Genomic DNA, 120,065 nt, shown 5'->3' with positions numbered 1-120,065 from the left:
ACATGGAAAGTCCCATCTTTTTCAGCAGTGATTCAGATGTCACTCTACATGTTACCTCCTATTTAATCTTCCCTTCTTTCTCTCATTCTCTTAGGTAATAGAATAAACAGATCTCTCAACACCACCAAAGATACCAGAAAATACCTGGAAGTCTGACAAACAAACTTGGATTGTTCTTTTTCTAGGTAGTAACCGAGCGAGCCGCTAGATGTCCCCTCAGCATCAGGCTTCGTGGTGCCAGCCACGGGAAAGCTATGGGACAACATCGGAGAACCAAAGCATGGTTCTGGTCAACCTCTTTTTCTCCAAATTCATATTTTTAATGTTGTAATTACTATCAATCCTGTGCTCAGACCTCCCTAGGAAGCCTAGAGACTCATGAAAAATGGCTGTTTGCAGCCACAGCTGCAGCACAGGCTTTGTGCCTCGCTCTGTTCTCAGTGACTACTTCAGTAGCCAAACGGCATGAAACTGTCCTGTATAATTGCAGGCACTGTTCATCCCATCAACCTCTCCTAATCAGAAGGTATTTCCTAATAACAATCAGGGAATTTTATTCAGGCAATTTAAGTTTGTGACATATTTCTCCTCGTAACTCTGCCAGCTCTCAGGATATTGCAGTGACTAAATCACAACTGACCCAGACTAAGTGATCTGTGGAAGTTAGAACTTGTATAACACAGAAAGTAAACACGTTACATTTTTCAAAGGATGTACACATCAAAAGATTCTAGACTTAAATTTACATTCCTAAGAATACACAAATTGTCTTTTCTCTGTAATAAATACGCTGTAGGAACAAATGTCTTTACATTGATGTTTTACTGTAGTCACCAGACAAGATAAATTACCTGGCTGTAAATGGAGCGTTCTAGCAGTTATTCTTAACTGTGTTCACACATGCTTAGTTTCTTTAGATTCCTTTTCATTGTTTTTCCCCACGTGTACCTGAACATAATTAGGATTCTTCACGGACTTCTTTGGAAGTATCTGATGAGCAACTGTTGAGATTGGATGGCAACCATCAGCAGCATCAAGAAACTCCTGGCATATGGGTAGCATGTAAGTACACCTTTAGTACAAAGTAAAAGCGTGCTAAGTATTCGTTATTGATGTGCTCTGTGAATATGCTATGGGTATGTTGCAGAATAGCAAAACCTGTTTTTTCTCTTAAAAAAAAAAAAACAAAAAAAAAAACACCAAAACCAAAAAACAGCACAAAAGCACAGCCAGAAGGGCAGTGACCTCACCTTTCAGGTTGTGGTTCTACAGCTACTAAGCAAAGTAAACCTGGGGATAGAAACTGCAAGCCAGGCAAGCTCATAACAGAAAAGCAGAGATGATCCAAGAAATCATTTTACAATTTAGATACTGAAATTAGAAGTCAATTCATAGCTGAAGTACAAAATAATGCCTCAAACTGACGTTTAAATAAGGCTCCTGTGTCTGTGGGCAGAGGGTGTGAGCAGGGTGGAGGTCCCAGGTGAGGATGGTCAGGGCCATTCAGGTTTATCAGCTCTTCATCAGGTGTTAATCAGACCCCTGTGGGCCCTGATAGGGCACTAAAGAGAACTGAGGTCCCCTGCTGTGTGTCTGAATGAGCTGGGTAGGTTGTGAGTGCAGAAAGGAAACAGCTGTAATGGTGATGGCCTGAGGGAAAGGCGTGTCCTCTTCCTTTCCTGGTGCTGTTTCAGTTCCAGTGCATAGAGGTTGTAAGCAACATCTACCTTCCATGTTTTGGATGTGGATGATCTGGGTAGAATTGTGAAAATAGAAGGGAAGCAGCTGCAGGGATGATAACCATGGGGGGGAAAGGTGGGTCCTCTTCCTTTTATGTTCCAGAAGTTAGAAATGCTTATACTTAGTTTGCAAGATGTGATTTTCCTTGATTTGCATGAGGAAACACGAAGATGGGGGGATTTAGGTTAAACTGTAGTTGAGGGGTTTGTTCTAGCTTTCTTGGTTACTAAATGATTTAGAAGGTAGCTGTTTTGAAGTTGTTTTTCTTCTTTGGTTTTTGTTTAAAGGAATTGCTTGGGCTTGGGATGTAGTGTGAGCAATGCTTGGAATCACAGTAACAGATATAAACACAGAATTTACAGGAATATCCCTGTATCCAGATAACAGATCTGAATGGTTTTGTTCCTAGTACAGCCAGGGGAAAACTCCTACTGGTTTCTGTATTGCTCTGCTTTGCATTGTGTAAATTAGGTAATGGGGAGTAAATAATCGGTTTTCTAAGTGTTATTTTGAACTGTTCTTTTGAGGCTGGAACCTGCTAAGCTTTCTCACATCATGCTGTAGTATAAAGGGCTCTTAATGCTCCCATCGTTGTTAATTACATCAGTAATTAAGGACGAATCAAGCTGCAGGCTCTGCTGTTTTGAGCACTGCACAAACAAAGCAGTGCTGTAAGTGGCAGTCCGTGTCTTGGAGAGCTTCAGACTAAATAACAAAAATGGCAGGGGAAAAAAATCTACCAGAAATACCTGGGATGCAATTTACTTGGCTTTTCCCTTGAGCTCCATCCACACGAATCTTAATTTATTCACAGGTTTTGGTGTTGTTGGTTCTGATGTGCCATCCTAAAACAGAACTTGCATTTCTGGCCTGTACCGTTCAATAACCAGTTATGTGTTTCTTGTCTTTCTCTGGGGACAGGTTTCCCTGCCCGTGCTGGTGTAACAGGTTTGCCTTGTTCCCCTCCCAGGTCTTTGTGCAAAAGGAAATTCCACTGCAAATTCACCTCAGATGATACCAGTGCTGCTTTGCGCTTGGACTCTGTGCGTTCTTTTTGTTCAAGTATTTATGGATTAAGGTCTCAAACAGTTGTGATGCAATTATGTTCACTGGTTTTGTAATGCATTCTGGGTGGACGTAAGGCTGAAGCTCCTGGTGTCCCTCTGCTGAGAGCCTGTGGAGGTAGAAGCCCTTGGGACGCTGCAGTTGTGCTTCAGGCAGGCTCAGATATTCAAATACGTTGGCAACAGCAGGAAGTATTCTGTGCAATGTTGATCAGTGTCTCTTAGTTGTGATGCAGTCTTTAAAGATATGAACGTTTAATGGTGAGCAAAAGCGGTGCCTGCTCTGTGCCTCGCTTCAAGGGTAGTAGCACTCTGCTCCCATATTCAACCCAATGCGGATAAAATGAAATGCAGTGCGTTATTAGCATCATGCTCGTCTTCACTGTTGTTCTAAATGTTGGAATCACTTCAGTTATCCTTCTATTGTTTTTTTTTCTCCTCATGCAGATTGATATCCACATGCTGTCCAGTGTAAGTGCATGAGTCCAGGGGAGGTAATGCATGCAGCAGCTGTGCAGTTATCAGAAAGATCCCAGCCCTTTGTGAGCACATTCTGTCCTCCTCAGGTGAATAAATGTGCTTTCCCCTTTCTACACATACGTGGAGGGGTTAGGGTTTACAGATGCAGCAAAGACAGGAATCTGAAGGGCTTTTCACCTTCCTTGTAGCTGAAAAGCAGAAGTATAAAATCAGATTAGGTGACGCAGCTCAAATAAATGCTGTTGCAAAGGAAGACGAGCACAAAATAAATCTTATTTCTCCAGCGAGGAAACAAGCTGATTTCTGCAAGGCCTGCGTGACTGCTGCCGTGCCCCACGTCGGCTGCAGGCAGGTAACTCGATTATTTTCCTGCCCGCTTGCTGCTGACGGACGGCAGGATCGATGTTTCTGAACGCGGCTGGGTTGGGGTGCGCGTGTTTGGGGCGCGGGGTGACGGAGGCAGCCCCTCCCTGCAGGGTGTGGGCTTCCTTATTCATCGGGGCGGCTGCCCCCGTACAAATCTCCAAAACGGGAACGTTTGCTTGGAAATCAAATAACAAAACCCGCGCTTCGTACTGTGAGGAAGCGGGAAGAAAAGGGAGCAGGGCGGGCACGCCGCTCCGGGGCGAGGAGCGCTCATCGCCTCGCGGTGCCCAGCGGGGGGCGGCGCGCTCCCGCCGCTCCCAGAGGACGTGGGGGGCGCGCAGCCGGCGGCCGCGCATGCGCAGCGCGCTCCTCGCCCCCCTTTTAACGGCCGCGGGGAGCGCGTGCGCAGTGCGCCAGAGCTGTCAAGCGCTCCCCCCTCCCGCCCCGCTCCGCCGCCGCCTCTCCGCGCGGCGCCGCTCGGGCCATTTTGCGGCGCGATGAGGCGGGAGCGGCGGTGAGCAGCGCCCGTCCCGCTCTTCGCGCGTCCCGCCCTTCGCCCTCGCCTCGGCGCCGGGATCCGAGCCGGTTCTTCGCGTGCGGGGAGAGAAAGGGAAGGAAGCCTCGACGAGGGGCAGCGACCCCCGCCCGCCCTCCGCTCGGCGCCGGCGGAGCCATGAGCTGGGGCACGGAGCTGTGGGTGAGCCGGGGGGGGGGGGGACGGGAGCGTGCCGGGACCGCGCGGAAATTACCGATAAAACAAACGAGCCCCGGGCGCGGAGCCGCCCCGCGGAACGAAGGAGGGTCGGGCTGCTGCTTTATTTTTTCGGCGTGCGCGCGGTTCGGAGGTGGGTCCGATTTCAGGAGGGAGCGGCGATGCGGGGCGGACCGCGGGGAGCGGAGCGGGCGGTGATGCCGGGCTGGGTGCCGGGCTGGGTGCGGAGTTGAGAGAGGCAGAAGGGAAACACGGGCTCGGTCACAAAGAGGACGCGGTGCAGCCATGTTTGGCAGCGGGGCGAACCGCCATGGCGCTGCGGGACCCGGTTTTGGGCTGTCTGTAGGCACGGCCGTGTTATCTGTGCTAATCGCAGCCCTGCTCGGGTAGACAGTTGAACGAGCGTCCCGCTTGGCTGTGACGTCGTAGTGGTGTTATAGTTAGAAATACACGGCGACCTGAGCACGGGATGCTTGCTGAGGGGTCATCCTGCGTTTGTCCGCGGTGCTACAGAATGATGGAGTGCCGTAGCGGTGCTGGTTTGATTCATTTCTTCAAACAGCTCTGCTGCACGGGGAGATCTGCAGCTGGCATTGCTTTCTGCACCCTGCATGCTCTGTGGGGCGGTTAAGCAGTCTGAACGACCCGCTGTAAATCGTTCTGATGCAGAAGAATAAATGTGGAATTCTCGAGGTGGGCTGAGCGTCTGCTTTTGCCTTCTTAGCGGTGTAGGTGATGCTAGGATGTTTCTGCACAAGATCGAGGGAAGAAATGCTTATCCGTGGTTCATTGTAATCTCTGCAGGTGTGTGCAGTTGTGTGTCTGTAACGATTTTTTTTCCCTAAAGTTTAACTGGTGAAATCTTGTCTGCTATCTAAGGCACCAACATCTCTTGTGTCCTCAGTATAGCTTGAGAAGTGTAGCAGGTTAATGAGGAGAAAACACAGCAACCAGGTGCAGTGAGGCTGGATACCACACTGGTAGGACTCGTTGTGTGCTATGTTGGGCACAGCTTTGTCGATGAATCGCTTTCCAGTGCTGTGGGTATCTGGGACAGAATGCTGGCATCCCTCTCTGAGTCCCACTCCCTTTACTGGTGAAAAGAACCACACAACCAGCTTGGATTTAATGCGTGCCACCACCTTTGGTTGGTCCCGGTGTTTCTTAAACAAAATTGGATTTCTATTAGCCTTAAAACTTAGTATTTGTTTTAAGTAGTCATGTGTTGGCTGTACAAACAGGTGTCATGAATTAAAAATGCCCGTTGTAGGGTGTGACTGGTGTAGGATTGGCTGTGGCCTTTGTTGGATGGAGTGGAAGTTGGGGTGTTCACAGGTGTTTCTAATTGTCATTTAGAAACTTAATGTCTGTTGTTTCACCAGGGTTGTGTTGCAGGGTGAGGTGCCCATCTGCCAGGCTGAGTGCGTGCTCACCGGTCACTCCTGCAGTGTAACAAAGGAGAAGCAAAATCAGAGTTGCTCTTTAGAGAAAGTAGAATGTTAACGTGCATGGATTTCTGTTTGTTCCTTTGGGGGGAAGCTTCCTTCTGAGGCTTGCAGAAAGAAGCCTCAGAAGCAATGAAATCCATTTGGCAAAATGTAAGTGACTCCCAAGAGTGCTGTAGCACTGTGCTGTGTTGTGAGGATATTTTATTTCTCCGGGTTGCAAATTGTATTGCAAAATTCCTAATCCTATTTCATTCGACTCTAGACTTCTGTTCTGAGTTTCATTTACGAGCTTCACCCGTAACCAGCAGAATTATTAGAGGTACCAGGGCAGCATTTGGATCCAGTGTGAGGATAAATGCTCAGGATGATGAGATCATCTGTGGCCTCCCAGCAGTCGGGTGTCACAGAGCAAAGCCTGAAGGTCTCATATAACAGCCTGAGTTGTCTGTGTGTGTGTGGCAGTGGCTGGAGCTGCTGTGCTGCTCGGTGTGCCCACAGCCTGCACAGCTTTCTGCTCATTGCACTGAAAACATATGGAATCCAGGGGGAGGAGTGGTGGGTGAAGGGCGAAGTATGGTCATAGGACTGAAACCTTTTGTTTTCTGCTCCAGTTCAAGAGTAGCTGTAAGGGCTGGCAGCTGGGGGTTGGAAGACTGGTTTTGTGTTTGATTCTCGTAATTTGCAGTGTTTTCTAAATGTTTATGTTAACATGGCAAGTAAAGATTATGTATGGGTGGGTACATAGGTGCAACTTGTAGCTTCAGCTAGCCGCACTTCGGGGTCTGCAGGCTCTGAAAGATTCTCAGATCTTTCTCCCTCTTTGTAGGCACTAAGGAAGAACAGGGATACCAGAGTGTCACACACAGCTACTCTGGAGGGTGCTTTAGCTAGTAAAGTGCTACTGTATTCTCCTGGACTTCCCAGCAGGGTTCTTTCCTGTGAGATGAAGTGAGTGGTAGGAAATACGTAGCAAGTTAAAACTAACCTCAGTGCTTCACTCCTTGTCTTGAGCGGGAAGAGCTGTGGCTGTGAGTTGAAGGGAATTAAGTGTCTTGATGATAAGTTTTGGTACAGTTTGCAATGTAGAGGAGGTATGTGTAAACTTGTGCTGAAGTGGTGCAGGAGAACCTGTGGCTCCTTGGAGTGCTGTCACAGCACGGCAAGTGCAGGCAGTGATGTCATTAAATGTGGGAAGGTTCATCCTTCTTGTTATGAGCCTTTCAGAGATGCAGGTGCTGTAAAGTGTTGGGTTCCTCTCCCCCTTCCCTCTATGTCCAATATAAAGTTAATAATAATAAAAAAAGATTAAGTGTGGGGGGGGGTGTGATTGAATTGGTTTTCCTTGACCTTTGTGTGGCTGGGTGTCTGCTAACAGCTGTCACTGTCCTTTCAGTCCGGAGAAGGTGAGTATTTCTGTTTGCAAAGGGCTGAACTTGCTGCCCTTGCGCAAGGAGCAGTGTTGGCCAACTCCTCACATGATGGGTACTTTGGGGAATGTCCTTTTGTTTGCACTGTTCCAGTATGCTTCAGTATGGAAAAAAATTACGGCTCGGCTACTTTTGCTGTCTGAAGTCATACGATTTAGAAAATGATGTTCTTTTCCACATTAATAGTAACATCTTCATTCATGGTATGGAAATAAGTGGATTCCTGCAAACCCTGTTTCTGTGAGCTGTTCTTCCTTGTCAGACAATGGAACAGAGGTGCAGCTCTGAGAACTCAGTGCTTCCTGCGTGGAACTGATGGATCTTTCCACTCTCAGTCCTTGCATGCCTAATTCATCGGCAGCATTTGTGTTCCAGCAGCTGTGATCCTGCATTTTCATTGAATGTAGTATTGTTCTCTAGTGGCGTTGTAATATTTATGGCAAGTAGGTGATGCTTAAAGTGATGAGTCACAGTCCGAATCTGTCTGGAGTTCTCAGGGTTGTGGCCTCGATGGCATCACAAAGCAGTTATCTGGGCACGGCAGTCAAACGTCATCTTAAATTTTAAGTGAAGGCTCTGGTCTTGTCAGCATGTTCCCTGTAAGAGGCTCTGCAGGGCTACATCTATGTTTGAGCTGTTAACTGTTTTTCCCCCTCAATCCAGTTTCGTTGCAAACACCCATAGAGTTGGGTGCAGGAAATGAAAATCTGTCTCATGGTTCCCTGGCTACCAGAGCTCTTGGGTTTGGCTGTTAACCCCTTACTCTCTCTGAGTGAAAGGAAAAGCTTCACATAGTGACAGGACAAGGAGTTATACTGCCTGCGAAATCACTGATTATCTCTGACATCTGAGAGTTTTTTCTTCATAAGGTCGTGGAGCTTCCCTTGGAAGGCCGCTGGATGCGAGGTGGAAAATCTGTGGCGATGGCAAACGTTTTCCTGAGCAGTGAGTTTTATTGTGAGCTGACTGTTCCAACGTATTTGACATCATTCAGACAACCAGAGGCAGAAACTTCGTGTCTCCTTGCTCTCTTTGTATTTCAGTAGATGTTTTTTTTTTCCTATTTGGCAATTTGTTAATTAAAACATCTTCAGTTGGAAGAGGCTGAATTTCACCTGTAGAAGCGGCTGGGTGACAGCATAGGGCACCCTGAAAGTAAATAGGTTGGAAAATAAAAATGAGGTCAGCGCAAAATCATCATGTTTATAATTTGGGCTTCCAGGCACTGCGAGTAGAGCAGCTCTGTTTGGGTTTCTGAGGAACCTACTGGGTCTTGGGTGTGTGAATATCTGAGTAATTTCATTTACAGTTCTGCTTTGCTTTAAGAAAGGATTGCTACAATTCTGTCGCTGCCTCTTCTTGTATTTTCTACCCATTCATTAAGGAACAGATTTGCAATCCTTCAGCATGAGTCAAAGCTGCAAATATCTCTTTTTGTTGCTCCTTCTTTCCCCTTCTAGTCACTGAATCTTCCCATTTGCAGCACAGCCACCCCAGCTCTCTTCAACCATGTGGGAAGGCAGGCAAAGATGAGACAATGTTTTTCTGGACTCCTTGCAGCTCATTAGTGTTACTCATGTTGTGAAACATTCCTTTAAAGCAGGATTTCAAAAGCCATGCTCCACATGAGAGTAGGAGCCACTGCTGGACTGTAATGTAATAATGTAATAATGCACTTTATTGCCTTTGTTGTTGATTGCTGGAAAGGTAACCTGCTAATGAATTTTTGGGAACTCGCTTTCAACCTGTCTGAAATAATGCTTCTGACATTCGTTATGCACTGAATCTGATCCAGCTACCCAAATGCAATGCTCTGTTGAGTTTCCTTAGCATTCATATAAATATTTTAAAATAACTTCCCCCTTCAACGTAACCTTACGTTTCTCAGATGAAACATCTCTACTTCCTTCCATCCTTGGCAACCCTGCTTTTCTTTTTCGCGCTTTTTATTTTAGCACTGAGTTTGTTAGGTTGGTGAGAGGAAAAACACTGTTGTCTCTTGACGTACTGCAGTCTTTGTTCTTTGCAAGCGATGGCTTTGGCTTTGAAATAGAAAATGGAGAAAAAGTAATGTGCGTGTCTAGATGGGGTTTCTAGATTACTTGTAGTGTAGAGCAGTGCAGTTAAGGTGTAGGAAGGAAATGCTGATTATTCAGGGTTCACTGCTGAAGCAGCCGTGCATGTTGCGAACATGAAGCAGTTTTATTGCAGTGCTGTCCTCTTTCAGGTGGGGAAGACACAACCTGTTGCAGAAATAACCAAGAGAACAGGAGCAATCTCCCAGCCACCCTTAGAAACCGAGGGCAGGAATGAATCTTGAAATGGAGTCATGGCCACTAATGCCTGGTGTAACAGTGATCCCCTGCGAGTCCTGCACACAGCCTGCTGTCCTGAAGAAGTGCTGTAGTGGGTTATTGTTGTTGCTGTCATGGAAATAACTTCTTATTGCAAGTACACATTGTCTGGCCAGTTGGTGTTAAGTATTGAAATGTTTCTACCCAAAAAGCCAAAAATAAAGTCCTTAAATTCTTCCCCCTTGGTGAGGTGGCTGGGTACTATTAGTGATAGGTGCATGGTTGGACTGGATGATCTTGAAGGTCTTTTCCAACCTTGGTGATTCTGTGGGTGCTGCTCTGTGTCCGAAGGGAAGGGACATGGGTAGTGTTTGCCATTACCCCTTGGAACAGCAGCTACAATTTGTCTCATGAATTATTCATTTTGGAGAGGAGAATTTTACTTTCATTGCACTGTGGATGTGCAGTGAGGGATTATTATCTAGGTGATAGGAGGATGTTCATCTTGCAGAGGAGTTTTCTCTCAGCCCACGCTGGGGTTATACAGTTGGTAGCTCTTTTTGTTTTATTTTCTGTTGAGGTCTTCTATTTTCTGCTTTGCTATTTTCTATTTTGTGCAAAGCTGGCATGCTCAGACTGTAGTTTGCTCTATGCCTGCCTCGCATTTCTTGTATCTAGATTAGCCAGGATTTTTCAGCTGTTAATAGGGCTGGTGTACTGCCCATAGTGCAGTACCTCTTCAGTACTGGAAAGCTGTATTGGAGGAAGGATTAGAAATTTGGCAGATAACAGCTCTTGAACAGAGATGTGCCTTCTGATGTTGGGAAAATCTGCCTGAGTTAGGCAAACGTGCGAGTCAAGGAGAATGCCACCTTGCAAGTGCTGGGTGAAGGAATCAGTGCTGAAGGCGTCAGAAGTTGTGGTGTGCCTGTGCACGTTTTGGTTTGGGAGTGCTCTGTGCAGGACAAGGCAATGCCACGGCCTGATAAACAGCTGAGTGTGCCTCTGTCCTCTCCTCCCAGAGCAAAGGCAGCTGTGGGAGAACAGCCTGCGTCAGTGAGTTGGGAGATGGTGGGCTGCAGCAAGGAGCAAAAGGGAACCGAAAGTGTGGCTGCACTGTGTCCCAGCAAGGCTCCATCTGGCAGGTAGGGCTTCCTCATAACAGCCATCACAGCAGTGTGGGATCTGAGCAGAACGGGAGTGTGTGTGTCTTGCTGTGTTCACCCAAGGGTGAGGAATAGAGGAAGAGGTGCTGTGAACAGAGGGGAAGCTCCTCAATGTTTGGGTCTGTAGGTGGTGGGGAAGAAGGTGTGGAGCTCTGCCTGAGAACTAATCACAGGAACCTGCAGCTGCTTGCTTAGGGGCTGTTTGGGTCAGCGAAGTAATGTGCCAAGGATGGTGAGAGCGGGGTTGGTTGAGGAGAGGCAATTTGAATTGGTGATATGCTTGGTTCTGATTGTGAGCTTGGGGAGGATGAGAGAGCTGAGGCTGACAGATAAAAAGAAATAGCAGGAATGAGCTCAGGAGGAGAAAGGGAATTTTAGCCAGAAGACAAATCAGGAGATAATTTACCTAATGAGCATGCGGGGATAGTAGGGTTGGACTCTGGGTGGGACCTGAAATGCTGGCTGAGATTGCACACCCTGTCTGCCAGCAGTGAGAGCGATGTGTTAGGAATGGCAAATCAAGAATATGTTGGAATCGGGATAAAGGGATGGGAAGGAAGGAATGGGGCAAAGGATAAACAGAAGATGAGAAATAAGAAAGAATAGTGAAGAAACCTAGCGGCTGTTTTTGCATGTTTGGTTTCGCAGCATTATCCTTTCATGTGGCTTGTTCCATGTCGTGTTTCAGAAGAGTTGATGTACTGGTTTGAACGTCTGCACGCTGCTTTCTGTGGTTGCATTTTGCATCTTCCCTCGCTGTGGAGCAATACCTGAGTGAGAGCTGTAACCAGAGCCCTGTGCGCTGCTGGTTTTCATCCATTTCTGTGCAGGAAGCTCTGAGGAATTGTCTGGCAAATTGGTTTATAATACTTTTGGATAACGTTTTTCACTGTGTGATGTTTTTCTGTTATGCAGAAAATTCTGCTTGAATGCACTTCTGCTGTATTTACAAAAAGAAAAAATGATTGACACGCAGCAGTGAGTGAATATGTGTGTGTGTTTTCAGAGACAAAAGTGAAATGAGGAAGGGAAATACTTCTTGCCCTCCTGAGGACTGCTGATCTCTCAAATGTGGGGGCTTATAGGAGTGGCATTCATTAAGGGTGTGCAACTGAGATTTTGGTGAAGGAAAAGGAAAACTGGTGGTGGATGAACTGACTGGTGATAGAGTGCTGCACAAATGCCTTTTCACCTCCCTGCCTGCCTCCCCAGTGTAGCAGTCGGAGGTATTTTGTCTGTGTGCTGTCACAGAAAGGCATAACAAGAAGGATGGGGGCAGAGATTTGTGTGCTGGTCAGGAGCCTCGGTTTCCTTACAACGTGTGAAACATCCATTTTTCACAGCAGATGCTTTCTGGCATATGTCCTTAATATAGAAACATTGCAAAATTGTGTAGCAAAGCTTTACTTCAGTTTTTCATATGCAAAAAAAAAAAATCACCAAACCACCAACCAACCCTTATTTCAGCAGTGTATGTATGGGCTAGCAATGTCAGTGCTACTTTTCATGCCAGCAGCTGATCATAAAGGCTATGAAGGTTCTGTTGGAGGACAGACACCGAAGTACAGGTGTGTGCTTTACCTGAACACCAGAACTGTGCTGGGCAAACACACCGGCCTGTCCTTTAGGTAGTGTGAGTGTGTATCACATGATACGTGTGACTCGGCTCCTATTTAAATCAGCACCCTGGGGATTTACAGCCTTATTTTTGGAATGGGGGGTATAGGGTTGAAACCAAGCTATTTAAAGACAAAATAATGCTTCTGAGACGCGGTGAAGCAGCCCAGCAAACGAGCCTGGGAGCGTGAATGCATTGCTGGTGCAGCACTGAGCGCCTCTGCACCTCCTCTTCTGCATAGCTATGGGCTGCTCCCCTTTTCCCACTTCAGCTTCTGCTCTGATCCTTGTCTGCGTCACCCTAATAGCAGTATTATATATGAAATCGTTGAAAGCTCCTTTCCCAGAGCTTCAGCGTGACTGGCATGGAATTATCTTGAAATAGGAAAGCTGTAATTATTATAAGGAGACAATTTTTGCAAGAAATGTGCTGATGTGAAACGCATACACCTAATTTAGGGAATTTTGGAGGCTGGATTATTGATGCTCTTTGAGAATACTTAGTCTGGAGTAGAAAGCTTGTGTCTAATAGTGCCAGCCATTAGTGGTTGTGGGAGTGTGTTGAATTGTTGCAGCCAACAAAGCCCTTTTCTAGGCTAAACAATACAAATATGCTTCTGGTTATTAGCAGTTATTTGAAACGCTTGATGGTTGGGAAGGACATGTCAGAGCTGTGCACTGCATTCACACAAGGTCAGCAGACTTTTCCTTTATATGCATGGGAACCACACGTAAGGTACAGATGTTCACGTTGACTGAAGCATCAGGTCTGTTGTTGGCTTGGTGTAGTTATCTTTTGTGGTTTGTTTGTGGGTTAAGCTCTAGGAACAAAACAAACCTGGAATATTGATGAGGCAGTAAAGAGCTCCAACCCCTGCTTCTCAGAGAGCCAAGAGCTTTGGTTCTTGTTTGTTTTTTCAAGTGTCAAAACAGTGGAAATTCAGAATGCTGCTTTAAAATTAGAATTCTTCTTTCTTCAGAACACATTGGAGCATGCAGTGTTTGGAAGCTGCTGGCCAGTGGAGCAATATTGATTTCCCTTTGGGGGCAAGGCGTTCATCCAACCTTCCCAGCAGGGGGTGAGATTGATTCCTTAATCAGAATAGCAACAATCCATTCTGAAGCTTCCTCAAGGTATTAGGGCTAAATTAAACAGTCTGGGCCTCGTGTGTAAGCCCTAATGCACTTCGAGAAGCTTTCTGGGATAAGGAGAATTTTGAAAATAATCAGAAAATGAACCCAAAACAAAAAAGCCGCAGGCACAGATCACCCTTAAAGAAGAGAACTGATAGTTTCCTTTGTGCGGTGCTGCGCCTAATGCTCAGATTCTCTTAGGGAAGAAAAGGGGAAAAAAAAAATGCATGAACTACATAGCTCTATTCATTGTCTCCTTTTTGTATGCCTTCCATAGTCGTTCCAGAAATAGATGTGGTCACAAACAAATCTTAAATTAATAGAATTAAGCATCTTAAAGCAAGGAAATATTGTGCTGGGATTTCTTTCTTTGCTTATTTTGCAACAGTCGCTACTTATTCCTATCTGTTCCTATCCACGTTGTATTTGTCTTAATTTTGCAGCGTTGGAAGATGTTTTGTGTGCATTTACAGACTCTACAATTACACAAGTCTCTTGAGGATAAAAATGTCACGAGTGCATTCAGCTTTTCTGGAAATGCTGTCACTAGCTTGGAGGAGGAATAAAATAATATGACTGAGTTTTATTCTGTATATTAAGTGTTCGTAAGTAAGAATTAACTATAATGCATGAGTAACCTTGTTGAATGAACAAACTAATAATTATGAGTGTCATTTCTATACATGAGAGCTCAAACAACAATAAAAGGAGGGGGGTGGGAATCGACCACATGACATTTCTTCTGTCTTCCTCTTTTCTTACTGACTTTGTCTCATTCTGTCTCTGTCTGCACACCAAATTAGGTAAACAGTAATTTTCCATCCTACAGCATATTGAGATCTTTTCCATAAAAGAACAAATGCATCCAGAGGTGCTGAGGGCTTGACAAAGATTCCACTATTTTCATTGACTCTGTGAATCCTGCCTGTGGATGCAGCAGGAAGCTCTCAGTGGAAGTGGCAGATGCTCTTTTCTTATAGATGTGTATGGGTCTTCCATTGAGCTGCAGGTTTGGAGATGCTCTGTGAAAGTAATCTGCCGTAACGTCAACTTCTTTGGCTCTATGGTTCAATGCCCAACAGGTTGCATTTAGCAGCCAGTACTCCACTATTTAGGTTTAAACGCTGAGATTTGTGGGGAAAATGAACACTTAACAGTTTCAGGTGAACCAGAGCTGTAATGCAGTGTGGTGTCTGGATGGCCTCCTTGCCCTCCCTGTAGGAGGGGATGTTCTTCTCAAATTGTGAGATCTTTCTTTCCCTCATCCCCTCTGTACATAGGTAAGCATGGATTTGTTTTCCTCCTCTCCCCAACCATTCCTGCATCAGTCTGGTTCAGAGGCCAAGCTTTCTTTCCCTGCTTGGCAGATAAAACATCTAATAGATTCAAGTCGATGTCTACTCAGATTTCTTTTTTTTTTTTTTTTTTTTTTTTTTTTTTTTTTTTTACATGATTCAACTGTTTATCAAGCAAATGGCCTATCTGTGTTACAAAATAGGTGGAGAATCATGGGATGTTCAGGGAATTGTGCCCAGAAGCTCCAGTTGCTGTAGGAAGACCTGTTGCTCTAATCCATGCAGGGAAAGGCTGGGCAGGAGGTTCCTGTTGTTCTTCTGCAGCCAAGGGCGTTCCTTCTGTGCTCTTGTGCTTTTCAGTTCAACAGACAAAATGGCTTCGAAAGGTAGGGGATGAAAGCTGAAGTAAGGAAAGCATGCCTATGAGGATTTCCTTCAGCCCAGACAGAGAAGTTACTCCTATAACTTCAATTATTTGAGCATGGATAGGAGCTAAATGCCTGGTCGTCTTATTTATGCACCCGTTGTCTGTTTGCATTATTGGTCAGTGCCTTTTTTTGGAGGTTAATAAGAAATGCAGATCATCATGCTTAGTTTAGTATCGCCGACTCTGTTCTCTGAACATCTGTCACTGTTTGCATCAGGGCCTGTGCAAGGCAGGGCAATGTTCAGAACCCCAGGTCTCATTTCAGGCATGTTTTTTCTGAGGCTTTTTTGTCTCTAGTATCCCCTCTACAACTGTTGTCCAGTTCTACGTGCAGTTGTGTAACATTTCAGTCTTGAGCTCTGGTAAAGTCAATTTTCTCTTTGCTGATGTTCTGAAGCAGTACTGGTTGTTCTGTTCCTACCTCACTGTGTTCTGTTGTCTCCCTGTGCATTTTACTTTCTGTGAGCAGATTATTTCTTCTGAGAGATGCCATTTTTTCTGTGTTTCTCTTGCATTACTTGTAAGATTAACTCAAGTAACCGTGTACTTCAGAATATGGAAGGTATGTTTCCAAGAATGTTGACAGAAGCGTAGTGTGATAACATTGCAGGTTTGAAAGTCAGGGTCACAAAGCACCGTGCTTAGCAAAGGAAGGCATCGAAAGGTGAAGGGAATACACCAGCTGTCACAGAAGTTTGAGTCACAGACTCAGAAGCACTGGGAGGAGACTTGCTGATCCTAAGTTGCTACCAGGTGCTGTAGGATCAATATAGGGAGACTTATGCAGAAACTGCTGATGTCCTTGTTTGATGTGCAACAGAAATCACAAATGCACACCCAGTGTATCGCTGTCATCTGCTGCCTTCTGTTTGAATGAGTGATTGCTTGAAGTGCTGTGCTGTTCCAGAAGTCCACTTAATTTGATGAACAAGGCAGCTGATGCTGTAGCCATTGTGACTGGAGATCCCAGCCCTGCTGTGCAATGCAAGCATCTGTGGGCCCTGCCTGCAGGCGTGTGATGTGCATTAAAGGTGAGCAGGGTTGGAAGGATGCAGCATGTGGCATGGAAGGACGTGGAGCTGGCACACAGGTCTGCAGTCTGTCCCACCTCCTGTCTCTCCCTGCCTGGGGAGCAAAGAATCATTTCTCTTGCACCTACTTTTGTTAAAAGAGGCTTCTTTTGTTTTCACACTGCAAATTAGTTATTGTTCTTAGATGAAAATTAAACCTAGCTATTTTTATTGTGTCTTGTATTGAAAATCAATACGGTGTGCTGATAGATACCCAAAATAGATGATCTTTGCTAGAATGGCTGTGTTCACTGAATGCTCAAAAAAAATCTGTGCATCTCAGTTGTGTTTCAAAGAATTATTTTTCCAATAGGCTGATTAATTGCCTTCAAATAAATAGTCATTTAAATATATATATATATCTTCATCAATATTTAATGGAATCTGCTTGAAAGTCTCCTAGTCCAGGCTTACAAAGTTGAGCGTGGGTGTCATTCACATATCCCTGTTAAAAAAGAACAGAATTTATGTTTTTTCTTTTATGGTGCTAATTATTCCTTAAAGAATTAATTGAGATGCCTCCAAAACAGCGGGCAGCAGGAAACAGCTTCATCCCTCTTTGTAGGCAGTTATGCTGTAAACCCGCATGCGGACGTCACCAGAACACTGCTTTGTGTCCTGCACGGCTGTAAGGCTTGTGTACAATTTATAGGGCTTTTTTTTTGTTTGCTCCATGTGGACTCTTAATGAAGAATCCTTTACTTTGATATGAAACAGGCAGTTGATTTCCTCCCACAACAGAGGCAGAAAAGAACAGCGCTGTGCTCGCCATCCTTTTGGATACTCCACAGTTTGTTTTTGCTATCATAGGGCAGCCCAGCCGGCACGTTATAATGTAAGCATTCCCTCTGTTTGTTTTTTTGTTGTGGCAGCCTTGTAGTTGATCCTCCAAGAACATCAGAAGAGTGGAAGCAGGATGATGTGACAGCGTACTTCTATGGACAGAACTCCCCTACGTGTGCTCTGTGCACAGCACGCCTTTGTGTGGCTTTAGGAAGGCCTTCTCCTGTACAACATGCTGTGCTGTCCTACTGGCACTTGGCAGCTTTCTGTTACTTCAATTATGACAGTTTTAATAACGTTTGTGTCACTCATTTGACTAATAACATCACTGTTATGTGGGGGGCTCTGTGTTCATCTTTAGACAGAATGCTTTCTATCGTCGTCCCAGTGATCAGCTCCAAGCACAGCAAGCTGCTGCGTGCTGGAAAAACTGTAGCACTCTTTCAGAAAATATCTTTGGCACCTCAGATTTTTCAGCCTGCTAACACATTCAGAACACAGGACAAGCAGCTTAAGATCTGAATGAGATTGTTCACCAAATGAATTGGTGCAGCATATTAATTTGCTAGCACTTCTAAATGCCCTCAGTGTTATAAGAGTCTGCAGTGTCACTAAAATACCAGGAGCTTTGTTGGTTCTAAACTACTTAAAAGAGAGTTTTGCATTCTTTGCTGCCTGCTGTAGCCTTACCAGCTTTATAAAGAATGTCAAGATCTGTATTTGAAAAATGTTGTGCATTCTGAGCTTAGCAGAGTTAGTAAGAACCTTTTCCTGGTGGCATTAATGGCCTTGGAGTTTCATTCTGCTCTGGTTTAGCTCTTTATTATACAAGGCTCATATTAATGCTTTTATGTAAATGGCCAGGGATACATTTATTGCATTGTTTAATAAGCATTTAATCTCAGTAGGTAGTTCTAGGATTGATGTAGACAAAGCAGTTGTCTTTACGTTTAGGTGATGTTAATGAGCTGGATGCAGTCAGCCTGCTGCTTTGATGTGTACTTTCCATTGTGCCATTTGAGGTTGGTGAGTTGGTATTTAATGCTGGAGTGGAACTGGTAGGAAACCGAACTGTTATCTCATCTTTCCTTTGTGTGATTTACCAACACCCCCCTTCTCACCCCAAAACGCAGAGCTGTCACAGCTGTCTGTTTGAGAGTGGGGTTAAAGCAGTCGCTGCTGCCCATTCTTTCAGTGCTAATAGATGGAGGCAGATGGGTGATGCTGGATGGGCTGTGGGGGACAGGAAGCAGTCAGGCTGGTGTGACAGCCAGTGGCTTTTAATCTGTGCTCCAATAAGCATTGTTGTAATTTGGCCGGTGCTTTTGTTTCATGTCTGTCTTAGAAGCTAGATTAACAGAGAGGTTCTTCCTGATGAAATTCCTATTAGGGTTGTAAGGATGCGTGCTTAATGAAGTGTTATAAAGGTTCAGAACCTCAATCGTGGTGTCATCATCATTGCTATAGCATGTATTCTAAAATATCCACCTCTTTTTGTTGAACCCAAGGACATGAGATTGTTGTTTCAAGCAAATTCAATGCCCCCCTTTAGCACAGCCAGACTTGCCTGTCCAGGATGTGAATGGAGCAGCCCTGCTGAGGGAAGCAGTTTGCATGTAAGGATCAGAAAATGCTGTTTTACTTGAAATGAAATGTTATCTGTGATGCTTAGGCTTCCAGGTCGTGTTGGTCAAAAGAGAACCTAATTGTTGGTTTGTTTCCATAAAGTGTTCTGTCTGGCTTGGAGGTTTTGGAGGTTTTGTAGAAAGCCAGGCTAGGTTTGTACAGACACCAGCTGCCCTACTTACTTTCTAGAAACTGTAATTTTAGTTTCTGTTGGTTGGTGTGCTGAACTGGAGCTTTGTCCACCAGGGCTCCCAGCCTGGCCCTGCTGCACACACACTGCGGGCATGCTGGCTGCGCTGCGGCTCCCCGCGTGCCTCTGGTTTGTCCCCGTGCCCCTTTGCCGGCCCCTTGGTGTGCAGGAGCTGCTGCCAGAGCTGTGGGAACTTTTCTGCTGCTGCTACTGCTTCTTTCATGCCAGCTCACTGAGCGTTTCCCACGTATGGATGAGAGAGATGATTGTGTTAGGGTTGTGTGTTTTATCAGCGTCGTGCTTTAAGGACAGGGGACATTTATATTTTCCTATCTAACAAAAAGCAAGCTCTCTGCTCCAACGGGGTTTTTTTGAGTGTCTGTGTGACAGAGTTGCTTTTACCTTGTCAGATGTCTGTGATGTGCCTCTGGGACATCCCGGGGCAGCTCAGCTGCTCAGGCCAGCTCCTGTATGGCTGCAGCTCGGCCATGTGCGCGCTGCCCTATTGCCTGTGAGCCTGAAATGCAGGCGGGAGATCTTGCCTTTGTATTGCAGAGCGCAGTTTCATTGGTGCTGGTTCGGCAATTGGCCTCGTTAAGTTATTCGTTTTCACTACTGAACAAATGCCTCGTGTGCTTTCGGTAGGTCGACGTTTTACACCATGTTTCCCCCTCTTTATTCCACCTACTTTGGTGCATTCATTTACTTTTTGCTGGGATCTTGTTACTGAGAGAGCCTTCTGCTGGGGGCCCAGGGGGACCCTGTGCAGCTCAGAGAGGCTTGAGACAGTGATTACTTTTCTTTGGGTTCAGACTTTGACAGGAGCTCATGCTTTGGTACAACTCGCTTTCATTACAGTGTCTGAGGGTTCTGTAAAGGAAGCAGAATAGAGGTGAGCATGTGAGAATGAGTGTGTGGTCTCTCTCTGCAAAGGAAAAGGTGCTGTCGCTTCCAGAGGATATTTGTTTCTTGGTTGTGGTGGATGTTGTGATGCACAGACCAGTGTTTGATTCCTGCTGAGATACGTGAGCAGTGCAGTTGCCACATGAGTGTGGGTTTGCCATCATTTAGTCTGTCAGACTCGGATGGATTCTGTGGTCTCATCTTTTGCAGGGGAGTGAAGGAGAGACACCTCAGGATTCAGCTGAGCTTGGGTATTTTATGCAGGTAGGATCAGCCTGCACCGATGCTGGTGTTGAAATACAAACAAAAGGAAGCATGCAGAGTTTGCACATCCAGCAGGGGTTCGTCCCTGATCTGAAGAGTTCATCACCCAGAGGCTGAGATAAGTAATAGATAATAGGCAGGATGTTAGCTGAATGCCTTGGTTGCCAATTTTCACAGTTGCAGAAAGCATTGGATCTTATTGTATTTAAGAAAAACTGCGTAGCAAACCCCAATTTTGAAGTGATCAACTTTGTGTGTAAGATTTAAGTTGGCTTTACGTGTAGCTTTGCAGACATTAAAAATGCCATATACTCAGAATCTCCTGCAAAAAGGGGAAGAGTCATTCTACTTCGTGCATTAGATTTCCTGAGTCATATGAATTTCTGAAATAAGAAATAGAGAAGTCTCCTGCTCTGGATGCAAACTATTCCTTGGGTCAGAACAGATGCACCAGACCTCATTTCTGGGTTGTCAGTGGCATGCAGGGGCAGATAGGAATACAGGCAGAGCAGTAGTCTTATTTGGTCCTGAGCGTGAAGTGGCCCTTGATGGATCAAGGACTGTATTTGTGACGTTGTGGTATTTAAGATATGAAATGCTTTTTGAACCTCATCTGAAAAGGAGTAGTTTAGTCTGTGTCAGCTGTTAGGTCCGTTTAACGTGGAAAAGAGAGGAGGAAGCAGTTCATTTTGAGACTTTCCCTTTTGATTACAGCAGTAGAGAAGGGCTGTGGGTGTGATTTAAAGAGGCCTTATTTTTTTGACCTTGCGTATCTCCATTGCTCCAATTTAAACAGAAGAAACATCATAGAAGGGATTTAATGATTCGAGGTGGCAACCTCCAGCAGTGCAAAATGCCAGCACCTTTACAACATCCTTCTTTTCTGAGCTGCAATGCACACATCCCATAAGGACTGTACTTACAGTGAGACACATGGTCAGCTCTCAGTGCTCTGCAGCCAGTGGAGGAGGCAAAGAGGGGAAAGGGCCCTTCTGTTCCGTTAAAAGTACAGATAGATAGTGACAATATCTTTGGTACATTAGAAACTGTGTAAAAAAGGGACTTAAGACAGATGCTGAATTACTTAATGGAGATGAGATGATCAGAGATGGGATGTACCAGACATTGGGCTCTTCTTTATACATAGCCCACGTGGGCCATTTTTAGGTAGAGAGATCCAGGGCTTTTAATTTTGAAAGCTTAAAATTCACTCATGTTGTTTGAAACGGTTATTTTATTAAAACAAAACAAAAACACACCACCCAAATGTAACTGTTCCAAAGACAACAAACAGAATGGGGTTGAAGCTGAGGGTTCCAGCTTTATCCTTACGCAGGCACTGCTGGCTGGGTGACACCAAATCTCCTGCTTTGGGGATCCGTAGAGCTGCTCGGATATTGCATGCGATGAGCCCAGTGTGCCATTGGCTTCCAAAAGTTGGTTATTTTCCCTAAAATACCTCTCCAAGTCAAAGTTTTTCCTGTGGATAAGATCCTAATTTTGTAACTGTGCATAATTTGCTGTTGCAGGGCACAGTGGCCTCTGTGTGTGATTTTTTTGTGTTTTAAGTGCATCAGCCTCCTTGTCTGCTTTTCTGTTGCAGCCCCCCTGCAATGGGCAGCAGTGCCGTGTGGTTTGTTCTTCATAATTAGCACACCACTGCCCAAAGGGAAAGCTGTGTGGGCAGGAGATCTCGTTGGCCTTTATTTTAACAGCTGGTATTATTGAGGGAGGGATTCGTGGAATGGAGAAAAAAAGAGGATGAAAATCAGTCAACAGTTAATCCAGAGATACAGGCAGGCACTGAGATTTACTGGGAGTTCTTTCTAGAAGTGCCTTTGTTCAAATGACTTTGGAATAAAAGAATGGCTGCGTTAAACGGGGGAAGTGCTGGGGAAGAGTGAAAAGTTGCAACACTGTCAACTGAAAAACCTTCCCGGAACAACAGCAACGTGTATTTAGCTTTGTTACCATGCTGCAACTCCTGAGGGAGGCAGCTCGGGTCTGCAGCCCGTGATTTATGCCGGCCCAGCAGCAGGGGATGCACACCAGAATCTGCCTGTTTTCCGAGCTCTTGTTTATAACACGCACAGAGGGACGGGTCCCCGTGGGGCGGCGCAGCTCTCAGTCTGCTGCTCTGGATACTGTCAGCAAAAACGCAGTCCTTGTCCCAGTCCTCTTCCCTCAGGACAAGCAGAAGGAAGAGGTTAGCGTTGTTTGTTTTGTCTCTCTGCTTTTCAAATGAGTTCTGTGGGTATCATTAATGCTAATGATAGAGATGCATCATCTCTCTGGGTCTCAGTAGGACTTAATTGTAATCAGCCTTTACTTAGGCTTTGCTTAGCTAATGAGTGAAGAAACCTATTTGGGTTTTAAGGTCTTAATTCTGCTGTTTTTCTCCCATATTTATGAGAAATAAGCCGACTTAAGTTGGAACCACCACAAGGAGAAGCAGCACATGTGTGCTTATCTGCAGTGCAAGTAGCTGAACACGTACAGAAAAAGTTGAACTACGGTCTTTAAATATAGTTGGTGTTTCTGAGCTTACTTCTTGCAATAGTTGAGGTATTATTATTTTGATCTTTAAGAGCTCTCTTATATTCTGGGTTGTAATTTGCACATTATAATGTATTTTGAAACAAAACTCTGTCCCATTCTGGGATTTCTTCTGTGTGTTTTATAAGTGGAATTGTATGCTTGAAGAGAAGTGTTCATTGCCAAGTGGTCTCTTTGTGACAGATGGTTCTCATTGTGGCGAGCTCATGCAGTGCCTCAAACCTCAAAATGTATAAACTTATTTGAAGGAAATGAATTGCTGTAGCAGCATGGGCATCTATGAAAAGCACCGTGGACAAACGATGCAAATGTTTTTGAGCCTTTGGTTTTCTGTATTCGAAGAAAACCAGAACGTTCATTTCCAAGAATGTGACGTTCTGATGAATGTAAGGTGAGCATTTCCTCTTCTAAGAGATGTGTGCAACTTAATTTGAAGCAGCTCCCACTGGTAACAGATGAGTTGTGTCAAGCGCGTACCATCACAGTACAGCCTTCGTAGGCAGTGAATTAAAGTGAAACTCCCCCTGTATTTTTATCTGTATTAGATGGAGTTATGCTCATCCTTGTGTGTCAGCTGGGCCTGCAGATCACAATCTGTTCTAAGAAAGCCAGGCTTTCTGTTAGCCACCTGCATGCACACAGACAGCCTCGCTGTCCCTCTCTGTCTGGCTCCCTTTGGTTCACTTGCTGTTTTTACTCATCAGCTCGGCTCTTCACATCGCCTGTCCCCTCTCCAGCACCGTTGCTCTGTGCTGTCTTGTCTCACAGCCACTGCAGCAGCCACATCCTCTCGGGTAGCATATCCTCACCTTCCTTCCTGCCTGCATACTCGTGCATCTTGCCCCGTTGCTAGCAAGGCACCACGAGCTCTGCCTCACCACATCCTTTGCAGGGTACGGCAGGACGAGGGGGAGGAGAAGGCTCAGTTTGACACCAGGATGGTGAGGTGCAGCGTTTGGGATCTGTGTGATGTGGGCTTTGCTGGGGAAGCCTGCGGAGTGGCAGGAGCAGCCCCCTGGGGCTCAGGCAGCTGGTTTCTGGTCCTACCAGCAGCACCCACTGCCGGGCAGCTGCAAGCCAGCATCAGCCCAGCTCACACAAAGCAGTGCTTCCAGCTCGTGGCTTGAGCTTCAGCAGGGAGTTGGGCATTCAGCTTATGAGAACTTTGCCAGCAGCAGCAGCAGCTGAACTTGCACTGGGAGGTTCCTGCTGTGAACCACATTGGGTTTTGCAAAGCTTCCATAATGAGTGTCAAAGTGGGTCACCAATGTGAGCAGCCAGGCTGTGCTCCCAGCAACCTGGTAGGTGGAGGTGTCCCAGTGCCAACCGATCCCCACGCTGCTTCTTGAGGAGCTGCTCTATCCCTATCCCTGCTTGCAGACCTTGTTAAGCTGTGTTTTGCACTGAGGTTTGCTGTCAGGATCCGTGCTGCAGAGCTCTGGGCACGGCGTTGAATCTCTTCCCCTAATAGCAGGTGAGCTGTGCTGGTACAGCAGGCTGTGTTGTAGTTGGAGCTGTACCTGTGGAGCTTTGGGTCGTCTTGTCCAGCGTTGCAGTTCACCTTGTTCCCCATCAGCCCTGATGATCTCATGCTCCCAAGAACTGGCCTGGCCTCCGTGTGACTGCAGTTTTTGTGGTGCTCTCCATGCGCTGCCCCTGCGCTGTGCACTCAGTGCCTTTGCTTTCAGTACCTGTTTGTCTTTAGCCGAGTTTCCATCCAGACAGGTCAGGGAGGGCACGACCGAAACCTGCTGTGAGACAGCACTTCTGCTTCATTGGCAGGAGGGGTCACTCTTGAGTTTGTAGAAGGTGGTGGTTGGGTGGGGATGGGGAGGTTGGTCTCCTTAACAGGGTTTCTCCCCAGTGCCACCCTTTGCACACAGCCAGACTCATCAAGTGGGGCAATGTTATTTGAAAGCCCAAATAAACCTGGTGTAAGTTTGGGTTGTTCTACACCTGGAACTTGGGTTGTTTTGCAGCTTCAGCAGAGTGCAGAAAACAAAGCCTTTTAAGCCTGAAATGCAGATTGCTTAATTGCCAGTGTATATTGGAACAGGTAGGATTATTAGAGGTGAGTTATTTAGCAACATAAAAGATATTTCAACACAAAACATGGTCTGTTTCCAATCCTGGTTGTGGCTTTTTTTCCCACCTGGTTGGATTGCACTCAGTTGCCTGAAAATACAGCAAGAAATATTGGTTCTTTCTCTCATCTGAATCAGGTTCTGGGGAGAATTAAAAGGGATAAAAGAGTGAAAACCTTTTGGTCTGTATGGAAAATGAGTTTAAGGGATGGAGATAAAGAGGAAATGGAGGTGAGGGAGTGAATCTCTAATTTTTTTGAGGCATTTATTTCTTATGTGAGGTGGAAATCTGCCTGCTTAAGGTGAAAGATCCGTAAGAATTTAATACTTGAGGGTTGAAATGAAATATGGGTGGACAGAAAATTGGAAGGCAAAATGTGATCATAAACAGTTTTGTGAAGGAGAACCGGATGCGCTGAGCTAATTCTCCCATCACCCATGCAAAGCATCCAACAAAAGCACAGCATGGTTCGAGCACAAACCAAAAGGAGATGCTCTCCTCTTCCTGTTGCTGTGTCGGTGCTGCCAGCCTTCCTCAGCTGAGCTGCATGGAGCACAGGGTTGGTGTCCTGTGCTCCTTTGTGTGTCACCTTCACTTGTTGGTCACTGACCACAGCTGACAAGACCACTGTGGGAAGTTCTCTCTCCTCAGCAGCAGCTGAGTTAACAAATACTGCTGCTTTCCCATTTCTGCACCTCTCTGCTTTCTCTTGCAGGAGCAGACTGTGCTTCACGAATTCATTTCGTTATTCATTTGCCTGAAGGCTGCAACATTTACATGTGGCTTCCTCGTAGGTCTGTGTGGATCTGTGCATTTGAGCTCTGCTGTGCTCTGCCAGCACTGTGCTGCTACGTGGGACTGAACTGAGCCTGTGAACATCCCAGCAACTTCTTTTTTTTTCCTTAAAGTTGTTCAAATGCATTTTAAAGAAGAAAGTCAACTGGAATAACGTGCTGTGTTCTTGATCTTCAGTTCTTCCTAAATAAATGTGTAAGATGATTTTAGTGAATAAGAATGGCAGAGGAGAAAGTGTAAATCAGAGGTAAAGAATAGCACTCAATTCCCCTGTTCTTAGGTACTTTTTAGGAGGGTGGATAAACAAGTAATTCTGGAGGAAATGAAATGTAATTCCCCAGAGACCGAGGCAGTGAAAACTCTTACTAAGTATTTTTAATTTTTAATAATCATGTGTCTCTTCTTATGTTGCTGGATTAGAACATAGGAGGATTATGCTAAATACGGAGGCTTTGTTCTGCTGTTGGTAGCTCCAAATTTGCAGCATATGCATTCACTGCTTGTCTTTGTTTTGGCTGTTAGCTCTCACTCCTGGCACTGCTGCTACCTGTGGGAGCAATGGGAAGAGTGACAGCATCGCCTGCTTATGGGTGCATCAAACACTGCCAGCCAGATCTGATCGCAGCAGATCTGAACAGCCGACCTAAAGATGTTTACAAGAGAAACCAAACTGACGGCCCAGAGCTTCTGTTGGACTCCATGGCATTAGCTGTTCTGTTTGAGAAGTGCTTACCATGCACTGGGAGCACGTGCACGTGTGTAGCCTTGCTGCAGAGGCCTGAGTTAGAGCTCAGGGGCATCCCTTAATTTCTGCTATAGCTGGAGCCCACTGGTGACAAATTATTGCCATCACTGGATTTGAAAGAGTCCTGAGCTGAAGGATTTCACAATAGATGAAAGCTCTCTAGAGATCAGGTTAGTAAGATACTCCCTTCAAGAGACCACAGGAATAACATTTGTGTTATTGCTCAATAATTGGTTGTACTCCATGTTATGTGGCTTAGGAATGGAAAGAGAGCTTTTCTTTGCTTCCTTTATTTCCTTTTTGTGTTTTTTTTTTTTTTTTTAAATTGCTATTTTTCTTCTTCCCAAGAGACTTTGCATTGTTTGGGAGTGGAACATCAGGAGAATAGCTGAGAAGTGAGGGAATTTGACAGCTTAAAGAAGCAGTTAAAGCAAGGAAAAGCAAATAGACAGAACTATTTCCATTTTAAGCATTGTTGGTGTAAAAAGCTTGCAGCTGAGTTTCAGAAAGAATGCATGAGCATGAAGTTCTTTGGGCAGCAATAAAAATACAGGGAGAGAATTAATGGAAATGGAAAAGAAGTCAGAAACACTTTGCCTCGGGCACTCTGCTGGTTCCCATGCAGCTAGTGATGCTCTCTCCTCTTTTGAGCATATGCTTTTGTATGCACATTGGAGAGTATGTTAAGCAATGAAAGGATGTGAGGATGCAGCTTGTGTTCAGCTCTGCAGTTCCACCCATGTGGGACCTTTGGGGGGGGGGGGGGTCGTGTTCTCTGTTGGGCCTTTCCTGTGCTCAGGGGAGACATGCAGTGTTTGTGCTGGTATGCGTGGTGTCAGTGGGAGCTGCTGGAATCTGATGGAGGAGTTGCAGCCCCATGAGCTGTTTAATTATGTGCACTTGTGGACCATCAGTTGAAGCTCCGCTGCTCCTTACGGGGAGCTGTTGGTGCAGCAGCTGCCACTGCAGTGTTTTGCTCAACAGTGTCTGTAAGTCGGCTGGCCTCTGAGTCAGAGGAAAGCAGTGAATCCTTCTAGAGAGCATTTTGGTGCTGCTTCACAGCAGACAGGTGCTGAGCTCCTGTCCCCTTGTGCTGCGGCCTGGTGAGAGCCTCCTCACCAAATGCTGCATCATGCTCCTTGCCTTGTTTTCTTGCTTTTGTCAAAGAATGCTGAAGCCTTGTGGAATTTGTTTTCTAATGCCTTCCCTCACTGCAACAGTGAGGAGACTGCAAAATGGAGGAGAATGTGTAGAAAGAAATGAAAAGCTGAGACAGAGCTCATTGAGGTACCTGCCCAGCTTATAGCTGATGACCAAAGCTGCCCAGCTGTGGCACAGGCTGAATCTGCTGAACGTCCATCCAGCCCTTGGCAGGGGCAGTGCTGCTCTCGTCAGACTGTTCCTGGCACACGAGTCCTCACCAGCTCCTCTCTTGCTCTGTCAGGTAGATGATTCCCCAGCTGCCATCTTCTTCCTGGCTTTCCTTGAGATGTGAACACCTTTACTGAGCTTTGTGTTCAGAGATCCTCATCCGGTTTTGCTGTCTGAGTACATGAAGCTAAATGTGCTCAAGTGAACCACAGTGGTAACTGATGTACTGCAGCATTGTCCTCTTCATGATACCTTTTTTTTCTTTCTGGGATTAATTGCTATGAAAAGCTTGTTCTAAGCTCCTTTGTGCAGATTCTTGTTTAGTACCAATTGCACGTACTGGAGATTTTGCAATTCCATGAATTGAAGGTTAGCTTTACAACCAGAGTATTGCATACCCTCTTTTGTCCCTGTGCTTCATTAGCTTTAGCATAGAGCTGTTGCCTACCTTCAGCTTGCTGTGCAGGTGGGGGACACCAGGAGGACATGGATGCCTTTCCTTTGGAATCCCATGCTTCCAGTTTTGCTGCCTGTATTTCATCCTTGGGGAACACAGAAAAGAACTGAAAACGGGATACATGACCCCAATATAAGGCATCACTTGTGGCATTGGTGGCTTGCTGAAATATTGCTGAGGCCAAACCTGGAAGGATAGAAAATGATGTTTAGTTCAGACTTCAGAAAGGAGCTAAATTTCACCTTTGCCTTGGCTCCTGAAAGCAGAGGTGGGTCTTACAGGTTATCTGGTCACGGTTGTTCTGGTTAGCACTCGGTGCAGGACGAGTTTCTTTGTGGGCTATGAATGGAAAGTCAGCAGGTTCACATGGTCAGCACGTCTGACGGCTGCGCTGCTGCAGGTTCACCTCAGCACTGCTCAGCATGGAGCTCGCTTTCTCCAGACCTGACAAAGTGAGGCTACTGAAGCAGCCTGGCAGATTGATCCACAGCATTGCAGGGCAGAGCGAGTCGGCAGCCTGGAACAGCCTGCAGGTTTTTTTTTTCATTCCTTAATCTAAATGGTGCTTTGAGAGAAGTTGGGGTGGTGGTGGAAGAGCTTCATATGGCTGGTGATTTTTGTTCTAAAAGGTACCAGGCTTAGACAAGCCACCAGCAGGATTGCTTTCCCAAGGTGAACCTGCTCTTCATGTGTGCTTGGCGTTGTTTGAGCCCTCTCCAAGGGCAGGATCTCCTTGAAAGGCATCCCATCCTAACAGGAGCCCGGCCTTTGCTCTTTGGGTGTAGTTAAAGTGAGATGCTCAGTTGGTTTCTTGCTGCTCCTGTGGTGTATCTGTGTGATAAGGGTGGTTTAATTTGCATCGAAGGGGTAGTGCACGGATTCCCCAACCTGAGACAAGTTGGGAGTGTGTGTGAGCATATGTAAATTGTTGGTAATGGACTGCTTTATGGGGTATTTATTTTATGTGCATGTGTTTATGTTAAATAATGTAAATGGTGGAAGAGCAGAGCGTGGGATAGCTGCACGACCTCTCGAGCAGAAGCCTTCAGAAGGCAGTGTTTGTAGCACTTTCCTGACGCCAGCTCAGTCATCGGTGATTGGAGCTGTGGATGTGAAGCTGAGCAGGAGCTGCCTCATTGCAGGGTGCTGCTTCCTCCCTGCAGCCCTGCGGCTGAGCAGAGCTCTGCGCCGTACCCCAGCTCTGTTCTCCCCAGCTGTGAGTCTGTTTGAAACAAGGGTTTGTCTGCATGCAAATACGTGCTGGCTCAGTGCACGTCTTCCCTTTCTGCAGAAAATGGGTGTCCTTTTCAGTGAACGAGGTTACCTGTGGTGCATAGGTGACTGCTGGAAGTCAGGGTTCTAATCTGTGTTGTTTGAGCTTTTTCAGTTGCCCTCAGCCATTTCGTGTTGCTGCTGGAGCACAAGGCTTAGAAGTTCTGTGCTATTTCAGTATGCATACACTTGCCCTTTTGCTTTTGTCCCCCCTTCTGGTGCCTTTTTGGTTAACTAAAACTGACATAATTTAAACTAAAGCCTAGTCTGGTTTGGCTGCCTGGCTTTGAAGTAAAACCTTATGCTAAACCAGGGCAAACAGGGCGATGCTCAAAGCCCACGTGTCCAACTCCATGCATACTGCCTGCTGCTTTAACTGCTTCCTTGGTAGCTTTGCAAGTTTTCGTCCTGTAACATGGCTCTCATCTCTTCAGAAAGGAGTTAAAACAGTTTTGTTGGCTAGCAGCAGCTTCTGCTTGCAATTGTTTTGCTCAGAGCTGAAGTTTTCTTTCCTGATACCAATCTAATTCACCGCCAGAACCAGAAATGCTGCAGTGCAGCAAGTGGTGGTTGCTTAAAAGCAACAGATTCATAAACCAGGCTTTGTAATAACGGTGTTATTTTGTGCCTCTGAGGAAGTGGGCTTGTGTTGGTTTGATAACATTTGATGATAGCCCTGCAAACTGGAAATCACAAGACCAAATCTTCAGAGCGCAGAAAGCAGCTCTGCTGCTGTCAAAGCATTCACTGTGGCAGCTGAGCATCTGACCCAAATCCCTCCTTGCATTTGCATTGTTGGGGAACATGGCAAATCTAACCTCTGTGCCACAGATGCACAAAATCTGTTTTTTACTTTCCCTGCAGTATGTAATGGAGCCGGCTGCCAAGCATTTCAGGCTGATATTAAAGGCTTGGTTGGTGTTGTAGTTTGGAGAGGATAAGTCTGCAATATAGCACAGTTTAAAACGTTTTCCGAGTGTTGTGGAAGCATTGATTTCTGAAGTGCTGTGGAATGGATGGCTGTGGAATTTGAGTGCAGATGAAGTAACTAAATTATTAAAAAAAAAAAAAAAAAAAAAAAAAAAGGTAATTTAGGTGAACTCAGAACACAGTAATAAGTTGGCTTGGATAATTAATTTGGATTTAGAGTTGCTTAATTTCTCTTGGCGTTTGCAAATCCCAGACGGACTTGTGGAATGTTTTTGATTGAGAAAAGATTCTATTGGAAACATGTGTGACTGTGCTTGTGAGGGCAACAATATCTGCAGAACAATGCAGCATCTGTGTATGAACGTCGGCAGGCAAGAAGTCTTGCTGTAAACACAACTAATGCAATTTTTGTAGCATCTTTTGTTAGCATGTCTTTTATTTTGGAACAAATCATGAGGCTGCAGGGGGAAATAAATGCTGTTCTGTAGAAACCTCTACCTGTTCGAAATGGTATTGAAGGGCATTACGCTGACAAAGCTGGACTATAAATCTATTTTTTAGACTAATATCAGAGTTGTTATTTAGGTGTAGACCTCAGATTCTCAGAACTTCTGAGAACTCTTCAGTGTAAAATAAAATACTGGACAGGGAATCCATTTCTTGTCATTTGTCTTGTTATGTGTTTGCATTAGAGAATTGTGTTTGGTGACAGGGCCAGGATTTCTGCAATGGAAGTGATTTAAAAATGAAAAATGAAGAGCATCACTGATCTCATGTTAAGATACAGATTTCTGTTGGTGTAAGAACCTGTGCTGCTAGAAAATGTCTAACTGTGGTAATGGAAAAGATTAATAACAGTACAAAAAGTGATGTGAGCTTTGGAAATTATTTTTAGTTCCTTTGATTCAATGAGACTAAACTGATTTTTTATTATTATTATTCCTTGCAGGACCAGTTTGACAATTTAGAAAAGCACACGCAGTGGGGTATCGATGTTCTGGAAAAATACATCAAGTTTGTCAAAGAAAGAACAGAGATTGAACTCAGCTATGCAAAGCAGCTTAGGTAAGTTGGCGTGCAAAGGTCTGCACTTGGGGCTGCGTCTGTTCTGCAGTCATCTGTAAGCTCATGTTGCAGTGGTGGTCATTTGCTCGTTTATAATGGTTGCTGTTAGGTGGAGAATAGTTTTAGTTTAAAGATCTGCAAGCTAATTTAACATCACGTTTTTATCTCTGATAGCAATCGTTCTTTGTAACGGAGACGTTGTTTGGGCGGCTGAGGAGCGTGCTAGGGCTTACTGGTGATGCACTCATGGTTAAGGGCTTGGGCTTTGGGGGACAGCATAGTAATATTTCCCATTAAACTAGGACTGCAAATCAATTCTGAAGAGTTTAAGAATTCAACACCACGATGATAATTTGCTATAAAGGACAAACTTTAGGGTGGGTTTTTTTTTGTTTTTTTTTTTTTCTTTTTTTTTGCATGACAAGCTCATAAACAGTGTTAGAGAAACTGCAGGCCTGAAAGTCAGTCTCAACACTTGGAAATTTAGTCTGCATTTGAGTCAGATTGCAGCCTAAGATTTGTGCTTTGACAGTTTTACAGTCTTGCTAAAGTTCTTGCAGCGCGTCTCCTGAACAGAGCAGAAATCCCATGGATTTATCTTGAGCAGCTAAATTACCAGAAGTTCTCGCTGGGTGTTTCCTGGGATGAACTCTGGGTTGTAGGTTAGGACACGAGGATGTGTGAACCTGCCCCAGAAAACTGGATCAGATGCAGGGTGAATGGAGAAGAAAGGGGATGAAGAGCCCTCCCACAGTGGCTAGCTCTTAGCCTGAGAGGAGGAGTGCAGTAATGGTGGGAATGGTGGCTGTCTGGGGAGGGGAGCACAGGACTTCCTGAGCCCTCCAGTACATCCATACCTTTTGTTCTGTGTGATTAGGTACGTTCTAACTCCTCCCATCTTCTCATTATTGATAAAGAATGAGATCTGTGCCTCTGGTTGTTATATATATACACACACACACACAAAGCATGATGTCTATTTAAAAAAAAAAAAAAAAGCCCAGATTTTTTTGTTATGCTTTTTTTAGAACAGCTCATGAGATGAGCAATGGCCTGTTATTTACTAGGGGCTGGTAGTTGATAAAGGCCTGCCTTTATGGTTCTGTGCTTTCTCAGGGGAATGCCACAAGGATTCCCCAGGGTATCTGCTATAGACAAGCAGGAAATTGAAAATGAGTTGTGCAGGAACAAATTGCTCACATCCTATGGAGATGAGGTTGAATTACAAAGGCAAAATGAGCTGGAAGAAACGTAGTATGAGTAAACCAGGAAAGCCCAGCACAGTATTTGTGTGAGTAAGACATGAGAATGACACCCTTGAATCTCTGAATTTCTTGGGATGATGAATTTTAGGTGTAAGGAGCGTAATTGTGAAATCAAATGAATAAACAATATGTTTAAGGAAAATGGGAGAGAGTCACAAAGTGTTCAGAGGCTGTGAACCCCCAAGTTTCGTCTCTTATTCTGTCCCAGAATTCCAGAACAAACTTAGTCTTGTTCTTTTTTTCCCTCTGTTTAATTGCGTGCTCATAGTTACTTTTGTGCCTTTCCCCATGGGTAAGATTTAAAGACAAATAATACATTCATCCTTGAGGAGCCCTGAAACGCAGTGCTGTTTGGAGCTATCTGAGAGTTTGAAGTACAAAGGGAAAAAGGCAAAGCAGACCTGTCAAATGTTGAGATATAAAACAGTTCTGGCCATTAAAAATAAAAATAAATCATACATCTGCTTTTAATAAATTTCCTCGGGCCTGTGGCAAACCTTTTGTGTGTCACATCGATTTAGTACAAGGGCTGCAGTGGAGGGCTCACTCATCAGTGCATTTGGTTTTGAGCTTCAGCTGGATGTGGACACGTGGGGCACTGCTGCCAGTGACAGAGTGGCGCTCCCTTGTCCTCCTTACCTAGCTGCTTGCTGCACACAGCAAGTCATGTCAGAATGCTTTGGGAATCAAGAACCTCTGATGTATGATAAATGAGGGAGGAAGAACAAGATGTCAAAGAAGTGGAAGTAAGGAAACAAAGAAGCAAGGTGGAAGGGCAGAATGGTGATGCTGAATGAAAGACAAACAAATGTGAATCAGAGGCAGGTGCACAGGCTAGCACAGTCTTTTCTGAATTGCTATTTTATTGCTGATCTGTCCTCTTATGTCTTAATTTCTTCTTTAATCACAGTTAGATTTGAAGGTCATTGCTTTATGAGCTTGAACCTGAGAAATACCAATATTATGGCCATGACACTGTAGAACTGCCTGCTGAATTTCAGCATGTGAGAGTCATAGTGGCTCTTAATGGATTCAGTATCACTTCTGGATTCAGTATCACTTCTGTTTTTTTCTATGTATCCTGGTTAAAGCCTTGCATGCTATTTTGATGGGGGGAAAAAAAAGCAGAGGAAAAACATAATTAAATCCAAATAAAAAGAACACGTTTTCTGAGTGCATTACAAAGTACACAGAAACCAATAAGAAGTTGAACAGAGTTGCTAATCCTTACTGTATTTTCTGAATCCTTTTCCCGTGAAAGCACATGCTTCCTGCTGGTTTTTACCCCAGCCCAGCAGCATTTCTGTACCTTCAGAAGCTCAGAAGACAATAGTTTGTATGTCAGGATTTACTGGGTGGCACAGTACTGAATGAAGGGAGGCATGCATTTTGTATGTGTGAAAATACCTTATCGTGCAGTCTTCAATGTGTTTCCTTGTTTTTCACTTTCCTCTTTAAGCAGATTTATGGAAGCCTTTCTGTGCTGCATACAGTATTTGTAAGACTTACTGTGACCTCACAGAACAATTTGCACAATGCTTGCTGTGCTGATATTTAATTGAAACTGCTGCACACAGAACTAGAGAAAAGCTCCTTGTTGCAGAGCATCGCCTTCTCAGAGAAGGCGCAGGCTGGAATGGAGATACTCACTTGGGGGCCTCCCAGGAGGAGCACTTATGTTTGGAGGAACACGTGTGTGTGCAAGTCTGACAGCTTTCTGGCTATTGCTCTGTTTGGGCAGATGCTGCTTAATTCCATAGGGGAAAAAAACATGAGTAAGAAATGTGAGGGAAGAGGACCTCCTGTTTCCCAGTGAAGCAGTAAAAACAGCATGCAATGGGGACTGGGTTACATCCCCGAAAAAGCAGGGTTAGCAGTGGTGTGTTTTGTTTTGCTTTTCACTGAGATGCATTCTGGGAGCTCTCCAAAGAGTTTGCCATATACAGGCCAGTGACATTTCTTAGTCCCTCTGAAAATGATTCCATCAGTCCCACTTGGGTGTCATTTGGAATCAGTAAAAACAACTTGTGAGGTTAAAACAAATGGTTCCTATTTCACTGAGAGGTAACAGGCTGCAGGAAGGCAGAAAGGGCTAAGGCTGAGTTTAGAGTGCAAGAGATCCCAGTGCTGCAGCTCTAAAAAGGTCTGCTGGGTAACATTTGTCAGCTCTCAGGTTTGCATGGTTTAAAACGTGTGGAGTTACATTTGCTATAGTCTATGCCTTGTAATTCTGAGCTTTAAGCATCAGCAAGGGGTGCTGAGTGATGGGCAGACAGTTGATGGGCAGACAGTGCACATCCTTTAAAGCCTAGATTTGCTGCTGACTGGGAGTTCACATTTAACTTCTAGGAAAATGAAAGCTATGTTGTAAGGTAGATGTGCTAACCGAGTGATGTTCAACTTCTTTATTCAAGATACAATCACTGGAAAAGCATATCAGTATTTTAAAATGGAGTCATTAGTTGGATATGTAGTGATGAGATGCAGTCATCTCTGCTAATTGGGATAATCGGATTTCATATTTCTGCCAGCATGACTTAATGATCACAAAATGATCCTGGTGCAGCTTCTCACAGCTTTACTAAGATTGCTTCTCTTCCTTGGAAGCATCCTGCAGGAGATGAGCAGACTTGCTTTGTCACGAAGGTCACCTGCAGGAAATGGCACCGTGCTGAGCTGGCTGCTTTGGGTCTGGAATGGCACCTTCTGCTGGGTGCACTTCTTAACCTTGTCTGAGGATCAGGAGAGGACTGTAAAGAGAACGGGACTTGTGCTTCAGCAGAGCTGGAGCTCGGGTGCATTGACCTCATGACTTGAGTTTATGAATTTCTCAGGTCCAGAACGTGTTGAAGTTATGCAAACTGAAGCACAGATACGGATGGGCCCTCAGGTGCTGCTGCAATGCAGCCACGCTTCTGACAGGGCAGATAGCTGGTGAATGCAAACCAAAGCTGCAGTGTTTGTGTGTGCGTGCAAGAACTATCTGCTTAGTTTGAAGGGGATTTTTAATTGTATTTGTTTTTGATTTTAGGAATCTTTCAAAGAAATATCAACCCAAAAAGAACTCCAAAGAAGAGGAAGAGTACAGGTGAGTTCACGAGGTACTGCTAGTGAGCGTGCATGATAGAGGAAAGGGGAGAAGGCTCTGTCACCTGCTGGGATTTGCCTAATCAAGCAGTGCAACACAGGTTGTTCCTGCTATTGAGGAATGGAGTTTTAAGCAAGTTTGGGTTTGCCCAGTAACTGTTCAATTCCCTTTAAATGTTCTGGGTACTGTCTTTTATTTTTTTTTTTCTATGTACCTTAAAGTCTTCAAGGCAGACTATTCAATCCTGGCTCTTTGAAGTGGATGACCAAATTCTGATTAGCTCCAGCAGCAAAAGAAGCCACTGTTAATTTTAGCATGAAACTTGGGCAGCCTGTGCAAGTATTAAATTACTCAAAAGTCTGACAAGGCAGATTAGTATATTACTTAAAGGATCATAACACCACAGGAGAAGTCGGTGGCTCTTGAAGGGTAGGAGATGCAGTTTGTACAGGCAGCGTCCCGGAATGGAGGAACACATGACTGGCAGCCACTGAAGGATGCTGCATCACCCATCTACCTGCTTCTGATTTAGGTTCAGATTGTGTCTCCCTGGTGGCCGGGGACTGACGTAGCATTTGCAGACAGCAACTGCAGGGTCAAAGCACAGCTCCTTTGCTCTGTGACACTGGAAATGCATATGGATGATAGTAAACCGTGCCATGAAAAACATTCCTTCCCTTGATCAAAGTTATTCTGTAAAGGGAACTTTCTAGAAGAGAAGCTTTGCAATGGATGGGCTACGTGTCAGAGTTGAAACCTTTTCCTTAGAGCACTCTGACTTTTTCTAAAATTACTCCACTTCAGTGTTTTGTAATTCATCAGCTCTGAATGAAGGCACCGCAGAACATTCTGACCCTGCACTTTACTGCAGGAGGCTGATCTGCTTTCTTAGAGTCTAGCAGCAGACTTGAACCCTTGACCTTGAAATCTGAAGCATTTCACGTGAGTTTGGACTCCAGTCCAACTCTTTGGTTATACTAACTTAGATTTTGGGGTCAGGACCCCTTCCCCCCTGCTGTGTACAGCTACTCGAGTCATTCACATTAACCAACACAACGACCTTTTCATTTTGCTTTTGATTCATTTTTAGTCACGTTGTGTGGGAATCAGTTATTGATGCTATTGTTTCCCAAAACACTGATATTTACACAAGGAAGCTCGTATTACCAGCACAATGGCTGTTTTTATTTGTACTTGGCATTAGGAAGAAATGTCCCTTTGGATAGCTATACCATAAGTGGTATTTTGATACCATTCACTCAATAATTTTGAGTTTACTACTAGGTTTTGTGGTTGGTTGCTTTTTTAACACATCCTCATCTGCTGTAAAAGGCCAGTGCAGCTAAATGGCTCACGTGATGTGACACAGAAGATTCTGTGTCTCCTTTGACCTTTTAAAGGGGGTGTTCACCTCAGCAGGCTTCCCCTGTGTCTCTAAATAACATCTGGGGGTTTGTCATGTGGCCTTTGGCTGCCTTGGATGCTGCATTCAGATAGTCAAAAATCCTGTTTTCAAGCTTATTGCCAGTCTGCAGTTCTGTCTTTGATCCCCTACCTTTTGCAACTGGGTGTCTCTTGAGGCCCCGCAGCTTGGCTGTGAATGGAGCTGCTTACATCGGTTTGGGTCTCTTTTCTTAACTATCTTTTTCCTGTTTTTTCTTTGATGCCTTTCACCCCTGTCACCATTCCTCTTTGTCCTCTAAACCTCTCCCCTTTTTCTTTGGATCTTCACCTAAAGATGTTTTTATTGCAGGTGACTACTATTAATATTAATAGTTTTGCTAATGTGTACAAGTGCAGTGCTTCAGAGCAGCTGTCTTCCAGCTGACCAGCACAAGCAGAGGAATTTAAATGCAGCTCTGTTGGCTCACTGCTGAATGGGCCAGTGACATAATGTGCTGTTTTTGAAACTGTGTGCACAGATGTTCATTTCTCCCTTTAAAAAACAGATGAAATGTTGTACTGGGGATTATCTAACATGAAAAAATAAACCTTGCAATGGGAGGTTTAAATGTAAAATGTATGGGTTTATGGTGAACACGTGGTGAGTGAACCCTAATCTTTCTGAAAAGTTTGTAAATTATAGCTAATCTACATCCAGTTGGCACTTGGGAAAGTTGTCTTTTCTGCACTGTGCTGCCAAAAGCTGGTGGTTTAGGTTGGATTTTGCCAGGCAGGGTACATTGGTGACTCTGTGCCGTGGAGTGCTGGGCTTGAAAGAGTGTAACTGGAAAATGGTGAGTAAAGATGAGTGCAGTGAAGTCCCAGAGTTGTGCTGATAAAACATCTGGCACTCTGAAAGTGCTGTATTTTAAGAGCTGATGTCAAACTGTCTAAATCAAGATTAATTTATCAGACAACTGTCAGTGTTTGGGGTAGGCTTTCTTCTGAAAAACTCTTTCATGTGAAACTGTGCTAATCCGTATTTAGTCTCATGCAGCAATTGTAGATGTTTAAGAAGGATTCAACCTCCCTTTTCAGTGTGTATTTCTGGAAAGAAAGGGACTAAAAGCAAAATGCATTTTTGTCCTCTGCAGGTACACATCAACTAGAGCCTTCCTAGCCACTTTAAATGAAATGAATGACTATGCCGGACAGCATGAGGTCATTTCAGAGAACATGACCTCTCTTATCATTGGAGAGTTAACTCGCTATGTGCAGGAGCTGAAACAAGAGAGGAAATCGGTAATGGAATGTTTTTTATTATTCACAACTGCTTGCTACGTAAGACAGATAATTAGTGGCAGCGGAGTTCAATGTTAAGCAAAATTAATCTGCAGTTAATAAACACGAGCTTCGTTAATGAACCAGGCATTAAAAAAGTGGGTTACGAGCCCTGGCCAAATCGCTGAACCTTTTGAATTATATGTTATAAAAGCAGACAGCTACGCCTTCAGGAGATGCCTGCTAAATAAGGTCAGAGACCCATCTGTGCTTAAGGCTCTGCTAGCCAAAAGCTTGTGTAGGGGAGAGTCCAGCAGCACCACGTGAAGCATGAAATAAACAGAGAAGCTGTATTACTAAACCGATGGAGACAATTAATAGGAAGTTGATTCATGTTTTCTTGCTTCTCAACCAGATCTGATCAACCAAACTTTCCCATTAGATTTCTGTTTTTAAGAACTACGGGGTCTGCTTTGTTTTGGTGATACTGAGGAATCTTTTTCTTTCAACCTGTCACTTTCAAGACTGCTAAAATGAGGAGTTTGTTAGTACTTTATTTTAAACAGTGGTTTATGAGCCTGTGTGCCTGCCACCACGAACGTTTAAAGCTGATGAATTTGCATGTCACCAACTCTGAAAGGCATTTAGTTGAGATGTGATGGCTTTTTTTTCCCCTGCCTTGAACTCCTATCAGTGGGCACAAAATGCTGTTGGTAAGCATTATTGTTAAAAATACTTGTAAACCAAACATAAAATAGCTAAGCAAAGTTCAGCAGGCGAGGGAGCATCAGACAACATCTCTCATTTCCATACAACCCCTCATTTCCATACAGCCAAACTATTGCAAAGTGAAAAGTACCCTTGCTGGTCCAGCAAAAACATAAGCATTTATAAATAGCCCCAGTAAGCATTAAGAGTACATTGAAGTGCTTTGCAAGACTCGAGTGTGAAAATGTCCATGTTTTCCCAAGTTTAGTATGAGAATAAGTCTGCAATGGAATGTGGACACATCTTTCATTTGCAGAATGGTGGTGGTCTTTCAGGGGCACATTTGGCCAGCAGCATGGAGGTGTGTTTTGCATATAGCTGGGATCGGAGAGTGACCTCAGCCATTTCTATGACCTTTTGTTCTGGGTGAATTCTGTACAGTATGCAAAGCCATGAAAGTGAAAACCATCTGTGTGGGGTTTGCCTGTCAGTTCTGATTTTGTAACCTGATTTTGAAATTACAAGGATTTATAAAGTGATTGGGATACCTAATAGATGTTTTAAATGGAATTATGAGGGGCTTGGTACCTTGTAAAGAATGCAAGCACTAACTGTATTGCTTGTTTGTTTTATTTGTAGAGCTTTATTGTAAGTTTGGCTCACAGCATGAATGACAGCAAATTATTTTAATACCAGTCCAGCAATGCACCATAGGAGCAGCAAAAAGGATCTGGTGGTCTGTTTACCTGCTGGTGATAAGTCAGCTTTTAGCAGAAGGCAGCTGTCAGTCATGGTGGCTTGTTTTGTTCTTGTCACATGAATATAAACTGCGTGAATTACGAATCCTTGTCTGATTCCTTTGGACTTATCGTTTGCGAGCAAACGGTGTTGAAAAGGAAATTGCTTCTCCCTTCAGGCATATTTCATATCATAAAACACAAATGCATCAATCACACTCGGATCTGCACGGCGATTGTTGTGGAAATATCACAGGTCTGATGCTCTGGCAAAACCTCGTGAGATATGAATTGATGGATAGCTTGGAGTTTCTAGAAACGTTGCTGGCAGAGCTCTCATGCTCGCTGTTTGATACGTAATCAGCTGTTATGTAGAAGCTGCTGTGAGTAAAAGGTGATCCTTCCTGAGGGTAGGACCACAGAGAGGAGTTGGAAGACTCGTATTCTTCTTGAGTCTCGTATCATTTGGATTGAGTATTCACGTGTCCAAATACCTGTTTAAAAGAAAAAAAATATCAATGTCAGTTCAGTTTTATTTTGCTGTGCATCCTTCTTCCATAGGATAGCCCCTCTGATGTTAGCCCTGCCTCAGGCTGTGTTTTGTCCCTGCAGTCTCTGGAGTTAACCATCCACTCTGCCTCCTCTTTACCTACATTGCCTGTACGTAAGATGGAGAACTCCCTGCACTGTTTCAGTTCTTCCCTGCTCTCCAGTGAAGTGAAACTCTTACAGTACAGTTCCTCACTTTCACTTCTTTCTGGAATCTCTTGCTCTTAGACAACACAAGCTATTGTGTTGTCTTCAGCAAGGATCTTATTGCCTGTTTTCAAGCTAGAACGTCAGTTCCAGGCTTCTCAAGAGAATCTAGGTATTTTCTCAACCCTGGTTAAGAAAGACCCTCGATGCTGTGATGTCTCTGGATAGAAACACATACATTCATTTCTGGATGATTTCAGAACTCTGCTCACTGGGTCTGACCCAGTCCTGTCTGGCAGCAGCTGCTCTCACATCAACTTTGCTAAAAATGTCTTTGGGAGTCATGAAGTATCCCTCTTGTTACTGCTTCTGCTTTCACCTCCACCTCCCCTCAGGCATCGGCTGGCTCCGTGCAATTGAGCCTGAAAGTAAAGTGCAAGCCAGCAGGTCTGCTGCAGACTGAACTGGTGCAGCACTGGGACCCTGTGGTTGGGGAGAATTTACCCGGTGTCAATACGTTCCATTTTGTGTCGGGATAGAAGCAGAGCAGGGAATGAATGCATCCTTATGGATACTGCAGGGGCAAAAACGGTCTGGTTCTTCATAGTGGAGCATATGCACCCTCCCTGTGTGCATTCATCCTGGGGGTGTACGTGTCAGAGAGCTTTCTGTTTCTTGTAGACTCTCAGGTGTTGATGAAAAGTAAATAATTGGAGGAATTCTGCAGCATTCGTTCATTCTGAATAGTGCCCTGTTCTGCTAATAGTCCTGTGGTTTTCAGCAGGATTTCTCATGGAGTGTTGCACTGTGCAAGCATGAAACAGGATGGCAGAATACAGCCCTGTCATGTGCACAATGGATTTTCCAAACTGAGCTATGGATGTGCTTTAGGCCTTTATTTGGAGCACAGCTGCATTTTGTGCTGCAGAGGTACAGAGAAATGTTGCTGTCTTCCAGAAATCACAAACTCAATAGACAAAGTCTGTAGGATGAGGAGATGTGTTGAAAGGAAGTGCTTTGCCATGCTTCAAACTTTGGATTGACTGCATTCAAATTGAGCTTTCCTCAGCTTTTGTTCTGTTACCACCTACAGTTTATGGTCCAAAAGAATGGGGGTAGAAGTATTTAATTTAAATAGGATATCTAAATCAGGAACAAATAGTAAGTTATGTTGCCAGGTAGAATCTTGCAGGACCTGTTGATGACCAGAAAGAAAACTTTGGACACTGTGGGAGATTCTGAGAAGGTACCCAGCTTTGCAGTGTGACCCCAGCAAGGGCAAGGGTGTGAGAATGGACCACAAACCTGCAAGTTACTATAGACATTATTGTTGGTGTCTTCTAGCTTTATGCTCCTTATTGGCCCTGTTCACATTTTCAGGCAGGCACGATCAGCTCGTTCTGTTTGTCTGGTGCAGCTAATGTAGTCTTTAGAGCCTGAGAAACAGAAGTCTTGGTCGTCTGTGTCTCACTGGCATGCACCACTCCAGGAGACAACTGAATTAACATCAGCTTTGCTTAGATTCAGACTTGTTTCAGCAGAGTTACATGTTGTGGTGAATAATCTTCACTCTGAAGACTGTGCAGGTGAAGGAGGCAGTGTCACAATACTAAGAAGAAACTGTGATGAACGTGCAAAGCTAGGTGTGTGTGTCATGTCACCGCTCACAGGACTCTTATACTATGTTATCAGCAACGAGAATGGCAGGACCTCAAGACCATGTTGTTATTCTTGGGAACAACTAAATCTCAAGAGGCTGTTTCCTATCTTTGCTGTCAGGAAAGGAAAAGCATTTGTCAAGGTTTTCTGCGAATTAAGCTGGGAAAATGGAGGAAAAAATAATGTTCTCTGACTTCCGTCTCTATCAATGCTTTTGTCACTGGTCATTATTTTAAGTATCGTTTGTGACAAAAGCGAAGATAGTTTGATAGAGATCAGGAAGCACTACATTGGTAGGACTGACTTCATATTGTCCATTCTTATGAGCTGAGGATGCCTGTTACAAAAAGTCAAAGGTAACTGGTTTCTGCACATGTAGTCTGCTTTGAGTGTGGGAAAACTGAAGGGAAAATGAAATGGCCTTGTACTGTATCATATCTCTTCAGATCTTGAACAGGTTGTGGTCAGATGAACAGCGTGCTCTGCGTACAAACGAACTAGAACAGTTTTTCTGACTGTATTGTGTATAATATATATATTTTTCTCCTCTTTATTTTTATAACACAAACAGATGCTAATGTGCAGGTCTTAAATCTGACCGTGCAGTCAACTGCTGTTTACTTCCCTAAGAAAAGCAAGGCTTAAATTTTTAAATATATTTTTTTAAGCCTTTCATAAGTCAGTTATTCCCTGTGGTTGGGTTTTGGTCCAGCACCATCAGCCCTGCTGTCATGCTGGTGTTCTGAGTGGCTGAGGCAGTCCTTTCATTTAACACTGCCCAGGAGCTCCTCAGCAAAATCACTGCATTGCGTGGTTCTGTGTAAGATGCTTCTCAGTACATCTTGCTTTTCTTGGAACGCTCTCAAAGGGTCTCTCAAAGATAAGTCATCTTCTACCATGCTTTTCTTGTCTGCTCCGTGAGTCTGCGGCTCTATCGGCCCTTCTGGGTACCAAGAAAACTTGGCAATCATCTCCCCCTGCTCCTTCTTACAGTGGTGTTGGCAGTAACAGGCGTTCTATTGTAGGTGACTCTCTAGCTGCTCCCAGGGCTTTCATCAGCGTGGATGAAATCTGAGCCTAGCAAAAGTCAATGGGAGTTTTGTCCTGATTGCGCAGCAGCCGGGATTTCTCCACAGCTGTTACAAATGCAGCACGGCGACAAGGAGAGCGCTCTGACTGGTGTGGCTTGGTTTGGAAATGAAATGCTTGGCATACAGTTGGTTGTTGCCTGGATTTCCTGCTCATCCTTTACTGCAGCAAAACGTTCCTTCAGCTGGGATCCTTTAGAGTTCCCTAGTCATGGATGCAGGCACGTGAGTGGCCATTGCTCAGAGCACGCTGAGCATCCTGAGGACATTGTGCTTCAGTGCATAAGGAAAAAGGACAGCTGTGGTGACACAGCCAGCGTGGCTTGGGCTTTGCTGCTGTGTTTTAAGCTATTTAGTAGGTCTCATACTTGGATAAAGTAGTTGTCAGGAAAATCTCAAAGCTGGCATGGTGATTGCTAGCGTCAGTCTCGTAAGTGTAGATTAAAAGGTGGTTTGGGGAGATAAAGTAATGAACACTATCAAAAACAAACCTTTCACTGTGGTATTTTATTAGCAGTTGACGTGCTTGCAGCTCTCTGTGCGAGTGAAGGTTTTAGAGCCTTCTCCTTGTTACACTCCTTGATTTTCTTCTGTGCAGGTTTTGTAACCTGTTGTACCACTGATTTTATTAAACCTGCCTCACAGATGTTTAATTTTTTTCATCCAGAACTGCTTTTTCACGTGCATTTCCAACGCTGTCAATGTAGAAAGGAGCCTGGAGAAAACCACAGCACTTAAACAACCAGCGCCACTGTTGGAAATGTCTGAGTGGCTGCTTGGAGTGTGATTCATGAGCTTGGTATCTCGCTTGTGATCTGAAAGGCTTTAAATGGAAAGCCTGATTAGGGTGTATCAGTTTGGCTGCTCAATTTGGAGGAGGAAAGAAGTCTGTATTATATCAACTATTCTAAATTGATTACTGTAATGTGCATGACTGACTGGGATGGCAGTTTCCCATACCATTTGCTGAATCATTTGTTGAGTTCCTGTTTGCTCAATCACCATATGTAGAATAAACCAATTATTATTGCATTTGATTAGGAAAGAAAAAAAAAGAATCTTAAATCGTGCACCTTGAAACCGTATAAAGAAGGAAATGATCTTTATTTTTACTAAATTAAAAAATAAGAAGAAGCCCAAACAGCTGAAAGGGCATTTGCTGCATCAGAAGATTTTAAAGTATGTAAAAGGAAATGGGATTGCGGAAGTTGAAGATAGTGAGGGGTTTGAGGAAGCTGCATGCTTCCTGTATGACTCTGAGCACATCACTGCACCACAGTCTCAGGCTTTTTTAACCATAAAATTGGGACAGTGACAAAAAGGCAGGTAGCTGAAAGGGCATCAGTGCTGTCACTGTATCTAAAAGTGATTTTTTGGGATGCAGAAATGATCCCTTGAGCATAAATGATTTGCAAAAGCAGAAGTGCTGGGCTTGGTACGTTTTTCATCGTGTGCAGCTCTCTTCCCCCAACAAGGATGTATGGGTGTCAGCAAGAACTGCAAGTTATGAATAGAGTTAGGTAACAGTTGAACTTAGGAAAACAAACAGACTGTTCAAGTGGAACCTCCAGAACGTGGTTCACCTGTGTACATCAGGCTGGCACTGCACACGGGCTCTATTGAATAATCCTCAGAAATGCCCACTTTATAGCCCATTCCTGTAAAAGGACTTCTCAAAAATGCAGCAGAATATGAACAGCATGCAGCCCTCCTGCTCTCTGCTATGCTGGGATGCACTTGGGCCAGTTTTAGGTAATTCCCTAAGACGGAGTGGGGAAAGAAGACGGATGGCTCCTGCAAAAATGAGAATTACACTGCTGATTAACAACAAAGGAGTTTAAAAATAGGAGCTGAAGGCAGTTTTGTTACTTGATATGCTGTTAATTTCAAGTCCATCCTTCAGCCCTTGCATGCAGCTGTGTTCCGTTCAGTAACGGGGTGTGCTCTTCCCAGAGGCTCATTGGCAGTGCTGGGCTCCAGGCAGCACGGCTGTTCTGTGATCCAGTCCCTTCAGACCAGCAAAGTCAGAGGTGGAGGAGAGGGAAGCAGGCAAGGAGGGGCCGAGGGAGGCGGCAGGCAGGAAGTGCAGTGTGGAGGCAGCCAAGTTAGTGTTGTTTGTTTTGCTTCGCTGCTCAGGATTTCCACATGTTCCATGCTTATCAGTAAATGTTTAAAAAGGTGGCGTTAAATTGTAGTTGTTCCTTGGGATGGTTTTCTTAAGCTCTTAATTACAAAAGCAAGCCTGAAATTGTGAACATTTCAAATCCTCCTAGTAAGGAAGATACAGCCCACGGTCGCAAACAGCATTTACAGGAAATGGGAATCTACAAAAGGAACTGAAATCTGCTTGGAATCTTCCCCCACCACCCAGCAGTTTCACAGTCGTGTTTGCGATTGAATGTCACAGTGCAGTGACTGAGCTTTGGGGAAGCATAGCATGGTTTGAACTCCCCACATATTATCAGAGCTGATGACAAACGGGGCTGGAAATCACTTCTTGTCTGCATTGCCCTCAGCCCCACTGCTGCACGTTGGCTGCTCACGGAAGGTGGGACTGTGATGGTTGATCTGAGTGCTGCTGTGCCCACAGTTAAAGCATCACTGACGTTGTGCCTCTCTCCTCTGCTTCAAGAATGGTCGTGTGGAGGTGGGCGCCATCCAGAACGTGAAAACTGTTGTGTCCCTATGTTCATCTTACAGTTACACACAGCTCCTTAACGATGGGGGGCAGTGCACTGCTTGTCTGTTCTTGCAGGCACATGGAGGCTTACGATTTTAAGGCAGTGGAAGTCTATTGGCATGGTGTGAGAGAGTTGCAGTTCTGTGGCTTTCTACTTCTCATGCATTGGGGCTGGCTTGTCTGGTGGAGGCTGAAAGGCATTGGGGAGGCATTGTAGAATGATTTATTCCAGAAATGTGCTGCTCTGACAGAGGGAACAACCTGCTGCTGCAGTGGGAAGTGCACAAAGTCCATCATGGCCAGTTGGAAGGAGACTGCCTGCAAGCACTTGATGACTTTAGTGGTTTGTGGAAGGCTTCTGTTCTGAACAGGGGTTTCTCTAACCTGACACATTGACATTGTGTTACTTGAGATGCATTTACCATCTGATTCTGCACGTGCCAGACAACGCGTGCCTGTTGCAGGGATTAACTGGCAGTGTCGGACCTTTTGTTGTTGAAGTTTACTCTGTAAGACCACATCTGTGTTTGAGTAAAGCAATCCTACTTGTTAGTAAATAACAGAGTGGGCAGTCATCTCTCTTGCTATTCTAGATTGTTATTTATTTTGCAAGGTGCTTTGTAAGGAGAGCAGCCTGTTGTAACAGTTGGCTGGGTGCTACGCTCATATTCGTGGTCCCTATTTACAACTGTGTCATTGATTTATGCAGTGATCTTTGACAAATTGCTTACCCTGAGGACAGGTGAGGCGTGCGGGGGATAGAGGGAGGAGTATCTGAGGCATATTAGGTTCTCTGATGAAGACCATTGTGTAAGGGCTAAGAACTGCAATTTAAACTGACTGTAATTAATATAATTATGAGCCTTGCTCTAAAGGGCATGTCAGGATATGTTCCTTGTCACTCATATTTCAGAGCTTCTCTAACACCATGGTGTGCACACGGTGTATGGGAGAGAATGGTTGCTGGGGGACCCAAGGTATTGAATATCTCTAGAGAAACCAGGAGTTGGATTTGCAGATATTCAGGGAGTAGGAAGGCAAGGTTTACTGTTGAGTCTGAGTGGAAGTCAGGGCCAATAGCAGTTGTTAGAATGTGCTAATCAAGGGCATCTTGGTAAATTCCATGCAGAGAGAAATTGTGATGTAGGGTCAATGTGCAGTCAGTAACCAGAGGGATCACATTCACCTAAAAGCGCTTCAGATTTCATAGCGTGAGAAACCAGTAATTATGAGATACAGGGAATAATGCAAGGTAGAATTGCTAAAAGGATTAATTGGATTTAAGCTAACTAACCACTATAATAAATGCAAATACACATCTGCAGCCTGCTGAGACATCAGATAGTCATCATCCACCTGCTCAATTTACCAGGGTTGCAGAACACAACTGTCAGAATAATTTGTTTTATTCTGGAAAATTATATTCTGTTCTTCCTTGCTAGTGAGGAGGCCCTTGAACATAATTGGCAATTTGGTCCTTTGTTGTTGAAAATGCTTCCTTTTCTCTTTTTCTAAACAGCACTTCCACGATGGCAGAAAGGCACAACAACATATTGAAACTTGCTGGAAACAACTTGAAGCTGTAAGTGGAAATTTCCTCAGCTGTGATGCTCAAGTCATTTTTATACCGTTTTTGCAGTGTTCCAGAGTTCATATTTAGAAAACAAAGGGTGGACAAAAGCTGGAAAATGTGATCTTTTAAAACTTCACTGTCTAAAATACAACGGTAGGCATGGCAGTTTGTTTGGAGTGCTTTTGGCTTTCCACGGGGTCTGTGTGTTAAAGTGGCATTTTGTTGCGTCTGACTTGAAATGCGTGCTGAGCGTTACTCAAGGTGCAGCGTCCCTGAGGATCCTTTTCAGATATTCCTCCATAAGCTGAATAGCTCCTCCTGCATGCATAAATCAAGTGCTATCGTCTCCTGAGTAAATGCCTGTTCCTCAGAAGTAAATGCATTGGTTTGGACCTCAGCATTCAGTATGAACTGGTGAGAAACTGTAGGTGGAGAAGATAAGGAAAGGGGACATTGGTAGCTAGAAGCCCTGCTTGTGAATGAATGCAGCTTAGAAACTCCCTTGTTGTGTATTATAAAAATGAGAGATTTAAGTGTTGGAAGGAAACACTAATAGGGAAAGATATTGAAATAGCAGAGATGTTATGAACGAAGATGATATGGAATGAAGTAGTCTGAAGCATGGAACAAAAAATTTTTTTTTTTTTTTTTTAACATGGAAATGTGTCCCAGTATAAACAAGCAAGTCATAGAATCTCCTCAATTGTTACAGCAGATATTTTAGGGGTTGGCTTTTGACTTTTAAGTGGATTTTGAAGTTGTGTTTTTCCTTACAGAGTAAAAGGCGGTTTGAACGTGACTGCAAAGAAGCTGATCGAGCACAGCAATATTTTGAGAAAATGGATGCTGATATCAATGTTACAAAAGCAGATGTTGAGAAGGTAAGCCAGAGGGTAGAGAAACTGTCTGTGAAAATTGTTGTGATGGGTTTAATTCCTCAGTCCTGCTGGTAGTATAAACCTTCTGAGGCTTAATGCCTCAGTCCGTAGGTTAATTAAAATAGGGAGGTCTCCCCAGCTGCTTGTATTTGCATACAAATTATAAATGCAGGCAGTCAAATTTCTTCAGTAAGATGGTATCAGGGTTTAACGTAGCTGAGGTGGCTCTGAATACATTTATGCAAAATGGGGTGTTAGTTAAAATCCAGAGTTTTTAACAGTCAGGCATGTGAGTGCTCCCTGCACATGAGTGCTTGTCATTGCTGTGTGATCCTGGTACAATCCAACTTCTTTCCATGCTGAGCAGCACTTCAAAATGTCCTGGTGTCACTGACTGCAGTGATGTACTACCAGGAGTGTTGATTGTGGTCCTCATTTACAACAGGGCACCTTTTCACTTTGGTGTTGCACATTTGCTCAAACAGTGCAGAAATGCAGACCAGAATATGATGCATAAAGCTAGTCTTGTCTCCATAGAAAAGTTTGGTTCACAAGATACCAGATAGAATATTGGACGTGTTTCTTTCTTTAAAAAGAAAGCTGAAATTTATTTGTACCAAACGTCTTGCTGCAAGTTTGGGAAATGAAATTAAACTACAGGCAAAAAAAAAAATTGCGGATTTTGCTCCTCAAGAATTCTGCTTCCATTCTGTTATCAGTGAATTCAGCCTTAGGAAGCTATCAAATGCACCCCTGGGATCTGAAAAAGTTTCTAGTATGCTGAGCATCACGGAAGTTGTGCAGCAGTTTGCATCAGGGTTGCTATTAGGAAGAAGCTCAGGAAATCTCAATGTTACTGGACGTCAGAAGGAACGAACAGCTACGTGCTCTTGTCATTTGCTGCTTGGCTGCTAGCTGAAAACTCACCCTTCAGATCTGATTATCTGTCACCTTCTGGATGTGCCAGGGCACTCTATGGATGGACATGTGTAGGGGGTTTTCAGAGATGTAAGGCCACATGCAGGTTTTTCTGGCAGAGAAGGATCATCTCTGCCTTAACTGTATAAAGTGATTCTAAAATACATTATTTGAGAGATAAAATTAGGACTTACCCTAGATTTTTTTCTAAGCTGAGGTCATGTTAAAGGAACAGAGACATGACTTCCACTGTAGGGGGGAAAGCAGGGGGCTGAAACTCCTTAGTTCTACCTTTAATGCGAGCCTCTTCTCATCAGAGTGAAAGGTCGTGTGTTAAATTCAAGGAAGCAGCCCTTACCCTTACAGGGTGCTCTTTCCCTGTAAAGTAGAGCAGAGGGGCTTCCCTTCTAAATTTCTCTGGTTTTTGGTTGTTTTTATAGCGTGTATTTGTAAATCACTTATTGCAAAATGATGCTCAGCAGCATCTTGAAAGGCAGAAAAAGCCTGTAGCAGCGATGTGTGTTGGCTGATCTCTGGAGAAGGCATTAGTCGGCTTTCCAGTCAGTCCGTGGAGTAGATGGAGAAGGAAAAGGTTATCAAAACGAGTGGAATGTGAAATAATATTACTGAACAGAGAGAACAGTGTTTTCCAAGTGCATGTGTTAAACTGGGTTCATCCATGCCAGGCTGTGAATAATGCCCTTTCTTTGCTGCTCTCCACCCACGTGACAGGCTCTGCCTTACGTAAGCCCCCCAGAAAATAAGATATTGTTCCCCTGGAGCTGCTGCCAGGGCTGCGCGGGACTCGCTCCAGGGAGATGCAGAAACTGCTGGTTTCCAATGATGACTTTTCCCTCCTCCTATTGCAGCAGTTCTGATTTCTCTTGCCCCTCACAGCTTGGCTGCTGCGGTCTTGCTCCCAAAAATCCATCTGGCCAGGAAAGCAGACGGCCTGGCTGTGTTCAGAGCCACCACCGCTCGCTTTGGCTGACCAAGGTGCTCTTCAGGCAGTGGATATGTTGTCCTCATTTCTTGGGCTCGAGATGGACACCTTGGCTGCTTTTGCTTGTACCTGCCAATATCAGCAGGCGCCAGAGTTATTTTTTGTGTCGTGCATTATCGAGTAATGGAATTAAAATCCTGCAGTGATCACAATGACAGATGTGATCAGAAAAATGTTGCCGCAGATCCCTCATGCACTTAGTGCTCCACTGAATGAGGATCTCGCCTGCTTGCATCCGTCCATCCTTAAATAGCAATAGCCTTCGACAACCGCAGGAAGCGATTCTCTCAGTAGTGCTGCCAGCTACCAGCGTTTAACATGGCCTTGCTGAAGGGATAGCTCTCACTATTACAGTTTGCTAGGGTTATGTATGCAGAACTAATGATAGAAAAGCAAACAGAGAAGACTTCCCTGCTTCTTTCTCTGGGACTATTCAGCAAAATAACATCTGGCACCCAAGCCCAAACTGCTCCCGGGGAACCACCAGCTCCAGTTCAACACGCAGCACGCAGTGCCATCTGTGCTGCTCTGTTGTCTGCTATGGCTGCCTTCATCTCTGCTGCCAGCCGGGCTGCGGTTGATCTAAGGGAGCTGGAGTTCAGCTTTGCTTCCTGATGTTTCCTTTTTTGGTGTTGGTAACGTGGAGCCAAGGGGCTGTGTTCAGGTGTCAGCAATGCTCCCGGGCTTTGCGCAGCAATGAAATCAGAGGAGGGGGTTATGGCCCTCGAGTTCCCCTTCCTGTGTTTGCATTGTCAGCATTCAGAGAGAGAATGTTAAAGAGTGAATGTACAGTTTGGCACAAAGGTTTTCTCTGTGCAGTTCAGCAAAGTCAGAGTTGCTGTGTTGCAAACAGCTCTACTGTGAAAATATTGCTATAAACTAAGGAAACGGTGTAACCTGCTGATGGAAATCCTGGGAAGGCTTGTAGGTGTCACTGTGAGCTTCGGTTTCCCTTGGCTCGCAGTGGGATTTGTGCTTTTAAAACAGTTCTCTTTCAAAAAACCGCAGTGGAGTTGCTTCAATTTTTTGACCATTTGGGGAAATGGTCTCTGTCACCAGCGCAGAGTCAGTGTACTTATAAGGAAGTGCTCTATTGTTCGTTCCTTCTCTTTAGAGCTGTAATCACTAAAAAGCTGACATCTTTATGGGATGATGTGGTACCCAGCGGTGCCTTTGCAGAGTTCTTGCAATAAAAAATAAAATTAAAACAAAAACAAAAACAAAAAAGCTGTTATTTCTGAAGATTTGTTTTTCAAAGTAGATTTTTCAAAATCTGTTTTTAGACAGGAAGTGGTTGGGGCCAACCATACAAAGGGATGGGATGCTTCTGCCTCTTGATTTGCACAGCAGCTTGGGGGGGGGAGGACAGCAGCTTGAGGTTGAGTTTGAGTTACCCTGTGTCAGGTAGAATCTCTCTTTGCTGTAGAGGAGCACAGTTATATATTGAGGACCAAGTAATGATTCTGCTAGAGAAGAACTTCAGCTGTGTGCAGCAGAAAATGAGGTATATGTGAGTTCCCAGGACAGCAGCCAAGGAACAGGCTGCTAACAGCTTGGTTTGGGTCCTTTGTTCCTGGTATGTGAGGAGGGTTAGGCTTTAAGTGGTTTTAATATTAACATAAATGTTTCGTGGATCTAGAAGGCAGTAAAAGTCTTAGAAGAGCCAGTTTGACCTTAATTCTCAGAATTCAGTAAGGTCCTGACATTGCTGAATGCTTGGGGTGGGATTTTTATTTTGCCGTGCTTTTGATCCACTCAGTAAGTCTCAAACCTGCACCCAGAGAGCTTCAGTGCTTGTTTTCTTACGTGCTTACTGCAGCTGAACGCAGGCAGTCCTAAATGCAATGTTGCCTGTGTTGCCCCTCTTATCCATAGCAGACACGTCCATTTATACTGCACTGGAAAGTTATGAGCTGAACCATTGGCAGTGCCTTACCAAACACAGATGTAGAACTACTGCTACTTTGAAACATTCTTGGAATAAATTGATCTTCCTGCCTTTGCAAATGCAGTTCTGCTGTCAAGTGTTAAACTGCTTTTCCAGCAGCCAGGCTGCTGCGCTGCAGGACGCAAATCTCCTCATTAAGAATTTACACATCCTTACAATGAAGAATGAACTGAGCTGGGCCCCCAGAGAAATCTCTTCTTGTGACGCTGATAGCATCAGTGCAAACCTTCAAATATCATTTGCAGCATGCTTAGTCACAGAGCAGAGCAGGATGAAGCGTGCATCATTGGAGCATTGCAGACAAACCGAAGCGAACTTCTTCAGCTCTGTGCTGAATTGTTGCAAAGTTTTGCTCAGTGAAGACTGGGCAGTAAACTGCAGCACAGCCAGAGGTGGTGGGTGCCCTCCTTCTGCAGACCATGGCTGCTTAATTAGCCCTATCTATCAGGACATGCTGTGCAATCCACCCTACAGCAGTGGGGTTTCCCTCACTTGACCAGCTGGAGGTACCTACATTGGGAAATGCAGTGCCACAGGAAGATGATGATAGGAGTTGGAAAAACCCTGCAGTGTTTCTGTTGCTGGTGTGGTGAATACTTCTACTTACTGCAGTAAATGATTCCAGAGGCTTTGCTTCCATGCTTTGCATGCTGTGAATTCACAGAAGTGCAGCAGTGTCTGAGTGAAACATGTGGGTGCAGTGAGCACAGCTTAGTCCTGCCCACAGCTCCAGAGGGCCCTCGTCTGTGCATTTCTTGTTGAGAGAGGTGGATGCTGCATAAGACTCGTGTTCTTAGCACAGTGATGAGATTTCATTATGCTCATTAGGCAGCTGCTTTCCTTTCTGTCCACTGGTGGCACTGACTGAACCCTCCTGTATCTTTGCTTGTGAAGCTGATCCAAATTCCGAGCAATTCAAGGGCAGTCTTTTCTTGGTAACATGATTTAGAGCCATTAGATTGACACTAACATGATCTCCCTGGTTTATGCAGACCCTGATCTCCCTTCTGAACTGCATCATCCTAATCGGCAGTGCAGTGTGGAGGGAGTCCCTTAGCACTGTATTTGCATTTCTGGTAGGGTAAGCCTTGTTTACAACCTGCCATCAGCAGCACTCTGCGATGATGCAGCAGCTGTTTCCCTTTTGGAACTGTGGCTTATTTATGAGCTTCGATTTCTGGTATAAAGAGCTGATGACTGCATAGTATTAGCTGCAAAACATGCTAAATATCCTTTTGAATCCCATTCAGACACTGTATGTGGTGTTAGGAGATCAAGGGACAGAAGCACCAGTCAGTTTTAGTATAGGATAAGGAAATGCATCTGAATTTGTTTCCTCTTTGAGGTACTCTTCTTCTGCAGTAATGCCCTATGTGGCAATCTGACAGTTTCATAACAGTGCAGCTCTACTGGGTGTTGGATTGCTGAATGGAGCAAGCAAGGCAGGGTTGTGAAGGGGAGAGTTAAGAACAACTTTGAATTAAGGATCAACTGCAGTTAGAATTGAGAGTGTAATATAAGTAACGTTCTGAGCTAATGCAAGGCAATTAGTTCAGGCTGTGTGGCTGGAAAGCTCTGTACTCATTCTTCATTCTATCAAAAAAAATATTTTGACAGATTTCTTTGTAGGAGAACTGGGGGGAAAAGAAGCACGCCTCAGAATTAGCTAATTGTCTGTAAGCTGTTCAGTTGAAGTGCATGTGTTGTACCCATTAGGCTGGGCACTAAGGCTACTGAATTCATCTGGTAGCTTTCTTCAGCCCTGAACTATTCCTTCTGCATTGGCAGTGTTTGTAAGATCTTTGTTGGAGAGAGATGGCTAGAGCCATGCCCAGTATGCAAAGTATGATCTAACAGATGTATTATGCAGCCCTGAAATAATTTCCACTATTTATATTCCATACTTACATTTATATACTGCAGAAGATAATTGCTTTTGTTACTAGAACTAAACAGATCTCCAGGAATCATTTAAACAGTCAGCCAGTGCTCCAGATGCTTCTCTTGCATTCTCCTTGCTCAGTTCCAAATATCCTTTCACCCACTGTGCAAACAATTCCTTTCTAACAAATGAGGTTGATTTATTTATTTGGAGGTATCCTCGTGGGGCTGCATTTCTCCAGGGCTGCTATGGTGCAGCAGAGCAGTGCAATTTAAGAGCTAGCTCCTCGTGCAGCCTGCTTGCTCTGTTGTTTCGTTAAGAGTTCTGGTGGTGGTTTGGTGCTTTAGTGTGTCTCTTATTTAGCTTGGAGAAAAGAAAGCTCCAGGGAGACCTCATGGTGGCCTTCCAATATTTGAAGGGAGCATGTAACCAGGAGGGGTTCTGACTGTTCATGTGAGTGGACAACGATAGGACAAGGGGAATGGTTTTAAGCTGAGACACGGGAGGTTTAGGTTGGATATCAGGAGGAAGTTTTTCATGCAGAGGGTGGTGAGGCACTGGAACAGGCTGCCCAAGGAGGCTGTGGATGCCCCATCCCTGCAGGCATTCAGGGCCAGGCTGGATGTGGCTCTGGGCAGCCTGGGCTGCTGGTTGGTGACCTGCACACAGCAGGGGGTTGGAACCAGATGAGCATCGTGGGCCTTTGCAACCCAGGCCATTCTGTGTTTATTAGTTGCACTGCTGTCATCTGGTAGAATTAGGTGGCCTGCAAACTCATAAGATAACAGTTCTGAGAGCTGATTGAAGGTTTTCCATTACATCAGCTCCTTGCTCATTTGTATACTTTACTCAGCCAAAGGTTTTCAGGGATCCATGAGTTGTCAGATTTTTTTCTCTACTCCTTTTAACATTGAAAGTAGGGACTTGTCTTTGTCCTTTCCCATCTGTTATTTTGCATGTCCCATTCTGCCTTCTTGCTTTCAGGAAAGCAAGGCTTGTCAATTCAGTGAGACCAAACTGGTTATTGTAAAATAGTAAACAAAGGAGCTTGACTTGGAGGCTATGTAAATCAAAGCCTGCAGTCCTGGCCCTGTGTCCAAGCCTATGGCAGCATTCCCACTGTTATTAATGCTTCTATGAATGCTGCCAGCATTACCACTGGTGGTGCTGGTGCCTGCTCACAGCAGAGCAGCAGTGTGAGCTGGGCAGGGACGGCCAGAGCCTGCAGCTGAGAAATCTGTGAGCTATTGAGAGCATTCCTGAAATTGGTCAAGTTGTTCAAGTCTGCCTTTATCATTAACTTATTTTTGAAGGGATTGGGCAGTGGAAGAGGAGTGGATTTTTTGTGCTTGCGTTTTCAGTCTGCTCTTGGATTTCCCAAAGACAGATTTTGGCAGACAGTGGCTTGGCGGAGATGCATCTCACATGCTGTCTGGGTTTGTTGGTGTTTGAAAAAGAGGGGGCAGAAGAAAGCGAAGCTGCCCCAGCGCTTTGACTGGAAACTGCCAACCTGGAGAGAGCAGCAGCTGAGCAGCTGAACTGTGCCACTCAGTGTGGATCAGCTTAATAGCAGCCAAAGCTTTATTCTGCCCTTTTCAGTTATTCATCTCACTCCCACCATCGCAGCCTAGAGGAGCTGCATTTTTTTTGTCTGCGTAAACCCAAAAGACAGTGTGGCTATTGACTCTCTTGCTGTTTCAGGAATGCGTCTCACAAAATTGTTATCAGCAAAATATCCTTCATTCTTTTTTGTTTTGGAGACAGGAAAGTATGTGTGTGTATGTATAGATTCAAATTTCTCCTATGCTTCCTTTACTTATTGTTTTTTCTTAGTTATAGAAAAGACTGCTTTGGTAAGATTGTGTTTAAATCTGAATTGCCATGACAGTGGAAACCTGAAGCTTACCAGCACGCTTGCTGCAAGGTTAATGGTGCTGCAGATGCTGGGCTGTCCTTCATCCTTAGGAGTGCTCCTCCTCATGAGGTGTGTGTTAGCATCTGTGACCTCTGGGTTTCACTGCTGCAATGTGAGTTCAGAGAAAAATTTGAGGAAAAATAGACTGTGGAAGGGAGGTTGTGCTCATATAGGCTGCACGTGTTTATTTGGGTCTGAAAGGTGGTACAGAGGTCCACTCGGGGGGGGAGAGGAAAGGGTGTGAATTTAGCAAATGTGCACAGAATCTGAGCACCTTTCACAAAGAAAAGCAAGCTGCTTTTCTTCTCTCCCCAAACCCTTTTAATGGATATGCTTCTTTTCTACTTTTTCATGCTGCTACAAGCGACCTCGTTTATTCATTTATTTATTTATTCTTCAAGAGGGGATTTTTTTCCCCTAGCATTATGAGTCCCTAGCCCTAATTCTGCTATAATCAGGAGTGAGCTGGCAGTCTGGTCGAGGTAGTGACTTCACGTGTGGTGCTGGAAAGCTGAGCTCTTGCTCCATCATCCCAGCCCCACTAAGAGAAGTGAGCCAACTGAAAGCTGTGTCACAGTGTCATCCTCCTACCTGAGAGCAAGGCCTGGTATTCCAAAGCCTTTCCTCCTGAGAATGCCACTCAAAGTAGATATTTGAATGTTAATTCTAATGCCTGAGAAGCATCTCTGACGCTGTATGCATGCAAAAACAGGCGGTGAAGAAAGCAAAAACATACTTTTCTGTGAAGCTCAACTGTGAATGACTCCTGAAATAGCTCCTGTGACTCTGCAGCTCCAGGCTGCTGTATCTGTTACACTGAATATGGAGCTTAAGGTCATCAACTCGTTTTTTATCATCGTGCTTCAGCATAAAACAGAGATCTAGAGCTAACTATTGTATTTTATGACTAGAAGTGATGATGTTAGAGTAAATGACATACTCAAATGGAGTAATAAAAAAAAAATCTAGACTTTTAAAAATATTTTTATTTTAAGAACCAAAATACCTCATTGGAAAAGTATTTAAGCTGTTTGAAGCTTGCCAAATGCATTAAATGGCCAGCAGAAACAAAACGTCACTGGGGCTCTCATACAAAAATCTGTGGTTTTGGAATGTACCCAATTTTACTTATTCATCTCCTGCCTTCTCTTATTTGGGGCCAGTTAAGATAGTTTTGGAAACAGAGCATCTCCTCCTGCATGCATTTCGCTCAGAGTGACTTTGCTCAGACCCAACCAGTGAGGAAGAACTCTGGCTGAATGTTTGCTGGGGCTGCCTGGGAATATGTAATAGCAAAGTCCTTGTTCTTTGGTTTCAACAATAGAGTCAAGGGACAAATCCCTGAGTTGTGCTACTTAAATAAAGAGAGCTGTGTAAGTGGGACTGGGCCTTCCATAGAAGTCAGTTCAAACAATGGGTTGCTCTTAGATAGACCAAGATACTGGTCCTCACAAATGAATCTCCAGCAGCTGGGATTTGAGGAAGAAGCTGGGGGGCTCTTCTTACATCTGTCAGCCTTTCCGTGCCTGACTTTGTTTTCCTGGTGTGTTTTTGTTTGTAATACAAGGCTGTATTGTTTTCTGTTGTGTTTAATGTAGCTTTATGTGAGTGTGTGGATGATAAGGTTTAATGAATTATACGGAGCACTTGGGCAGAGCAATGATTGCTGTGGCTCCTTGGGATTTCGTTGCAGCAGGTCAATGTTACACATACTTCTGTTGCAGGAGCTGGTGGGCAATTAAAGCTCCTGGAGAACAAGAAAAGTTGAAAGCTTTCCTTATTTAGGAAATGTCTATATTCCTTATATAGACATTTTTATTTAATTATAGTTACAGTCTTTCCCATTTTACGCTCCTGTTTCATCTGCTGGGTTGCATTCAGTGCCCAGCATTTTGTTGCTGTGCTTGAGTTATTATTTTTGTAGGAAGAACGTGAAAGGTGATCTAGGAAAGTACTGCAGGCTGACAGCACTCACAAAAAGAATAACTGAATTGAGTAAAATGAGTTATTAGGTGAGATGTGTGAGCTGGACAGATGGAAGGGAGGCCTATTTGCACACTGAGATTTGAAACCTTCTGGCCAAATTTGTTCGCTTCCAGTTAGGATTACTAAAATGTTCCATGATTTGGTATTTCATGGATTTATTGTCAGGAAACTATTGTCTGCCTGGAGTAGTTCAAAGAATAACCCCACTCTGAACTGTATTCAATGGGAGCCCACTTCTCAGAATACATTAAAATTATTTGTTGCATTGTTTTTCCTGAAATAGCAAAAAATGTTTTTAAGTTTGTTTTTTTTTAAAGCAGTCTGTTTTCTTTCTTGGAAAGGTTTCTCAGAAACCTGGGGGAGTGAGCAAAACTTGATGCTTCTGAGTACTTGTAGCTACCATGGCAAGGTAGACAGCACAGGGTGAGGAAACCATAAGTGCCTGAAAAAGGAGTGTGGGCAGGATGGGTTAAGTTTCCAAAGCCAAATGGCCAGGCTCTGGGCTCTGCAGCAAGGGTTTCATCCCCAGTCATGCAGCAGGCTCTTTTGGGGCTGAGGGTGGAATTTGAGATGGAGGGGGTGCATGGGAGCCAGTGAGGGTGGGTGGGTGGGTGGGTGGATGGATGGATGGATGGATGGATGGATGGATGGATGGATGGATGGATGGATGCCAGTTGTGAACAGGTATGAGAGGGACCTCAAGGCTCAAGTGACTGGAGGTAGGCAGTGATGGCAGGAGCTATACAGAAGAGGGAGAAAAGGAAGAGCTTCTGTATGAAGGCCAACCACAGGAAAGAAAAGGCAGCTAAAATAAACAGATGGGATAGTCAGCTAGGGAATAATGTTGGGCAGTGAAGCAGATAACAGAAGGCCTTAGGAAGTAGAATTGTTAGGAGAAAAATCTGAAAATATGAGAGGGTCACTCAGGGACAGATTGTTCAAGGCAGAGAAGGGAGGGTAATTGCCCAGTGCTCTGCTATGCTGGGTAGCAAAGCAAATCTGCATGGGTAAAAATAGGAAGGAGTTGTGTCTCAGCTGCTCCTCAGGCTCCTGTTTCCTTGCATAATTTCTGCCAGCTCTGTTCAAGGAATTGGAGATAAGACTTTGCAGAGTGCACAGTGGGTGCGTGAATTGAGATGTTGTGTTGTGAATATGTTGGCTGAGGCACGTGAAATGAGACAGATACTTGTTTTGTCCCTCTGCTATCTCCAGAAGGTCCTGCTAGCCAGCAGGTAAGTGGTGTGTTAAAGAAAAGAGGTGACATCCAACAGAGGATGGAGGAAGAAGTGCCTGTACGTGTCCTGAAAAAGCCCGTGCCCTGAAGGAGGAATGTGGAGGGTCAAATTTGGTGCCATCTTTCACGTGTGGTATGGAGAGAAGCTGTTTCTGAGTGCAGAATGATTCATAGAAGGAACATATTGCAACACAAGAAAAGGGTAGCAGCTGTAAGCATCAAGGGCCACGTGCTAGCCAGAGGAAACTGGCATTCCCTTCTGCTCGGTCAATTGCAGAAGGTTTATTTTGTGAAGGTACAAATGTCTAGGGATGTTCATTCTGGGCTGTGAGAGCTATCACTTCATAGGCAAAGTAGGAAAACAAGTCTTGTGTGTGCTAATTTGACCAATTTAAGTTAAATTTGAAATTTTAAAGGCTTGTAGGAATAGGCAGGAATGAATATATGCCAGTTTGACAGAGAGGCAAAGCCCTGCCATGTTTAGCAGAAGAAAGGGAATTGAATTCCAGCAGTACACACTGCAGACTCATGCTGGTTCACAATGGTTTGTGGGTAAGAGTAAGCCAAAAGTGGAAGTGTTCAGAGGCTCATATGCCAATGTTTCTGTGCTGCCCACTTATGAGGATGGTAATACAAGGAGCACAATGTCATTCAGTTTCAAGTGGTATATGTTAAAAATTTCTTTTGACTTTGTTTTTTTTAGGCAAGACAGCAAGCCCAGCTGAGACATCAAATGGCAGAAGACAGCAAAGCAGAATATTCTTCCACTCTACAGAAGTTCAACAGTGAGCAGCATGATCATTACTACACACACATACCAAACATCTTCCAGGTAAAGCTCACTGACGCCGTTCTAGAGAAGTTCAAATTCTCATGATAAAAGCTAAGGGATGTGTTGCTTGTTGGCTCACTTCTTGGATCTTGCCTTTTGTTTGGTAACTTTTGTCCCCAGTAGCAATGATTGTATGCAGTCTGCCAATGCGAGAGATGGAGAGCTACGAAAAATTCTGCCCTTCTGTTCTGAGGAAGGCAACAGTGAATTGTCATGACAGATTACGATAGTCTTTGGAATTGTTCACAGTCTTGCTGTATTAAGCTCTTGTGTCTGTGCAGCTGGGGAATGAGAGCATTATTTGCATTGTTGGAGCAGGAGGCAGCTGGGGCGTCCTTACATCTGTAGAGCTTCATGATCCTTTATAACCTGTTTTGAAATCAGACTTTGCAGATGTTAAATTTAAACTCCAATAATTCTGCGATAGTGAGTGTCAAAGAATTTAAGGAAGCTTGCTGACTGTCTTATGATGCCTGAAGAAAGACAGCAGGCAGAGAACAAAAAAGCTATCAGTGTGCTTGGCTGAACAAAGAGAGATTAATGCTGTAGAACAGAAGTTCTAAATGACTGTTCCATTGTAATGGGTCATAAGAGTCAAGAAGAGGAGCATGCACCCTCTTTAAGGAGAGGAAATGTCACATGCTTATCATCTGATAAGAAATAACTAATACTGGCATAGCAAATAGGCATTTTCTTATTCATAAGTGGACACCTTCTCTTTTGCTCGTGGTATTTCAAACCAGTATCTTCAGATAAATCTTCTCTGGCATTGTATATAAAAGTCTGCCAGTGTACTTGTATTTAACACTGAATGCAGTGAATGCTGTGATTCGTAGATGAGCGTGCAAGTTGTGCACACACATCCTTTTAACTGCCAACCAGCAAGTAATCTCTGGTGCTTTCTATTAGCTGCTGAAATAACAGATATATTGTAAAGGATTTGTTTCCTTTAACTATTAAATTGTTGCTGTTGCTTGTGAATTAGTGAAGGCAATGAGGATTTTAGGCTGATGGTGTTCTGTAAGATTCCTGCAGTTTTACATGAAACAGGCAGCTCTTATTCAAGCCCTTCTGTATCCTGCTATTATAATCTCTTAATAGTGTTATGCCACATCCACTTACCCTCTGTTCCAAATCAGAGGTGCATGCAATAGATGCTGGAGATTGTGACACTGAATCCACTGCGGGGCAGGGGGCATATGTTGAGAAGCACACGTGTAAGCAGCATGGTGTGTAGGGCTGCCTGTAACCCAGAAGTCATCTTCTGGGGAAAAGGGGAAATTAAAAATCCAAGGGAATAAACATCTCCAGTGGAATGCAAATAAGATCTTTCACAACGTCCTGCAGAAAATGAAAGAGAATTCATTGTTCCAGGAGTTACGTTAACAGCTTTAAGAACCACTCTTACAAATGTCTAAAGCTGGGATTTTGACAAGTCAGCACTTTTTAACATACAAAACTAATTGATAAATTCCCTGTCACGGTAACACAGGTTGCTTCTAGAATGGTATTTAGATGTTGGAAGGAACTGTACCAGTTACTGCCTTGTTAGAACAGCTGTCCTAATTTGTCTGTTCTTAAAAATATATATATTTAAACCTTGTGTTTTAAAGCTGCCAGCGTACGGTAGGGAGGAAAATTGTTTGCAATTGTGAAGTGACTACTGATATGTGATATATGTGATCTATACTGATATGTGTGATCTGACTGAAATCTCGTGTTTTAGAAAATACAAGAGATGGAGGAAAGAAGAATTGTGAGGATAGGTGAATCCATGAAAACTTTTGCAGATGTTGACCGCCAGGTGATCCCCATCATTGGAAAGTGTCTGGATGAAATAACAAAGGCTGCAGAATCAGTTGATCACAAGAATGTAAGTGTTACCTTGCTTGTGTTGCTGACTGTCATCTTTAGAACTGATGGCTTCGTGCGCAGAGATTGCAATGCTGGGTCCAAGCTGCAGTGTGAGGGCTTTATAGTCATAGAGCTAGAACAAATAATGGGCTCTTGTCCCAGGCTGCTTTGTCTGAGGCAGATTATTCCCCAAATCTACTTAACATCAGGAAATGCCACGCTTTCTTTTCTTTTAGGAATATTCTCTCCTTTTGATAGGATAATGACTTCTTGAGAAATAATTGTTAATGGAGATTAGAATTCTGCCCAGAATAAGGAGAATGATGGGCATTATTCCAGATATCTAATCACCACCAATTCTTATTCAGATGGATTCTGTACTCTTCTAATAATGGAAGTAATTAAAATGTTGGCTTCATTAGTTATTACAACAGTTCTGGCAAAATTTCTACTTGGTTTTAAATTCTTCATTTGAAGAACTGAGGCTTGCTAGCAATCTGCACGTGAGTGCTGGTAAACCTTCATTTTGAACATCAAAAAATAAACCTCCCTGATGGAGGCTGATAAGGAGCTCAGTTGTGCTTCCTGATGCACGGTTAGCACAAGGGCAAATGTGTTTTCTGTTTTGTTTTCAGAACGATCTGCTCCCTTTGGAAATGAAGCCTGTGCCTGCTCTTTCTGCCCTTCTCACGGGTCGCATTAGTGCTTCAAATACAAACAGCGTGTGTCTGTGTGTCTCGCTGTCTGTTTGAAATTCCCATGCAGCTTTTCACTGGAATCTTTTCTGAGCTATTCGGTGCCCAGAGCCTGCAGTTAATTGGCAGCACAAGCCTGAGGCTGAGGTTTTGAAATGAATCCCCTGCTTTTGCACGGTGGTTGCTCTCCCAGAGAGCAGCATGGGAAACCAAGGAATCTGAAAGTTACTGTTTCCTTTTTGGGGTAGGAGAAGGAGCACAAATTCCTGTGTTTGAACAGCGTACCCTTTTTGGGGGTGCAACTCTTGGTGCTGAATGGCAAAAATCGCCGGGGAGAGATTCATAACTGTGCTTACACTATGCTCATATCCTCAGTTACAGTCTAAGTGAAACACACAAACCACTGACGCTGAGGATTTGATGCATTTTGTACTCAACTTTGGTCTTTGCACACAAATGTGTCAGACTGATGGCTCACGTGCAGAAGTGTGACATTAGAAAAAGGAGCTGCGAGCACTGATGGCTTAGGGATCTTCTGCAGACACTGACAAAAATGTACTTAACTGCATTTTTGTTATAGCTGAACAGTGATGAAAGATTTTGCCTGTTCTGTCTGGGAAACTGGTGTGCCTGAAGGATTCTTCTTGTCTTAAAATATCATTGAGGGCTTTATGTCTCTGGAACAGTGGTTTCTCACCTTGACTCTAATAAGAGTGGTACACTTGCTCCTGTGTCCTACCACATTATAAGCAGCCATAGCTGCAGGCAGTGGCAGTTTAACATCTTGTTCTCCTTCAGCCAGTCATGCAAACCGCTCCAGCAGACCTTTCCCATCTCTACATTAAAATTGTAAGAAGGCAGTTTTGGCTCTTAGACTGCTACCAGAAGAGTTTCTTTTCTTTGAAAGATTTCAATTGAAGTTTATCTCCTTTACTCATCTCTTTCAAGCCTGAATTTGTTTGGATGGGAAAGTCAGCTAGATCTGAGCTGCGGTCAGCTTTGAAATTGAGGTCAGATTCCAGGCAAGTTGAACGCAAGGACAGCTGGTGATACCAAAACCAGTACAATGGTGAGCAATACCGAGAGCCTGCTGAGCAGGAAGAGCTTGATGTGGAGCTCTGGGCTCACACAGACACGTGTTTCCCAGCTGGGAGGAGATCTCAGGGATCTGGTAGTTGTAAACAAAAGTACACAGCATCACCAAAGCAGAGATGTAGGAGCTCTGACACTGATAGTGAGGAAACGCAGCGAGCATCTGGAGTTCTCACACAGCTCCTGGCTGGTGTTCTTCGTTTGGTTGTCCCTTGTTCTACCAGCTATCATGTGCAGAGTTGCTGAAAAAAGGGGGAAGGTAAATGAAAGCTGTGTTGTTGGTGTGGCAGCTTCAGTTCAGAAACCAGGCCTTTAAATTTAACAGCCACAGCAAGTTCAGAGGATGCGTTTGTCAGAAAGAAAATAATTACAGAGAGAGCAGCAGTTCTGGTGCCTTACCTTGTGTACCAAACTGAGTCAGCCCTCGCTGGGAGGATGTAAGAACCTGCAAGTTCTGCAGCTTTTTTTTGCTGTCCCTAAAACCTTCCCAGCTGATGGTATGACATCAGTATTTTTAAAAGGAAAAACAAAATGAAAGCACAGCTTTGCAGTTCATGTGAGTACCTACCCGAACTAATTGCCATGCTGACCAATCAAGGGATTACCACGGCATTTGTGAACAACTCTGATTGAGTATCAGACCTGTGCAGCACAGCAGTAGGTCAAGATGTCGTTCTGCAGTTAGGGTGAAACTCTGGAAGCACAGGCTGCCAACAGCAGGCTTCCTTTCCACAGCCATCTCTGCCTGCCCTGCCATCCATAGCTGCCAGCAGGATTCTCAAAGACCACTTCATTTTCAAGGCCCCTCTTTCATTAGATGGCATTGAGAACCAGGATGATATCTGGAAAATATTTCATTATTCTCTGCAGCTTAGAAATGACAAAGTTCTGCCTCACGCCTACTAGCAAAATGGGCAAATGTTCAGGCTTAGCTAGGAAATTTGCAACTGTGCAAGCAGAATTGCTTTATGCCCTCATAGAAGTCCTTACAACTCCCAGTAAGCAATGGAAGCTCTCTGGAATAGCTGGTAGCACTGGTTAGCCCTGTGTTCCTACTGCAGCTCTGGATGCACTCCTGTTCAATGTATTCTTTCTCACAACACAGAGGTCGCATTACGAGGGTGGGCTGCAGTGACTGCTAAGTGAACCTCTGCAGAATTTACTCCAGCAGCAGATAGAATTAATTTGTTACGGATTTAGGAGTTCCTGTTATGACATTATCTCTTTGTGATATGTGGAGCATGCTGTTTATATTGAGCTCAATCATCGTGAAAGGATGTTTTGACTGAATAGAGGGAGCGCTGTACAATTAACAGAGGAAAAAAGAGAGGGGGGGGGAAAAAAAGGCTTTAGGCATGGGATAAAATACCAGTAGTGGATTTCATGTAACCTCATGTATGTTTGTCTTTTATTTCTTCTTTCATGATTACAAAAAATTCTCTTCAAGGTTCAGGTCTACAGAATGTCAATCTGGGATGAGGTAACGGAAGGTGTTGCTTTACCCCCTTTACCAGCTGTATCTGAATTCTACAGTGCACCTGATAGTGAGGACTTCGAGCCTTACTGTGCTAGGTGTTCCCCACCATACCTTTGCAAAGCTTTTCTTAAAGCTGTGTTTTGCTGAATTGCATCTGGCCTCTGAATCTGTGCTTATCCCACTGGACTTCTCATGAATGCAGTTTTACCCATGGATGTAAGCAGAAGCTGTGAAATGCTTCCAAAGCAACAAGTTCTTTGATTCAAACAGGATGATGATGCCCTTCTCTAGAGAACTAATAAGATCTTTGTGCACAGTTCCCCTAATGATCTTAGAGTAAGAACTGTTAGAACACTATAATGTAAAAAGCTTCCTTCCTGAGAAGTCATATAGATCAAAAGTGCTCAGAAGAACTTTTTTTCTGAGGCCATTAGACCTAAATGCTTTTGGCAAGTTAAGTCCAAGTCTGCATTTATATATAATTAATCATGTATGTGGGCTTGACTAGGATAAATGCTATATATTATTTCTTGTATGGTTTATCTTTTTCTTCTATTTTTTTAAAAAAAAAAGCAAAGCCACTGCAGAGGGCACAGGCAGCGTATGGCTGTAGTATCTGCGAGCATTCAGTTTTACATGGTGCAGTGCCTCGTTTTGGTGGAATAATATGCTCTGCATAGCTTTTTAAAACACGTTGTGGGAATGACAACAGATGCAAGAAAGCATGCCTTAATCTTGGAGCAGAAGGAGAAACTCTTCCAGAACCTGGGACCAGGATGAGTATTTATGTGCCAGGATGAGATCAGTCCCTTTAAAGATTCTTTCCTCCATAGGAAAAACAAATTTTTGTCCTTGATCTGCTCTGCTAGAAGCAGTGTGATGACAGCCTTCATCTGAGGTGTTTGCCCTTGTTCTTGATCTGTCCCATTTCAGGATTCGCAGATGGTAATAGAAGCCTTTAAATCGGGCTTTGAGCCTCCAGGAGATGTTGACTTTGAGGACTTCACTCAGCCCATGAAGCGCACTGTCTCCGAATCCAGCCTTTCCAACTCCAGGGGGGATGGGAAGTACGAGCCGAAGTTTGGTGGCAAATCCAAGGGCAAGTTATGGCCATTCATCAAGAAAAATAAGGTACTGACCTGCAAACATGAGCTTTGTGTTAGCTAGTACGCGTGTAGTCAATAGGCACTGTTTTATCTAGAGATCTGGGCAGTTACAGATTTTAAAGAGAACTTTAGTTTCAGAAAGTTAATGACTGATGTCTTAGTATGGTGTTCTGTTGTAGTCTTTGGTTACTTAAGGTTTTTTTTATATATCTTTGAAGTTTTTTCGTTGTAATTTCTTTAATTACGTTGCAGTTTTTATATTAATTTAATTGTCACGTCTTTGCCATGGTCCATTTCTGTTCCTAACTCAGAAGGAATTGTATACCACTTACTTGGTGTCACGTGTGCTAACTAACACTGTTACTTCAATGTGTCATTACTGTTTTGACACTTCTAAAACTCTCTGACTTTTCATTTGTGTGACCTCCTCAGTCTGTGCATCGGGTTCTGCAGTTGGGTGGTGGGAAGCAAGGAATTGCTGCGGTTCTTTCTCCTGTAGCATAACTAATGGAGCACAGCTAACTGAGCAGTTGACTTTTTAAAGACCACGTTAACTTACGTATCCATCAAACCTTTTTCATTTCACTGTCATATTCTACACCATAATGCATGGCACCGTACATCTGAGGGTACCAGAATGTGTCAGGATGACTGCGCTGTGTCAGTTTACAGAAACACTGATGGAAGCCCAGAGCAGCTTCACATTTCGATCTCACCCTTGCTCTGACCCTTATCAAACCACTTTTACTGACCACATTGACAGTCCAAAAGCCTACTTGATCAAAATGGGTCGTTCCTCTTGCTGGTAGAAGAGAGAAGTTGGCTGTCTGGTGCTTACATTAGTGTAGCCAGAAGCAAAACAAACAAACAAACAAATAAAGACCAACTCCTGAGCAAATCTGTAGCGTTTGTGGAAGTGAAGTTTGATGCACGTTGCTGAGGTATGATCTGAAAGCAGGAAGGAATGTGGTTTGTTGTTTTCCAGATAATAGAAACGCTACTGGGCACTAAGGTACCTTCATTATCTGATCCATTTAAATGCAGGTATTTGTAAGCTCTATCCATTTGCATTATTCCAGTTGTCCACAGAGCAGAGCAGGGCAGTTTGTAGGATAGCACTGCATGGACGAGTCTGCATGAGCTTCCCGTCGAAACGCTTTGTTACTCTTCTGTTGCATCACTTACTAAAAACTTCAATTTTATCATACCTTCATTTAACACGACTCTAAATACTTCTCCCCCCACTTCTTGAACCATGGCCTTTAATATTTAATTATTTAATTGTTTTTTCTCTGAATTTCAAATATTGGTTTTGATGCTTATTTTCGTTTTGTGTTTTATCTTTTTGATTTTATTCTGTCACTTCTCCATCTCTTATACGTAGCTTATGTCCCTTTTAACATCCCCCCATCAGCCCCCTCCTCCTCCCCCTGCCTCTGCCTCACCCTCTGCTGTTCCCAACGGCCCCCAGTCTCCCAAGCAGCAAAAGGAACCCCTCTCCCATCGCTTCAACGAGTTCATGACCTCCAAACCCAAAATCCACTGCTTCAGGAGCCTAAAGCGCGGGGTAAGTTCTCCTCTGGATACCTCTCTCTTTCTTTCTTTTCTTCCTTTCTGGCGCTTTTATATTGCACGTTCTGTTATGTAAGAACTTGTTTTGTTTGGTGGATGAGTCCGTTGTGTTTTACCGTAACATGCAGACAAATCCAAGGAATCCCAACCTGTGAAGTCATTTGCAGTCAAAAATCCCACGGCGAAACCACAAAAAAAGTTTCTGATAGAAGTTACCTTAAGTTCCTTATTTTTGGAAGCAGGGAGAGTTATCCAATGCTTAGAAAGAGCAGCTGAACTCGAAGCAATATTCACATACAAGTCACAAGCCATTAATTTAGCAGCTCTGCATACACTGCTGTTCAGAACTGTAGATCTTTTTCTGGCATTTCCTATGAAGTCAACGGATTTTTTTGGTGCCTGACCTGACTTTCACTTCCCTGTGCTATGGTGCACGTGGTTCAAAATTACATCCTGTGTGCGGAGCTGATGGTCAGACAGACATGCTCTGAAACACAGGTGGGAGGTTTAGAGGGATTGGGGTTGGAGCCTTTCCTGCCAGCAGCTGGAGCAGCAAGCTGAGTGCTGCTGCATTGTAGAGAGGCTGGAGGCTGACCTGGGGGACCCAGCTGAGCGTAGATGGAGCTAAATCAGCTTCTTGTGACACAACACTGCAAGTCCACCATACTTTTCTCCTGAAATAAAGCAAAGAATGTTTTTTTCTTCTTGCAAGCCCATATGTGGCACAGCTGTACTCAGAAGTTGCTCATGCTTTGGCTCTGAGGTTTGGGTCCTTAAAAGTATTATTGAAAAAAAATCCCAGGAAGGAGACACAACTGTGCAGCACCTTACAGCCTGCACTGAAAAACACCTTTTAATGTTGAGGAAGTGCAACTGTTTAAAAAAGCCCAAATTCTGCTCCAGGGACTGCAGTGACATTTAGGAAAGAGGACTGGAGTTGTTTAACAGTAGAGCTGCTTTCAGTGGGACTTCAGTGCTTAGTCACAGAGAATTGAAAACACTGCTGTAAACAGTATTTTGTCTCATCTGGTTACAGACAGTAAATTTAAAGAAAAAAGTTCTTTTTTTTTTTTTAATTTAGGGCAGTTTTCAGTTCTTTTCTAAGGAACTTCCATTTCATGATGTATTCAGTGTAGGATCCAAAAATTCCCATTTCTGATGCTTTCTGGTGGGGATGCAACTGGTTTCTAAGTTGTCCTGAGGAGGTTTGGTAAATGCCTTCTCCCCTCAGTTGCATTTTGGTTCACAGCATCTCTTCTTTTAAGCTTCTAAGGACTGGGGAATTGCCTTTCCATCCTGCTTCTATAGCAGCAGGTGCCTCTGCACTGCTTGGAGGGGCTGGCTGCTGGCAGCCCTGTTTGTGTGGGGCAGCACTGAGGCACGTGGAGAGAAAGGCACTGCTGGAGGTGGGAGCTGAGCCTGTGACCCAGTCCTCCAGAAGTGCCATTCACTGAACTGATTATTTAAAATAATGCTGAATATTTCCAGTTCAGTCTAAAAATACCAGCTTATATTCCTTGGGCAATGCATGAGCTTGCATTTCAAATGTACTAACTCTTATTTATTATTTGGCCTCACAAGCAGTTATGACTTTTAATGTTTGCCTGAAAAAGTGACATAATATAATGTGCTGTCTGAGAAGTCTAAGCCAGTCTTAGAGATGCTTTGTACTGTGTTACTTTTAGTTGGTTCGTTTGAGAAGTGAAATAATGAGAACAATTTCCTCTAGCTTTCTCTGCAATCCTTCTAATTTCTGCTGACAAGTTCATTAAAAATGCAAAAAGGAAGGCTGTTACTAAATCTTCATTTGAACCTTTTCCACTATGTTCTCCTTCTCTTTCATTTCCTTCCCCTGTTAGCTACCAGGATGTTTGTATGTAAACAGTTTTAGTGCCTGACTCATCCAACAGAGTTGGAGGCCAGTGTTCAGATCATCGTGGCATTTTCCAGAGGGACGAATTCAGGCCGCTTAGTTCATCTAGAAGCATGGAGGAGGAGAGGCTGCTGAGGGCTGGCAGCTCGTTCTGTCTGCTCTGAGAACGCCGCTGATGTCTCATAGGTCCTTGGTGATTTTTGTTACACGCAGCGTCAGACTGAAAGGTCATGGAAGCGCTTAATGATCTTCAAAAACAAAATTCTAACCAGACGCGCCCCGATCTCATTTATTTGCCAGATGAGAAATGAGTTATTGTCATTTGTTGATGCGGCCCTCTTTATGCTCAGTGCAGCTGCATAATATCGTTAATTCCGCTTTTACTATATTACATTTGATAAGATTTCCTTTTCTCGGTTCCTCTCCATCTCGTTGTCCCTCTGCCAGATCCGAGAACATCTGAGTTTTGTTCCTGAGCAGTAATGTTGCTAATGCTGCACTGAGATCTTAGCAAAGAAATGAGAGAGGAGGAGGTAGGGAGGAGCTGTCTGTGCAGAAGAGTATTTGATCTGTACAGGAATACATTAGCAAAGCAACTTTTGGGAAGGTCGTGCAGGGAGCCAACAGAACAGTACAACGTAATGGACGTTTGGCTTTGACACAGAACAATTTCATCTGCTCTGAATATTGCCTCTGTGCTGGTTTTGTTCAGCCAAACACCTTGCAGTACAGGTGGCCACGGGAGATTTAAAGTACTTAAGTAATTAAGATGATTTTAGATTGTTCAAACAAACTGTCAAGAAGAGGGTCCTTCCTGGCTTTGCTGATAATCTGAGCTGTCAGTGCCTGCAAAAGGCTGTGTAACAATTCAGAGGACATGGGATCATACTCCTTTCTGTCCCTGGTTTAAGGAAGAGGAGCGTGGCAAGGAAGTACTTCATGTGAGCACAACTAACAGATAACAGAAGTGTAATGGGATGAAAACAGCAGAACTACCCGCTGTAACGTCCTTGGATTGTGAGGCAGTGATCCCATATGGTTCCTCCATAAGTCCTTTGGAGATGGCAGTGAGTGGCAGAGTGTTCCAGTGATTTCCTTCCAAGTTTTGTTTTAGAATCTTCTGTTACATTTGGAAAGAGAGATTACAAAGCTAAAGTGGACAAGGCACTGGTGACTGAGTTGTGTGTGTAACGTTATGTCCTGCAATCTGCCTTCACTTTTGCTCTCAATCTAAAAATCCATTGAGTTTTGTTTCCAGGAAAGGAAGCAGATAACTGAACGGCAGATGTGAGGCTAAAGCACCAACTGCAGTATCAGTGAGCACTGCCAGTGTGAAATCCTGGTCTGTCTGAAAGAAAAACAACAGAACTTACGTTGGTGCTGACACTTGTCAGTGTCTGTGGTTTTCTAATCATGTTCTCCTATTTTCATTGGACTTACTTTCTTCTGACCCCAAAAGCAGAAATGTCCATTACAGGGAATCATTAAGACCCATTACAGTGCTTACAGAAGATCTCAGCTAAAAGAGGGGAAAGTCTACACAAGGGTTGTTTTGTTTTTTTTTTACTGTTTCTAATAACTCTTTAATTAAAAAAAAAAGGTCAGTGTTTAAAATCAGCTCTGCCTTTTTAGGGAAGTAAAATCCAGAAGAGTACAAAAATGAGGAACCACTTACATAAGTCATAATTTCATTTATGCTTGCTCTGCTTTTTCTAATTGCATTTTGAGGACAAAGGAAACATAGTATTCTGCTAGTTGAAATTAACTTTGTGTTTTTCCTTTATTGCTACACCGGCAGTAACATCAGCACCTTTATTTAAAGAGCAATACTTCTCAACTAACCAAATCCAGGGTAGAACTTACACCCTTGAGTACATTGAGCTGAGCTGCTTCATGTCACCACTGGGACACTGGGCTGTGCTCAAACAGGAGGTGGCTCTGGGAGCAGAGGCACAGATGCTGCTGTCATTGCCCACACAGCCCCATAGGGTCCAATGGAGGGATTTTTGTGGTTTCCTTTTGAAGTGGAAGTTGTTGACTTCGTTACAGTGTAACTTCATTTCCCTTGCATCAGTTAACGTTTTCCCTTTCCATCCTGTCTCATTTCTGTGATGCACTGTGCACTTTCTTCTGACACCTGTAGCCCTGCCCAGGGACCACGACCTGGCTGTGCTGTGATTGTGCAGAAACACCAACCAAACCACACCAGCTCCTCACCTGCTGTGTTCCCTGCCCAGGGGAATGCTCCGTGCTGTCGTGCAAGTGTGTGTGTGCCAAAACAGCGGGCCTGGGGTGGGTGGGCTCAGGAAAACCAAGGTTATTTTAGCAGAGGGATTTGATCTGGCATGGCATGTTTAAGCTAGCCTTTAAGAATATGAGATCTAAGTGTTACAGAAGTGCTGAACTCGATTAATGCTCTCAGAGCATCTAGCAAGTTTCCACTTTGCACTTAAAGGCTATTAAACACCGAGCTGTCTTTTGCTGTAGAAGCAGTAAACACGGGTGCTGTGCTGGTCTCCACCGTAACGCATGTGTTTTCTCTTGCTGACTCACCAGCAGACACAGTCTTTGTATATTCACAAAGAACTCATGAAGAGGACTTTAGGGACACCCACGTGTGCCATTGAGGCTAGGGAATACGTTGTAAGTCCACGTATGGTGTGATCAGCCCATACCGTTGCTGCACAGTCGCTAACCCCACTTACAACGCCCTGAGAGTGTGCTGTGGAAATGTGCTTGGTGGGAAAGAAACTGCAGGCTTGGTGAGAGGCGAGCTGCAGCCAACTGGGTTACGTGCAGGAGAGACTTGTCTGCTAGGCCTGGAAATGCTGAAATTCACACTCCTCTTGCAGCCGTTTAAAGTGTGCTTGGCTGTAAAACAAATAGCAAACTCAAAATTATATTCTGTATTTGTTAGCTTGTAAGCTGAGCTGCTTTTACAGCAAATTTCTTCTACGTAGAAGTGCTCCAGGGGGGTTCCTTGCATTTATTCTAAATTTATGAATGCAGTTTGAGCATCGTGAGCCACCCCCTTGTATGAGCTGCAGGGACACATCCCTGCTGTGGTGGCAGAGCACGCTGCGAGGCTTGGAGAAACTTCCCTGAGCTCTCTGTGACAGTGACAGCCCATGGATGCTGGCGACCTCTAAATCTGGTACCCAGCGAAAGCATTGCAGGGGGTGGATTGCTGCAGGAGCACTGAGAAAGAAATTTACCTTTGGGCTGTCTGGAAATGCAGTGATTTATTTCAACCCCGATTTCTGTAAGTGAGGTTAGTGTCTGTCTGTGACTGTCCAATAACACATGGACTTGCTGGCTTTCATGCTCTCTCATGTGTTATTGAAGCTTGTGGCTCTTAGGCTCTTCATTTTTTCCCTGCAAGACTTGTTCTAAATTGGCAGCTTGAAACAGATCTGCTCATTTTGTAGCAAAGTGATTTATTTGATCGTTTTGAGGGGGAAAAACGCTCCATTTCCAGGAGCTGTGAGTGAGTTTATCACTGTGAAAACCCAACAGAATGGGCAAAAGCAGTTATTCAGTGAATGTTTAATGCAGATTTACTTTCAGTCTGCTTATATTTGTTTATAGAAATTGAATCACTGTCATGTAAAATTATCAATGCATTTCAGAAATGGAAAGCTGGGAATACGACTTATTTCAGCATTTCATTGTCTGTGATCTGCTTTACTCGTGATGGCTGTAACAATCCCCGATGTTCTCTTTGGAAATGCTCTTAATAAGTTCTCTATTTTTGTCGTACCTAATTAACAGTGCAAGAATTGGGCATACAATGTGTATAATCTCTGAAATTTGCTGAATTTACAGCAGAATAGTCGTGATGCAGATGGTTCCCTGCAGTAGCGCAGTGCCTTTAGACCTAGTGTTTAGACATTAGCGCATGTAGCATACATCCGTGCCTCTATAGAGTGCTTCATAGGTAAAGATTTCCTCTGCACCATCAGTCCTGTCTGTATATATGTAGGATCTCAGTTTGTGCTGATCATGTCTATGCTAAAGTTCACAGGAATGCTAAAGGTAATATGCAAACAAAAGCTGCCTGCACCGAATATCTTCTGCATTCTATTTTAGCCCATTCTCTCTCCTCCTCCTGCGATTCTTCTCTCAAATTGATTGGTTTGGTTTGGTTTTTCAATGGCCTCGTAGCTAAGAGAGCAAATTTCTTTACAGCATTGTCATTATTGAGCGTTTCTGTGCTGATAGACTGAACTTCAGAGGGAAACTGAACTGCTGCATTGTCACGTGATGTTTCAGTTCCGATGGAATAGTTTGCTATTAATTTTAAGGCTATACATTATCCTGGAATTATTGACATGTATTACTGCATAAATTCCGCTAACTAATGACAATTGTATTTGAAAATTGAGTGTTTCTTGAGCAGGCTGTCAAAAACATCACAGGTGTCGAGCTGCCTTTATTTTAAATCCATCTCAAAAGAAGTCTTGCTAAAAATGGAGCATCTGTTTGTGAGAGCTCTGTATCCAGGAGCTGTCAGTGCTGCTATTAGAGAACTCTCGAATGGCAAGGTGTGCAGAGGTCTGACAACAGATTATGGCCTGGGGCAAGAGATGTTTCCCCATTTTCACGTGTCAGCTGTCTTTGACACAGAGCACATGCATTTATGCATTTATGCATTCAGAAGCTCGTTGCACACCAGCCCGCAGAGCTGGTAGCACAGTCACAGCGAGCACTGCTGGAAGCCTGGGCGCACTTTTCATTCCCCCTTTAGTCTGGCTTTGTACCTTGAGCAGCAGTTAGCTGGTGCTCCTTGGGACGGAGCAGAAAGGCACTGGTAGGCTCCAATCTCTTGGAAATAACATAACTGACATCTTCCAGCACTGGAAGAGAGCTTTGGTAGTTTTGGTGGTGGACTGTCTGAGCACATTTATTCACCTTTCAGTTTGAGGCCCTCCAGCACTGCTCAGAACCCAACATGTAAGTGATGTAGCACAGAGGCAAGCAGGTTATTTTTTTAATGTACACCTATCTTTTTGCACTCTCTTCCTTTCCCAGATTAGCTAAAAGATAATGCTTTAGCTCTGCACCAGGGGATGTGCTAACCTTTGAGGACTGGATCATGTGTATCATTTAAGTAGCTTGAATAATGTCTTGCTGGGCTGCCATAGAATCAATTTGGTGTGAAGAGATTTTTTCCCCCTTATTCTTGGTCCTGACCTTGTCTGACCGTGTGGCCAAAATAAGTTTGAGATAAGTATCTGTATGAATTGTTTAAGAACACCGAATGGCTGAAGTGACTGCCCAGAAAGCATTGTGTGCAGCAGTGGAGGTAATTTGGGAGCACAGTCATTTGGACACATGCCTGTGAGCTGGGCTTTGTCTCCTGGAAATGACCAGAGGCCCCAGCAAGCCGTTAGCAGCAGGAGCAGTGCCATACCTCTCCCTACCTGCAGCTAGGTGCTGTCCTTCCCTGCTCCTGCACAAAGGGGCTGATGCTCGTGACTGCATTTCAGCACGTGTTCGATCTGAAGTGACTTGCACACATTGACAGCTGTTTTGTTCCGCAATTCAAAACTCAACGAGGAAATCCCTCTCGTAGCAGCAGTACTGAGGCAGCCCAGGCAGAGCTCTGCCCGCAGTGCAGAAGCACACAGGCAGCACTCCCAGCTCTGCTCCAGGCGAGGCCATGGCAGCTGCCCGGTGCTGCTGGGCCCTCTTGTGAACTTTTGCACAGATCTGTCAGTGTTACCCATCCAGCGAGGGGAATGTGTGTCATGTTATTGGAACAGCACTCTGAAAAGTTCCTCTTCTACTGATGCTCTGTTGTTTTTTTTTTCTCTTTTCCCCCCACCCTGTATCTCTCCATTTTTTACATGAAGCTTTCTCTCAAGCTGGTAAGCACATTTTCAGCATGCCTGTCCTGTGTTTTAATCACAACTCTGTGTGTGTTTGAATGTGCACTGTGCCACGTATGACATGACACTGAAATTGTTAATTCGTTTCTTCTTTGTTTGCTTTTTTGCTGTTTATCAGATAACTCTGAATACACAGGTCTGGAGTCTAATAGAGGTGATCGAAACTCAGTCTTTCTAATAAGCTGCTAAAAAATTAATTCTAATACATAGTTTAGCTTTCATTTTTGTAATCTAGGGCTATGAAAATGTAGAAAAACAGTATCAAGTAATTCTGTTACTGTGTAAGTATAAATTGAGACGTTAAAAGAAATCAAGATCTGCTTGGACTTTTTCCATAGAGAAATGCATGTATTTGGTGTGACTGTAACATAGCCACAGAGTTTGCTTTCTGTGTCCAGGTGTTTACTGGCAATCTGCACCATGGTCGCCTACATTTTACAGCCCTATGTAGTCCTTCAGAATAACTAATAATAATTAAAATTCTGTAAACCGTAACCAACAAGGTTAACTCAGTCTGATTTGAATTTGCAAATGCTGTTATATATACATGTGCCCCAAATTCGATCTCGGATGCAGCTGGGAAGGTTGCTTGAGCTACGGTAAGGCAACGTGTTCCTGAGTTGGAAAGGGGACGGGTGGACCTATTTGGGAAAGCAAATTGGGCTGAAGTTGGTATTGCAGGCACTGTGCTGCTTGAGATGTGCCACACCTCAGTATGTCTCTGGTAGATCGTTGCTCTTCCTTTGCCCCTTGTGATTCCAGGGGGAGCTCAGCTGTTCTGCCCCATTTCACTCACGCCTTCCAGAGCCACAGTGCCTGGTGACAGAGAGCTTCAGAGGAACTGCAGCTCCTTAATTGCATTAGCTTGGAAGTTTTCTTTTTCTTCACCAGTCACTGCCTTAGGTGCTCCTTCCCTGTTAACCCTCCCTACATACACGTTGTCCATGGATTTATCATCTTGGACCTGTTCCTAACAGCTTGTTCTGAGGAGAGCTGCGTGCCCTGGAAGCTACCTGGGGTAGCTGTGGTGTGCCTGCAGAGGTTTGGGGCCCTACCACTGCCCTGCACAGCGCAGTCACTCATTGCTCTTCATTTGCAGTACTGCACTTGTGAAGACCTGTGGTAGAAGTGGGGAATGGTGGAAACCTCTGGCTCGCTTGGAAACCTTCTTCTTCTGGCTATTGCCATCCACTGACCTATTAGTCCCAAGTGTTTACACCAGGAATTTCCACTCGTTTTTGTGTAGTGTAGCTGAACTAAGCCTTCACATGTGTAGGAATATATCCTCCCCAAACAAACAGCTGACCTGGCCTTCCCCCAAGAATTGCACAAATCAAGATGATGTGTATTTCTAGAAAACATGTGCAATGTTTACAGCTTGAGAGATGATTCCAGCATCTTTTGCTTGAAAGCATGAAATGTGCCTACCATGTGCAAAAGTTGTTCCTTGCCTCTTCCTGCTGGAGGAGGACCTGTAGCTGCTGTTCAGATGGGAAGTTACCAAGCATGGAATGAAGTCTCTGTGAGTTCACCCAGTCTCAGGCATGCATTTCTACACAACACTGCTGCTTTGGTCTGAAGCATTGTGGGCACAAATACTGAATTTAATCTGGCTGAGAGCTGTCAATTGAAATGAAGTATAGAAAAGGAAGAGCTTTTCCAAATTGCTTTGAATACATCTGGTATAACTGAGGATGTTTTCAAGCATCTCTTTCTCTTCTGGATAGAATTGAAGAGAATATTTTATGTAGTCTTTCTGTTAACTGCTCATTTATTTACAAACCTACATCCAGATGCTTTGCCTTAAAAAGATAGGTATGGGTTTGCATGCAGGCTGACTGTAAAATATACTAAAACAGCCTAATGTGATGTGGGAGTTACTGCAAAGCAAACGCTGCCAGCATTGAAGAATGAATTAAAACAGAAATCTCCTATGCCACGCACAGCAATGTAATTCAGAACTCTCAGGGCTGCACGTGGCTACTGATTTACAATTAGCTTAACTTGGTTCTTGCATTGTGTTAGATTTGCTTTCCCTTTGTCTCACAGAATGGACACTGATGTGTGTTGTTACACACGAGGTCAGGCTGAGAGGCGTGTGTTCGTTCTTACTGAACATGAATATATATATATTCATATATATATATACATATATATACATATATGTATGAATATATATACATATATATATATATGGCAGCACTTTCATTACACCAACCTGTTCTGCTTTATTGAAATTAAACAGGAGGAGGGGCAGGAGGTGAGCTGTGTGGAGTTGTCCTCCATCCCTCTGACACCCACCTGCCTCCGTTATAAACAGCATGTTCTGCAAATGCAGAAGAAAGAGTGCGCCTTCAGCACGGAACTGGAGGGGTCTCGTGGGCAGTCTCTGTGGCAAAGTGTCCCCTAAATCACTTTCCCCTAAGAGAGAGATTTGGCATTTCAGTAGAACTGATGTTTCAGCGTGGCTCGCAGCCTTTCAGTAAGCGGATGGGCTGTTGAATTTGGGTGCTCAGCTTTGTATTTTGTCCCTTTCTTTTACACGTATGCCAGTACTTCTGCTTAGAAATGGGACATGAAACAAGTGAACACCAAGACAAGAGAAATGTGCAAATTCTAGATTGTGTACAAGACCTTCATTCTTTTGAGATTCAACTAGTTGCAAGTCTACCTGCTATACAAAACTAGAGTGATCAGAGATGAAGCATAGGGACAGTAATAATTGAAAATCTGGACAAACACCTTGAGAACTAAGAACTTCAACCACTTCCATCAAACCAGGCTGTTGCATTAGTTTCACAAAAACAAGGTCAAATATCCCACTAGTTTCATTTTTGCTGCTCTTTTTTTAATGTTTTAATTTAAAAAAAATATAACAAATGTGAGCAGTTTTGTTATATACATCAACTATTTTATATATTTTATGTGTGGCCCAAGACAATTCTGCTTCACTCAGTGTGGCCCAGGCAAGCCAGAAGGTTGGGCACCCATGAGTGAGAGCAGGCCAGCAATTAATAGCGTGCTCAAGAAGCATGATTATGACACAGGAGTAGAAGCTAGCAACTGCTTTCAGGGGGATGCTGTGTCTAGGGGAGTAGGGGAAAGCAGGAAAAATTAGCTTTCCGTGGAATGAGATCCTGTTAAGTAAAATCTGGTGTTAGCTATGGTTAAAGGTAGATTCTCAGCTTTGCCACTGAAGTCCTGCGTTCTTCCTGATCTCCCTTTAGCCTCTTGGTAAGGAAGTGGTCCTGGGCTTGTTTCTTAGGCATTCTGATTCCTAACCATTCAGGGGCTGATAACTCATAGCACAAATGATAACAATGCTTCAGACCATTGTGATTGCTTCACAGATTTGTGAGCTATTTTCTAAATGTGGTCTTGAAGGATTCGTGTAGGCTCTGGTCGTTTATTTTTTTTCTCCCTCCATTCCGCTCTGCAGGGAGCTGGGCCAGAGGACTTCAGCAATCTCCCACCTGAACAAAGAAGAAAGAAACTTCAGCAAAAAGTCGATGAGCTGAACAAAGACATTCAGAAGGAGATGGATCAAAGGTAAGCCAACTCCTCCAGTGGAAAACAAAGTAGATCAACTGAAACAACTGAAACATAAGAACTGATAAAAATAAGGTTCTGGTGTTTTCTAAGGTGCTGTTCCAAGAGAAGACACAGAGTTTGTTTATTGCTAAAAATGCCTTCTGCAATCGGTTATTTAATTTTGGCTGATGTAAGTCAGAGCACCCTTGCAGGGAAGTAGCAGTCTAGCCATGAGCAAGATGGAGATTGCTGTTGGATACACAGATATTTTTGTGTGTGTGATGTGATCTGTTGCTGATGAATCAGGTGTGATGGTGGGGGGGCTGTTTGCTTGTTGTTTGATTGGTTCTAGTAATTACAGGATGTAAACATGGTCTGAATCAGGGTTACAGTCATAAACCTCTCAACGCTAAGCAGATCACCTGCAAATGTTTGATGGGCAAATGTGATCGAGGGTGTATGCCAGCAAATGAGGCTGTTGTGAGCTTGCTAATGTCCAAAGTGCTGATTGTTTGGTGTATATCTTAAGACTCTGATCTGTAGCATACATTTCCTGGGAGCTGGAAATACAAGTCCAGTGCTTTTGTGGATGCTTTTTCTACAAAGCTTCGTTTATCACTGTGGTTGAGAACAAGACCATTTTGGTTACACGCTTTCTATTGATTCTGGCAGCTTGTATTTGTTGCTTTCAGTGTTTGTTCACATTCTGGCTCCTGCAATCGCATTAAAAATTCAGCACACAAAAAAGCAGAACTTTGCTTTCCAGAGTGATTTTAAGACTCAGCCTCACTGCTGTTAGTCCATCCAAAACAGTGCTTCACGTTTACATGGATGTGCCTGTGTTTTCTGCCAGATTGCTTTGAAGAACCTGTTAATTTTGGTTTGCTGACAGACTTTTTTCATTGGTATATTTTATTTATCACTTATATCATAAATGAGAAAGGAAGTTTGCACATGCTTATTTTACTTTCCATAGCTTTTCCTTCTGTGGTAACTGCATTTCTTTCTGCACAGATTTACCCTTCTGTATTGATTCTGAGGTAACCCCGTGTTGAAATCTGAGTAGAATTTTAAAATCTGAGTAGCTATTTTAAAATGAGCATAGTATGCGATTGGGGAATTAACAGCAGCAGTTAAGTAGGGGTTAAAGAGTAGTAATCATCGTGACTCACATGTTTGCAATATTGTCCCTTAGGGTTTCAACCACAGAGCAGTCCCACTTCCTTGCCACCCACACTTTTTCTCATTTTCTCTGCACAGAGCAAAAGCAGGCACAGGATTGCAATTGTCAGGAGTTTGGTGGGAAATTCCAAAATATAAAGAGCGCTAACTTGAGTCGTGGGACTGCCATTAACCTTGTTCCCCCCAAGTAATGCCTAGAGAAAAGCTGAATGGCTGTGGCAGGGATAAAGGAAATCAGCTCATAAGTGCATCCATCTCTAAGCTCTGAAACGCTCATCATGCAGATAACTTCTCCCTTAAGTTCAACTTGCTTCAGGTCAAAGGCAGCGCGTTGCTGGCAATGAAAGCTCCGCAGGCTTCCCTAAGGGATCTGATGCATGTATTATATCAGCATTGGGCCTGTGGTACTGCGTTCATCGTAGTGGGCCCTAATATTAACATCTCTGAAACCGTAGGCATTTGGCATCTGGGTTGATATGAAACACAGCCCCCAGAAACAGTCTGGTAAAAATACAGCGTAGCTTAACAGGATGCGGGGTCGCGTTATGTGGGCCAAGGTCCATCTGTTGCTGCGCTGCGACAAATGCAAACCATCTGGATTCAGCTTCCTTTTAAGCAGTGTGAAATAAATATCTTGCAAACTATCAGCTTTGCAAAAGGCAAAATGCAACAGGCAGGGTGAGAGATTCTGGTTATCACTCCATTCTGTTATGTCTGCATTCAGCTCTTTGTCCCAGTTGCTCGATTGGATTTCAGCCCACGATGGAGAAGAATGATGCAACTGTTTGTCTGTCTCCCCCCAAAACTGGGATGATATTCATTTAGGAACTTTTATTTTTCTTCTGTCTCTCAGAGATGCCTTAACGAAAATGAAAGACGTGTATATCAAGAACCCTCAGATGGGAGACGCAGCGAGTGTGGACCACAGATTATCAGAACTTGAACAGAACATTGAAAAGCTACGATTAGAAGTGCAGAAATTTGAGGTACGGGGAGGGATGTAGATGTGATGTTGGTCTCAATGAGGACACACGTCTTTGATGAAAAGTAGCTCAGCGTATGCACGCTTCTAAGTAAGTGCTTCCATGCTTTTCCAGATAGAAAGAAAATGCTTCAATCCATTTTTGTGTATGGAGAAGTGCTACTTAATCACTTACATTAATTGAGATCTTTGGGCCTATTTCTGTAACATAAATAAGCACTGTTGCTTGTGATTGTCAGCCAACAGCTGTGCTCTTTAAATTGCCCAGAAATCTATGCCAAGTAGAGGAGGAGATAAAATGCAGGATTCTCTAGACTGCCCAGAGAGGTTCAGATACTTGCTTAAATTATGACAATCATCTGACTACAGATGACTGTGGAAAATTGGAGGAATGTAAGTGGGAAACACCATTCAAAGTCTAACAGCAAGACAGAAGCCATCAGATGATGTTTAAGGAACAGTAACATTAACAGGAAGCTTCTTAGAGATGCAGAACCTCAAAAGCATGAAGCAGTATTTGGAACACGAGGATCCATTAGAAATGTATCCCGTTGCAATTAACACCAGAGGGATTATAGGACCGAGGAAAGGCTTCACTCTATAAGCTGGGCCACAAACACGAAGATGTACAGCCTGCTCACGTTGTTCCTTACAGTCATTTGTTTTACTACCGATTGCTTGCTTACCCATTTGAAAGCCTCCCCAGCTTTTCTCCTGCTATTACCGAGGCTACTGTGAGCTGCTGCACGTCTTACTTCACTGTGACTGGAGGAGCAGTCTGTCCTGTAGTGAACATAAGCTCCAGTGACGTGACGCTGCTGCTTTTCACTGGCAGGGCTGGCTGGCCGAGGTGGAGGGCAGGTTGCCCTCGCGGACGGAGCAGGCACGGCGGCAGAGCGGGCTGTATGAAGCCCAGAACACTTCAGCAGTGAACAGCTGTGCACAGGACCGGGAGAGGTACAGTATCTGTACAGAGCTGCCTTCTTTGGGCTGGTAACTTGCTTGCTTTAGCTGCACCACCGGGAAAGCTTGCTCTGCCGTATTCAGGACTGTGTGAGCAGGATGAAGGCAGGGGCTCTGTGATGAGTTTTGCATACTAGTTTTAGCCTTATAGAATATTCCAACTTTATGAGCTGGTTTTCTAAGTATAATGGCCACTGCAGTCACTGCTGTGAAGGCAAGTGTGATAGGTTCTTTTTATTATGGAGAGAAAAAGACCATCGCAGTGCAACAGCTGCTAATGGTAACAGCCTGTCCTGACCGTTCTGTGGAATTGCTGAGCTGCTCCAGCTGGAGTTGCTCACCTTGCCTCGAGGGCTGGGTAAACAAGCCACTCTCCCTGCTCCCGAGGCTGGTCGCTATAGTTGCTCTGTATTTTCCTCTCTTGAGCAGCCCAGATGGCAGTTACACAGAGGAGCAAAGTCAGGAGACTGAGATGAAAGTACCTGCAACAGATTTTGACGATGAATTTGACGATGAAGAACCACTACCAACCATAGGAACATGTAAAGCTCTCTATACGTTTGAAGGTATCATTCAGTCTTTACTCTTCTTTTACTTATTGCTTTGTTTGCTTCCTATGACAAGTGGGAAACCTTCATTTAACCTCTGCAGCACTTAAATAGACAAAGGAGTGAGTGAGGCTTTGGCACTATTCTGTTTTCTGGTGGCTCTGGGGCAGGGATTTGTCTTGCATTTTGCAGGGCTTCTGCAAGAAGAGGAGCCAAATCTAGAGCAATGCATCCTTACAGTGGTAGAGAGAAATAGTGAGGGAATAAAATTGTTTTCTATGTTGTGCACTTCATCCCTTCAGTGTACTTCATCCCATTCTTACTGAAGGTTCCTATGAGAATTTTTCAGCTGGGGGGGCTAAGCTTAAGCTGTGTTATCAGCTGAGCATGTTATGGTAGAAAAATGTGTTACATGTTTGGGAGTTCTGCTGTGAGGACAAACTTATGTAAGGGTTACATAACTTAGGGTTATGATGCTCAGCTAAGTAAGTTCTTATTAATGTTATATTAATGCCTTACAGTTTTAGCCTGCCTATGGTACTTAAATGTCTGGCCTGCAACCACTGCTTTCCAATAGAGGAGCTGTAACAGCTGGACATGAGCTGAGCTACAAGAATATTTGTGAGGTTCAGGTTAATGATAACATGACTTCTTTCTGAAGGTGGTGCTGGCATTTCCTATGGCAACTCCTACATCAAGGTCACGTTCCTTCTTAGATTGCAGCCTGTTGTCTCCAGACTCATATATTCTTGTTCACATTCTAGTGATGCAACAAAGGATGCCATGAACATCCCCTACTCCACCCGTGGTTCTTACTGTGCAGGGCAGCTTCACATCCTTGTTACTTTGTCTTTCAGGTCAGAATGAAGGAACAATTTCTGTAGCAGAAGGAGAAATGCTGTATGTAATAGAAGAAGACAAAGGTGATGGGTGGACGCGAATCCGAAGGAACGAAGACGAGGAGGGCTATGTCCCTACGTCTTATGTTGAAGTCTATTTGGACAAAAATGCCAAAGGTGCTATGACTTATATTTAATAATATTATTATTACTTTACTTGCTTTCACAGAGATACCCAAGCCAGCAACTTTGCGTTGCATACAGAGCCTTTTAAAAGTCTGTACAGTGCCACAATCTGCGTTATGTCATACATGGACTAATATGGCTTGCTGTACTGCAAAACATGCTTTTTGTTGGTCAGAGAAGGCTAGTGTGGTAGAGGGGAAATGCAGCCTTTCCTAGTAAGTGCTCATTCAACTGTCACTGCCATTGCACACCCAATCTAGGGCAGGAAACACAAAGCCATTTGGAAACATTGCTGGTTTTCCTTACATATCCTGGGGGTATTTCAGACATGTTCATAAGTTTGTCCCAAACTGATCCAGTGCACTGCTATATAGGAGATATTTAGCCTGGTGTTTTGTGTCTCAGCGTGGCAGAGCTTTCAGAGCCTCATGAGTTCTGTGGACCTTTGGAACTGAAACCTGCTCATCATTTAGTTAGTGTGTTTGGAAGGGGAAGCAGAAGTCTTGCCAAAGCCTCTCTACACAGCACTCTGTGATCCTTGATCAATCATTTAAACATCGATGTTAAGGAAAATCTTTATTCTTTCCTGTCTTGATACATTTCAGAAAATGTTCTTTTGGCTGTATTTGCTATTTCAGATGAAGTACAGGTTTTCTGATGACCCGTAACTAATGGGTCTTCTGCTCTAATGCAGTCAATGGAGGCACTCTGAGCTTAAACTGGACGGTCTTCTGTTTCTCAGTTGCTTTTGACTCCTCCCAAATGGGTGTATTTTGTAAGCAAGCAGTGCATACAGGAGAATACTGGGTAGAATACATGCTAGCATGTAAATACCTGGTAACATAATTCACTGAGAAGTTTTAGGTCTGTTTTAAATTGATACGTTTGAAGTCCCCTGTTAAATAATTTATGCATTTCTTTTGCAGTCATTTAATTATTCAGATCATTGTGTTTCCAGAACCTTAAAGTTCTTGGTGTGAAACAAACTGCCTCGTCCAATTTAAAAGAAAAGGGAACCATTCTCATAGAGGTTTATGGACAGTGGAGAGAGAAGAGAGCTGTCTCTGTAAACAAATGCTACAATTTGATCAGCTCACTTTTTCCTGGGTTCAGTATTAATCAGTGCATACCTCACCTGCTGCAGATGGAAGTCTAGGGTCTGATTTTGTCATAGTAGTTTTATGTTTGGCAAATACAGTCAGCTGAGATGCAAAAGTAAACTCAGCCCCCCTGTCTCCCTTGGTTAACCTTTAAGAGGTGGGTTTGTATTGTATGTTTTCTCTGCTTCATGTTCAGGACGAGGCAGAGAGCACAGAATGACAGACCTCATAACTCAGTGTTCCCTCCTTTGGAGATCGTGTCCCCTGTGTGTGGCAGTGGTTGAAAGCAGCATTATTGCTCTGCTGGAAGATGTGGTGTTCAGCAATGCAGGCTGCTTGAAGCAGCTGAGCTGCTGTGGCATCTCCATCTGTCAGAAGTACCAGGCATGGCGCTCTGCACGCTTCTCCCTGAGTGCTGCTGAAGGGCAGTCAGTGCTGGGAGTGAGTGCTGACACAGCTGGGAGGAGTTCAGATCTTTTGTTTTTCCCGTTAATTTTGCTGGACTTTAAGAATGAAATCAACTGTGCTGTGACTATCTAATGGAAACGAACTATGAGATTTACTTATTTTAAAATGGAAAACTTGCCATAAAACATCGGAGAGGCAGTGTAAAGATTTATGGGAAATGCTGCTGCATTTAGAAGGCAAACTTTGTGGCAAGTTGCAGTTTTCTCATTTGATATTAATATGCTGTAGAAGGACTTTATTCAATCCCTGACTATTTAACCTGGAAACCACAACTTTCCTGAAAATGACAGTGCTAAAGCATTTACACACTTCAATTCCTGTTCTCAAAAAGACCCTGGAGCAGCTGGCAGCTCTCGGTGTAGCTGTGCAAAGAGCACTTAGGTGAGGTGCCCAAGCAAAGGCCCGGGCTGTCGCTGTGCCTCTGGGATGGTAGGACAGGTAAGTTGTGTGCTGCAGCCACCCCTGTGCGTGTGCTGCTCACGTGAGCCAGCTCAGGGCTGCCTGAGGGCTGCTGGTAAAGTTTACCATGGTAAACTCCAGCCAGAGGGTGTTGCAAACCCTGTCACAAAAAGAACGGTAATGTCTATCTTGTTCTGCCTTTTTTTTTTTTTTCCAGATGTGTACAAATCACTTCAGAAAATCTCTGAGTAGGTTTGCATAGGCCTGTTCACCTTTTGCTCTACGGGTTTGCTGCTACTGCTGTTTTAAGAGATCTATTTCAGAAGGTTTTCTTTAGAAGAGATGAATGCACGTGGCTGGTCTCCATCAATGAAGGACTCTGTTAGGTGCCACTCGCTCAGCTGATGCATGTATAAGTTCTCCTTGCAATTTAAATGTGCATCACTGCGGATGGAAGCGCTGCCCCTTGGCATGACTTTAGTTGTAAACAGCAGTTTTGTCCTTCCTGATACCAGTGGGAGCCAACGCAATTCATTCCCTTTGCGATGCATTCAGGAGACTGTTAGAAGTGCTAAAAACGTTCAGACTGAGAACTGCATCTGTCAGATACATGGTTGTGCTTTGGGGCTTGTGCCAACCTCTCCCTGCTGGGGTTGAGGAGGAGCATTGCTGCATTGCTCGGGGCTCTGTTGGTGTAGCTGATTATGGCAGGGCTTTCCTGCCCTGCCAGGTGCTGGTGCTGCTGGCTGTCGATACTGGAACCGTTTGGACCTTTGTGCTCAAGGCTGCCCATCCTGTGTTATTAAATGTGGTACCTCATAATCTGCTTGGGAGCAGAGCCCTCTTTTAAATGTGATACAGCGAAGAACTTTGAAAGAATTGTCAGATAAACTTTGGTGGCACCCAGCAGTGAAGCCACGCTTGCTGCCCTCAGAGGAGCTGGCTGCTGGGGGACCGCAGTGGCAGGGACTGTTGTGCAAAGTTCTGCTTCTGGGGAAGAACGAGGAATGAGTTTGGAGCCATGAGAGCACGGCGGTTCCTCTGCCCGTGTCTGCTCCATTTTCCCCCTGCATCCCCCAGCTCCACAAACAGCCCTGGTTGGTGGGCAGCTCAGTGCTCTGCTGTTTGCTGGAACCACCGCAGGCAGCCTTGGCTCGCACAGAGCGATAGGTGAAAGTTAACCATGCTGATGCACTTTTGATCTAGGACGTATCTGATTATTTAATGCTTGCCAAATCCTTTAGGAACTGGTAATTAATGAGCAACTGGACTGTGGCTTTCAAAAAAATCTTTGTGTTAAATACTTGTCTTTAGTTCTCCTGGTATTAAAAATATGTATATAACATAACTTAAAAACTAAAGTTACTTGAATTTAAATTGTTTTTATCATTTTATATATATAAATATAAATGGTTTTATAGGTTGTTGTTCTGCTTAACGTAGCTGTTTTGATAACTATTCGGTCCTTATGCTGATAAGCCCTTGTGGTTCCTCAGCTGCCTGCATCTGGTTGGAATTGCATAGGAACTTTTGGTGTTACAGTTTGTTAAATCTGGCCAGTGTGGTTGTTCCATTTCTAGTCTTATTTTTGAAAGAGTCGTCATCTGTCAGAAATCTCTTGATAGCTTCATGTACCACGGTGTCTTCTCCTAATAAACATTATATTTTCTCATTCCTGTGAGGTTTTTTTAATGGCTATTCATTTGAATTTGACTTTGTTAATGGAAAGGAAGTGGCCCAGAGCTGCTTTTCACCTGCTTCCCACACAGAGGTACCTTAAGTAGAAATGCAATTGTTTTTTCAGGAAGAATATTTTGCTGTGGCTCTGTGGAAGCTCTTTTTGTGCTCTCACATGGAGGTTTTTTCTTCCATTATTGCTGTGGAAGCGGGCAGAAAGGGCACCTGAAAGTCATCCCCCCCATCACAGGTGTGAGGGAAGTTTGGGCTCATCCTTTTTTCCTCTCCGTAAAGCAGTCTCTTCAACCAAAGCAAACTTGTGGATCATAGCTCTGACCACAGAGCAAGCTCACCCTGAGCCAGAAGCCTGTGGCTGCAGGAATGTGACGAAGCATGAGTTCAGAGGCTAAGATGACTTTCACTTACCTGTTTATTTCTTCACTTCCCTTAAGAGCGAAGGGTCTTGGTGGCCTGCTGTGTAGGGGATGGCTGGTCTGGGCTCATCTGCCAAATTCTTTGTGTTTGGGCTTCCTGTTATTCTTCAGTATCGTTCACTCGAACAGATATAGTACCTCTTAGCAGACTGAAACGGAAAAGGCTGTTTGTTTGCTCTGCTGTTGTGCTGAGAAAGTGCTGGCAGGGCGCTGCTCCTGGGTTTGACATCCTTCTCCCAGGGGAAAGCAGCGATCCAGCGATGCTTCCTGGAAGGAAGGGCTGAGGGTGAATGGTGACCGAGTGGTGGGAAGTACGCCTGAGTTCAGGAGCTTTGCTTAACCCTCTGTAACCCTGTAGGTGCTCGGTTTCCTTTAACCTCCTGCAGGTAGTGCTACCCTTAAGGGAACCCTTTTTCTCCAGTCTCTTTCTAATCCAGTCTCTTTCTTTTTGTCTTTCTTATGTTTTAGATTCCTAAAGGTGTTTGTGCTGGTGCAAGAACCTCGGGGCGAGCTTGTCACAGAAGGAGAAACAAAATGGTCTGTTTACCCTGCAGGCAGTTTAAACATACCCATGGAAAGCCAGACACCCACTCTTGTCTGGAGTTCCCACTTGAAAAATTCAGACCTAAATTCCATCCCAGTATCATTCAGACGCTTGCTCTTTTCCATGGCATGCTACTTGTGGCTCAGATTAACTTACCAGCCTTCCCTGCTCTTCTACCAGCTTGGCACAGCCCTTCCATAAACAAAATAACCAGCACTTCCCCTCCCAGCTCCTCCCAATGCTGGTCAGAGAACCGCTGGCTGCCCGTTGATGCAAAGGGCACCTGGAGAGTCCCAAGCATGTGCAGGTCTGTCTTCTGTCCTCCCTTGTCCCTCAGTCCATCTGAATGTATGCACTGGTCCATCAGCATTTCACACGGTGCCTTTAGCACTAATCCTGCAGGTAGTTTCACCAGCGTGGAAAGGAGGTGCATACGCATGGTAAGCTGCTCCTGGGGACAGTGTTACAGCAGCTGGACTGGACTCTGAATTGGCAGATATTAAACTTGATCCACATGCATCACTCAGTATTCTTCTTTCCACAAAAAAGTCACTAATACTTTTCAGCCTTTATTTTTTTTAAATCTAGGCTGATGCTCATGCCAAGTATTAAATCCCTATGACCTTGCTGTTGCCTGAAAGCCTTCAAGCTCACGTATGTACACTTTCTTTCCTGCTTGTTCTCTTGCCCCTTCCCCTTTATTGCCCCCTCCTTTCTTCCTCCTCTCCCTCACACACACAGACACACACAGACACCGGCGTTTTGGTTTGAAGCCCCGTTCTGCTCATCACAAAGACCTCCATTTTGCTCTTGTTTCAGTCTGCATGCTCGCCCTGTTGCCTTGCCTGCGCCCACCTTCCCAAGGGCCGCATTATTTTGCGGCTCGTTGTTAATCTCTTTGCAGTTTTCTTTTGTCGGTTTGTTTTTCAGCATTTCAGACCTACCTTCTTCTTTTGCATGACCTCTTGTGCGTTCTCATCAGTTAACGTTTGAATAACAGAACTTTTTTTAGAAAAAAAAAAATAATAATAAAAGAGAAAAGAAAAAAACTGCACTCTATTTCGTTCTCCCACGTTGTCATGGACTGGACCTTGGCCCAGAAGCCAGCCCTCAGCCATCCTGTTCTCACACGGTTTTGTCTGAAGCAGAAGCGATGCGGCACTGGGTCACCTCATGCTTCTATCTCCAAATACGTTGCATGACCCAAGCTGCCTAACAAAAGGGTCAATTGCTTTCCAGATCTCTGTACTACAAATGCATTGGTTTCCCTGAGCCTTCACTGTTGCTAAGTTGTCACAGTAATCCTGTACCTGGTTAAGCCCTGTAAGAGTCTGTTGCTCCTTGTAGCTCCTGAGGGCCTTACTTATCCTTAGCCAACCTTGCTGATCCTTAAACCAACCCATCGTTTGGGGCAGTCTGCTTGCTCTTAGGGAACTTCAGCATCTCTTGTAACATCCCCAGAACTGGAGGAAAATTTGTATGGGAGCTGCTGTGGCTGATGACCCTGAGATGAAACCTCGCAGGCGTAGTTTGCAGATGTGTGCGTGGTGTTCTGCTGCCAACATGCGGGCACGTGTCCCAGAATCATCTGCTCTCCATGCTGGGGTTTGCCTTGGTCTTCCTCACTCGGGATGAAGTCATTTTTGAATTAGCGTTGTCTTCAGAACTTTGTCCCTTTCCCTTTGAGATACCCGCTTTTAATTTCCATAGCAGAAACCCCTCAGTCGGTCCTGAGCCGCTGTACTGCACTGCTTACAGCCTGCAAGCATCAACCAGCACCAGGTTATGTTTTAATGTGACCGAAGTGGAGCCTGCGCTGCGGGCAGGGCTGACACCTCGGCCTTCTGGAGTCAGAAGGGCCCTCTGCACTGAACCTGCCATCTCCATCACGTGAGCCCGGATCTGTGAGCCTCTGAGAGCAGCAGTGCCCGTGGCTTTGTGCAGGTGTGTGACAGAGCTGTGTGCCACCCCTGGGGTCTGAGTGGTGAAGCAAGTGTGCAAGAATGGCCATAGGATATTTTAGCTGCAGTGTTTTATTCTCGTGTCTGATGCACTGTCGAATCAGCAGCGAGGGGAGTTCATTTGCACCTCTCATCGTGCCATCTATGTCAAACTTTTATCTAAGTTTGCTTTTATATATTTAATCTGGGTGGACAGTATATTATTGTCAGCCTCTGTGGAGCGTTGGGGCGGTTGCGGCGTCTGTTGTTCAGTAGCACTGTAGAAGGAGCATTAGCTTTAGCTGCCTGTCTTTGAAAGAGTTGTATAAAAAGGCCACAGATGGAGTTTTTATAAACTGGGTGAGCAGCTCCCTGCTGCCTGCATCTGCAAACTGAACACAAGAAAAACGATGGACAGTCGCGTATGTTGTAGCCTACAATCTCTATTCTGCTGCCTTCCTTCAGGGTAAAGAACGGGTAACCTTGGTCAGGTTACCTTATTCAAAAGCAGAAGGACTGAATATGTGCACTGGTTTATAAAAACTCTGCTTGAACTTCTCCTGCCCGAAAGTGGGAACTGCACAGCTGCAAAACCCTGATGTCCCCAGCAAGTCTCTAATGCCCTTTCTTAACATCTGTAAATAGAGAAGAAACATATTTACTGATACTGAAAGTTGTGTTTAATGCTGAGTATTTTTCAGAAGTTCATTTAGTTTGATGCATATTGTTTGTTATTTTTTTCCTGCCTGAAGTGTCAAAAAACCTAAAAGAAGCCAAATTCTATTTTAACATGATGATGTCGAGCACTTTTTTATTTGTATATGTGTGTGTATGTGTGTTTGAGCACTGATCTCTAGATTTTGGTGGCATCTCAGTGTTGTGATTTCATTGCCAATGTAAAAGGTTCTGGTGTTGCCCATTTGTTTCTGGAGACAGAATTCAACCAAATAAAGTGCTTCCATTTGAAAGCAAATATTGACCTTGTAACAATGAAAGTCATCCACATATTTAAATAAACCTTTAATTCCAGAAGCACGGTTTCACTGCACCCCTTTGATCTTGCAGGGACAAAGAAAAATGGTTTTGTTCCTTTTCTTTCCCCATAAAAAAGACAAAGCCTCTGCTGGGGGCTCTCTGATAGAGTGAGGCTTTGGGCATACGGCTCCCCAGTGACCTTTCTGCCTTTCCACAGCCATTTCTAGCTGAGAAGGGCTCTGAGCTGCGACCTTCTGCTTCAGCCAGGTACCAGTGTGACAGCCTGCTGTGTTCACAATGATGGCATTCTCATGGTACTTCTTTCTTGGCTTTGTTTTTCATACAGGAATTTGCAGGTGTTTGAGTACTAACGGGGCTCTGAGACGCACTGTCTCTCTTTGAGATGCTGTTCTATCAAACTGCCCAGCTAGCAAAAAGGTGGTGTGGTTTTATGGGTTGGTTTTTTGGTTGATTTTTTTTTTCTTCTGCTGTTATTTTAAACTTTCTGACTTCACCTGTCAGCTCAGTTCACTGGAAGCAGCTTCAGCCAGGAGCCATGAAGGTGTGCAGCTGTGCAGCTGATGGTCAGCGATGCTTCACTTGAAGCAGCTCTGTAGAGATCTAAGGTCAGATTGCTGTTTTAACAATTTCATTTGTTCTTTGCCAGCACTAATTAACATCCCTGTCAATTTAAGGACAGATCAGTACTGTTTATCAAACAGTGTGCTAGAAAGGATGCTCAAAAGCAGAGAGAAAACTGAGCTGAGAGATTTGCTCCATGTCTTGGTGCTTTTCGGAAAACAACGAGCCGGAGGGAGCATCAGTCTGGCTCTACCTGTGATTTATCTTCACCAGTAGAAGCATTGCTAACTTCACATAGAAACAGAACAGAATGACTGAAGACAGGAACCTGAAGCCAAGGTGAGCAGCAGCTAGGAGGAAAAGGAAATTGAGCTTTACCTCCACCAGATGTGTTACTGAAGGTACAGGATGCTGTTTGGCCATTCAGGAGGGTGGAGATGCATCACTGGCAACCACAGGCTCCAGTATCAGGCTGAGGCAAAGGATGGCCAAGGGAAGCTGTGGGGTGAAGTTCCACTGTGCTGGCTGTGCACCATGGAAGGAAGAGCTGTTCCCCTTTCTAGGGGTCAGGTTAGTGCAGAGTATTTGTCATCGGTGTATCCCAGTCTCAGCTGCATCAGAATGAGGCTGCAATCTAAGCCTGGGAGTAGTGAACAGGAGAACAGCATGTAAATCAGCCCCCTCCTGCTGCTTCCGTAGGACTGGGGGGGAGCAGAGAATCTGAAATCATGAAGCTAGCTCTGTCATTCCAGTGTATGAACAGTTCTTCTTTTGCAGTCAGCAAGAGATCTGAGCTGATACAGCTCAGCCATAATATCTGGCTTACATTAACAGCGAGTCCCAAAGCTAGCTGTGCTGAGATGTGCTCAGAAATACCAGACACTTACGGCGGGGGTCTGAGAAAAGCATCAATGATGTCACGTTTCAAATGAAATATAGATGCAGGACTAAGCTCTGGGTATTTTAATGGACAGAGGATAACAAAAAGTTAGGTTTGGCCAGTGCAGCGTTTGTCTAGACGCTGTATAATCCCATCCCTGGGGAAGGGAGTTTGTTAATGTCTCCTGGAATGTTACAAACTGTTCTGCAGTTGCTGAGGTTACGGCGTTTGTTTGCTGGATGCGAGTTTTGACGGTTGATTTCAAGTTGCTAGAGAACGAGCTGCATGTCCTCACTGCCCCAGCGCCTTGGGCAGCCCAGGCTCCAGCTAATGCCGTGTTATTCACCCAGCTGGCAGCCACTGCTCGTCTCCCGCAGCCCCTTCACCCCGGGGTGCATTTCTATCACCCCCATCTTTCAGCAGCGCTGCCGGTCACCATGGCAGTGTGAGCCAGCCTGTCACTGAGAGCACCGTGTTTCTGGGCCTGCAGTCACAGTGCTGCTGGGAGCAAAGCAACGCACACATGTGTTAGCAGGGAGTGAGTGGAACCCTGCGGCCACACAACACTGACAAGAACTGCACAGGCTCTGCTCTAGAAAGCTTGAACTTCTCAAGAAACTCCAGCCTCCTCCCCTCGCACGCGGCTTCCCTCACGCTGCTGCTCTCACCCAGCACGTGCTTCCCAGCCAGCCCAGCTTTCTGAGGTGAACTTGGCTGAACCATCACCAGCAGGAAGGCTTTGTGCACAGAGGCTGCCTGGGGAGCAGGCGCCCTCCTCTGCCCCAGCTCAGTATCAGCTGATGGACTGCTCAGGAGTTACTGCAAGGCCTCGTGGCAGCAGGAAGCTTGGGTGTTTTTGGGGTTTTTTTTTCATTAGCACCATGAACACGGAGGCAGCTGGCAGATGCTCGGGCCCTGCAGGCAGGCAGCAGTCGTGCAGCGTGTTGGAAGCACATATATTTATTGTAACGCGTTTTCAGCACAAGTATAACACTGAAGCACAGGAGCATTATTACAATCTGTACAATCCTCTGAACGGCACAGACAACACAGACATGCAGCCCTACAGGCTCTGCAGCTTCCAAGAAGGCTGCAGTGGTGAACAAAGCTGAGAACAATGAGAAATCCCGACAGCAGCTCATTCTTTGACCTCCCCTTGGGCATATACAGGCATCCAATAAACAAGATAGTGAAATTAACATGCTGAACCATTTACAGGATTTATTTAAAGAAGGATTTGCTGTTTACAGCAATCTTTTGGTCTAAAAAAAATCTGAAGGCCACATTTTTTCCTTTTCAAACTCTTCTGCACTCTTCTCCACGCTCTGTGAGTGAAAGCACAGCCCTCCCTTCCTTTCTCTTTTCCATGGGCCCCCGAGCCCAGGCGTGATGCTGTGGAACCAGGCAGGTTCCAGCACTGTGAACGCACAGTTTTGGTCCTTAGCCCAAGAGAGGTCCCCTCTGCCTTGCCAGCTTTGCCTTACTGAGATTCCATTGAAGCTCACTGGAACACCCAGCTGTTTGGCTGTGGCCTTGTCTTAGGTGAAGGAAGAACTGTGTAAGAATAGACCTGCTGGGATAGGTAGTGTTCACACTCCCTTGTCCTCCTGCCTCTCTCTGCTGGCTGTTATTACAGTCCACAGCAGCAGCAGATGAGGGAGCACATTATTTCTGTTCATTAAATGAGCGACTGCCTACACAAAGGACATCTGTACTGAGAAGCTAAATGACCTCAGCACACAGGTGGAGGCTTGTCTGCAGAAAGCAGCTCGTTCTGAAGCCACTCCACCTGATCAGCCAGGCACCTTCTCCAGTGCTCCAAGAGGGCCCTGCCCACCTGAGCAGACTGTGCAAACATACGGTCACCCTGTTCAGACCCCACTCATCCTTTGTTTCTCATGACAGATGTAAGGACAGATCTGTGCTGACAGCAGGGTCGTTCTGAGAAGGGGTTCTGGGCTTACATTGAACAGCTTTGCCCATTGAACAGCTTTGAGTCTAACCTGTGAGGCTGCATCCCATATCTAGCAAGCTGCCAGGAGCTTAAGGGGAAATAAGTACTGAGGGAAGGAGAACTCATCCTCCAGCTTTGTTCTCTGAAAACATGCTGAACGCATGAAATCAGATACGAGGAGCAGAAAATCCTGCCAGGAAGGTGAAGGTGTAACTTTAGGGCTTAGGGGAGAATGAAACAGATATTTCAAAATTAGTCACTTGCAACTGAAGTTGCAGGAATTAGATAAGGAGCAAAACTAGGAAGTTGTGACAACTGTGCACCATCAGCACAAAACTACCAGGAGACCTCATGGCTTTAGTTAGCTTCAAATAAACAAGTTTCTCTAGTTGCAATGCTGCTTACTGGAAACATAAATAGTATCTCATTATCTTTACACAAGGTTAAAAAAGGAAAGTGCCAAAAGCAAAACCTGCAAAGGAGCAGAGAATCAGTTTACTGAGGACAAGCTGAGTGCTGATTTCTTGTAAGCAAAGAAGAGGGAAAGGCTCAGGTCAAAACACAGGCTAGTGAAGTCCACCTGCAATCTCACCACCAGTTTTTCTTCCCACTGAGGCTACAAAAACCAATTACAGAGAAACTGATTTCTCCCAGTCTTTCGTAGTACCAGCCCTACATCCAGAACCTCATGAAAGGATGGCCAAGGACACCTGCCTTCCCCAAAGTGGTGGTGGGAGCTGCACACGCCTTCGAGTACCACACAAAGGAATAGGTTTGACTCCTCAGGGTTCCCCGTCCATCCGCACACACAGTTGTGCCGTACCTTCCCCGCCCCATCCTTCACAGATCACACAGCCCAGGTCTCTGCTTCGATCTTCTGCTCCCCATGCAGGTTATCCAGTTCTTGGACCTGGGCCACGTTCGGTCTGACTGCAATCTCTGGGCCGCCTCCATACAGCGTGCTTAAATAAATCCACGTCTCCTCGGAAATCTGCCCGTAATCAGCACCTGAAAAGGACAGCAGCAGTAAGCAGGCACGCAGCCAGCAGCTGGAGGGGCTGCTGCATTACATTGCAGAGGACGTCGTCCCCCACCACCCCCCTGTACCAGAAGAGCAGGGCACAGCCCTATCTGTGCTGCCCAAAGGAAGCCCCTTAGCAGCAGTGCTCCCACCGCCCTCAGCAGTGCCACCTGCTGCTGGAAGCCACTGAGGCTCCATGGCACTTCAGCCCACAATGGATCTTGTATCTTGAGAGGTAACCAAGATACAAATGCAACCTTCACCTGCCCAGCAGTGCAATGAGGACAGCCCAGGCAGTGTTATCTCACGAGCTGCACCGCAGCTTATGCTGAGTAAAGACAAGTCAAGTGCAACACTACAATAGTGGACAAAGGGAAATGATGGAAAGATGTGGGAATAGCAACAACAGGAGATGGAGGACTGCAGGGTTTACTACACTAAGTGATATCAGCATGTTGGTCAGTGGGAGCTGCCACTGGAGAACTGAGATGGCACTCAGGGCAGTCAGCACAGGGATGTGCAGAGAGCTCCTCCTCTGTGACACCATCTTGTTCTGTTACTGCGTTGTTACAGACACACAGATGCAGTGCAATATTCTCCCTCACCTTTCAGGATGCTACAAGACAGCAGCACATGCCTTACCTTGTTTAACATGCATGTGGCCACCCGCTTTTGTGAGTGCAATCTTGCTGTTGTCAATTGGTCCAGGAGGCTCTGCGAGAGGAAAAACAAACACGACCAGAACCACTGTGCTGCCGCCCAATTCACATCATCTCCCATGCCAGTCCTCATTCATTATTTCTGCCCCAACCCAGGGACCTGCAGGCACACTGACTGGCTGCTGACTCCATGCAGCCTGAAGCTGTACCCATCAGGTGCACTGCTTTCTGAGGACACCTAAAAATGAACTTATTTTCATTCAACCTCTCAGCACTGACAGCTTCCAGCGATCTCTGGCTTCTTACCATTATCCTTCCCTCTGACAAAGGCTTCCCACTCACGGAACCACTGCATGCTGATACAATAGATGACACTTGGAGACTCCTCTGCCAGGAAAGCCTTGTTCAGCTGGGAGAGCAGAGAACAGAAGTGCAGGAAAGATTCAGTCACTGCTGAGGCCAGGGGAGCCCCTTCCTTTAGCTGTAAGGCAGCCTTGCCACTCTTCAGAACAGTCTCTTATTCTGAACAATCCAACCATTCTCTCCACCACCCGTTTCCACTAACTAGTATAGGCAAGAGACTAGAATGGTTTCAGATATTATTTGTCCATGCACCACAGGCAGTGTTCCAGCTGCCCCTCCCCATGCTGACAGCACTGGGAACCTCACAATCCATCTCCTGTAAATCATATTCTGGAAAACAAGGGCAAGAGTTTTCCACTACCTGTCCACAACAGACTTCCATTTCCTACCTCCATTGCCTCCGGATCCCTCCCATACAAACCTTGATGAAGGTGTCAATTTCAGTTCTCCTGCGTTTGGCAAGTGCTTCAATCTCCACTTGGCAAATAGAGCACACATACAGATGATTCACTGCAGGGCCACCCCCAAACCTGAGCACAAGAGAGGGAGGGGAATGCAGAACTGCAGGAAAATAGAGTGCTTCCCAGCCCTGAATCCTACACAGATGGATTTCTGAATCCTACACAGATGGATTTTTACACTGCTCCAGACAGTGAGGAGAGGTGCACCTGCAGCTCTTTTCTGAATGGAGAGCATAGACTTTATGCAACACAGTGAGGTCACAGTACTGTCGTGAGACAACACACTGACACAGCTCATTTTCGTTTACTTTAGTAGGACCTCCCTAACACAAGTCTTGTCAGTCCACACCAAGTGCTGCATGCCCTTGAGGTGCCATGGTAAGGCATTATACCTTGGATGGTACCTCAGATGGAAAGACCCCAGGATGACAGACTGTCTAGGAAAACAAAATGGGACAAAGAGTGAAATGGCCATATTCACCTGTTGTAGAGATATTCCCACACGTTCTGGGGCAGAATCACAACCAGGTCATCAATGTAATGGTATTTATTAGGAGGGATCCCTGGAGGAAAGGCAAGAGGGAGAATGAACAACAGAATTCTACTGCTGGTTAAAGACAGAAACAGGAGAAAGACCTTCCTTACTGAAAACTCCCCCATTCCAGCATTTGCTTCCTCTAATGGAAGTCACTCAAGAGTTCACTGACTCTGGAAGTTTCTCAGCTCAAGGTGCTCGTTTCTAATCAAGTGCTTCCTTCCTAATTGTGAATACACACACACGAAGGCTCCCAGGCACGAGAGATGAAAGAGAGCACTAAAAATGTGGTATCAGGTCTCTTCAGGAGCGTGTGCTCCATTCTCCAAACACTGAAGGACAACCTTGCTGATAGGGTAACACAGATAAATGTTGCTTCATCTGCTTTCTACAGATTGGTTTTTAAAAACAAGCAGAGAATTGCACACTGTTGTTTCCCAGCACTAGGCATTCCTCTGTGCCTCTGATCAGGACAATGGAGCAACTGTCTCACTTCTCCTTGAGTGGGCTGAAGCTTTTGCCAGCGAGGCAGATTCTACCACAGCATGTGCTGTGACAGGACTACAGCTGGAGCTTTTTTTTCTGTGCTTGTTAAAGCACCAGCAAACAAGAAGGCATAGCTGAAAGTTGCTTTTCTGGGTTCAGCAGCACCGTCTTACCTCCATGAGAGCACAGAAAGGTGTGATTGGTGATGGGACCAGGCTCAGCAAATGTGTTAAATTTGTTGAGCCACTCTCGAGAGATGTAGAACTGGAGTAAACTGTGCTCCTTCATGCTGGCAAGGGACACAACTTTCTGACGCTCTCGCACAGCCTCTTCACTGCTTTTCCTTCAGTGGGGAAAGGAGGAGAAAATGAAGCAATTCTTCTACTCTTAGTTTTCCATACACATTTCTAAGTACTCTGCAACCAGGGCAGAACTGCTGCATGCAGAGCACTGCTCACCTGTAGAACAAGACGTAGGCTTCTGCATTCTGTACCACAGTCTCATGGACCTCAGTGACATACTGGTCATCAAACTCGTACCACTGGCCATTGATCACGTTCTGACAGTAGGCTATGTAATGCCCACCTGTAACAGGAAACACTGCAGCTGAAATCCAGAGTGCAGACGAAACTCAGGCTCTCCCAGAAGAGCTGCTGCCCAGCCCTTGAACACGCTTTGCTTTGCTCATACTCCTCTTGTTCTTGCTCACTTCTGCCATACGCTCACAAGAAGGACTTACTGCCTGCTGTGCCATGATGGCAGATGACTGACAGCAGATCATAGGTGGTGATCTGGGAGACACACTCCTTGGCCAGGAAAGGCCGCAGATCCAGCCCTTCCAAGGGGAAGGAGACGTGGCTGTTGATCTTGAAGGAATACATCACCTCATGCCGGAACCGCTTCAAGTGGATGCACAGAATCTAAAAGACCAAAGACAGAATACAACAGTTTTGCTGTGGGCAGCATCCTGATCCAAAAGCCTCTCTGTGCACCTTATCTTTGCAAGGGTCTTTTTTTGCCTGTTATGAATCCTGCTGGCTCATCAGAAATCTCTTCTGGTCTATGCAGAGCTTTGCCACCGAAACAAACTGCTGTGTCAGTTCCACCTCTACCCTCTTTACCTCCTCAGAGTCTGCTGAACGAAAAGTAAGAATCAAGGCACTCTTACTCACCTCTGGTAGCCGGAGGACTTTGCAGTACTTTACTCCATTCCTCAATCTGAGGCAGGAAGAGAAATCAGCTGTGAGAACATGCTCAAGCAAAGGGACACCAAAAGGCAAGGCAACTGTCTGGCTGCATCTTGCTCACTTTGAAATTCAAGACAGATCCTGATTTCAGCAGCAACAAATTCAGGCTCCCTGCAGCACCCTCAAATGAGGCATGGCATGAACAGCTTGTCACACTTCTTCCTTCTAATGCAGTAGCTACCAAGCTACATCCTTATTCACACCCTTCTTGTCTCTTTCCCCCCCTTGAAGCCAGCACTTTTTCTACCCCTCCACATCAGTGAACTCTCAAGAGTGGAACTCTGGAGCAAAGCAAGGCAGACTTTACATGGCACCCAGCAGAAGAGATGTGTGGGGAGAGGATGCAGCAAAAGGTTTAACAGTAGTATGAAGTAATAAAGTTCAGAAATAACCATACAGGTAACACAGACTTACTTTTTACACCTTTCACAACTGTACATGTTGTCCCCTATAGATGAAGAGAAGAGAGCTGTTATGCACTTACTCAGAGCACACAACTCTAGAATTGATACATTTCCAGGCTGTGCAGAAAAATTACACTGAGTGGCTTCTTAGGGAAACCAGGGTGAGAAGAGATCAAAACAAGCATTTCCCTCAGTAAGGGTGGGAAGGACAATGTAATCAGCCAGCAGAAAAATCTATACTGCTCACCACTGCAAGTGAGCAGCAAAATGTTTAAGACCCCTAGGGCCTAAGGAATGGACAGAGAAAGCGAAGAAGCGAGGAAGGCTGAAGAGCCACTGTAACTCAAAAAAGCCACCCAAGAGCCACGCAAGCTTCTAGCTAAGAACACTCATTTGGATTCAAAATGAAAAAGCAACACCTCTGAGCAGATGGGAAAACTCATTTCTGAGTTTCTAAGAGGAGCTGAACTGTCAGGTTGTAGTAGTGCCAGTCCCTAAGTGAAATAAACGTTAAAGCAGGCTTTCTAGATGTAACATGCCCCCAGAATGCTTGTGAAAGATTCCTACATGCAGTTTTTCTTGGTTTTGGCTGTCAGACCCCACTGAAGCAAACTCACCCTTCAACTCATCCGCTGCAAAAAAGGCAGCAAGACAATCCTCCAGTGTCACAACAGGACCCCAAAACCAGCTAGGGATACAGGACACCACAAACCTACAGAAGAGAGGGAATCAGGAGAAAGAGTTGCATGAAAACAGGTGGACACTTTGGCTTACAAAACTCCCAGCAGATGGGCTTTCTTCTGGCTGCTGATTATAAGCTCATCACCCAAAGGCACAGGGAAAGCTGATGTTCCCACTGTAACTGCTCAGCCTAGAAGTAATTTGCACAGCTACTCTGGTAATTTGCTCCAGAGGGCAAGACAGAGCTAAAGGCAGAAATGGGGGACCATCATTTGCACAAGAGATGTCAAGGGCAATGACAGAAGTAGAGCAACAGCAGCAAGTGGTTCATGTGAAAAAGACCAAAACAGAGCTGGGGTACCACACAGTGTCCTATTGCAGGGAACACCTCACATTTCTGCTGCAAGCACACAGGACAAACCCCAGAAGAAAGAGCCCCCACAAGGTGAACCCACCTCCGGATGTACTCCATGATGAAAGCAATCCAGCCTTGCGAGGCGTAGTTGTCCCCACACGCCCCTGTCTTAGCTGGCACGCTTTGGTAGATGGCAGAGTGCAGCTTGGCCAGGTCCTCCTTCCCTGGTATTGGGAGTGAGAGGTCTTGGAATGTCTCCACTGTTGTAGAAACCTGGAAATATCCAAGAGGAAAAAGCCTGGGTTTCCTGTGCATGGAATGAAGCCAGGACTTGACTTCCATCACTTTTTAATCACTGCAGAACCCTGACCTGGCAGTAACAGCAACTTGCTCAGGATAGTTCTTCTTACCTACTGTCAGTAGGAAGACTTTCACCATCTTTATGTAGAGGTGGAATTTGTTTTCTGATGTGAATGTGACAGTGCTAGACCAACTCAGTGGCACAGATAAGCAAACATCACTATAGAGGCTGGAAAATTTCCTGGCATGGCAGGTCTCAAACACCTCCCACCTGCCAAGATTTTAGCAGGCCTGCTGCATCCCACAGCATGGAAACAGAAAGCTTCATTGCAAAAGCAAAAAAAAAAGTGGTCTATAAGGTCTATAGAAGACTGCTCTTTGACCAGCAGCTCTCAGGACACTCACTCTGTCACAGGTGAGGCACTGCACCAGGCTGAGAATGGAGCCATCAAAGATATCAGAGATCACACTGCGATAACGAAGTTCTTTCTTCTTTTTCCCAGAAGCCTGCATCTGGGCTGAAAGGGACACAGAGACATCATGTAGCAACACTTTCTCAGTCTCCTGTCTAAAGCAGAGTCACAAAGACACACAGTCACGAGACAGGCACTCATCCTGTATGCTTTGGACTATGCTTTGCTCTAAGCTTTACATTTTACTTCCTTTCTCCTTAGCCTGTCTGTGTACTTTGTCTTTTTTTTTCCTCTCCTTTAGCATTTACCACGTTTGTCAGGTTGTCAGAAGACTCTCCACAGCAGCGAGTGGCCAAGCACACAGTTTTGCTTAACAACAAACCCCCTCCCTATGCACACGTGCAGGGAGACAGAGTGCTTTTCATCAGGCCAGAACATCTGTGGCTGTGCTGACCTCAGCCGAGAGGCCAGGGCACAGTTCTGCAAAGAATGTTATTACTGAACAGCTGTAGAGACAATGGTGTAAGTACATGCCATTGTGTTTGGTGGCTTTGCAATACCAAGAGATTTTCTTCTGCAATTTGCTTGTGATTAAGAGGCCAGTTTGACAAGAACAGAAGCCAGGCTCCAGCCTGAAGCCTAACAATGCTTCCAGCAGCAGACTGATGTTTGCAGTCTATTACTGTGAGCTCATGATGTCAGAGCCCAGGAGCTCTCCCTCAGTAACTTCATCTTATGGTTCCTTGACTCACAAGCACTAAGTGCAGGTCTGGCAGACAAACCTTCACACATCTCCACACTCCCCTGAAGAGACAGAGCTGTGTTTGGGACTTCATAGCTCTTTCATCACTAACAAACACAGCATGCAAACGCATACTTGGAAATCATTTCATGCTCCAATGGAAAAGCATACTAGAACAGCTTCTCTATCCAAACCCTGACTTTACCTGCAAGCTTACTGTAGTCTTTACCTGGTACGACTTTAAAAAGCACTGATGTTCCAGGGGAATCAGCACTGCTTAGAACTGCTAATCAAGGATCGTGGAGCATTCTTTCTCTCTTCTGCAAACATACCCCTCCTCCTCCACTCCACATGCTCCCTTCTGCCTCACAGCATGCACCTGACTGCCCTGCACTACCTTTCTTGAGTACATAGGAAGGTCCAAGCCTGGCAGGACTGGAGCGAGGAGGACTGCTGGAGAGCTTGGAGTGCATTTCGTGGTGGACCGGACTGCAGGGGCGCGAGGAGCAGCGCACGTAGGCATCGTTGTCAGGTTCTGCTGGGAAAAAGAGAAGGCAGAAGATGAAAACCCATCCTGAAAGGCAACTGTGTTACAGTGGGTGTCAGCCCAGCTCTGTTCCAGCACAGAACCTTTCCCAGCACTCACAGTTCAGTCATTACTAACTGTCCTTTTTGCACAGGTTGGTAAATACAGCACTCTCAGTGCATGGGTAAGAGTGCAGAACTAATAATTATAAAAAAACCCACCAGCCCATCCACCACTTTTTCACACTTGTGACTAATTAGGTTTTACAGCTTGCTCCTGTATCCCTTATCCACACAAACAGCATTGCTGCCTTCAGTGCCAGCTGGCAGAGTAAGGCTCTTATATAACGATAAGTGTTGAAAGATGGGATGTGTTCAGTTTGAGGTGCCTCCACACCTACGTCTTAACAGCTGCTCTTTTCTTTTCCCTGAGATACAGAAATGCACCAACTGTGCATCACCCTTTTCTCCCCACAAAGTCCATAATCCAAGATTAACCAACAGCCACTTCCACATCTTTCTCACAGCCAACATTTCCCCAGGCCAGTCTGTTAGATAAAGCCACATACGTACATAAGACCTTTTTCTCAGCTGGGAAAAATACAGAAATATCACTTCTGCAGGTTTGGCAGAGACAGCTACCACTGCCTTTAGGATGCAGGCTGCATTCAGCCTTGTGAGCACTCTAGCCTGGCTAAGCTCCCCAGCTCACTCTGCTTTTCTTACGGAAGCAACCGTGCACAAAGGCAGAACTGCTGCCAGGGACAATGCAGAAAGCCTTGGATGCAAAATCTTCTGAAACCCACTGAAGGAACACACCATCGTGTGCTGTCGTTGCACCCAGTGCAGGAATACAACACGTCTTCTCACAAATAACACAACTGGCAGAGTTGTACCTGGTGTCCTGCATGGGCTGGCAGGACGGGGAGCTGGGAGCATCTCAGGTGAGGCTCTGCCATCCATTGCCATCATAGTGGTATCAACATCTGCATCCTCATCCACCTGCTCCGAGTTGCTGCGCCGATGGCCGCAGGAGAACTTTCTGTCCTTCATCCTCTCTTTTTCAGAGATCCCTCTCCCTCCTTCATCCTGGATCAACAGCTCTGTCTCTCCCATGCTCCCTGTGGTCCGGCTTTGACCATCTCCTTCACCCCTGTCACTGCTGGAGTCACAGGAGAGGAACTCATCCTCCGAAGGACTTCGGTCACCCTCGCGCTTGTCATCCTGGTCACCCATATCCAAATCTCGTGTCTCTGCAACAACTGGTTCCTTCAGTTCTTCATGAAGCTGGTCCATCAGACAGCGCAGGAACTCCTGAGTGTCCTGAAAACAGGATTCATTCTGTGTTAGTACACATCCATCCAGAATTCAGGCAAGTAAGAAGCCCAAAAGAAGAGCTTGCTCCATTCACAGCCTCAGTTCTGCCCACTAAAGTTATCAGCTTCTGCAACATCAGGAGACTCTCCTAAAGCAGAGAGTACCACAGAGATTTATCAACATGTCTGATCAGCAACTGTCTTTAATTCCTATTGATAAAAGAACCAATTTTTATCCAGATGCATTCATCTGAAAGACACGATGAAAGTTAGACAACCATTGCAACCTGCAAACCACAGAATGGCTTAGCTTGGAAGGGACCCTAAAGATAATCCAGTTCCAAAAGCCAAACTGTGACCTTATTTATCAGGGTGCTACCACTGCTAAGAGGCAAGAGACCTGAGGAACCAAAGGCAGCAGCCCACAGAGAAACACTCTGAACAACACAACTGTTTTCAGGATCGCTGACTTCTGCTTATGGGAATCCCTCTTTTATAGAGGGCAGATTAAAATCTTTAATAAACAGGCAGTGGAACCAGAAGCCAAAGACTGCACAGCAAGGAGCAAGCTCCTAAATTTACAATGCATGGTAAAAAAAACCTGATATGTTGGCTTCAAAGCAGCCGCTGGAAAGCAATCTGCTATTTTGACAACTTCACAAAGATAATTATGATGTTTCTGTTACTTTAACGAAGCTTGACTCTCAGCCTGCTCTGCCTTGCTTTCAACTTTCTCTTTAGAGCTGACTTTTCCAATCCAACATACTTCACATCAAAGATAAATACAGAAATCCTCTCATTAGTCATTACTTTTATCTTCTGTTTTGACTTGCTGTCAGCACCACAGTTTAGATAGCCTGTCTACTGTCACCTCTTCTGTAAATTTTCTAATCAAACACAGTTTGATGTTTACATTTTATTCTTAAGAATAAACACTGGAAGCCACGATAAAAACCTCAAAGAAAAAGATATTATCTTTAAAGATTTAGTTAGCTGCAATTCCCCCAAAAAAGAATACAGAACACGGGCATCTTTAGCTTCTTAGTACAAATGCATCCAGATTTCCCAGCTCTAACACGAACAACACCTAACTTCTGTGGCATGTCCCAATAGATCTCCAAGCCCTTCACAAAGGAGGTCACCGTCACAACTTTAGAGGTGAGAAGGCAGGAAGGTGCACTGATGCAGTAAACAGCAAGGTCTCCCACCCGAGGGCTCCATCAGATCATTAGGACAGACACAGAACAAGTGTGACACCCAGTACAAGCTCCTCTCTCTGAACACAAGCAGAGCTGCTGCAGTTTTTGCTGAGGCCCCACCTGCTGAGCATAGCCTCGGAACATGGGGTTGACGAGTTTAATTCCATGAGACAGACTGCTTGGAACAACATAACTTGGCCTGTTTAGATATGGAGGAAAAAACAACAAAAGTTAGCTTGCTTATCAGGCCTGGAGCCAGTTTGTGTAATAAGCAACAGAACAGGGTGTGGCAATTAGTTAAGGAGGACAGAAGATAATTATGCACCCACAAAGCCTGGACTTCATTTATACATCACCCAGCAGATAGAGAAATGAAGAGAGGGAAAACATCTCCCAGCCATTTCACTCTCTCCTTGCAGAGAACCTTTCCTAGAGCACGCTGTAACTTGAAGCTCTGTGCACACCTGGAATTGTCTCCAGTGATTCTCCCCAGAGCAGCGAGTTGCTTGGTTTGATTTTGCAGCAGCATGTTTGACAGGCGGGCTGCTGGAGGACCAGCATTGAGGTAAGTCAAAACCAGTACAAAATTGACATGATAGTGCTTCAAAGGCTACAGCCCACTGCATGAATACACAGTACTGCTCTGCATCTTGCTTATCCCTTGTTAATAACTAACACAAAGCAAACACACAATGCCATTCAGATTCCTAGCTCGATTTTTCCCCCAATTTACTAGTTTCACAGAACAGACATCTTTAAATTTCAACAGAGCTGCATTCTTTTACGCTGTGTTACAGCAGTCTAGAATTTGAACCAGTAGAAAGCATTTCTCAAAAAGTCACCTGTATTTTTCATTTTTTGGTAAAAGCTCAGTGTCAGATCTCTATCACTTCTTCCATCCAAATCATCAGTCTCTGATGATCACGAGCAGTTCCTTCAAGTGCTGATTAGTCCATGCAGTGTGCTCAGAAATAGCAGAGAATGTTCCCTCATCACACCATTTCTTACTGCATCACCAACAGAAAAGCTATAAAGAAATCTCTTCCTTTTTAAAGTTACAACATTAAGAATGCCTTCTTTCTATCACTTACATCACTGCCCATTTTTTATCACCAGCAGCATGAGATGGAATCTCCTAGACAAGAGGGAATCCCACCTGTCTGCATAGGATTTGAACTGTCTGCTTCAGAAGATGCACTTAGTACTGAAGATGCCATTTCTTTTTGCTGATGACACAGTTCAGAACACAGATATGAAATCTGTACAGATGAGAACAGAGTGACCACTCACCGTTTCTTATGCCAAACCTCAGACACCAGCTTCTGGTAACTTTTGCATAGTGCTGGTTTCTTATCTGTACGGACCAGACCACCACACTCCAGAAAAAACTGTGTGAGAGGTGGGCTGCAAGAGAACAAGAAGAATTCAGAGCATAGCAATTTCTCCTCTGCCTCTATTTAAAGATTTATCAAAACTTAAATGCATCTCTTTTTGAAAACACACTTAAGACAGTGTTTTTAAATCAAGGGAAGAAGTGATTCTAGATGCAAACTTGATTTCTGCCTATAAATGAGAACAGAAGGCTGATCTGAATCACAGCACAGAGATCCTGAAACTGGTTTTCAGCAGAATGGCTAATGAATATCTTACAGTGTGGGTTGTTGGAATGATACCACTGTACAGAACAGAAATATCACACGTTTTCTCACATAGCAAATACGTTTTGGTCATGGTGTAAAGGAGTTTTACTTCCAGCATTCATCTAAAGACAAATCTTACACACAGCCACAAGTTGCTATTCACTCATTTTCCTACTGCAGAACTTCTGTTTTCCCAAACACTAAATTTTTCATGTTCCTTTTTCTGAAGCCAGCCTGGCTGATCCTTGCACAACTAAGGCAGGTGTCAGATCAGAGGTGCCTCTGCTGATACGCAGTGATGTCTAGTAAAAGACTCGACTAAAGGCCCTAGTGCCTACCAGTTAGAGAGAGCCTGAAGTGCTGCATTCATGTAGCAGGAGTTCCCAAGATTTTTCATTCCAGTAAGGCCTAAAGTACAAACAAGAGAAGCATGAAACACTTTCCAGAAGTGTTGCTTTCTGTATTCTTTCCCAAAGGAGATGATGTGACCCTTTCTGGGCTCTGCGCTCTGCTGCTAGGATCCTCTCAGTGCAGGTCCTACAGATTGCAGAGTTACCCTCACAGCTCTTCCATCAACTTGATGCAGGGTTACCTCTTGGTTTCAAGTCATCATCCTCTGATTCGGATTCGCCTTCATCAGCCACTGCAATTGGAACAGCTTTCAAAGGGTGAGCAGGCAACGGAGAATCCTAAATTAAAGACAGAAAACAACCATCAGCAAGAGTCCTGCTTCAAAAGTTGAGCTGTGAGAAATATCTTAGATGTAAACTTAGCCAGCCTTTAAAAGGGCACACTCAGAAGAGAAGAACCAGTTGTACTGCCTGTCCTTCTCAGTAACGCATGCAGGGAATGGAAATGGCACCCCTGTTGCTTCCAGTATTAATGACAAAAGAGGCACTGGGAACATGCAGCAGTGTTATAAGTACACACGTGTGGAGACTGACAGCTGATTTTTTATTTTAAAAGAAGCTGTCACAGCTGTTGTGGCTCCTCCCAGAAACAGAGACCCCCCAGAAGAAGCCAGGAGAGGTTAAAGAAAAAAATCAAAATGGATATTCAAGTCAATGGAAGCCTTCCTGCAGGGAGATTCTGCAAGGCAAAGCTGCTGGTCCTCTGACCACAGGCAGCCACCGTCAGTGAAAGAGTTCCTGACGTGATAGCAGCCTGGGCAACAGTGGAAATTTCTTGGCTAATTTTGCAACAAGGAAACACAAAGTTTGCCAAGCATTCAGCCCTGCCAGGCTGCCACACACCCCCTGGTTCACTGAACTTTACCGAGGGCGACTGCGCGTGCGCTGCCAGCCGCTGGTCCAGGAACACCTCCTTCTCACAGGCGTAACACCAGACCCGAAAAGTGGTCAGATTCACTGTCAGGTTGTGCTTTTTGGCCTAGAAATTAAAAGGATGAGATAATGATTTGACAGCTGGGTCAACTCGAAGCACACAACAACCGAATTTGGGCAGAAAAGGATTAAGTAATGGGAATAATTCAGCCCTCTCTGTCTTAAGATGGACTGTAGTGAAATGCTTACCTGTGCATGAAGGGTGCTGTGGTCAGCAAAGGACTCCCCACAGCCAACGTAAGGACAGCCAATCTAGTGAGAGAAAGAGCAAAACTACAGTGGCACACGAAATGAAACCCTTCACAAAATGGGTGCAGCCCCAACCCCACCAACAGCTGCAGCTTCAGAACTGATCTTGCCATTCTTCTCGACTGCTTTTCCTTCCAGGGCTCACAATAAGACAGATAACTGGAACAGATGAATTTAAGAAAGAAAACCCAAAATCAGGTTTGCACCCACATAAGTCCCCATTCCAAGCTAACTGCTCCAACAGGCTCATCTGACCAGACTCCAAAAGTCTGGGTACTCCAATGTCAAAGCAAACTGCCTCTGCCCACCCAAATGCCCTTTGTTGATCCTTTCTGCCCCACTGCCCCAAACACCATCCTCAGAGATCTCACACTTGCAGCTTCTCTTTGCAGCTGCCAGCAGAGGCACCCAATGCAGGGCATTCCTACCGTGGCTGTCAGGGCAAAATCAGCTGTGAAAAGAGCACTGTTACACCATGATATATTCTGACAGCATTAGCTTTTAATTTTTGGAGACTTTTTCTTGGAATCCATCAAAAAGCAGTGGATATTTCTATTGCGTACACCCAGCTTTGCTTCCATCTCTTCTTTTCTGGTCCAATACATTTTTGAATATGTTGAACAGAAGTCCCACCATATCATCCACACAAGCAGCAAGCCGTTCTTACCTGAAGACAAGCCCAGAGATTTGGTCCCACAGCTCCACATGACTGGCAAGTTCCCTGAATATTCATGATTAAAAAAAGAAAAGGTTTGTTTGCAAGTCTGCTTTTTAAGGAACCCCATCCTTCAAGAGCGAGAAACCCCTCTATGTGGCAGGCCTCCCCTGCCTGCAGCTCAAACCATTCCTTAAATCCATGCTTCCAATGACACACTTTGCAGTGTGTCAGATAAGTGACATGTTTGGGCAGGATAAAACGTCAGTGAGAAATGCACCAGATGGAACTGACAAAGGCTCACTTGATGGGCTGTGTGCAAGGTACAACAATGGTGGAAAAAGAGTTTCTGCCTCTTCTGCACAGCGATAGGCAGTGTTTTCTATGAAGAGCAAGCATGCAGAAGCATGTACAGCAGCAAAAAGGGAAGGGGCTGATAACCAGAACACCCTGTACCTTGGATTTGAGCAGCAGATCATCCCTGGTCACCTCTCCTATGGAATCCAGGTGAGGGCAGATGTCTCTTGTATCCTCCATTCTCACTGCAGGAAGGTGTTGTCCTGGGACAAGAAAGGACAGCCCTGTTTTGTTACAGTCAGAACTGCTCTCACAGACAGCAAGAAGATAAATTAGCCTAGTTTTTATATCAGCAAATCAGAAATTAAGATGTAAGGTTCAAAGAGATCAAATCACATCTATGTGTGACGCAGTGCTCTCAGCTCATAGTTCCATCCTGTTGTTGACTGGCAGTGTTTGGTACCTCAGCAGTGAGCAGGACGACGCTCAGCCAGACCCAAAACCCACACCTGACCTCCTAGAAACTGGGTTGTAAAATGGTGGGGAAACAAATGTGGTGATCTGAACTTCATTCCTCTTGCCAAACATAAACACGCAGCACAAAGAGATGCAGATCTAATTAACTTGGTTGCATGAAACTTAGATTAAAAGCAAAAGGGCGCAGCAGCCCAGGACAAGTACCTGGCATCTGGGGGCATTAAAAACATGACTGCTGTTTAAATGAAGCTGCACAAGAGGGAATTGGACTTAGAAGATCTCTAACTGATAACCCATCTTCAGTCTCTGAGGAATTTATCATTCAGTAGGTGGATTGTGAACAACTCTCAAAGACCGATGGAGCTGTTCTGCACAGCGCTGCAGGCACAGAGGATTTCTCAGCTGCATGCTTATGAGCACCATAAACACTTTCATGCTGCTCCACGGGTGTGTTAAAGACTTCAGACATGCCTCAGTAACGTGCAGATGTAAAAAGAAGATGAAAAGATCATTCTCCTAAACGTAGCTCAAGTAAGCTCGCTTGGGGCTGTTAAAATGAAAAGGGGGAAAACAAAGTAGAAGTGATATCAACAGCACAGACTGGGATCCACATTATTGCTATTGGCTGGAAGGGAAGAAGGTGTGAAAAGCTCAAATCACTACAAAAACGAGAGCCAAAATTCGGATGAACTTAGGAAGTTAACAACTCCAGGAGCACAGCCTCTGCTCTCTGCTGTTTTCTCATTTCATTAAAAAGAATTTCCAGTGCTACCTGATCCAAATCACTGGCGGCAGGAGAATAACAATAATAACAAAAGGGATAAACACATAACCATTGCAGCAACTCTTATCATGGGAGCTGAAAAGCTTGCCCAGCACAAGACAAATCCCACAGATACTTTTATAACAGCATCTCTGCAGCACTCCTGAACTGAAAGAGCAAAGAAGAACTGGAAGGAATCACATTTCTGTACTGCAAACACAGCAGTGACTGCAGGCAGCATCCCAGCAGCCTGGGATGAGCTGCTTAACAGCAACTGGGAGAGCTCAGGAGCTTCACAGAGAAACGAAACGCTGCCACGTAACACACAGGGATTTAGAAGCCAAGCGCCAAGAGCGCAGTGCTGTGACTGACACACAGAACTGGGGCACTTTCAGGCTCCGTGTTCCTCCATCAGAATGGGCTCCTTTTCGCAGACACATCAGCAGACCCAACTCTAAAACCACCTATCCATGCCATTTCTGCTCTTCCGGCTTCTCCCATTTCCTCACCTCCCTCCTTTCCCTCCCCCAGAAAATCGAATGAACAAAACCTTGTTTTAAAACTCCGGACCGCTTCAGCTCCCCCACCTGAGCCAAAAGGGGGTTTTGTATTCAGAGCGCATAGCACGGCCTTACGGACTGTTACAGCCCCCTACCCGAGACCAGCACTGCGCCTCTCAGCCCGCCCGTGCCGGGATGCTGATGCTCCCACCCGGAGTTTGCTTTTATAAATAAAACAAGAAGCGTCACTTTCACCTCCCAGCCACAACGGAGCGCATCAGGAGCGTTCAGCGCAGGCCTTAGGGCCGCGATGCTCCCAAGCGCAGCTCAGGAAACTCGGAGTTACACAATAAATCCCCGCCGGAGCGCTGAGCTCCGCCGTCAAAAAACCCCGGCGTGCGATGGGAGCGCAGCGCCCGCAGCGCCGTCTGTCCGACCGCCCGTCCCGCCGGTCATCCGTATGGGACAGCAGCCCGCCCCGCCCCGCAGCCCCGCCAGCTCCCACCGCCTCCCGCTGCTCGGTTCTTCGCTCCCTACCCGCACCGCAGCCCTCAGCCGCCGCCGTTACGCGGAGGGCCGCAGAGCGCAGCGCAGCCCACCCCGGGGCCTACGGGCAGCGCGGAGCGCGGGGCGGACCGCCGTGACACGCGGCTATTGCGGGGGACGCCGACCCCCGGGCCGCCCCTCTCACCTGCGGGGCCCGACCCCACCGCGGGCTGAGCGCTTAGGAGGCCGCGCCCGGCGCTGCGGGAGGCGGCGGTGGGGCAAGCGGAGCCGCGGGCGCCGGGCGGGCTGGGGGCGGGGCGGGGCGGGGCGGCCCTCGGCTCCTGGCTGCGCCGCCGGAAGTGCCGGGTGCCAGGCCGCGGGAACGGCGTCGGCGAGGAAGGGTGACGTCATCATCCCGCGACGCGAGCGAGAGGAGCGGGGTCCGAGCGATGGCGGCCTGCAGGGCCTTTCGGCGGCGCAGGGAGGAGCCCGAGGAGGATGAGGAGGACGAGCAGCTGGCCGAGGAGGTCAGGTGAGCACAGGGGACGGGGCCTGCGGGGCTGCCTGGCGCTGCCAAGCACCGCCAAGCACCGCTCCGTGCCCTGTGTTCTTTCCTCAGCCGAGGAAGCTGTGCAGGAGCGATGCAAGGCAGGAGCTGCCTTGTGTACTTCTTCTGCTTTAATAGGTGGGTTGCTTAAGCGTGGTACAAGAGGAAATGCTTGCTTAACCTCCGACCAGAAAAGGAGGCACTGATATGGAGAAACGTAGGGCAAAACTACCGTAGAAGGTTTGGTGTTAACTGCAGGAAATTAAACAAGGTGAATTAAAGGAAACCGAGGCACTGAGTACTAAGGCCACTGGTTTGGGTTTTTTTCTTCAGGTTAAAACTCGAGGAAGCCAAAGAAGTGCAGAGCCTTAGGAAGCGACCCAACGGGGTGAGGTAAGGTGTGTGAAGGTGTGTTCTATCTGGCAGTGTCGTGCAGCAGCACGTTCCTCTGTTGGCACCCACCTGCTTTATGTAGAAGTAGCTCCATGTCCCATAGTGCCAGAGAAGTTTGTGTCAAAGTCTGAAGATGGAGTGGGGGGTGAGTCAGGTGCAGGAAGGTGGGAACGTGGTGCCAGCCTGCAAAGTCTGTGCTGTTGTCCTAACTATGGGAAAAGAAAAAAAAAAGACTCAGAATTTATCATGAGATGTATTTAGTCAGATTGCTTCCATACTGTACATATAGCAGAGCAGTTGGTTTACTTTGGGCCCTTTCATATCTTCTCCCTAATTTCCTTCTCTCTCATATAGCAGCTGATGAAACATGACCAGCAGCCAGCTTTGTTTCTTACTTGGGTGATTCATTGCAAGGCACTAAAATCCCTCAGCCTGAACTTCTCATAGTTCCCCTGCCTGTAGGGAGGGATTGGGAAAATTGTCAGTATAGTATTAATACAAGTGTTTGAGACCTGATAGATCTAGAGAAGAGTAAAGAAAGACAGCATTGTTGGTAATGCATTTCCTTCTACTGAATTTTGTTTCTTTCTTTATGGCTAACTAGTGCTGTAGCTCTGCTTGTGGGAGAGAAGCTGCAAGAAGAGGCAACGCTTGTGGTAAGTGGTCGATATTTTCATCGCTTTATTGCTAAGATGAAAGGGTGTGAAAACTTTGGTGTGCTCCAACTGATCACTGTAGCAGTAAGATTTCTTACAGCCTAATGCTTCTTCTCCACTTTTATCCACATTTTGAAGATTAGCATTAAACTAAAGGGGAGTTTCATGGTTTTGTATTTTATCTTGCTACAGGATGACCCTTTTAAGATAAAATCCGGGGGGATGGTGGACATGAAGAAACTGAAAGAACGAGGCAAGGACAGGTGAGTGCATATGAGCTCTGAAGATCTTTCCCTGGATTAGAAGTAAGTCACAGCTAGCAATAAATTAACCAAGAATTGTACTGCTTTGAAGAATTTAATATATTGCAGTTTCACTGGCTGCTTGTCAAATTAGTTGAACAAAAGAACAACTGCAACAGTGTGGTTTTCATTTAGGATTAATGAAGAGGAAGATCTGAACTTGGGAACTTCCTTCTCAGCTGAAACCAACAGGCGGGATGAGGATGCTGACATGTAAGTTGAGCTGCATGGAGTCTGATGTTGAATTCTGGGTTGGGTATCCTCTCTATTTATTTATTTTATCTTGGATACTGAATGTCTCAGAACATCTCCTTGATTCTCACCTGCTTTTTCACCTTCTGGCTGCCAGACCTGAGAAGGCATTTTCATGAACAAAGTTGGGAGGTGCCAGTGGGGTAGCATTAAATACCAGTAGCAGCCTTCCTTGATGGCTATGGAAGAGCTTGAAAGACCTTGATCTGAGTTGCAAATATCTTGTTTTATGCTCTTGATGTTAGCTGACTGCTTTTGGAGAAATTATTCATGTCTCTCTTAGCCATTGGGAGAGTGATGCAGCTGTGTTCAGCAATTAGGAGTACAGAAAACAGAACTAAATACCACATATCCCTCGTGGATTATTCTTCAGGATGAAGTACATTGAGACAGAGCTGAAGAAGAGAAAAGGAATTGTGGAGAATGAAGAACAGAAGGTGAAGCTTAAGAACGCTGAGGACTCTCTGTATGAGCTGCCAGAGAACATCCGTGTCTCCTCTGCCAAGAAGACTGAAGAGATGCTGTCCAACCAGATGCTGAGTGGCATTCCTGAAGTGGACCTGGGAATTGAGTATGTTGTTCACAAATCTGTTAGTGATGGCCTGAGTTACAGGGATGAGGGCTGTGATTGGAAGCTGCTGATCGGCAGAGCACCGGTGTGGCTGCATTATATGACCCCCATTTGGCTCTGTGATGGGATTCAGTCTTGGTCTGGGTTGGTGGGGTGTTTAGCACTGCATGTTAAATTAAACACAGCAACAGGATTCCAGTGCAGCGTGACAGCATGACCTCTGGGAAGAGGCACTTGCATTTTTGTTACTGCAGTCAACAGCTCCCTGGAGTTTATCCATGTATGTCGTGCATTAGAATAGGATGTGTGAAAGATGGCAGCTTCACTTTTATCTTTTAAACAAACCATGTAAGCATCAAAGTTTCTGTAGCCCTGCTGCCTCTCAAAAAAAAATGATGCCAAATACAATACGAGCACTATTACTACATGCAAATCCATTTGTTTCTAACATCTTGTTACTCTTCTTAAATATGAATGAGTTTTTTATTCTTTATTTTTCTTCTAGTGCAAAAATAAAAAACATAATCTCAACTGAAGAGGCCAAGGCCAAGCTGCTGGCAGAGCAGCAGAACAAGAAGAAAGACAGCGAAACTTCCTTTGTTCCCACAAACATGGCTGTTAACTATGTCCAGCACAACAGATGTAAGTCTCATGTGGCTGTCCTGACCCGAGTCTGACCTGCCTCTCTGCTAGAGAAAAGCAGTCAGTTGAGATGGAGTCTGTGCAGGAGAAATTAGTCTGTGTATCAACACAAGCAGCTGTCTGGTTTCTTTCTCTGGGATGCGTGTATAGGCTCCATCTGGTGTGCCTGTTGGTTGGGTTTTTTTTCCCCCAATCCATCAGCAAAGAGAGGGGCTTATTACTTGTGACCTAACTTTCTGCTCTTGAACTCACAGTTGACAGTTCCTCATAAATTTCAAGATTTTTTTTCTTTAAGTTATGTCTTGAACGTGTGCTGGAAGTGTCTGCCTTGTCTGTGGTTATAAATGATGGGTTATAATTGAGAGAATCCATTTTGCGGGCTGCCAAAGCAGACAGGTGGTCAAACATACATAGATCTTACTAGACAGGAGATAGGAATTAATTTCCGGGAGAGCCTCTCATACCACAGCCATCTGGAGGAAAGGCAGCCTTCTGCTGTGTCTGACCATACCTACAGGGGTGATGTGGTGTCAGGTTTGTGTTCTGAAGGAAATTAAGAATTTTTGGATGACTTCTGGTGAAATAGTGCCTCTGAAACTTGGTGTATCCCATCTTGCGTGTATTGATTATCCATAGAAACCAACTACTAGAACACTTGTCGTGAGGTTCTGTTGTTTCTCCTAAAGATCAGTCGTAATAAGTGCCATAGAAATACATCTATATGAAGAATGCAACTCTGAAATACTGTCTGATGTTTTCCTTCCTTCAGTTTATCATGAGGAGCTAAATGCACCAGTGAGAAGGAATAAGGAAGAGCCGAAGCCCCGTCCGCTGAGAGTGGGGGATACAGAGAGGCCAGAACCTGAGCGTAAGTTCCTAATCTGAAATGTTTTAAGGCAAGGTACTGGAACACGTTAGGGTCTCATACAGAATGTAGGTCTCTTTGTGCCTGTACGAGGTCCCCCAGGAAGCCAACTGGATGCAGGATTGCTTAGGGATACCTCTAGGTGGAGTAGCAAAGGTCACAACAGAAATGCATTAACCAAGCTGACTGATAGGGGTTTGCTGAAAGGTGGGGTGGCAAGGGAAGCTAAGTTAGGGAGCACTGACTGCTGAAGAATAAGCTTTCACACAGCAAGGGACTGCGGTTGTGTGGCTTTACAGGAGTTCATAAGGTTGCAGTTAAGGAAATGTCTCGGTTACATCAGGGAAAGGACTGGAAATGTGATCAGTCTCTCTCTCTTCTGAAGGCTCTCCTCCAAATCGCAAACGTCCACCCAATGAAAAAGCAACGGACGATTATCACTATGAGAAATTCAAGAAGATGAATCGGCGATACTGAAGGGTGTGGACTGAGGCCTCTGCAGGAGTGCTTGTTCTCTCTGTCTCTCATAGAGGATTTTGTGTCAGTGCCGTGAAATGGAGGACGGGAGCATCGCTGCCTCCCCGTGTTGGTGTCACCTGCAGAGCTTTTCTTGTGTTCTTGTGTTCACCTGTTTGCAGGTGATTGTGAACTCTGGTTGGTAAAATCTTGTATATAACTTATTTTCCACTATAAAGCTTATTTTATCATAACATCAGCTTTCTCGGCGAGCATTTTTTCAGCGGGCAGACGAACGTGCTGTTACAGATTCTTTCACCTTCTTAAAAAGTGTGGAGAAAAACAAGTAAGGTATCCTTTAAAAGCAGCAGCGGGAAGGGGGAGCAGAAAGGCAGCAGGTTGGAACAGCGTGGGGAGGAGCTGCTTTGTTCCCAAGGCCTCACTGTGCAGAGCTCTGTGCTGGGGGCCGGGGGTGATGTGAAGGAGCCTGAAAGCAAAAGGTGGGACTTAATAAAAACGTTTTGCATTGTAACAGACGTGTTGTTCTTTCTGCAATCGCGGACGGCCTGTTCCCCGGCACCCTCCTGCAGGCACGGCGGCACACATCGCCTCTTTCTCCCTTCTTTCGACTGAAGGCGCCACGTTCCGTACTTCGCTATTGGCACAGGGGGACGTCTGTCACCCCCGCCCGACATGGCGGCCCCCAGCCCCGCCTCTGCCCTGGCTCAAGATGGCGGCGGCGGAAGCGGCGCTGCAGGCCGGAAGCGGCGGACCGGAAGCGGCCGGGCCGGCCATGAAGCTGTGGCGGGGAGCGCGGCGGGCGGCTCTGGGCCTGGCACTGCTGCTGCTCCTCGCGCCGCCCGCGCGGGCCGTGGAACCCATCAGCCTGGGCTTGGCGATCGCCGGGGCCGCCGCCTCGGCCCTTACCGGCATCATCTCCTACCCGCGGCTCTACTGCTACTTCAAGGAGTGCTGCCTCCAGCGGCACGAGCAGCGCGTCGCCGCCGGTACGGGCCGGGCAGGGGGAGCGGGGAGGGGCTGGGCGGCCCGTCGGTTCTGCGCCGGGATGGGGCCGGGGGTTCTGCCCGCCGCTAACGGCTCGGTGTGCTGCGCAGCGCTGCAGGAGAGCCTGGACAGGAGGCTGTTCGGACAGCACCTGGTCAGCAGGGTGGTGGTCAGGGCCGTGCGGGGATTCCTCAGCAACGCCCAGGCCAAGAAGCCGCTGGCGCTGTCCCTGCACGGCTGGACGGGCACCGGCAAGAACTTCGTCAGCAAAATCATCGCCGAGAGCATCTATAAGAGGGGGCTGAAGAGTAACTACGTCCATCAGTTCGTGGCTACGCTGCATTTCCCTCACGCTCACAGCATCAACCTCTACAAGGTAGAAATGGGAGGGCGGTGGCGCTGACGGGGTGCAATGCATCGTTAGGGTGGGAAATGAGCTGGAAGATCTTGAGAGGATCTCAGAATACAGCACAGCCTTGGTTTGTGTGCTGTGTTTTAAGAAGGACTCATCATTGTCTTCATTTATTCTGTGTGTGGTCTGAACTAAGGGTTGAGGGCTGAATTCAGCTTCTGCCTGTTCCAATGACTACAGGTGGGGTTTCACAGTGTCAGTGTAGTTTTGATGCTGGAGGATGCTTGGACCAAAGCACTGCTGGAAGCACTCGGTTTGCCTCGCAAGGCTCTGCTCCATGTTGCTGTTCCTCCTGGTACTCATCCTTTGTCCTGATGTTCAGCCTTTCCTTTTTGATGGGGTTTCAGGAATATCCTTCTGTTGAGATGTCACGCATGTCTCATCCTGTCTCTGGGTATCTTCATTTTTCAGAACCATTTTAAGTGTTATTTTCAACTTTTAGTTGCGTTTCAGTCAAGAAGCCAAGCTATTGCAATAATGCAATTGAAAGGAGTACAGAACACAGAAAGCAGAATTCCTGCCTTCTGTTTTTTCGACACAAACTCAGCTGCTCCTATTTCTATGGCACTCAGGACCAATTGCAGTCATGGATTCGAGGAAATGTGAGCATCTGTCCCAGGTCAATTTTCATATTTGATGAAATGGACAAAATGCACGCAGGACTCATTGATGCCATCAAGCCATTTCTGGACTATTATGAGCTTCTGGATGGAGTGTCATACCGACAAGCCATCTTCATATTCCTTAGGTAAGGAGCAACTCTTTGGGTTTGCTGTCCTGTGCACACAGTGCCTTTTAAAACTACCTCCATTACAACCTTTGTTTTCTCTTTTCATAGTAATGCAGGAGCTGAAAAGATAACAGAGGTGGCACTCGATTTCTGGAGAAATGGGAAGGCAAGGGAAGATATACAGCTCACAGACATGCAGAACGCACTGTCTGTGTCTGTCTTCAATAACAAAAATAGTGAGTAAAGCTGGGATCGCTTTTGAGGCCGTCAGAGTCCCGTAAAAATGTCAGTCAGCCATCAGTGCACACACTGTATTTCACAGTGGTGGTTTCTGCTTTATGTGGTCTCCAGTTTTTGGCCTCTGGAGCCACAGTGCAATCTGTGGCCAATGGGACAGCTCTTGTGATGAATTAGAGCTAAGGACACCCTTGTGTGATGTCTGTGGGGGGAATTCTGTGCTGTGCATCTATTGATGTTCTCTTCAGTACTGATGTGCTGAACAGAAAGCAAACAAAGGAAATACAAGGCTGGATGCAAGCTCTGGGAAAGAAAAAAAAGAGCAGGACAAGCTGGTTTGTGAGAGCTGGTAACAGGAAAAATAGGATCTTCTCTGGGTGAGAGGTGAAGCTGTGAGACCAGCATCTGGGAGCAGGGCTTAAATGCAGACATTCAGAAGAGATCCAGCAGACCAAGTTTGTGTGTCTGAGACAATGCAGAAAGTACCTTGAGGCTAATTTTAGATTGACTTGTGCTTTGTGGGGCCCTAAAAACACAGATGGATTCTTCCTGGTTTGTAGCAGGGGCTGCGATGTTCATCCCCTAGCAGTGTTTAACAAGAGGAGCAGTGACAAAGCCCTTCTCTTTCCTTTTGTAGGTGGATTTTGGCACAGCACCTTGATTGATAGAAATCTCATTGACTACTTTGTTCCCTTCCTGCCTCTGGAATACAAACATGTGAAAATGTGTGTCAGGGTAGAGGTCGAATCCCGTGGCTATGCTGTGGATGAAGACATTTTAAGCAGAGTAGCAGATGAGATGACCTACTTCCCCCGAGAGGAGAGGATTTATTCAGATAAAGGATGCAAAACTGTGGATGCAAAGCTGGATTATTACTATGACTTATAAGGCTTTATTGCTACAACCTGCAAAGGAGCAAATTTAACTTAATCATGAAGTGGAGAACCCGGGACATTTCATTTGTAAGCACTTTTTAAAGGAAGGAACATTGTTTTAACTGGTATGTAAAGAAGCAGCAGCGCCTCTGCGTTTTTATTCTGTCACTGATCACAGCTCCCAGGCACGTCAGCATCGTGCCATCAAGGTAAGGAAGAGCTGCA

At 45.0% G+C, this 120,065-nt stretch overlaps 4 protein-coding genes across 4 annotated transcripts; 3 read left to right on the top strand and 1 right to left on the bottom strand.

Moving 5' to 3' along the window:
• Positions 1–4,323: 4,323 nt before the first annotated feature.
• On the top strand, positions 4,324–86,046 carry FNBP1 (formin binding protein 1; the record flags this gene model as incomplete). The annotated part of the gene is made up of 17 exons (XM_079544799.1): positions 4,324–4,347; positions 31,167–31,282; positions 35,579–35,635; positions 38,173–38,320; positions 47,387–47,449; positions 48,217–48,321; positions 59,908–60,036; positions 61,763–61,909; positions 66,088–66,285; positions 67,645–67,827; positions 75,561–75,575; positions 79,036–79,145; positions 81,163–81,295; positions 82,127–82,248; positions 82,681–82,820; positions 83,660–83,818; positions 86,012–86,046. 17 exons carry the CDS (start codon positions 4,324–4,326, stop codon positions 86,044–86,046), a joined length of 1,884 nt encoding a protein of 627 aa, XP_079400925.1.
• A 9,581-nt stretch (positions 86,047–95,627) lies between these two features.
• USP20 (ubiquitin specific peptidase 20) lies at positions 95,628–109,911 on the bottom strand (the record flags this gene model as incomplete). The annotated part of the gene is made up of 23 exons (XM_079544858.1): positions 95,628–95,788; positions 96,444–96,515; positions 96,767–96,869; positions 97,245–97,353; positions 97,766–97,847; positions 98,479–98,648; positions 98,764–98,890; positions 99,045–99,225; positions 99,478–99,523; positions 99,967–100,000; positions 100,574–100,668; positions 101,093–101,265; positions 101,698–101,810; positions 102,842–102,982; positions 103,869–104,295; positions 105,608–105,686; positions 106,778–106,891; positions 107,466–107,535; positions 107,720–107,816; positions 108,385–108,516; positions 108,660–108,722; positions 109,387–109,440; positions 109,831–109,911. The coding sequence occupies 23 exons, from the start codon at positions 109,909–109,911 to the stop codon at positions 95,628–95,630; spliced, it is 2,724 nt and encodes a 907-aa protein (XP_079400984.1).
• A 2,435-nt stretch (positions 109,912–112,346) lies between these two features.
• LOC306953682 (splicing factor C9orf78) lies at positions 112,347–116,829 on the top strand (the record flags this gene model as incomplete). The annotated part of the gene is made up of 9 exons (XM_079544651.1): positions 112,347–112,429; positions 112,778–112,837; positions 113,442–113,493; positions 113,686–113,756; positions 113,931–114,008; positions 114,421–114,618; positions 115,124–115,260; positions 116,030–116,128; positions 116,511–116,829. 9 exons carry the CDS (start codon positions 112,347–112,349, stop codon positions 116,600–116,602), a joined length of 870 nt encoding a protein of 289 aa, XP_079400777.1. The 3' UTR covers positions 116,603–116,829.
• Positions 116,830–117,374: 545 nt separating this feature from the next.
• Positions 117,375–119,853, top strand: LOC306953635 (torsin-1A-like; the record flags this gene model as incomplete). Its single annotated transcript, XM_079544597.1, has 5 exons — positions 117,375–117,588; positions 117,697–117,962; positions 118,571–118,746; positions 118,837–118,964; positions 119,603–119,853. 5 exons carry the CDS (start codon positions 117,375–117,377, stop codon positions 119,851–119,853), a joined length of 1,035 nt encoding a protein of 344 aa, XP_079400723.1.
• Positions 119,854–120,065: the final 212 nt, after the last annotated feature.

This window comes from Tetrao urogallus (genome assembly GCF_951394365.1).
Source record: "Tetrao urogallus genome assembly, chromosome: 19".
NCBI lineage: Eukaryota > Metazoa > Chordata > Aves > Galliformes > Phasianidae > Tetrao > Tetrao urogallus.
Note: the sequence above shows the minus strand (reverse complement) of the source record. Positions and strands in the feature narration are given on the sequence as shown.